The following is a 103,749-nucleotide window of genomic DNA, read 5'->3' as shown; positions in this document are numbered from 1 at the left end:
CAATTTGAACAAAATTTTCTATAGAAATAAAATTTTGACAAAATTTTCTATAGAAAACAAAAAATTTGACAATGATGAAAATTTTATTATGAACCGAATACAATTTTAACAAAATTTTCTCTAGAAATAAAATTTTGACAAAATTTTCTATAGAAATAAAATTTTGAAAAAATTTCTATAGAAATAAAATTTTGGTAGATTATTTTTGGCTCTAGTGGCAACCATGATTATGAACCGATATGGACCAATTTTTGTGTGATTGGACCAATTTTGGTATGGTTGTTAGCGACCATATACTAACACCACGTTCCTAATTTGAACCGGATCGGATGAATTTTGCTCCTCCAAGAGGCTCCGGAGGTCAAATCTGGAGAACGTTTTATATGGGGGCTATATATAACTATGAACCGATATGAACCAATTCTGGCACGGTTGTTAAAGATCATATACTAACACCATGTTCATAATTACAACCGGATTGGATGAAATTTGCTTCTCTTGGAGACTTCGCAAGCCAAATCTGGGGATCGGTTTATATGGGGGCTATATATAATTATGAACCGATGTGGACCAATTTTTGCATGGTTGTTAGAGACCATATACCAATATCATGTACCAAATTTCAGGCTGATCGGATGAAATTTGCTTCTCTTTGAGGCTCCGCAACCCAAATCTGAGGATCGGTTTATATGGGCGCTATATATAATTATGGACCGATGTGGACCAATTTTTGCACGGTTGTTAGAGACCATATACCAATACCATGTACCAAATTTAAGCCGGATCGGATGCAATTTGCTTCTTTTTGAGGCTTCGCAAGCCAAATCTGGAAATCGGTTTATATGGGGTCTATATATAATTATGGACCGATGTGGACCAATTTTTGCATGGTCGTTAGAGACAATATACCAACATCATGTACCAAATTTCAGCCGGATCGGATGAAATTTTCTTCTCTTTGAGGCTCCGCAAGCCAAATCTGGGGATCGGTTTATATGGGGGCTATATATAATTATGGACCGATGTGGACCAATTTTTGCATGATAGTTAGAGACCATATACTAACACCATATACCAAATTTCAGCCGGATCGGATGAAATATGCTTCTGTTAGAGGCTCCACAAGCCAAATCTGAGGGTCCCTTTATATGGGGGCTATACGTAAAAGTGGACCGATATGGCCCATTTTCAATACCATCCGACCTACATCGATAACAACTACTTGTGACAAGTTTCAAGTCGATAGCTTGTTTCGTTCGGAAGTTAGCGTGATTTCAACAGACGGACGGACGGACGGACATGCTTAGATCGACTCAGAATTTCACCACGACCCAGAATATATATACTTTATGGGGTCTTAGAGCAATATTTCGATGTGTTACAAACAGAATGACAAAGTTAATATACCCCCATCCTATGATGGAGGGTATAAAAAAAAAACATCTATGAAAAATTTACAAAATCTAATTTAAACTTATTTGAACTTCTTTATCAAAGCTTGAGGTTCCTACGTAGAAACAAAATAATTTTTTCCACGCCAACGAAATTTTAAACAAACAATGTAAAAATAATTTTATAAAAAGTAACTTCATTTTTTTAAATTTTCTGGCTAAGTAAGTAAGTAAAGTCTAAGAAGTAAGTAAAGTCTAAAGTCGGGCGGGACCGACTATATGATACCCTTCACCAATATGTACACAAAAATTTGTGTTACCATCTCAACTCCTACAAATTTGTTTGGAGTTATTATGAAGGTTTATATTCCCATATTCAAATATCTATATCTTAACCGATTTGAAGATATGTGGTCTATTGTGGGTTATGATATATTATTTGGCCAAGTCGGGCGATATTTCCACAAGTTGGGGGCTTATTTATAACTCAACCATTCTTTGGAAAGTCTGGTATTACAGTCCCAGCGAAAAAATGTGGAAGTTCTTCCAAAAGCACAACTTTAAAAGCACTTCGAGAAGATGTACTCCCAATGATGCTGTATATTTTAACTAGTTCTCCTCATTAAATTTTTTATAACATGCTTTTTTCATACTTTTTATTATTTTTATTTTTCTTTCAAATTGGTTAAAAACAGTTTAAGAATTCATAAAATGGTACAAATCATTTAAATTTTGTTAAATTTTGCTAAATCCAATCTTAAAAAATATCGTGAATTTTTGAAAATATTTGAGGTCAAACATTTCCGACAAGCGTTAGAATCCATTAAAAATTATAAAAAATCATAAAAATTACTTATTTGACAAAATATCACAGAATTTTTTAATTTACATCCAAAACATTGAATTCGGATCACACCTAAAGAAGTGGTGGAAATTCAGTGCAACGGCTGTTGAAATGGAGGACTTCCGTCCTATGACAAGCCCATCCCAGCAAAAAAATGGAAGTTGTTCCACAGACATTTCTTTTAAAGCCCATCCCAGAATCCCCCATGGAGTTTTTTCAACTTCCGATGCAGTCCTTTTGGACAAGTCCACAAACATTTCTTCTAAAGCGCATCGTGGGATCCCCCAATGATTTTTTTCTACTTCCGATGCAGTCCTTGTGGACAAGTATTAGAAAGCACGCAATCAGGCTATTTTAAGTGCAAATTTTGGACAATTAAATTTTACAAAAAATAGAAAACTAATAAAAAAATAGAAAATTAATAAAAAAGTAAAAAAATAATAATAAAAAATTTATTTCATCCCCGCTGGGATGTGAACTATGCCGTTTGACTTTTTCGCTTCCATGGAAGTTCTTTTGAGAAGGTTTTGCAAATTACGAGAATTTTTAATATTTTATTTTTTTTTTTTTGATTTTTAATGGAAAAAATATATTTATACAAAAATATATGCCGAAAATAAAAAATAAAAACGATGCATAATATAGGAAAATAAGTTTTTAGAAAAATATTTGATAAAAAAATTGCCGCTGGTGAGATTTGAACCTGCGTTTCTTTTTTTTCTTTCATACTAATAAAGAACATCTCGAGAAGCAATTAGAATGTTATTCCTTGGTGTCGTATTACAATCATATCACAAACATTTGAATTGACCTTTCGACGCTTTATGTTCAATGGCGTTTGTGGCTGAGTGTGCTAAGGTGTTCTGCTATGGTGCCATCAAACCCAGGTTCAACCCCTCGTCGGAGCGAAAAAGTTTTTGAAATTGTAAAAAATTAGATAATAGGAAAATAATAGTGTAATAAAAAATATGGTTGAAAAAAAATGAAATTGGTTGAAAAAAAAATGTTTTTTTCACTTTTTAAATTTCTTCATTCAAATTAACTTCCAGGGCACAACTTCTAAAGCAATACAAAGGATCCAAAAAGGGAGTACTTCCGTCCTATGACAAGCCCATGAAAAATTCATTGGAGATGATCCAAGTTTGCACTACTTCCGGATCACAGATTGGGTATCCAAACTACTTTTTTGGAAGCTCTTTTTTTGCTGGGATGTTAAATTCATCGCTTCTGCGGCAATTTTGCACCACTTCCGGATCCAAAAAGAACATTTTCATTACTTTTTTGGCGACGCTTTTTTTTTGCTGGGGAGTCACAAAATTTGGAATACAATTTAGTTCAATTTCGCACGAGACAATTCATTGTTCCCATAATGTAGTTTACTTTTTTCGGTGATAAAAATGATCTACAAATATTAAAAAAAAATCTATGAAAAATTTACAAAATCTAATTTAAACTTATTTGAACTTGTTTATCAAATAATTCTTTCCACGCCAACGAAATTTTAAACAAACAATGTAAAAATAATTGTATAAATAGTAACTTAATTTTTTTTTAATTTTCTGGCTACACCGAAAAAAAAGTAAATTGTTTTATAGGAAAATAAACTAACTCGTACGAAAATTGAACTAAATTTTGCTACACATTTTGAGATTTCCCCAAAGCGTTATTAAAACCGGGAAAAGTTAATGCCCTGTTATACTTTTTAACTACAGTTCACGAAAATACACCCTCTCATAGAAGAAACAAGTATGGAAAGTCTAAAGTCGGGCGGGGCCGACTATATTATACCCTGCACCACTTTGTAGATCTAAATTTTTGATACCATAGCACATCCGTTGGTGCTATATATAAAGGTTTGTCCCAAATACATACATTTAAATATCACTCGATCTGGACAGAATTTGAGAGACTTCTACAAAATCTATAGACTCAAAATTTAAGTCGGCTAATGCACTAGGTTGGAACACAATGTTAGTAAAAAAATATGGGAAACATTTAAATCTGAAGCAATTTTAAGGAAACTTCGCAAAAGTTTATTTATGATTTATCGCTCGATATATATGTATTAGAAGTTTAGGAAAATTAGAGTCATTTTTACAACTTTTCGACTAAGCAGTGGCGATTTAACAAGGAAAATGTTGGTATTTTGACAATTTTTGTCGAAATCAGAAAAACATATATATGGGAGCTATATCTAAATCTGAACCGATTTCAACCAAATTTGGCACGCATAGCAACAATGCTAATTCTACTCCCTGTGCAAAATTTTAACTAAATCGTAGTTAAAAATTGGCCTCTGTGGTCATACGAGTGTAAATCGGGCGAAAGCTATATATGGGAGATATATTTAAATCTGAACCAACCACATTTGGCACGCATAGCTACAATGCTAAATCTACTCCCTGTGTAAAATTTCAACCAAATTGGGCCAAAACTCTGGCTTTTAGGACCATATTAGTCCATATCGGGCGAAAGATATATATGGGAGCTATATCTAAATCTGATCCGATTTCATTCAAATTTTGCACACTTGACTATACTACCAATTGTACTCCTAGTGCAAACTTTCAACCAAATTCGGCTAAAAATCTGGCTTCTGGGGCCATATAAGTCCATATCGGGCGAAAGGTATATGTGGGAGCTATATCTAAATCTGAACCGATTTCAATAAAATTTTGCACACTTGACTATACGACTAAGTGTTATGTTTGTACAAAATTTCAAGCAAATCGGTATAAAACTCTGGCTGCTGGGTCTATATTAGTGCATATCGGGCGAAAGATATATATGGGAGCTATATCTAAATCTGAACCTAAAATCAATAGGGTTCTATTCTGACCCAAATTAAGAACATGTGCCAAATTTGAAGGCCATTGGACTTAAATTGCGACCTAGACTTTGATCACAAAAATGTGTTCACAGATTGACGGACGGACGGACGGACAGACGGACATGGTCATATCGACTCAGGGACCCACCCTGAGCATTATTGCCAAAGACACCATGTGTCTATCTCGTCTCCTTCTGGGTGTTACAAACATATGCACTAACTTATAATACCCTGTTCCACAGTGTAGCGCAGGGTATAAAAATTAACTAAAAGTAAAGAAGTAAATCATTGATGCCAAATCATGACCATTTTAACCATACAGTAGTTCATTCTTACAATTTTTGGGAATCGTACGGAAATTTGCATTTGCTTTAGTGCATATTGAACTTATGTGTACGGTCATCATACTCACGTTTAGTTCATAAAATATTTGAGACATACTTAAAAAAACGAAAATTTCATTGGGCTGTGGAAAATTTCGCAAAAATAAATAAAATTTAACTACTAACAAATAATTTTTTTACAATAAAAATAAGTTAAATTTAGCGTTAGTTTAACTATTTCTTTTTTGGAATTACATTTTCCCTCATATCTTTCTTACTTACACGTAGTTTATTAGTTCTCAGCAATTTTTCTGTAATACAAAAAATTTCAAAGCAAATATTCGATTTTATAAATTTTTAAAATTTTGCAATATCTCGATAGGATATTCGGCATTACATACTCCTAAATTAAATTTTCACTACAAAACCTCAAAATGTGTCTGATTTAAGATATAAAGCCAGAAAAGAATAATGCTGGATATAATCGAAATGGACTATGATTTTGGAATAAAAAGTATTTTCTTATTGCAAAAATGGGGTGGTCGGCTCACTTTTCCGAACAATTTTTTTAATATTCACAGGTTTTTATTTCTCAGTAATGTTAGACCGAGTAGAATTAAAAAAATTGAATTTATTGCCAAAATAGCATAGAATAACTTATTATGAAAAATTAGCTCTGGAAGTGCATTCCTTCAAAATAATGACTTGGGAAGGTTAGGTTAGGTTAGGTGGCAGCCCGATGTATCAGACTTACTTAGACTATTCAGTCCATTGTGATACCACATTGGTGAACTTCTCTCTTATCACTGAGTGCTGCCCGATTCTATGTTAAGCTCAATAACAAGGGACCTCCTTTTTATAGCCGAGTCCGAACGGCGTTCCACGTTGCAGTGAAACCACTTAGAGAAGCTTTGAAACCCTCAGAAATGTCACCAGCATTACTGAGGTGGGATAATCCACCGCTGAAAAATTTGTTGGTGTTCGGTCGAAGCAGGAATCGAACCCACGACCTTGTGTATGCAAGGCGGACATGCTAACCATTGCACCACGGTGGTTCCCATGACTTGGGAAAAATTTCAATTTTTTTTGCTGACTTATCTTCATTTTAAGAAAATGTTTTTTTTTAATACTTTAAAATTTTAACGAAATCTGAATAGACGCTTTTCAATCAATAAGAAATGCAATTCATTGCTTATATTTCTTATTGAGTCACCATATTAAGACATACATTCAGTGTACATCAGAAATTTCCTTGAGTCATTTTCTTGAATAAAGGTTCAATAAAAAACACTTGCAATTACATGCCGATGAGTGCCGGTCACTTCCAATGAATGATTAACTTCACGCAATATTGAGAAATTACCCAAGCACTACAGAAATTTGACAATCAATTCATGGAAAATATATAGAAATGAATGAAATTTTCAGTATTAATTTTTATTACACATAATCCAAAGTTATTAATAGATGTCACTTGTTCGTTTGTAACATATTGTACTGTCCACAATTCACTATGACAAAAACAAAACAATTCTTTATTCTTATAAAGATTTTGTTTCCGCCTAGTTCGGAGATTTTTTTTCATAACTCTATAATTTGGCAAATATTGAGAAAATTAAAAACATATTAAGCAAATTTTTGTAAAAAAAACAGTAATTTTCCCATGTTTTTCAAGTTTCACAAAAATAAATAAATTTCACAAAAATAAATAAATAATTTTCGACTAGTTCAAGAAAATTTATTAGACAAAAATTATTGTTTTTCACTTATTAAAGAAAATTTTGTAGTTTGAAGGAAAAAATTGGAGTACAATATTGCAAAATGTCTTTAGTACCGTACGAAGTTCAAGATGGGCGCATTATTGGTAAAATTTACAAATTTTAAGAAATTCTGAACTATTTTGTGGGAGACACGAATTTAGTTAGTTTTTATGTTTCGTTTATGTATAATTTTTATACCCTGCGCCACACTGTGGACAGGGTATTATAAGTTAGTGCATATGTTTGCAACACCCAGAAGGAGACGACATAGACACATGGTGTCTTTGGCAAAAAAGCTCAGGGTGGGCTCCTGAGTCGATATAGCCATGTCCGTCTGTCCGTGAACACATTTTTGTAATCAAAGTCTAGGTCGCAGTTTTTGTCCAATTGACTTCAAATTTGGCACAAGTATTTGTTTTGGCTCAGAATAGAACCCTATTGTTTGGCACACTTGACTACACTACTAATTGTACTTCTAGTGCAAAATTTCAACCAAATTGGGGTAAAACTCTGGCTTCTGGGACCGTATTAGTCCATATGGGGCGAAAGATATATATGGGAGCTATATCTAAATCGTAACCGATTTCAATAAAATTTGGCACATATATATATATATATATATATATATATATATATATATATATATATATATATATATATATATATATATATATATATATATATATATATATATATATATATATATATATATATATATATATATATATATATATATATATATATATATACATATATATATATATATATATATATATATATATATATATATATATATATATATATATATATATATATATATATATATATATATATATATATATATATATATATATATATATATATATATATATATATATATACAGAGTTTTAGAGTTTAGTTTAGTGTAGTCAAGTGTGCCAAATTTTATTGAAATCGCTTCAGATTTAGATATAGCTCCCATATACATCGTTCGCCCGAGTTACACTCATATGACCACAGAGGCTAATTTTTAACTCCGATTTAGTTGAAAATTTGCACAGGGAGTAGAATTAGCATTGTAGCTATGCGTGCCAAATTCGTGCCAACTTCTAATACATATATATCGAGCGATAAATCATAATTAAACTTTTGCGAAGTTTCCTTAAAATTGCTTCAGATTTAAATGTGCCCCATATTATACCCTCCATCATAGGAAGGGGGTATATTAACTTTGTCATTCCGTTTGTAACACATCGAAATATTGCTCTAAGACCCCATAAAGTATATATATTCTGGGTCGTGGTGAAATTCTGAGTCGATCTAAGCATGTCCGTCCGTCCGTCCGTCCGTCTGTTGAAATCACGCTAACTTCCGAACGAAACAAGCTATCGACTTGAAACTTGTCACAAGTAGTTGTTATCGATGTAGGTCGGATGGTATTGAAAATGGGCTATATAGGTCCACTTTTACGTATAGCCCCCATATAAAGGGACCCTCAGATTTGGCTTGTGGAGCCTTTAACAGAAGCATATTTCATCCGATCCGGCTGAAATTTGGTATAGGGTGTTGGTATATGGTCTCTATCAACCATGCAAAAATTGGTCCACATCGGTCCATAATTATATATAGCCCCCATATAAACCGATCTCCAGATTTGGCTTGCGGAGCCTAAAAGAGAAGCAAATTTCACCCGATCAGACTGAAATTTGGTACATGGTGTTGGTATATGATATCTAACAACCATGCAAAAATTGGTTCACATCGGTCCATAATTATATATAGCCCCCATATAAACCGATCCCCAGATTTGGCTTGCGGAGCCTCAAAGAGAAGCAAATTTCATCCGATCCGGCTGAAATTTGGTACATGATGTTGGTATATGGTCTCTAACAACCATGGAAAAATTGGTCCACATCGGTCTATAATTATATATAGACCCCATATAAACCGATCTCCAGATTTGGCTTGCGATGGCCTCTAAGAGGAGCAAATTGCATCCGATCCGGCTGAAATTTGGTACATGGTATTGGTATATGGTCTCTAACAACCGTGCAAAAATTGGTCCACATCGGTCCATAATTATATATGGCGCCCATATAAACCGATCTCCAGATTTGGCTTGCGATGCCTCTAAGAGGGGCAAATTGCATCCAATCCGGTTGTAATTTGGAACATGGTGTTAGTATATGATCTTTAACAACCGTACCAGAATTGGTCCATATCGGTCCATAATTATATATAGCCCCCATATAAAACATTCTCCAGATTTGACCTCCGGAGCCTCTTGGAGGAGCAAAATTTTAGTATATGGTCGCTAACAACCATACCAAAATTGGTCCAATCACACAAAAATTGGTCCATATCGGTTCATAATCATGGTTGCCACTAGAGCCAAAAATAATCTACCAAAATTTTATTTCTATAGAAAATTTTGTCAAAATTTTATTTCTATAGAAAATTTTGTCTAAATTTTATTTCTAGAGAAAATTTTGTTAAAATTTTATTCGGTTCATAATAAAATTTTCATCATTGTCAAAATTTTATTTCTATAGAAAATTTTGTCAAAATTTTATTTCTATAGAAAATTTTGTTCAAATTTTATTCGGTTCATAATCATGGTTGCCACTAGAGCCAAAAATAATCTACCAAGATTTTATTTCTATAGAAAATTTTGTCAAAAGTTTATTTCTATAGAAAATTTTGTTAAAATTTTATTTCTGTAGAAATGTTTGTCAAAATTTTCTTTCTATAGAAAATTTTGTCAAAATTTTTATTTCTATAGAAAATTTTGTGAAAATTTTATTTCTATAGAAAATTTTGTTAAAATGTTATTTCTGTAGAAAATTTTGTTAAAATTTTATTTCTGTCAAACTGAATTATAGTATTGGATCGATCTTTTTTGATTTAATATATACCACGTATGGACTTACATACAATTTAGAAGATGGTGTTAAGAGGTTTTAAGATACCTTGTCATCGGCAAGCGTTACCGCAACTTAAGTAATTCGATTGTGTATGGCAGTGTTTAGATGAAGTTTCTACACAATCCATGATGGAGGGTACATAAGCTGCGGCCTGGCCGAACTTACTAACATTGTGTTCCACCCTACACCCTCACAAAAAATCGCTTCTGTAACATATACTCCCAAACATATTTTGCTTCAAGCATATACATTTTTGGGTATTGCCCAAACATTTATATGTTTGATAGTCTAAGTTCCAAACATAGTCTAAGTTCCAAACATTTTGTATTTGTGCATCCAAATTCAATAATGTTGTCTTCCAAAAAACAATATGTTATTATGTGAACATATAATATGTTTGGAAGCATTTTGCACCCAAAAATATTATATGCTTAAAAAAAATTCTCCCTAACAATATTGTGCTCAAAATTTTATTTATTTATTTATATATTTACAATCATAATGAATTATGAAAATAAACAGGTAATATAGGTGCTAAGGTTTTCGACCTGAATGCTCAAAATTTTGTTTCTGCCTAATTGTATATTCCCCCACATCTTTCTCACTTACACGAGATTTTTTAGTTCTTAGCACCTTTTTCTGTAATACAAACATTGTAGAAGAAATTATTCAATTTTATGATTTTTTTATTTTAATTTTACCTTTTGCCGGACGGGGATTCGAACAGCGGACCACACAGTTTGTAAGGATCAAAGAAGTAGCTGATCAATTGCCCAAGGAAAAATAAAATGTTAATTTTGTAATAACAAGCAACAACCACCAACTTAATTCAATATCGTTCCCTGTTAAATAGCGCTCCAAGCTACTAAACACATATATGTTTATAGGCTATTTCTAAATTAATATATGTTTGCATCCAAGCATATTATATTTACAAACATTTTACGTCCCAAACATAATATGTTCTAACATATTAACATATATGTCCCAAACATGTTATGCTAGTTTATGAACATTATATGCTTGCACTCAAAAATATTGTGTTTAAAAATTTGTGTTCCAAACATATAATGTTTATAGCCAAACATATGAAAAACAGTCTTTTTCATCCGTGTAGTGCATTAGCCTACTTAAATTTTGAGTCTATAGATTTTGTAGAAGTCTATCAAATTCTGTCCAGATCGAGTGATATTTAAATGTATGTATTTGGGACAAACCTTTATATATAGCACCCAACACATTTGACGGATGTGATATGGTATCGAAAATTTAGATCTACAAAGTGGTGCAGGGTATAATATAGTCGGCCCCGCCCGACTTTAGACTTTCCTTACTTGTTTCCCGTGTTTTAGTTAATTTAACTAACGTTTGTAATGAAATATTAAAGTCACGGAAACTTTCTTAAAACGTAATAATTCCATGAACTAAAATATAATTAAATCGGCTTTAGTGAAATATAGGGTTCACTTTTCTTTTGAGTGCTATACTGCACGTTCTCTCTTGAGTGCTATACTGCATGCACGTTGATGCAGCTCTGGTCGAAAAAGCTAAAAACAAAAATTTCGTAGTTATGCTAAATAACTAAAAACACCATTTCAAAATTTTACAAAACTTTTATTCTGGTAATTTCCCATTATTATCATTTTCCATTCGTAAATATAGATAGTTTTAATGGATCGGCGGCAGAAGAAATTTTGGTCGAAGGCGCGGTTCTTCTTATTCCAAAGCGTTGATGTTTATGAGGTCCCAATACCTTGATCTTTGTGTACAAAGTCAAATTTACGAAGGCCAGAATTGTTTCACCAAAAACCGCTCGATATGCCCAAAAAATAGCTACAAAAAATCTGAAAAATAGCCCGAAAAACGCTAAATATTTTAGTATTAAAAAAAAAGAGTTTGATTGAAATTAAAAAAAAAAAAATAAAAGCTTTATTTCACTTAAAATGCATATTTAGTAAATTATATTCATTTTAATTGTACACAGAATAAAAAGAAAAATGTTTGATGGAAAAAATGAACTACTTCGGCGAAAATTGAACTAAATTCCACACCGCTGTTTGAAATTCCTACAATGCGTTGTTATAACAAGGAAAGGTAATGATCTGGTATACTTTTAAACTACAATTTACGAATTAGACCTTCTCAAAGGAGGAAAAATGAACTAAAATTAAAGGACAAGGCTTTAGTTCACATTGAAATTATATTTACGTAATTGAAATTATATGTTACCCACAATTAGTTCATACAACTTTTGAGACACATTTGGGATAAGGAGAATTTCATTTGGCTATGGGAAATTTCGAAAAAATAATAAAATTAACTTGGGCATTCCATTTGTAATAAATCGAAATATTGGTCTAAGACCCCATATATATATTCCGCGTCATTATGAAATTCTGAATCGATCTAGCTATGTCTGTCCGTCTGTCCGGCTATTCGTCACTAATCTAGCTATGTCCGTCCGTCTGTCCGGCTATTCGTCCGTCACGATAACTTCCGAACGAAACAAGCTATCGACTTGAAACTTGGCACAAGTAGTTGTTAATTATGTAGGTCGGATGGTATTGCAAATGGGCCATATCGGACCACCATATAAACCGACCCCAAGATTTGGAGGCTCCAGGAGGAGCAAATTTCATCAGATCTGGTTGAACCGATCCAGATTTGACCTCCAAAGCCTCTTGTATGAGAAAATTTCATCCGATTCGGTTGAAATTTTGTACGTAACGTTAGAAAATAGTCTCCAACAACCAAGCAAAAATTGATCAATATCGGTCTAAAATTATATATAGCCTCTTGGAGGTGCAAATTTCATACGATCCGGTTGAAATTTGGAAAGTGGTGTACGTAACAGGTTGGCTGATAAGGCCCCGGTCTAACAAAGAAAAACACATTTTTTTTGTCAAAATTCGTTTTTATTATTCAACATAGTTCCCTTCAAGAGCGATACAACGATTATAACGACCTTCCAATTTTTTGATACCCTTTTGGTAGTACTCCTTCGGTTTTGCCTCAAAATAGGCCTCCGTTTCGGCAATCACTTCTCCAATGCAGCCAAATTTGCAGCCTGCGAGCATCCTTTTGAGGTCTGAGAACAAGAAAAAGTCACTGGGGCCAGATCTGGAGAATACGGTGGGTGGGGAAGCAATTCGAAGCCCAATTCATGAGATTTTGCCATCGTTCTCTATGACTTGTGGCACGGTGCGTTGTCTTGGTGGACCAATACTTTTTTCTTCTTCGTTTTGCCTCGATTTCGACCTTCAAACGCTCTAATAACGCCATATAATAGTCACTGTTGATGGTTTTTCCCTTCTCAAGATAATCGATAAAAATTATTCCATGCGCATCCCAAAAAACAGAGGCCAGCGGATTTTTGAGTCTTTCCACGCTTCGGAGACGGTTCACCGGTCGCTGTCCACTCAGCCGACTGTCGATTGGACTCAGGAGTGTAGTGATGGAGCCATGTTTAATCCATTGTCACATATCGACGGAAAAACTCGGGTGTATTACGAGTTAACAGCTGCAAACACCCCTCAGAATCATCAACACGTTGTTGTTTTTGGTCAAATGTGAGCTCGCGCGGCACCCATTTTGCACAGAGCTTCCGCATATCCAAATATTTATGAATGATATGACCAACACGTTCCTTTGATATCTTTAAGGCCTCTGCTATCTCGATCAACTTCATTCTACAGTCATTCAAAATCATTTTGTGGATTTTTTTGATGTTTTCGTCGGTAACCTCCTCTTTCGGGCGTCCACTGCGTTCACCGTCCTCCGTGATCATTACTCCACGCTTGAATTTTGCATATCAATAAATTAATGCTGATTTCCCTGGGCCAGAGTCCAAAAACTCATTATCAAGCCAAGTTTTTGCTTCCACCGTATTTTCCCTTCAGAAAACAGTATTTTATCAAAACACAAAATTCCGTTTTTTCCATTTTTTTCACAATAACAAAAGTTGCTTCACAAAAGACGCTCTATCTCACAAACTAATTGACTTACAGACGTCAAATTTTGACACGAATCACTTGAAGGTTGGTACTATATAAAAATAATATGCATTTAATACTAGCGACACCATATATGTGTCAGACCGAGGTCTTATCAGCCAACCTGTTATATAGCCACTAACAACCATGCAAAAATTTATCCATAACGGTCCATAATTATATATAGCCTCCATAGGAACCGATCCAAAGATTTAACATTCGGAGCCTCTTGGAGGAGCAAATTTCATCCGACTCGGTTGAAATTTTCTATGTTGTGTAAGTATATTGCCACTAATAACCATGGAAAAATCTATCCATATCGGTCCATAATTATATATCCTCCATATAAACCGATCCCCAGATTTGACCTCTGAAGCCTCTTGGAGGAGCCAATTTCGTACGATTCGGTTAAAATTATGTAAGTCATATTAGTATGTAGTCTCTAGCAAATATGCAAAAATTGGTCCATATCTGTCTATAATTATATATAGCCCCCACATAAACCGATACCCAGGTTTGACCTCGGGAGCCTCTTTGAAGAGAAAATTTATTTATTTTATTAATTTCGGCTGAAATTTGGTACGTTGTGTAAGTATATGGTCGCTACAACCATTTCTAAAGTGGTGTATATCGGTCCATAGTTATATAAAGCCCCCAGATATGTTAATGCCAGATTCCCATATTTTACTTCTTCCTGGATAAGCAAATTTTATTTGACCTTGCTAAAATTTGACCAAAATATGACCATATAGGTTCATAATTATATATAGGCCCCATAAAAACCTACCCCCATATTTCACTTCTGCCTCTATTTTACCGCGCAAAAATCCATGCCGGTCAAGAACTGAATTATATAGGTATTTAATCTGCTGTTTTTACCGTCTAATATATACCCCGTATGGACTAACTTCCAATTTAGAAGGAGTTTTAAAATACCTTGCCATCGTCGCCAAGTATTGCCACAAACCCAAGTAATTCGATTGTGGATGACGTTCGTTAGTAGAAGTTTCTACGCAATCCATGGTGGAGGGTACAGAAGATTCGGCCTGGCCGAACTTACGGCCGTATATACTTGTTCTAAGTAGAAAAAAATGGGTGGTAGATCAAAATGAAGGTGAACTATCATCATTTCTATATTTATGGTATATATTGTATTAAACAATTATTAACACTGATGAGGATCCATATTTTGCCGTAAATGTCTTACCCAAGCTTAGGAAAATTATATATGAAGGTTTGGGCCCCCAAAATAAAATCCTGTGTCCGTTTCTATTTCAAATCCTCCATTTGTATAATAAAGAGGAAAAAGGTTTCTTTTTAAAATTTTTACGATTCGCTGTGCTTCTTTTTTAATAATGTACACTGTTAGAAAAATATGTTTTTCATATGTTCCGATTTAAACAAAATGTGTTTCGGGCACGATTTTAAACCACAATATATTTAGGTGCAAACATGTAATGTTCCTAAACTAACACTAAATGTTTGGGACATCTATGTTAATATGTTAGAATATATTATGTTTGGGGTATGAATGATTCATAAAAATCATATGTGTGAATACAAACATATATAAATTTACAAATTTCGACTAAACATACATATGTTGTGATATTTTATTCAAAGTGACAGAGAGAGTATAGAGAAAGAAATAGAGATGGAAACCGGGAGAGTTGACGAAAGATATCAATATAACACAGCAAAAGAGTCAAAAGATAACTATTTCTGTGAAACCGCTTGTATGTTGTTTCGGAAAACTGTTTTATGATAAGGCCAAAAATTTGATATGTTTAGGTCTAAATATTATTTAATTTGAATAAAGAGAATATACATTCTGAACCAAGAGAATAGACATTTGAAAAACAAACAGCATATGTTTTCGCCTTGAGAGCATCAGTTTATGTATGTGTGGACATGTGTTTTGTTTATCATTTTGGCATTATAGACACAATTTTTTTCTTGGTTCGTTAAAATAAATCAGGGGTCTTCATAAAAATAACGAAAGGGCACTATACTCTTTTTAGAGTATAGTGCCCTTTAGTGACAGTAAAATGAAATAAGGAGGAAAGGAGTGAAAAATTACACAGTAAAATGTAAAAAGCAAACTTTAGTTCTTCTTTATTAAAAAGTAGTCCACGAGGAGTTGACGGACACCATCAAATATAAAAGCGGGCATTAAGTTCGAGTTTTACAGCTAAAACAATTTAAAAAGTTTATTTTCTTTAAAATGAATTATTAAAGAAAAATAAAAGGAATTTTAGAGCGATGGTGTTAAATGCTAGTAAAAAACTGTTCACTCCTAAATAAATTTATGTTTATATTATAAAATTATGTATGTATCTTCTTCTTTTGTTAGTTTTTGAATTCCTTCCAAATTTTAAAGTTTTGTACAAAAACAGTTTTTTATTACAAGATTGTTATTTTTGCAATAAAAAATAATATTTTATCTAAAAATCAGTCAATTTCGTTTATATCAAGCACTGTTACTGACTATAAATCTTTAATAACGCATATTTCGAAGTTTCATTTAAAAAAAATAATAATATAGTATAAATATAAATGTGTAAATTAAAAAAAAAAAACAAAAAAACAAAAAAAAATGTTCGGTCGGAGCAGGGATTGGACCCACGACCCTTTGCATGCAAGGCAGACATGCTAACCACTGCTCCACGTGGCAAACAAATGTATGTTTCTGTTAAATAATGTTATGTTTGCATGGGCTCGTGGGCGCTGCAAACTATGCTATATAAATGTAACTTAAAACGATAATTATCTACTGGTGACTATAACAGCTACGTAGCCCAGTGGATAGTGTGTTGGCTTACAAACTGTATGGTCCTCGGTTCGATTCTCCGTGCAGGCGAAAGGTAAAATTTAAAAAATGTATAAAAGTGAATAATTTCTTCAACATTATTTGTATTACAGAAAAAGGTGTCAATAACTAAAAAATTTCGTGGAAGTGAAAATTACGAGTATGTTAGGGAATGAGCACAATCGTGTTTGGGAAAAATTCTTCCAAGCATATAATATTTTTGGCTCAAAATGCTTCCAAACATATAATATGTTCACATAAAACAAACATATTAATGTTTCGGCAGTATGCAATAATATATGTGCTTCCTGCAAAATATGTTTGGGACATATGTTAAAGAAGCGATTTTTTTTTTGAGGGTGTAGAAATAAAAAAATTTCATAAAACAAATTCCCAAATATATGACTATCCCCCAACAAATACATACCCAAGTTCCCAACTCAAAACTATTCACGAAAAAAATAGAGAAAAATCCCCTATACTGACAACACTGATTACAACAGATACACGTCTTATAACATCTGCCTGATCTAGAATACTTTATGTAGTCGGAAATCACTATTTCGATGTTACAAAACGGAAAGGCAAACTTATTATACCCCCCATCACTATTCCATGGGGCCGTGTATAATAATGCAGTCCAGGAATAATTTGTTAATGAATTTTGATATCGAAATAGAAATTTATAAGGCAAGCTTATAACGAAGATTACTGGTCATACTTCTAGTACCAAGCGGTTTTAATGACTTTTCTCTGGTGTATTATATTCCGATAACACTAAATTTAAAAAAAGGCAAATCAACAAATAAATGAGTTAATATGGCATCCCTGGTATCGATGATTAAAAAATACAATAATTAAAATAATCGTCATACTCAAGAGATTTTATTCTGGCTCCACTCTCAGCTTCATATAGGCAACATACTTCACAAATTGGTAATATTTGTTATCTCTTATTTTCTTCTAATCTCTTCGATGCAACTCTCTAGCCATCAATGCTCTTGCATTCGTATCTGTCAAGAGGTGTTAATGTGTATGTGTGCTGTTTGTTTATTTAACATCGATTATTTGATCGAGATTAATGAATGATGGACGGACATACACAAACGTTCTGGCTGCTAAGAGCGTTAGAAGACAGGCCTACAATAGGCAGTCGCCGATTCGTTGCTATATAGGGGGAACGTAAAAAATGTATTAGTTTTTATGATACTCCCATCCATAAAGACGACGATATTGGGAGTGTACATTTTTAAGGTCTTTTAATTAAACGCATTCATCCATTTGCCAAACACACAAAAATGATAGTGAAACCCATAAGAGTAACTAACAACAAACCCCATTGAGTGACCACCACCATGGCTCGTAACAGAATTGATCGCGACTGATGACAAACATTACAGATCATCGTTTATTATTGGTATTGTCATTGTTGTTGTTGGGGCAGTGTAAATAAACGGAATCGGACTACAAACAGACAATCATTTACCCATATGATAGGTTGTTGATAGATATGAGTGTACGTATATGTCTGTCTGTGTCGGTAAGTCAGTCTGTACTCCAAACGTATACTGCACTAAGAACTAAGAGTTCGTACAACAATCAAACTTCGTGGCGCAATATGAGCACAGTGTTACGATTTCATATTACATTTGGCCATTAGCGTAGCTAGACAAATTTCCTAGGGGGGGCTATAGCCCCCCTAGCTAAAACTTTATAGAGTGAACTTATAGGTTCAACTAATGTTTTATTTCATAAAATTGAATAAAAAAATAGACATCAAAATAACTCGACAATCAATTTATAATAAAGCAACTAAAAGTACCCTACGGGGAAATTGGTGCAAATTTCCACTGACGGACCTATCACAGAACTGGTACCTGTGCTCCAGTTAGTTGCAATTTTCACATTTAGTGAAATAAAATTATCAGAATTACCTTTTGTTCGATATATTTAAATTTTTTTTTTTTCATTTCGGGTTCGATTACGAGCCCAAATTGAAAGAGATTTCTAAGAGTTTGTCCGAGACTGGTTCCTGAGGACCTGTTTATGGGTTGCTCCTGCTAAATCGTCCCAGGATGAGTCCAAGACGCGTCCTAAAATGTAAGTTTACTCCGTAAATGACAAACCCATGTTAAAGTGGACGGTCCCTTCCATACGTTTTGATCAGAACTGGGACTGGTCCATACACACCAGGGACTAGTCCTGTACCAGTTCTGTGGTTGATCCATTTCCCGTAGGGTAGTTCCACACTTTTCCCAGCAAAAACTTGGGAGTTGTTCTAAAGGCACAACTTTAAAAGCACTTCCAAAAATGTCTTCACAAAGAAGTTAACTATTTTAACTACACAGGAAGTTTTTTTTACTTCATTTTTTATATTTTAATGCGTAATTTTTTGTTTTCGTTTTTCAAATAGTTAAAAAAAAAGTAAGAATAAATAAAATGGTACAAATTATTGAAATTTTGCCACAAAAATGCTAAATCCATTATAGAAAAATCGATAATATTTGAAAATATTCGAGGGAAAACGTTTCAACCAAGCGTTAGAATGCATTAAAAATCATAAAAAAGTATAAAAATTATTTATTTGGGAAAAGATCACAAAATTTTTAATTCACATTCAAAACACTGAATTCGGATCACACCTTAAGAAGGGATGCAAATTCATTGCAACGGTTGTTGAAACGGTGGACATTCGTTCTATGACAAGATCATATTACATTCATCGCTTCTCCGCCAATTTTGTACCACTTCCTGACCCAAAAAGAATATTTTCACTTCTTTTTTGGCGACGCTTTTTTGCAGCATTATTAAGATATTAATTTATGAAAGAATAGTTTTAATATCAATTACTATTTTTTATTCAACTAAATCATAAGTCAAACCACAGCTTTATTTCATAAATATCAGACTTCTACCACAACCCAAGTAATTCGATTGTGCATGAAAGTCTTTAGTGGAATTTTGTGCGTTGTACAAGTAATTACTTGTTTAATTTTTATAAAAATGTAAAATCGTAAATAGGTTTTCAAATTCTGGGGGGCTAAAATTTTTCTGGGGGGGTCTAAGCCCCCTCCCCAGAGGCCTTCCTACGCTTATGCATTTGGCCCAAATATGTGAATACAGTAGGTAACGAATATAAGAAAATTTTATCGCAACACCATGTCGTTTCTATGCTTTTTGGAACAAAAAATGTTTCGAATAAAAAACTGAAAAAGAATAATTTTACAATCACGCTAGATAACAATCCTATTCAAAATATAGCTCCTATAAGATATAATTTGGTTATGAGACGGCAAGTATTCATTGTTCTTTTTTTAACGACTACTCTAGTATTTATTTCTATTAATTTTTGGTAATAAGTGAAATATAAGATCAGGAATCTAAAGAGAGGAAGTAGAGATATCATACACTACAATTAAGTCACGCAGAAAACAAGATGTAAACAGTTTTAAAACAACACTCAAAAAAAGTGAACCCTCTATTTCACTAAAGACAATTTAACATTATTTTAGTTCATGGAATTATTATTTTTGGAGAAAGTTTCCTTTACTCTAATCATTTTTGCTTACGTTAGTTAAATAAACTTAAAAACTGGAAAAATTATACACAAAACAAGCATAAAGATTTATTAAATTCGTACATCTTACAAAATAGTTAAAACTGTGACTTTTACGACATACGTTTACGACTGTATAATACGTATGTCGCAAAAGTCGTAAACCTAATGTAAAAAACCTAATTTTGAATTAAAGAAATTGTGAATATTTTTTAATTTAATTTAGTTAGGCTCCCCAATAAAAGCGATACAAAAAATGCTTTAAATTGTATTTATTCAAAACTCTACTAGTTTTATATCTCTCATTCACAAATACATCTCTCTTACGTCTCTTATTCGCAACTATTTTTGGTTTGCGTGGTCCATAATGTCCAACCAAGCCTTAGTTGCATCAGCGAATGCCTAGCTACAATTTTGAAAATTTTTAATTAGTATGGAAAATTCTCTCTAAACAAAAATTCACCTACACCCTCAAAAAAAATCGCTTCTTTAGCATATGTTCCAAACATATTTTGCAGGAAGCACATATATTATTGGATACTGCCGAAACATTAATATGTTTGTTTTATGTGAGCATATTATATGTTTGGAAGCATTTTGAGTCCAAACATAGTATATGCTTGGAAGAATTCCTCAAAGAATATTGTGCTCATTCCCTCACATAATTTTCACTTCCACGATATTTTTAGGTTCTTCGAATCTTTTTCTGTAAACAAATATACTGTTTTTTTTTCAAATGTCTATTCTCTTGGTTCCGAATGTCTATTCTCTTTATTCCGAATACTCATTCTAATATTCAAATTAAATAATATTTAGACTTAAGCATATTAAGTTTTTGGCCTTATCATGAAACAGTTTTCCGAAACAACATACCAGCGGTTTCACAGAAATTGCTCTCATTTCATTCTCTCGCTGTGTTATGTTGATACCTTTTTATTCAACCCTCCCGGTTTCCATCTATATTTCTTTCTATATACTAACTCTCTCTCTCTCTCTGTCGCTCTCTGAATAAAGTATCACAACATACATATGTGTACTCGAAATTTGTAAATTTATATATGTTTACATTCACACATACTATTTTTATGAAACATTCATGCCCCAAACATAATATATTCTAACATATTAACATATGTGTCCCAAACATTTTGTGTTAGTTTAGGAACATTACATGTTTGCACTTAAATATATTGTGTTTAAAAATTGTGCCCGAAACACATTTTGTTTATATCGGAACATATGAAAAACATATTTTTCTAACAGTGTATGCAAGATTTAAGTAGTTTTCCTTCCTTCCAGTACATATAATGACATTATGGCCTATATAGTAGCCTATCATTACCAGTTTTTATGGTGTTTGGAAAATTGTTGTCCAAAACAGGGCTGTGGAGTCGAGTCAATTTTGCTCGACTATGACTCCAGCATTTCTTATTAGCCTCGACTCCGACTCCGGAGTCGACTACAGGTGGTGTAGCTAAATCTCATTTTAACAGTATTCCAATTGTAATTTTAAGGTGTAGTGTTCCAAAATATTCTATTTTACCATATGTGTTTATACACGCAAAGAAAAAAAAACGTTTGGAAAACGTGTACCGAAAACGTTTTTCTTTTGTTAGAGTTTTTTGAATTGCTTCGAAAAGTATACACTTTTATCACCAAAAAAATTCGTTTGTTACACAATTTTTATTTTTTCAATAAAAAGAGTTATTTTTGAACCAACAACACAGTCCATTTCGTTTATATCAAACACTGTTCTTTTCTGACTTTAGGTCTTTAATAAGACACATTTTACAGTTCATAGTAAAAATTTAATATAGTAGAATGTAATGTTGAAAATTTTTTCGGAATCTTCCGACCATATCTGGAATATATGTAAAAAAAAAAAAACTTTGGTCGAAGCAGGGATCGAACCCACGACCCTTGGCATGCAAGTCCGACGTAGCGACCACTGCTCCACGGTCCCAAACTAAATGTATTTTTCTGTTAAATAAACTTTGTTTAATCGGCTCGTGGGCGCCGCAAGCTATGCTATATTAATATAACTTATATGGATAATTAGCTATTGATGACAATAACAGCTACGTAGCTCAGTGGATAGTGTGCTGCCTTACAAATTGCATGGTCCGCGGTTCGATTCTCAGTCCAGGCGAAAGGTAAAAAAAAATTTAAAAATTTATAAAATCGTATAATTTCTTCTACATTGTTTGTATTACAGAAAAAGGTGCTAAGAACTAAAAAACTTCGTGGAAGTGGGAAAGATGTGAGGGAAAATGCAATTAGCCAGAAAAAAAATTTTTTGAGTTAGTCTTTATGAAATTGCTTTTACATCCTGGAAAAGAATAAACGTTTATCACAAAAAGTATATACTTTTCTTCCAAATACACTTCCTTTCAACGAAAAGCAAATGAGAAACGAACTTTGTTTTTCCAAAATTTCGTTTGGGAGGAAAGAATTATTTTTTTGCGTGTATGTCCTAAAGAACCCTAATTTTAAATATGGTACGACTCGACGACAAATCTCAGCATTTTAGGGATGTAAAGAACTCTAATTTTTAATGTCAGGCTAATAAATTAAAATACGACACAAGACTATATAGAGACCACATCAAAATATGTGTAGATAACAAGAATCTCCACAATATGTATTTATAAAAATAAAAAAATAATTAGGATTCCAGATGTTTAAGAAGTAAAATCCTGGTATTAATCTATATAGGCATTTTATAAAAAATAAAAACAGATGCCAGGAATAGCTGGACAGTTACGAATATTGTTTCTATAGAAATAAAATGGTGCAACATCGATTTATAAATGGTCTATCAGTTATGGACATTAGAGGCCATTAATTTAATGTAAAGAATTTCGAGTGGCTTTGGTGAAGCAAACATTCTCCGGCTCAGATGGCACGTTGGCGTTGGTGTATATGGAGATTTCTCAAGTAATTATCTCCATATACAAAATCTGGGCCGACGGAAAATTTCCGCATTTATTTATGGATCTCAAATAACTCTAAATTCAAAATTTCTGACAAATCTTAGACTGGGAAAAACTTCTTAAAACAAATAAGAAGATGGGTTTATATGTAGGAGCTATATCACAAAATTGTCCGGTATGACCCATCTTCGAACTCAACATGCCTGCCAAAAAAAAATTAGAACGTTAGTTTCTACTGCTATATTACCTTAAAATTTTACCTTTATCAAGAGTACATAGAGGGTCAAAAATCGATATTTTAATATGTTAAAAATTGACAATACAATTGATTAATTCGTCCCATGTTATAGTAAAACCTACTTTTTATATCACCGTGAAATTCCACCATATAAATACGCTTTGAACGGCCTGAAATTCATTAATTCGTCTTTCGTTGTTCGATTAAATACCCTAATGGAATTTGTCGAAATATTTCTTTAGTTACAAAGATAGGAAGTGTTTTTCAAAGTTTGTTTCGCAGGAGTCGGAGTCGAGCAAAACTTCTACGACTCCGGCTCCGACTCCAGCAAAATCTTCAGACTCCGACTCCACAGCCCTGGTCCAAAATGGTTGGGAAGACAGCTGTTTCGTATTTCCATCAGTTCCCTTTATTGGACGATTTACTCATTTCAGACTATAATGGCAAAGCTTTCTTGTATTGCAAGGAATAAAAAAAAAAACTACAAAATTTTCTTTAGCAAGTGAAAAATATTAATTATTACTAAAAAAGTTTCTTGAAGTTGTCGAAAAATATTTACATGGTTTTGTAATATCGGCGTGATGTCAACGTTTATAATACAGTTTTGTTAAAATTTTCTAAAAATAATCTAAATTTTTTAAAATTAAATTAAATTTTTTCTTCCTGATGGGTTCATTGTTTTTTCAGTGAGTCTGCCCAGAATGAGTATATTTTAAAATACAACAGCTTTTATGTTGGAGGGTAAACAGCAGTTTCAACACGAGTTCTACTTGACTTGAAAAGGCTTATCTTCAATATGATTTCAAATAATTTGCGAATTATTTCCAAATGGCAAAAATGTTGAAAAATTTGAAAATGTGGTTTGAAATTATGGTTACTTATATGCAAGCGAAAATTTCCAGATTTCTTTCAAAGTGCAACTAATAGAATTCGTAGAATTTATATCCAATATCTTGAAGATCTTGAACTTCATACGGCACTAAAGAAATTCTTGCAATTTTGAACTCCAAGTTTTTCCTTCAAACTACAAAATTTTCTTTAACAAGTGAAAAAAAAAAAATAATTATGTTTAATAAATTTTCTTGAATTTGTCGAAAAATACTTATATTTGTGATATCGACGTTAGTTATACATAATAAATCAAGAAATTTATTAGACGTAATTAATTTATGTAATTCAGAAAAATTCTTTAAAATTAAAATTAATTGTTGTCTTTTTGCATCTTGACTACAAAGCAAAGAAGTGTTCAAAAATAGGACATGTTTTTCAACACTTTATTTTAAACACGTTTTTACTTGAAACATAGTATAATTTCTACTGGAAATCGAGTCTGAATTTGGAAAATAAAAGTCTCGTTAACTCGCTTTGATAGCACATGAAGAAAAAAAGCTGAAAAAACGAAAATTAAAATTTGCTTCAGTTTAATTAAAGATTAAATTTTTTAAACTAATTTTTATTTATTTTTACGTTTTGAAACAATGATTAAAAACCTTGTGTCAACTTGAATTTCTTTATTTAAAAAAAAATCTTTATATTATTTTTAGTGTGAAATTAATTAAAACTACTCCATCATAATATTTTCGAAGAGCAAAATTTGATCACCACTATTAACTCATTTTAAATTTTTTGCTTTACTCGTAACACTGTTTGCCATACTCTCTGCTCTGCTCAGGAACAGCGCGAAGTTTGTTTTAAAGTAAAAAAAAATTATATAGATTTTATAATGGCAAAATACAATAAAAACTGAAATGAATTTTATTTAATGCGCCTCATATTGACTCTCTGGCCGTTCTCTTAAACATTCGCTGATAAACAATCAACAGAGTCACAACCAACCAGCGGCGACGGTCATTGGACAATAATAAGCCAACTTCGTCGACAGAGCAGTTTATACAACGGGCCAGAAGGCCGTGAGATGTAGTGCCAAACAACCACCACTCAAAAGTGATTTTTTTATTTTTAAAATATTTCTTGGATTTTATTTACTTGTTAGCGGTTAGCGGCATTTGTCGTTACTGAAACTCTGCAACTACCAAACGGATACGCGGATATAATTATTCGTCACCTAAACTTGTGTAAATAATAATTCGAAACCTTAGCTCATTGACAAATTTTTTGAACACAGTTTTATTTTGTAAACTTATTGGCCCAAGTAACTTAATGTCGATAAGGTGTAGATAATGCGAAGTGGCGATATTTTGCTGAGCTCTGGCATTTTTGTTTTGTTGCGAATAGAACGCTATTGCGGTTGGAGGCACAAGAGTGAGGTAAAGCCAGAAATTCATAGCTTGGCATGTGTTGTGTTTTGTGATCAGAATTAATTATAATTATTTTTCGAATTATCGTATCAGTGTATGACAAAAAATTGTATGCTCGCTCCCCTATTTAAATTCTATAGCAAAATCATACTCGAGGGAATCGACGGTCTTACAGTGATGTCACTGCAGATTCAATTGCTATTCGAGAGAACCCAAAGAAATTCTAATAAAGAAATAAGAAAAGCAAACAAATACATTCCAATCAGTGTTCCGTGTTCGATAAAGCAACAGCAGTAATCGTCAACGGATAGTGTAACCTTATCAGAAAGTGTTTGTGTTGAATAGTGTCTCGTTGGATACGTGCTAAAGACGTTTTTCTTGGCGTCAAATTCGATTTTGTAATAACTATCGATATTGTAGGTATATTTTGAGTAATAAATGCATGCATTTATTATTGAAATACAAATAATAAAAATACCTCGAAATATAAATCTAAAATCCCCCAACGACCAATAAATAATCGATGACATTTGAAAGTGAAAAGTGAAAAATAAACAAAAAAATTCAGTGTGTTCTATAATCATATGCGCTTACCTATCTACCCAAAAAGGTAAACAAATCAACATCGATCGAACCGAAATCTACAAATACTATTAGCAGCAACAACAACAGCCGTACACCTTACTATCGGAATAGCTAAGTACAACAACAATAACAAGATCAAGACAAAGTCATTGATGAGAAGAAGAAGGTAAAGCAAAGGCAAAACCATAACAACTGATCTAAAGAACGAGGCAAGTGTTTTTTGTTAATGCGATTAGTCATCTGATGCCAGTGCCAGTCATTTCAATTCAGTCCAGCAGCAGCAGCATTTAAATGATGTTCCAAACAATACACACATTTAATGTTGAATCACCGTTTTAATTGAGTTAATATTTTACCTGGAAATCCACATAACAATAACCTTTCAAACTCTCTCTCTCTCAGTCTCGTATTGTAACTCACACTTCGCATACAAACACATTCTCCCTGACACAGCAATTTCTCACCTTTTCTCTGTGTAACAGTCTGAGAGTATAATATTGTACATCTGTCAAATTTTCAAGAGTTGTGCATTCAGCATCTTTTCAAATTCGATTCAAGTGAGTATATTATTCTTGTTTTTGTATATATGTATGTGATATATTTGTAGACCTATTATTTCCGTTTAGTTAAAAAGGTCCGTACTGGAAAAAGAATGTGTTTGCAACTTTTCTCAAAGCATAAATTTAATAAGTTTTTGTCTTTTAAAATAAGTGAAACCAATCATCAAGAAGTAATTATGTTCAATGTGAATCACTCGTCTAGTACTGTCCTTAAATATTGGTATTAACTTCGTGTTTACCAGATCAAAAACGTTGAGTGTATCTATGCATACGACATTACAATTGAGAATACGGATACATAAGGCGAAAACCGACTTATTGAAAAACAGATAAGGAAAGTCAAAGTCGGGCGGGGCCGACTATTTTATACCCTGCACCACTTTGTAGATCCACATTTTCGATAAAATAGCAAATCCATCAAATGTGTTTCCCTATACATACATTCAAGTCTGACTCGATCTGGACAAAATTTGTTAGACTTCTAAAAAAAACTGTAGACTTAAAATTTAAGTCGGCTAATCTCCTGGGGTGGAACACAATGTTAGTAAAAAATATGGGAAACATATAAATCTGAAGCAACTTTGCAAAAGTGTATTTGTGATTTATCGGTCGATAGCTATGCATTAGGAGTATAGGAAAATTTACAAGGAAAATGTTGGTATTTTGGTCTCTTTGCCGAGATCAGAAAAACATATATATGGGAGCTATATCTAAATCTAAACCGATTTCAAATTTCCAAATTTGGTATGCATAGTTACAATGTTATTTATACTTCCTGTGTTAAATTTCACATAAATCGGATTACAACTTTGACCTTTGTGGTCATATGCGTGAAAATCGTGCGAAAGATATATGTGGGAGTTATATCTAAATCTGAACCGATTTCAAGCAATTTTGGCATGTATAGCTACAATATTAATTCTACTCTCTGTACAAATTTTAAACCAAATTTGGGGAAAATTCTGGCTCCTAGGGCCATATATATGAGAGATATATCTAAAATTGTACCAATCTCTTCAAAAATCAATAGGGTTCCATTCTGACCCAAAATATATATCCGTCCCAAATATGAAGTCGATTGGACTAAAATTGCGACCTAGACTTTCTTCACAAACACAGACAAAATAAAATTTTCTGATCCAATCACGAAATTTATTGATCCAATTAATTTTTTAATTGGATTCAATTCAATCACGAAAATGATAGTACCAATTACAGTTTTAATTGGACATTTAAAAAATACTTGATTAAAAAATTAATTGATTTCATTAGCAAATTTCAATTAATTTTTTAATTAATTTAATTAAAAAATTAATTGATGTTGATTGCAAAACTCAATTAATGTTTTCCTTAACAACGTAACTATTTTCCATTACTTTCTTGACTGACTTGTGTGTTTAAAAATTAAAAAATAAATTCCATCACTTTTTTTAATTACCCTGTTCATAAAACACAAAATCGACTTGAGAGGCGAATCGTTCATCTATATTGAAACTAAAATAACTTTAGATATAGTTGATAGAAATCCTGAAATTTGTCATGAACTCATTATTTATGATTTACTATCGAACACCCAAACAATTAGGATTTCACAGACTCTTGTTTTCGATATATCAATATGTGATTTTTGACGAATTGTTCGTCTCGAGGCGAACGAAAATTCCACGAACAGTCGCACAGAAAAAATTCCACGAACATTTTTCCAATTAAAATCTTTATTGAGTTTTAAAAAATCTTCAATTATAAAGTTAATTGAATCAACAAATTGTTTAATTGAAATTAAAATCAATCACACAAATTAATAGTATCAATTAATTTTTAAATTGGATCAATTAATTTTTTAATTGACTGTCAATTAATTTTTTAATTGATACTATCATTTCTGTGATTGCAGACATTCCAATTAAAAAATTAATTGGATCAATAAATTTCGTGATTGAATCAGAACATTTTTTGTTTGTGTGCAGTTAGTCTTAGAATTTAATTAAAAAGTTAATTGTATCAAATATTTTTTAATTAAAAATTTCAAAATGTTCAATCATTGACTTAGTTAACTTAATGTTTCCATCTTGATTAAAAAGTTAATTGTAATAATTAATTTATTAATTGAAAAAATTTTCAACTTCAATCAAGTTTTTAATTGGAAATATTTTGGTGATATTTTTTTCTGTGAACAGACGGACGGACGTGTTTGTGTTTCTCAGCAGCATTCCTTAAGACAGGGACAGATTCTCTTAACGACATGTTACATCTATTGCCTTAAGACATATTGGGCACGGGCACAATTCGGTTCTCAAAACAATGCCAGATATGGCAAACGCTGTGGATTACAATCTAGCGAAACCCCATTTCGAGAAGATATTGGACACATTAATTCCCAAAACTAGCCTTACAGTAAGGCGTGGTACACACAGACGCCGGGTAATAAAATGTACATAGTTTGCTATACCGCTGGCTCCGAATTGAATGGACTCAGACTTAGATAATCGACCAGAAACAATCATTGGAATTTATATTCGTCAACTCGAAAACGGCCACAGACTGCCGCATATCTCTCAACGAGATCGATGACCAGCACAACATTCACCTAATATGGGTACCTGGTCGCTGGAACAAACCAGGGAACTGCAAAGTGGAAATAATCGACTGGATTCAACGGTTAAAATTGCATGAGCATATAAGTAGTTTAGGACTGCATAGACATAACTTATGATCATTTAAATATGTAACATTCCTATTGCCTAACCCTGTACACACTGGTAATGCAACGATGACTGGAAAACTATATCCTTTCATCTGGCATATGATGCGCATCACATTTTACGTCACTTCTAGTATGTATAGAGATATGACTTCATGTACGTGCCCTTCATCACCCTGTGAGTATACATTGATGTGCATACAACCGCCAGCAATTCCGATAAGAAGAGTTGAAAATTGTGAGAATTACCCAAGCAATGAGTCCGATAAGAATCGTCTCGGAATAACCAGAAGCCAAAATAGAACTGTTGGTGGAACTGTTGTCGATCATTGTTAATGGTTCACAATTAAGACAATTTTATAGGCAATTTAAATAAGAGTCCATTTCATATGCATATTGATAATGCAGAAGATAATACATACACTACAAGAGTACATTGTACATGCGTACGGGAGGCAACTCTTTTAAATGAATGGAACGAACATTCATTCGTATATAAGCATATCAATCGCATTTGAGTTCTGTCTGTAATTGTGGATTGGATTGGATAGGGGAGGATTGTTTGATCAATGCGCTCTATCGCAATCGAGGAAGTCGCATTGAGATTGCATCGAATGCCATGCAGCGAGTGCCATGCGATTCATTAAAGGATAATTCTGTGGGTTTTTACAGAAATCGCCTATGTCGACTTTTAGCTTTCTTAATATTCCATACAGCTATCAATTAAAAAACGTTTGGTCTATGAAAGTCTACAAAATCTCGCTTAAAACAGCATGCTTTAGAGTAAAATCATGGGGGAGAATCGACAACAATCCTCCAGGCTAAGGAAGAAATTTACATCCACTCATAGTGTTCTGGATGCTCCAGATGAAATCGTTAGAAGGTAGTCTGGTGGCCAGCACTTCAGCAACAGACAGATTTAGATAAAGTTCAGCGTACGACGTGCTTGTGTATCTCAGGCGCATTCAGTAAGACAGGAACAGATTCCCTTAATGTCATGCTGCATCTATTGCTTTTAGACATTTTGCAATCTGCAACAACGGCTGTGCGGTTGCGCGAGCTGTCGCTGTGGTCGAAAAAAATGTACGGTCACAGTTCGGTCCTTAAAATAATGCCAGATGTGCCTAACGTATTGGATTACACTTTGGCGAAACCACCCTTCGACAAAAAGTTTGAAATTTTTTCTGTGTAGTCTCAGCGTTCAGAATTACCACATTCCTCATCAGCATCCTCTACTTGCAGCAAAATTATCAACCAATTATCAGAATAAATTCGGGTAATTCACTCAACCCAAAGTCAATGCGTGGTTTTGAGCTGAAATCAAAAACAACAATAATGATTGAAGAGAAACCAACAATAAAGGGCGATACGGTCAAAATTTGGTCAAGGGAAAACGCGTGTAAATCGGTGAAATCGAACTGCGAACTTTGACAGTTTTATGTGCTTGAAAATATCTGCTACCTTTCCCCTCCCTTTTGCCGTATAAAACTCTTGCTTGTAGTCGGCTTTGACGTAGGTTTCGTCGTTCATTACCACGCAGTCAAACTTCGTCAGCATCGTCGTGTACAGCCTCCGGGATCGCACTTTGGCCGTCGTATTTTGTTTATCATCGCGATTTGGAGTCACTACCTTCTTGTCAGTCGATAGTCCGGCTCGTTTTTTGGCTCGATGCACGGTTGTAGACGATACACCCAGCTTATTTGCGGCATCGCGGAGAGAGATGTTAGGGTTTCGCTTGAAACTACCGGCAACTCTCTTTGTCGTCTCAGTGGCTTCCGGTTCACACAAAAAAAATTTTTTCTGAATCAATCACGAAATTAATTGATCCAATTAATTTTTTAATTGAAATGTCTTCAATCACAGAAATGATAGTATCAATTAAAAAATTAATTGACAGTCAATTAAAAAATTAATTGATCCAATTAAAAAATTAATTGATACTATTAATTTGTGTGATTGATTTTTATTTCAATTAAAAAAATTTGTTGATTCAATTAAATTTTTAATTGAATATTTTTTAAAACTCAATTAAGATTTTAATTGGAAAAATTTTCGTGAAATTTTTTTCTGTGTTTTCAATTTCCCCCCGATCCAGACTTCCTGGCTGTCGACAAACGTTCCCCAAACACTTTAATGACATTTGTAACGGTTGATTTGGCAACTTTTAGCGATTTTGCCAGCTTTGCGTGCGAGTAGCTCGGATTTTCGCGATGCGCGAGCAAAATTTTGATACGCTGCTCTTCTTGCTTGGACGGCATTTTGACAATTGAAGAGTGAATTCCAAAATCAAAATAGGAGCAACATTCTACACACACACCTTCAAAATGAGGGGTGTTCAGGTTTTTTAAATGCAAAATTGAAAGAAATACGTCAAGTTTATATTGACCAAATTTTGACCGTATCACCCTTTAACAAACAAACTAAAATAAAATTTATGAAAAATTTTCAATCTTTAATAAATATTATCGTAATAGTATCATAATTTAATTATTCGGACCGGTATTTTATCGACTGTACCACCGTACATAATTTTTTTAAAAACGTGTTTAAATACATTATTGTTGTGTATTTAGACATTAGTTTTGATGATTCATCTGTTACATCCATCCGACAAATCATCCGGTTAAACTTACCCACATCATTCATACAAAGCCACAATTTATGAATACGCATGGGTGAGTTTGTAGAAATTCTTATTTGAATATTCAGTATGTAGCGGTAAAGTTAATACTACAAGTATAAACTTGGAATGACTAATCGTTACACCTTCAAAATACTGTTATAGGCGATTTGAAGTTTCTTTACATTTCTCTGTTTGCAATCTTACACCGCTATTAATTTCAGTATATAAAGGTATTCTTTCCATAAATAAAAATCCCTTGAATATTGGGTATTGAAACAGTTTTTATATCAATTTTTTTTAACAATTCAATTCAAATTATTTATATTTCTTCATCTTTGTAATAATTATTAAATAATAACAAGCAAATATCAAAAACAAAAACCGCAAATGATTCATTCATAATTAACAACATCATGAATGGTATCTTAAAGAAAGTGGTTAAAGTCTGAATCTATTAAGAATAATATATGATGCTGAACTAGCGCCAATGTGTTTTTTTATTTTATAAAAAGTACGAAATTTCATAAATTGAAATAAATCTATAATTTTATATTCGATTATCATTTACAAAATTAAAAAAACAGCTTGCCCAGTTCCAAATATTTTGACTTTACAGTAATGAATTGGGTTTTTGTTACAAGCCGAAGAATCTATGAATTGAAATAGATATACCTTTAAGACACAATTCTATTTTAAATTTTCAGTTTTGCGTACTTGATAGTAAACTAAAAAAAACAGTGAACCCACCACGAAGAAAAATTTTGGTTAATTTTACAACATTTAGATGGCAGTTTGGAAACTTCTTAGCCTAGCGCAAAAAGTGCGGTATAAACAGAAAAAAGTATATACAGCACTAAGTTCGGCCGGGCCGAATCTTAACTACCCACCACCATGAACCAAATATTAGGGTTTCCTTTGAAATTTCAGTAGGGCTTGAGGACACTTCCCGAAGATAAATTTAAAGATTTCACCTATGAGGACCCTTTTTGTTTGAGTTTTAGAGGACTCATTTACATATCTTTTAAGTGTGCAAGAAAATTATAAAATAACGTCTTGATTTGAAATCTTAAATCTGTAGAAGTAAAATCTGGAAATTTTACATTGAGTTTCAAGCAATTTTCAGTGCGCCTTGTACACCCTCAAGAAGTGAAGTCGGTCTATATGGAGGCATTACCAAATGGACGGATAAAAACTTAATCCGATACACGTTTTTGTGAGCCTAAAATACCAGAATATTTACAATTTCAGGCAAATCAGATAAAAACTGCGGTTTCTATAAACCCAAGGAGTTAAATCGGGAGATCGTTCTTATGGGGGCTATACTAAAATATGGACCGATACTCACAGTTTTCGGCACACCTCTTTATGGTCATAAAATACCTCTAGATTTCCAATTTCAGACAAATTGGACAAAAACTACGGTTTCTATAAGCCCAAGACCCCAAATCGGGAGGTCGTTTTATATGGGGACCATACCAAAACATGGACCGATACTCACAATTTTTGGCCCACGTATTTGTGGTCCTACAATACCTCTAGATTTCCAATTTCAGGTAAATTGAATAAAAACTGCGATTTCTATAAGCCCAAGAAGTAAAATCGGGAGATCGGTCTATATGGGGGCTATACCAAAATATGGACCGATACTCACAATTTTTGGCACACGTATTTGTGGTCCTACAATACCTCTAGATTTCAAATTTCAGGTAAATTGAATAAAAACTGCGATTTCTATAAGCCCAAGAAGTAAAATCGGGAGATCGGTCTATATGGGGGATATACCAAAACATGGACCGATACTCACCATTTTTGGCACACCTCTTTATGGTCATAAAATACCTCCAGATTTAAAATTTCAGGCAAATTGGATAAAAACTACGATTTCTATAAACCCAAGACCCCAAATCGGGAGGTCGGTTTATATGGGGACTATATAAAAAACCTGAACCGATATAGCCCATCTACGAACTTGACCTGCCTGCAAAATTTCAGCACGATTGCTTCATTATTGAAGACTGTAGCGTGATTACAACAGACAGACAGACGGACATCTTAATATCGTCTTAGAATTTCTCCCTGATCAAGAATATATATACTTTATATAGTCGGAAATCGATATTTCGATGTGTTACAAACGGAATGACAAACTTATTATACCCCCGTCACCACCATGGTGGTGGGTATAAAAAGTTAAGTGTTTTGGAAACTTCCATCTCTGTTATGAACACATGTTAAAATTTGTTTCGATCTGGCAACTCCTTCATATAGAAACAGGTGTTCAAAAAAGACGCATCCGCAATTTTTTTTGCAATGGAAAAATTAGAAATGCGTGCTGTCATTAAATTCATAATAATATGGTGAATGTATTAGGTGAAAGTGCTCCGAAACGGCTGAACCGATTTACTTGAAACTTTCAGAGATCGTAGGGGGCGTTAATGTGGTGAAAATAGGGTACCTCATTTTTTGACACCTGGTCGCGGAGGGGGACCTCCCCTTTGTCGGACTTTTTGAAAATTGGACCAAAGTTGACCGATTTGCTTGAAATTTTCATTGAAAGTTGGGTTTGGTATCTAGACAAAAATCCGCTACTTTATATTTCGATATTTGGTGGCGGAGGGGAACCTCCCCTTTGTTCGACTTTTTTTAAATTACAGTGCAAAAACTAAAATTCTCTAAATTATCTGAGATTTACAGAGAACATGCGGTGAGGTTATGGAATTAATATGCGGTACCTGATGGTTTCATATGTGGACGGGGAGGGGGACCTCCCCCTTGCCCTACTTTTTTAAACTTGGAACAAAATTATGCGATTTGCTTGAAATATTCATTGAATGTTGGGGTTGGCATCTAGACAAAAATCCGCTACATTATTTTTCGATATTTGGTCGGGGAGGGGGACCACCCCTTTGTCCGACTTTTTTTTAAAGTACAGTGAAAACAAAACTAAACTCCCCCGAATGAAATTTTACGGAAAAATTAGTGAGGTTATGATATTTATATCAGGTTCCTAATTTTTTAATAAAAATAAAAGGACATAGGGAGACATCCGCTTCTCTGAAGTAACTACATACAGAGAAACAATTAAACTTGACCGAGTTACTTGAAATTTACAGAGGACTGGGGAGAGGTTACGATATTAATAGTTGATACCTGATTTTGTGATATTTGGACGGAAGAGAGGCCGCCCCTTTAGGTTTATAATTTGCTTGACATTTTCTGGGACGTTTACAAAAGATACGCTACATCACTTTTCGATATTTGGTCGGGGAGTAGGTCCTTCTCTAAAACTGCAAAAAAAAAACAAAAATTCTTAAGTTTTCTTGAAATTTACAAAAGCAGTGGAGGAAGGTTATGAACGAAGGAAAGTTTCAAGAATTTTCAGGGAAGGTTAGGGGTGCTATTCACTACGGTGTTTGTCGATATTGTATCGGGGAAAGTGACGTCCCTTTAAAACAATAAGCAAAATTTAAACATCTCCGATCTACTTGAAATTTACAGGGAACGTGGAGGGAGGTGATTAAATTTATACATGATTTTTAAATTAGTATATGATTTTTCGATATCTGGTTGGAGAAGGGGAAAATTGAAATAAACTTTGTCGATTTACTTCGATTGAATTTATAGGGACCATTGAGTAGTTATGAAATTATGTTAATATATTGTACGTGATAGTCCGATATTAGGTCAGAGTGGAGCGAAGGTGGGGAGAGGATTCCCTTTGTCCGTTTTTATACCCACCACCATAGAATGGTGACGGGGTATAATAAGTTTGTCATTCCGTTTGTAACGCATCGAAATATCGATTTCCGACTATATAAAGTATATATATTCTTGATCAGGAAGAAATTCTAAGACGATATAAGCATGTCCGTCTGTCTGTCTGTCTGGCTGTCTGTTGTAATCACGCTACAGCATTCAATAATGGAGCTATTGTCCTGAAATTTGGCACAGAATCGTCTTTTGTCTGCGCGCAGGTCAAGTTCGAAGATGGGCTATATCGGGCCATGTTTTGGTATAGCCCCCATATAAACCGACCTCCCGATTTGGGGTCTTTCGCTTATAGAAACCGTAGTTTTCATCCAATTTGCGCGAAATTGAAAATCTAGAGATATTTTGGGACCTTGAAGAGGTGTGCCAAAAATGGTGAGTGTCGGTCCATGTTTTGGTATAGCCCCCATATAAACCGACCTCCCGATTTGGGGTCTTTCGCTTATAGAAACCGTAGTTTTCATCCAATTTGCGCGAAATTGAAAATCTAGAGGTATTTTGGGACCTTGAAGAGGCGTGCCAAAAATGGTGAGTGTCGGTCCATGGTTTGGTATAGCCCCCATATAAACCGACCTCCCGATTTGGGGTCTTTCGCTTATAGAAACCGTAGTTTTCATCCAATTTGCGCGAAATTGAAAATCTAGAGATATTTTGGGACCTTGAAGAGGTGTGCCAAAAATGGTGAGTGTCGGTCCATGTTTTGGTATAGCCCCCATATAAACCGACCTCCCGATTTTACTTCTTGGGCTTATAGAAACCGTAGTTTTTATCCAATTTGCCTGAAATTGGAAATCTAGAGGTATTTTTGGGCCATAAAGAGGTGTGCCGAAAACGGTTAGTATCGGTCGGTATTTTAGTATAGCCCCCATAAGAACGATTTCCCGATTTAACTCCTTAGGTTTCTAGAAACCGTAGTTTTTATCCGATTTGCCTGAAATTGTAAATATTCTCGTATTTAAGGCTCACAAAAACGTGTATCGGATTAAGTTTTTATCGGTCCATTTGGTAATGCCTCCATATAGACCAATTTCACTTCTTGTGAGTATAGAAGGCGCACTGATCATGAAAATTGCTTGAAACTCAATGTAAAATTTCCAGATTTTATTTTTCGGGTGAAAATCTACAGATTTAAAATTTCAAATCAAGACGTTATTTCATAATTTTCTTGCACACTTACAAGAGATGTTAATGATTCCTCTAAAACTTAAACAAAAATGGTTCTTATAAATCCAGAATCTGATATAGTCCTCATAGGTGAAATCTTTAAATGTATCTTTGGGAAGTGTCCTCAAGTCCTCAAGCCCTCCTGAAATTTCAAAGGAAATCCTAATATTTGGTTCATGGTGGTGGGTATTTAAGATTCGGCCCGGCCGAACTTACTGCTGTATATACTTGTTTTTTTCTTAAATTGAAAGCAGAGGGTTGTCTGTAAATGGGAATTTTATGATTTTTGCACAGGCTTCTGCCAGACTTCTTTTTAGTAAAGAACTTAAATTTACATGAAATTGGCAGAGGGTGCATCATTTTCCAACATTTTAGCAAATGTTAATGTAGTAAAATTGTTTACTACTTTTGCTTTTTCCGATTTATTAGTGGGAAACAGGAGAAGAATACCTTTCATTGACAAACCACACTTAAAATTCACAAGAAATATAGAAGTTTGTCCAACTACTTGAATACAGAACATTTTTTAAGACGAACCATTTTACATATGCATATCCGCCGTATTTGTACCTATAAACGAAAGAGCAAGTAGTCCGATTTGTTTGAAAGAATTCAAATCTTTCCGAATTTGTTTTCAGCACGAAGAATATGGTTGACTAAGTTAACGCAAAATGTTCCTACAAATACGCTTCGGAAGGCGCAGCGAAGCGGGCCGGGTTACGCTAGTACTCAACTAAAAAACATCTGGAGTTTTTTCATTAATGACCTTAAGCTGGACAAAAACCAAAAATATAGTTAAACACAGGTCAACAATCCAAATAAATAAATTTCGAAAAAATAATAAAATTTTTAATTTTAAAAATAAAATATTCTTTTTCGCAATAAAAATAAGTTAAATTTTGCGTTAGTGCAATTACGGATTTTTTTTTTTCGTGTAAAGGTGAGCACTATTTTCGGGTTTCAAGTTGAAAATCACTTTATTTAATTTTCATGAAATAATTACATAACATAAACATATTCCTGTAAAGTCTTGACGAAATCTAGAGGAACAAGAAACTGAGCATCAATTGGATCAATCCATCCGCTTTATAAGGAACTGCTTTATTAAGGTAACCGCGCTAATTTCAACGTGCAAAGCGAACATAGTACTGACCTTAAACTGGAGATATTTAAAAAAAATTGAATGAATGAATTTATTCTGATAATTGGTTGATAGTTTTGCTGCATCTATAGGATGCTGATGAGGAATGTGCGTCCATCCAACCATATTGCAGTCTATAGGGCTTTGCCCAAATACATTTGACAAACAATATTTTCCTCTATTGGTTAAGCTACTCTTGTAGTTTAGTCAACAAAATGGGTTTAAAGCTGAAATCAAAACAACAAATTTTTTTGCGTTAAAAATAAGACCAATAACATTTTTCTGTGTACATATAACTGTGATTTGATTATTGAGTTCATTTAAAAAAATTAAGATTTGATTTCCTGTACAGAAAAAAATATTACCAAAATATTTCGAATTAAAAAGTTAATTGAAGCTGAAAACTTTTTCAATTAAAAAATTAATAGATGCAATTAACTTTTTAATCAAACTAGAAACCTTAATTCAACTAGGACAATGGTTGAAAAATTTTAAAATGTTTATTAAAAAAAAAAATAATTGATACAATTAACTTTTTAATCAAACTCGGAAGACTAAGTCTGTTAAAAAAAGTGATGGACATTTTTTTTAATTTTTAATTATTTTTTTTCTTTTTTCAAACAATAAATTGTTAATCAAACTAAAAACACGGAGCCAATTCAGAAAGTAATTGAAAATAGTTTACTTTTTTAATTAAAAAATTGAGTTTTGCAAAAAATATTAATTAATTAAAAAATTATTTGAAATTTGCTATTGAAATCAATTAATTTTTAAATCAAGTAATTTTTTTTTATACCCAATTAAAACGGTGAATGATACTATCATTTTCGTGAATGAAGGCATTTCAAATAAAAATTTAACTGGATCAATTAATTTCGTGATTGAATCAGAAAAAGATTTTTTTTTGTGTGACTACACAGAAAAAAATGTCACCAAAATATTTCCTATTAAAGAGTTAATTGAAGTTAAAAATTTTTTCAATTAATAAATTAATTGATACAATTAACTTTTTAATCATGATAGAAACATTAACTTAATTAAGTCAATGATAGACAATTTTAAAATTCAGTTAAAAAAAAATTTTTAATTCAGTGATGAAACTTTTTTTAAAATATTTAATTAAAAATGTATTTCAAACAATAAATTGTTAATGTAAATAAAAACTCTAAATCAATTGAAAATTGAAAATAGTTACCGTTCTTAATTAATAAATTAATTGAGTTTTGCAATCAACATCAAATAAATTTTTTATTGAATCAATTAAAAATTTAATTGAAATTTGCTAATGAAATCAATTAATTTTTTAATCAAGAATTTTTTCTATGCCCAATTAAAACTGTGATTGATACTATAATTTTCCTGATTCAATTTAAAAATTAATTGGATCAATTAATTTCGTGATTGAATCAGAAAAAAAATTTTTGTGTGTATGATTGTTGTTAAATATCATATACTACCACCACGTACCAAATTTCAACCAGATCGGATGAATTTTGCTTCTCCAAAAGGCACCGGAGTTCAAATCTGGGGATCGGTTTATATGGGAGCTATATATTATTATGGACTGATAGGAACCAATTCCTGCATGGTTGTTGGATACCCTATACTAACATCACGTACCAAATTTCAACCGAATGGGAAGAATTTTGCTCTTCCAAGGTGCTCCGGAGGTCAAATCTGGGGATCGGTTTATATGGGGCCTATATAATTGTGGACCGATATCGACCAATTTTTGCACGGGTGTTTGAGGCCACATATTAACATCACGTACCAAATTTCAACTGAATCAGATAAATTTTGGTCTTCCAAGAGGCTCCGGAGGTCAAATCTGGTGATCGGTTTATATGGGGGCTATATATAATTATGGACCGATATGGACCAATTTTTGCATGCTTGTTAGAGACTATATACTAACACCATGTACCAAATTTCAGCCGGATCGGATGAAATTTGCTTCTCTTAGAGGCTCCGCAAGCCAAATCGGGAGATCGGTTTATATGGGGACTATATATAATTATGGACCGATATGGACCAATTTTTGCATGGTTGTTAGAGACCATATACTAACACCATATTCCAAATTTCAGGCGGATCGGATGAAATTTGCTTCTCTTAGAGGCCTCGCAAGCCAAATTTGGGGGTCCGTTTATATGGGGGTTATACGTAAAAATGGACCGATATGGCCCATTTGCAATACCATCCGACCTACATTAAGAACAACTACTTGTGCCAAGTTTCAAGTCGATAGCTTGTTTAGTTCGGAAGTTAGCGTGATTTCAACAGACGGACGGACGGACGGACATGCTCAGATCGACTCAGAAATTCACCAAGACCCAGAATATATATACTTTATGGGGTCTTAGAGTAATATTTCGATGTGTTACAAACGGAATGACAAAGTTAATATACCCCCCATCCTATGGTTAGGTTAGGTTAGGTGGCAGCCCGATGTATCAGGCTCACTTAGACTATTCAGTCCATCCTATGGTGGAGGGTATAAAAAAAGTTCAATTTAGCATCAGATTAACTATGGTCTTTTTTCTGTGTACAAATAACAACAATTTGAAAAATTTATGAATTAATTTCCCAACTATGATTTAATGTAAATTTTTGTACATTTTTTTGGATAATATTGGAAAAATGTGTGTGTTCCTTTTAGTCCGTCTACGCTTTGCCATCCAGTGCTAAAAGAGAACTAAACTTTTCTACATTGTAGCCAAACGACTGTACCCTGTCACACAATGTATTCTCCGGGCCAAGTGCAACAGACATTTTCCATTCCCAGAAAAATAGAAAATTTAAGTTGAATACAAACATAAAAGGCACCCAACTGAAAGAGTAATCAATTAATGGTTGATTGATCTTTGAACTCCCATATAATGAATAAATTCGTAATTAAACATGTATGTATAGATAGATAGATATATGCTCGTACATATGTATATGAACTTCTACATAATACAGTTATATGTATTTCTATACAGTTATATGTATTACATATGGACATCTATGTATGTTGATTTTATGCACATCTTTCGCAGTCAGCATTAGTTCAATGGGTTGATGATGTGAAGTGATGGTTATTGTATATTTAGACAGAATATTTATTAGGATGTATTGAAAAGTTAGGCGAAAAACCATACTTAGGCATAAGATATAATATATGTATTATTGATAGTCTGCACTCAAAAAATCATGGCCGGTTCCAAAAATTTTGTCTATACACTACACTCAAAAAAAAGTGAACTCTCTATTTCACTAAAGCCATATTAACTTTATATTAATTCATAGAATCATTATGTTTGGAAAAAGTTTATTTTTTTTAGTCAAATAATTTTTTGCGTATGTTAGTTAAATGAACTAAAAAACGGGAAAAGGTTATACACAAATAAAGCATAAAGATTTCCTAATTTCGTATTTCTTACAAAATAGTTCATTATTTCTTTAAATTTGTAAATTTTACCAAAAATGTGTCCATCGTGAACTTCGTATGTCATTAAAGACATTCTTGCAATTTTGAACTCCAAGATTTCTCTTAAAACTACAAAATTTTCTTTAACTACTGAAAAAATTTAGTTATGTCTAATAAATTTTCTTGAATTTGTCGAAAAATATTTACTTATTTTTGCCATATCGGAGTGATGCCAGCGCTTATAATACCGTTTAGTTAAAATTTTCTAAAAAAGTTCCAAATTTTCTAAAATTAATCGAAAGTTATCTTTCCTGGTGGGTTCACTGTTTTTTTCAGTGTAATGAGTTTGGTATGGATTCGGAGCCAAAGAAGCGGAAAATTGAAGTAAGGACAAATTTAAGTTCTAGTTTTGTATACTTAATTCTAGGAAGCAAAGTTCAATTTGTTGGAAAAAATATCCAATTTGTAAATGTTTTTTTTTTCTTTGCATCTTGACTGCAAAAACAAATTTAAATACGATTTATTGAATATATTAAATTTATATTTTTTTGTCATTGTACCTATCGTTGTTAAACTAATCATAAAATTAACTATTTATGGTAAATTTTTTTTGTTTTTCTTAATTTTTAAATTTTTTAAATAAATTTTTAGCCAGCCCAATGAAATTTTCTTTAGTTCAGGTTCATCTTCTCAAAAAACAGTTCAATTTTTTTCTGTGTACTTCTAGGTTACCTGTAAATTTCCAAAGAACTTATATACAAAATTTAGTACAGTGAAATCTCTCCAACTTAGACACTCTGAAAATCGAACACTTCCCAAATGTGGACAGTTGTTTGGGGACTTTTGCTATATTAACACATTAAAATTAACCTCTCTCAACTGGAAACCTCCCAAATGTGGACAAAATTTAGGCGACCGTGGATGTCCACCATTCAGAGGTTTCACTGTATATGAAATTGTTTACCAACATCACCGTGGTGCAATGGTTAGCATGCCCGCCTTGCATACAAAGGGTCGTGGGTTCGAACTCAGTTGCGACCAAACACCAAAAAGTTTTTCAGCGGTGGGTTATCCCACCTCAGTAATCCTGGTGATATTTCTGAGTGTTTCAAAGCTTCTCTAAGTGGTTTCACTGCAATGTGGAACGCCGTTCGGATTCGGCTATAAAAAGGAGGTCCCTTGTCATTGAGCTTAACATAGAATCGGGCAGCACTCAGTGCTAAGAGAGAAGTTCGCCACTGTGGTATCACAATCAACAGAATATTCTAAGTGAGCCTGAAATATTGGGCTGCCACTATACCTAACCTAACCTAACATCAACTCCCATTTCGTAAATCTGATTTCAATACGACCTAATGTTAACTTCATATATGACATGCATTAATTTAAACAATGCCTTGGCAATAAACAAACATTTGCAACAATCAACCTTACAAACAAACATACCTAAAAATATTCCCACTTTAGCATGTGTGAACCTACCCAGCAAAAATTAGGTAACCACATCTCATTACAATTGACATTACCAGGAGTAAAGCTGTCATTACACGTTGCATTACATTGCGGCGAGTTATAATGACTAACTTGTAATGACGAAAATAAATACTTTTCGGTAATTTTCGAATTGTTATTCTCAAATTTTATGCAGTTGTAGTTAACGAATTAATAAAATAGAATAAATGATGGTACCATTAGGTATAATTATTCACATAATCGAGCACTTACATAAAAAATCAAAAAGAATATGTAATGTAACGGTAATTCTGAAAAATTTTCCATTAAGAAATTTTTATCACAAACATTTCATAATAATTGTGTTTAATGACATTATCATATTATGTTTTAAATAAATGCTTTCTTATACCTCATTTACATTACATTTCCAAAATGCGCTTAAACTAAATTTCAAATGCCATTTACCTTATAAAAAAGAGACTTAAAATCCACTTTTAGTAGATTTTGAACCTTATGTGAATTGGCTATTGGATATATTATAACGTAATTCACGAATCCAACTCCCTTAAACAACCTACATTTATTTCTATTTTAAGTGTGAAATTAATTTGCATCTTATTTAGATTATTTATTAATTTTTTTGTTTATTTATACAATATTCGTTTCTATTCAAGTAGTTCTCCTATTACAGCATCACTCGCCATATTTTGATCCATTGTAATCGGCGATAGAAATCAATATTTTCGAGATTTGGTTGCCTGAGACAATAAGTGGCTATTTTGCAAGCTTTGGTGTATCTACGAATAAGTCATTACATATTAGGTGATTATATGCTTTAAATGCACTACTTATTTTATGGCCGAAAGTATGCCTGGGGAGAAGTACTTTCCTTCTAGGACATGTGTATGTAAATGTAATTCGAAGGGATGCCAATTAATAAGTGGTTATTAATTTTTAAATAGGCTTACCTACAAGATTACCGGGTAATGAGAGTTTTTGCTGGGTATGTGTCCATCCGCATTCATGTTCGAGGGTTTGGTCATAAATTCTTGTGCAACACTACTCGTCCGAACTGACGGAAATAAATGCAATAAATCCAAGCGAATGCATTCCATACAACAAAATTTGATATAAGGGAGTAGAACCATATATATACGTACGTGTGGTAACGGTCACCATTATACACCCATAAAGTGCATTTCCACCTTTGTTTTCTTGTGAAACATTTTTATTGTGAAACAAATTTCTGATGCTTCCGAGCATGATGGTTTGTTTCGAAGTGATGGTCATAGAGTATAGTGTATACTTCCATAATATGTAAAATATACTATCACCCATCAAGTGACAAATTCGTTTAAAATATATACTCTTGGACAGGTTCGAAAATAATTAACCCTTTGCGACCTTATGTCAGCTCTCATACACTAAAGTTTTTTTTACCATTTCAGTCGTATGTTTCCTTCGCAAACTTCCATCCTGTAAATTAATGAACTCCGATCTGCATGACACCCATATATACAATTTATACGACCGCAAAGGGTTAATATAAAGCATAACTTGTTTTAGAGCTTGCCGAATAACTTGGACAAATTTAAATAATCACTACGAAGACATACAATGTGGAACAAAACACCTTGTGGGAAGCTACCATGATACAATGGTTACACTGAAAAAATATTTAGTGATATTAAATATTACGCAACCTAAATTTTATAATGCGCAATTTACAAAATATTGAGGACAAATTTCTTTAAAATAATGAAATTTTAAATAAAAGAAAGTTTATGATCAAAATGTTTATACCCTGTGCCACACTGTGGAACAGGGTATTATAAGTTAGTGCAACACCCAGAAGGAGACGAGATAGACACATGGTGTCTTTGGCAAAAATGCTCAGGGTGGGCTCCTGAGTCGATATAGCCATGACCGTCTGTCCGTGAACACATTTTTGTAATCAAAGTCCAGGTCGCAGTTTTAGTCCAATCGACTTCAAATTTGGCACAAGTATGTGTTTTGGCTCAGAATAGAACCCTATTGGAAGAATATTTTGGAAGAAATCGGTTCAGATTTAGATATAGCTCCCATATATATATTTCGCCCGATATGGACTTATATGGCCCCAGAAGCCAGAGTTTTACCCCAATTTGGTTGAAATTTTGCACAAGGAGTACAATTAGTAGTGTAGTTAAGTGTGCCAAATTTTATTGAAATCGGTTCAGATTTAGATATAGCTCCCATATATATCGTTCACCAGATTTACACTCATATGACCACAGTGGCCAATCTTTTACTCCGATTTAATTGAAATTTTGCACAGGGAATAGAATTAGCATTGTAGCTATGCGTGCCAAATTTGCTTGAAATCGGTTCAGATTTAGATATAGCTCCCATATATATGTTTTTCTGATTCCGACAAAAATGGTCAAAATACCAACATTTTCCTTGTAAACTCGCCACTGTTTAGTCGAAAAGTTGTAAAAATGACTCTAATTCTCCTAAACTTCTAATACATATATATCGAGCGATAAATCATAAATAAACTTTTGCGAAATTTCATTAAACTTGCTTCAGATTTAAATGTTTCCCATATTTATACCCTTCACCACTACTGTGGTACAGGGTATAATAAGTTTGTGCATTTGTATGTAACGCCAAGAATTAAATTAGAATTAAATTCTGAGTCGATTTAGCGATGTCCGTCTGTCTGTCTGTCTGTTCATGTATTTTTGTGCGCAAAGTACAGGTCGCAGTTTAAGTCCGATCGTCCTCAAATTTGGCACAGGGTCGTTTTGGGGAACAAAGACGATTGCTATTGATTTTGGAAAAATCGGTTCAGATTTAGTTATAGCTGTCATATATATTTATCCGCGATCTGGTCATAATTGGCGTGTTTATCAACCGATGTTCTTCAAATTCCGTACATCCAAATATTTTATGAGTCTCGAAAAACTTGCAAAAGATCAGCCAAATCGGTTCAGATTTAGATATAGCTCCCATATATATCTTTCGTCCGATTTAGACTCATATGGCAACAGAGGCCAAAGTTTACTACCGATTTTCGTGAAATTTTGCACAGAGAGTAGAATTGACATTCTACCAATGCTTGCTAAATTTGATTGAAATCGGTTCAGATTTAGATATAGCTCACATATATAGCTTTCGTCCGATTTGCACTTATATGGCCTCAAAAGCTAGAGTTTTGCCCTGACTTGTTTCAAATTTTGCACGAGAGGTACGTTTAACGGTGTCGTTATGTGTGCCAAATTTGGTTAAAATCGGTTCAGATTTAGATATAGCTCCCATATATATCTTTCGTTCGATTTGGACTTATATGGCCTCAAAAGCCAGATTTTGCCCAGAATTGATTCAAATTTTGCACAATGAGTACGTTTAATAGTAACGATAAATGTGCCAAATTTGGTTGAAATCGGTTCAGATTTAGATATAGCTCCCATATATATCTTTCGTCCGATTTGGAGTTATATGGCCACAAAAGCCAGAGTTTTGCCCTGAATTGCTTCACATTTGGCACAAGGAGTACGTTTACTAGTATCGGTAATTGTGCAAAATTTGGTTGAAAACGGTTCAGATTTAGATATAGCTCCCATATATATCTTTCGCCCGATTTACACTCATATGATCACGGAGGCTATAGTTATACTCCATTTACGTGAAATTTTGCAGAGATTGCAGATTTATTATTCTAACTATGCATGTCAAATTTAGTCACAATCGGTTCAAATTATATATAGCTCCCATATATACGTACACCAGAGTTGGGGAAATATGGTAGACTGTTTCATATTTTAGACCCATTTTCAATGAGATTTTCCTCCAATTGACTGGATAGTTTCCACAGAGAATATATTTAATATAATATTTAAGTGTGTCAAGTTTGATCTAATTTGGTTCAGATTTAGATAAAGCCTCCATATATTCGTTTTTCCGGTTTATACAAATAAGGCCAAAATTCCCACACTTGACACAAAATTCTGTGATGATTTCCCCATATCTTAGTCATATCCTAAACACTGTAATGCCAGAATTTCCACAGAACGGTTGAGTTTTAAATAAGACTCCAAGTCGCCCGACTTGACCAAATAATATATCACAACCCACACTTGACCATATATCTTGGCGGGATCTAACCAATATCCCTGTAAAATCGCCACTGCTAAGTATCAAAAAATTGTAAAATTACTAAAATTGCCATATATCTCGAATACATATGTATCACCTGATAAATCATAAATGCTCTTTTGTATAATTACATTAAAATTTCTCTCGCTTCATATTTCCCATATTTTTTTACTATGTTAACATTTTGTTTCATCCAGGGCGTTAGCCGATTTAAATTGTAATCCTAGAGTTTTTGTAAAAGTACAAAAAATTGTCTCCATTAAAAGTATTTGTATCTGGAAATGCAAATCTTTATATAGCTACCAGCAAATTTGAAGTAGTTGAGAGTCTACACAGTGGTGAAGGGTATAATATAGTCGGCTCCGCCCGACTTTAGACTTTACTTACTTGTTTTTTACTAAAATTGTGTTCCATCCTAGTGCATTAGCCGACTTAAATTTTGAGTCTATAGATTTTGTAGAAGTCTGTCAAATTCTGTCCAGATCGAGTGATATTTAAATGTATGTATTTGGGACAAACCTTTATTTATAGCCCTGCAATACATTTGACGGATGTGATATGGTATCGAAAATTTAGATCCACAAAGCGGTGCAGGATATAATATAGTCGGCCCCGCCCGACTTTAGACTTTTCTTACTTGTTTTTATTGGACATCGTTACATTTCACCATTTCTATGATTTGGTGAAAAAGTGTATTTTTCACTAAAAAAAGTGGCATAAAAAGTGTCACTCTTTCTTGTAAAGAAAAAATATGCGCGACAAAATAGTTCTCGGATAGCACACTGAAAAAAATATTTACGTGATATTAAAGATTGCGCAAACTAAATTTTAAGAAACGAAATTTAAAAAATATTAAGAACAAATTCCTTTAAAATAATGAAATTTAATTAAAATAAAGTTTACAATCTTTGCTTCAAAATTTTTTTTCATTAAATTTAGGACCAAATTTTGGATATTTGCGTCCCTCCGTTAAAGTCGTATGTCTTTAAACTAACGCAAATTTTCCTTAAAGTAAACACATTTTTGATTTAAAGTAATCGTCCTTAAATTAACTTAAATGTTGAATATTTAGATTTAATATAAAAACGCTTCAAATATGGGCTAAGACTTATTTCGAGGATTTTGCATCTTTGCTCTAACGATTTTTTTTTTTGACTTAAGAAAATATTTTTTACTTTGAAGTATCCGTCACAATTTGGATTTTTAAACTAGCATTTGTTTGTACGAGAATAGCTTTATTAATATACCACGAGAAGAGAATGAAAATTCGATAAATGAAATCTCTATCCTAAACTTAATTTTATACATTTTACCATATATTTAAAGCCACATAGGTCGCTGAAAAATGTCTTTATTTTAAAGAAGTCACATTTTTAGCTCGGAATCAATACAAAAATCCTTAGTGGAAGGTCAAGTAAACTTTTTTGGATGTAGCATGCCCGCCTTGCATACAAAGGCTCACCAACATTTTTTTCAGCGATGGATGTTCCAAAGCATACCTCATCCGGCTCGTTACCATTTAATGAGATCTCATCGCCACCCTTTGATTGATTTTCACCGGGAACAAAACACAACAGAACATATTTCCCTTACTTACACACAGTAATTATTTTCGAACATCTTTCAATGTCATTTCCTGAACTTTGCATTGTTTTTTCCAAATCAATTTCATAACATCAAATCTAACACCCAATCCATATAGGGCTTTAACGAAATTTCATGAGACTTATGTTGGCGGCACCTAACTTCCGTTTCACAAAGCTTCTCCCATTTTGATTCTTTTTGTAATATTATAAATAATTGTGGTATTGTAATATGGAACACTGAGAAAAAACCGAAATTTTGTTTAAATTTTTTCTTATATGAAGGCTTCCATTTCCCCCTTTATACACACAAAGTTTTCTTTAATGCAGAGTTCCTTATCTTTCCTTAACGATTTTCATATTGATTCAGAGCCAATGATGCGGCTTCTTTGCAATTAGGACATCTTTTCGGAAGCTTTCTATATTCGAATCTAGGCTATATAGAAATTTAGAATCTCGTTTATCGAATTTGCATTGCGATAAATTAACCAAGCTAGTCACATACAAATAAGTGCAAATTTATAAATCCAAATAACAAATATATCAAAATAAAAAAGTTTTCTTAAATTGAAAACAAAATTAAATTTTAAACCAAAAATACAGAATCCTCAAAATAAGTCTTAGCCTATATTTGGAGCTTTTATATCTATAGTCTATAGTTAATTTAAAGATTATTTTATTAAATCAAACATGTTGTTCTTTACTTTAAGGAAAAGTTGCCTTTCTTCAACGGCAGACGACTTTAATGGAGGGACAAAAATGTCACAGATTAGTTTCCTAAATTTAATAAAAACTTTTTTAAAGTAACGATTATGAAAATTCTTTTAATTAAAATTTCTATATTTTATGGTATATATTGTAATTTTCTGTGTGCTAAAATCCTTCATATTAGGTCAGTAAAGATCAAAACAAATGGAATTGAAAATCAGCACGTAGAACATATTATGTTTGGGACATAAAATGTTTGTAAATATAATATGCTTGGATGCAAACATACATTAATTTAGAAATAGCCTATAAACATATATGTGTTTAGTAGCTTGGAGCGCTATTTAACAGGGAGCGATATTGAATTAAGTTGGTGGTTGTTGCTTGTTATTACAAAATTAACATTTTATTTTTCCTTGGGCAATTGATCAGCTACTTCTTTGATCCTTACAAACTGTGTGGTGCGCTGTTCGAATCCCCGTCCGGCAAAAGGTAAAATTAAAATAAAAAAAAATCATACAATTGAATAATTTCTTCTACAATGTTTGTATTGCAGAAAAAGGTGCTAAGAACTAAAAAATGTCGTGGAAGTGAGAAAGATGTGGGGGAATATACAATTGGGCAGAAACAAAATTTTGAGCATTCAGGTCGAAAACCTATGTTGTTAGCACCTATATTACCTGTTTATTTTCATAATTCATTATGATTGTAAATATATAAATAAATAAATAAAATTTTGAGCACAATATTGTTTGGGAGAATTTTTTTTAAGCATATAATATTTTTGGGTGCAAAATGCTTCCAAACATATTATATGGTCACATAATAACATATTGTTTTTTGGAAGACAACATTATTGAATTTGGATGCAAAAATACAAAATGTTTGGAACTTAGACTACCCAAACATATATTGTTTAGACCAATATGCTTTCAAACATATTATATATTGGTAGAGATCAAACATATAAATGTTTGGGCAATACCCAAAAATGTATATGCTTGAAGCAAAATATGTTTGGGAGTATATGTTATAGAAGCGATTTTTTGTGAGGGTGTATATGAAATTTTGTCAAAATTTTATTTCTATAGAAAATTTTGTCAACATTTTATTTCTATAGGAAATTTTATTAAAATTTTATTTCTATAGTAAATTGTATCAAAATTTTATTTCTATAGAAAATTTTGTCAAGATTTTATTTTGTCAAACAGAATTATATACTATTTAATCGGCTTTTTATACCCTCCATCATAGGATAGGGGTATATTAACTTTGTCATTCCGTTTGTAACACATCGAAATATTGCTCTAAGACCCCATAAAGTATATATATTCTGGGTCGTGGTGAAATTCTGAGTCGATCTAAGCATGTCCGTCCGTCCGTCCGTCTGTTGAAATCACGCTAACTTCCGAACGAAACAAGCTATCGACTTGAAACTTGGCACAAGTAGTTGTTATCGATGTAGGTCGGATGGTATTGAAAATGGGCCATATCGGTCCACTTTTACGTATAGCCCCCATATAAAGGGACCCAGATTTGGCTTGTGGAGCCTCTAACAGAAGCATATTTTATCCGATCCGGCTGAAATTTGGTATATGGTGTTGGTATATGGTCTCTAACAACCATGCAAAAATTGGTCCACATCGACCCATAATTATATATAGCTCCATATAGACCGATCTCCAGATTTGGCTTGCGGAGCCTAAAAGAGAACTAATTTTAATCGAATCGGCTGAAATTTGGTACATGGTGTTGGTATATGGCATCTAACAATCATGCAAAAATTGGTCCACATCGGTCCATAATTATATATAGCCCCCATATAAACCGATCCCCAGATTTGGCTTGCGGAGCCTCAAAGAGAAGCAAATTTCATCCGATCCGGCTGAAATTTGGTACATGATGTTGGTATATGGTCTCTAACAACCATGAAAAAATTGGTCCACATCGGTCCATAATTATATATAGACCCCATATAAACCGATCTCCAGATTTGGCTTGCGAAGCCTCAAAGAGGAGCAAATTGCATCCGATCCGGCTTAAATTTGGTACATGGTATTGGTATATGGTCTCTAATAACCGTGCAAAAATTGGTCCGCATCGGTCCATAATTATATATGGCGCCCATATAAACCGATCCCCATATTTGGGTTGCGGAGCCTCAAAGAGAAGCAAATTTCATCCGATCCGCCTGAAATTTGGTACATGATATTCGTATATGGTCTCTAACAACCATGCAAAAATTGGTCCACATCGGTTCATAATTATATATAGCCCCCATATAAACCGATCCCCAGATTTGGCTTGCGAAGTCTCCAGAGAAGCAAATTTCATCCAATCCGGTTGTAATTTGAAACATGATGTTAGTATATGATCTTTAACAACCGTGCCAGAATTGGTCCATATCGGTCCATAATTATATATAGCCCCCATATAAAATATTCTCCAGATTTGACCTCCGGAGCCTCTTGGAGGAGCAAAATTCATCCGATCCGATTCAAATTAGGCACGTGGTGTTAGTATATGGTCGCTAACAACCATACCAAAATTGGTCCAATCACACAAAAATTGGTCCATATCGGTTCATAATCATGGTTGCCACTAGAGCCAAAAATAATCTACCAAAATTTTATTTCTATAGAAAATTTTGTCAAAATTTTATTTCTATAGAAAATTTTTTCAAAATTTTATTTCTAGAAAATAAAATAAAATTTTCAACATTGTCAAAATTTTATTTCTATAGAAAATTTTATCAAAAGTTTATTTCTATAGAAAATTTTGTTAAAATTTTATTTCTGTAGAAATTTTTGTCAAAATTTTCTTTCTATAGAAAATTTTGTCAACATTTTCATTTCTATAGAAAATTTTGTGAAAATTTTATTTCTATAGAAAATTTTGTTAAAATTTTATTTCTGTAGAAAATTTTGTCAAAATTTTATGTCTACTTTGTCAAACTGAATTATATACGTATTCGATCGATCTTTTTTGATTTAATATATACCACGTATGGACTTACATACAATTTAGAAGATGGTGTTAGGAGGTTTTAAGATACCTTGCCATCGGCAAGCGTTACCGCAACTTAAGTAATTCGATTGTGGATGGCAGTGTTTAGATGAAGTTTCTACGCAATCCATGATGGAGGGTACATAAGCTTCGGCCTGGCCGAACTTACGGCCGTATATACTTGTTTTGTTTAACATATACACCGCATGGACTAACTTACAATTTAGAAGACGATGTTAAGAAGTTTTAAGATACCTTGTCATCGGCAAGTTTTACCGCAGCCCAAGTAATTCGATTGTGGATGACAGTCTTTAGTAGAAGTTTCTACGCAAACCATGGTGGAGGGTACATAAGGTTCGGCCTGGCCGAACTTACGGCCGTAGTTACTTGTTAATTTTTCGATCACTAAAGTTAAAAAAAATCTTGAAAACTGTATCACTAAACTCGAAGACGTTGACGATGAAAAACGCCACCAGGAATAGACAAACAATTACCAATCTCCCTGCCAACATTCTTTTAATTTGCCGTCACTATTGAGAAGTTAAACCACGTCCATTCTGAAACAACTAACCTACTCAATAAGTACATTTCAAATGTATAAATATGTATAAGATTTCCAAGAAATATTTCTTTTAAATTTGTACATTTATTAATCCCCAATTTGTTTCAAAAAGTTCATATGGAACAGATGACGATTGTTGCAATCCCTATCGCTGCAAAATCCACAACTGATATCTCCTTTTTATAGTCCGAACGGCGTTCCACATTGCAATGAAACCACTTAGGGAAGCTGTGAAACCCTCAGAAATGTCACCAGCATTACTGAGGTGGGATAAAATCATACTTTGAAATGCTGGCAGAATAGGCGATAGCTACTTCAGGAATAATGCTGATTATTGCCAAAATTTTCAAAAGGCTCAAGTGTTAAATGGTAACTGCAAAGGCCCATAACTCCAATTGTGATAAGATATTTTTCTCAGTGTGCTTACGGTTTTCTTAATTAACCATTCTCATCATGCTGTCTACGTAGAAATCGTTAAACTCTTCTAATAAGAACAGTTTGCCCGTAGACATAGTATATGATAGTGATGATGATGATAAGTTTCTGTAAGAATAGTGAATACAAAAACTAAACAGAACGCGTACGAATAAGGCGCAATGAAACTGACCCTCTTAAATTATTTAATTGACACTAATTTAAAAATAAGAGTAACGTAACCCGAATGTTAGCACCAATTTAACCCAATCCGTCTGTCTGACAGATGGGTGTACGATGCTAGTCCACCAACCATCATATGCATGTACATCATGACATAGGAGTGTCTCTACTCATGGAACAAACTCTCCACATATGTGTACAAACTGAATACAATAATTGTTACAAACACACATAATTATTTAACATTTATTCATTCAGTCATTCATTAATATCCCATACATTCATTCACCAATTCTTCTATGTAAAAAATCCATAAAAGTTTGTTTTTCGTTTTTTTTTTTTTTTTCTGGTAAGATCATTTTCGATATTGTTTGAGTGCATGATTGTTCTCATCTCACTTTCGATTTCTCCTTAGAATTTGTTCTTTTCGATTTACACTCGGTTGTATTTCGAGTAGTAGGAAGACTCACTTTAATACGTTCGGTCGGTTATCCGGAAGACAGTCAATAGATGGTTAAATTGTAAACAAGAATTTTAATCAAGACCAAGTGCAAGTGCATGGCAATTAATGAATAAAATTAAAACAGAAAAAAGCAAAAAAATCGATTTAAATACCTTGGTAATTAACAGGCAAAAATATTGATTTTTTTCCTTGGACCTACTCTTAGTTTATCAATAAATACAATTTAAGAAAAAATCAAATTGAAAAATATTGAGGAGCCCAATAATAATACTATGATATGATAAATATCTAAGTTGAATAGCAAAAATAAAAAAATTAATATAAATTACAGCAATTGAAATCAAATAAATAATAAATACACTCAAAACAAAAGTGAACACCATATAACAATAAAGCCAATTTAATTCAATTTTAGTTCATGGATTTATTATGATTTGAGAAAGTGACTAATTTTTTGCGTACATTAGTTTACTAAAATAAATATGAACATAAAGATTTATTAAAGTCGTGTCTCCCACAAAATAGTTCAAAATTTCTTAAAATTTGTAAATCATATACAATCAAATACTCGAAAAAAAAGTGAACCCTCTACTTCACTAAAGCCAATTTAACTTTATTTTAGTTCATGGAATTATTATGTTTGGTGAAAAATTTCTTAACTCTAATAATTTTTGGCGTACGTTAGTTAAATGAACTAAAAAACGGGAAATAATTATACAAAATTTTCTTTAAAAAGTGAAAAAAATAATTATGTCTAAAAAATTTTGTTGAATTTGTCGAAAATTATTAATTATGTCTGATAAATTTTCTTGAATTTGTCGAAAATTATTTACTTGTTTTTGTGATATTGGCTTGATGTCAACGTTTGTTAAGCTGTTTAATTAAAATGTTCTAAAAATAATTTAAATTTTCTAAAATTAACCAAAATTTTGGTTCCTGGTAGGTTCACTGTCTTTTCAGTGAATAATGCGCCCATCTTGTACTTCGTATGGCATTGAAGACATTTTTGCAATATTTTCCTCAAAAACTACGAAATTTTCTTTAATAACCCAGCAAAAAAGGCGTTTCCAAAAAGTAGTGAAAATTTTCTTTTTGGATCAGGAAGTGGTGCCAAATTGACGCAGAAGCGATGAATTTAACATGGGCTTGTCATAGGACGGATGTTCACAATTTCAACAGCCGTTGGACTGAATTTGCATCATGGGTGTGATGCGAATTCAGTGTTTTGGATGTGAATTAAGGAATTTTGTGATATTTTGACATATAAATAATTAATAAAATAAAAATTAATAAAATAAAGGGGAGCCACCGTGGTGCAATGGTTAGCATGCCCGCCTTGCATACACAAGGTAGTGGGTTCGATTCCTGCTTCGACCGAACACCAAAAAGTTTTTCAGCGGTGGATTATCCCACCTCAGTAATGCTGGTGACATTTTCTTAGCTTCTATAAGTGGTTTCACTGCAATGTGGAACGCCGTTCGGACTCGGCTATAAAAAGGAGGTCCTTTTCATTGAGCTTAACATGGAATCGGGCAGCACTCAGTGATAAGAGAGAAGTTCACCAATGTGGTATCACAATGGACTGAATAGTCTAAGTGAGTCTGATACATTGGGCTGCCACCTAACCTAACCTAACCTTCTCCCTGATCAAGAATATATGTATATACTTTATATAGTCGGAAATCGATATTTCGATGTATTACAAACGGAATGACAAACTTATTAATTAAAAAATTAATTTAATTTTTTTTTTGTGTGTACTAAACAAAATGATCGTATTTCTTTGCCAAAGGGACGCAATATCTTTTGAAACATTAAACCTAGACATTTGGTATGAAAGGATCTCATACATAGACTCAACTTTTGGAAAAAGTGGGCGATGTTGAGGCCCACTTCCCGTATAAATCTGAAGGCCTTGTCAGTTCCCGTATTCTTGACATCAAAGTGCATGTCTTATATATGTGATTCAATTGTTTCCGACAGTGGGTATTGCCCCCATATAGGTTGATGTGATTTCATGGACTTCTAAAAACAGCAATTATTATTCGATATTCCTAAAATTAGAAATGTTGAGGAATATGGTGTGTATCAGTGCAAGCCCATTTGACTTGACTACTTGGGGTCATAGACTTTTAAAAAATTTTCTTCCAAGCAATTTTCTTAAATTTTAAACACAATGTTGTTTTCATCTCACAAATAGGCGTGTGAAATTCTTATTTAGTCCCCACAAGGCTCGATCTACAGATTTGCTTTTTTGATTATAAAGGGTGATACGGTCAAAATTTGGTCGCGTGTAAATAGGTGAAATCGTTTATTTAAAAAATCAAATTAAATTTCTTTTTCAAGTTCAATTAGTATAAAATTCAGGAAAAATATTCAGTTAGGCTTTCGCTTTTCCAAATCCGAATTTCCGGGCCTCACGCTTGACACCTGCCATCAGATTTTGTACAGCCACCTTGTCCACCTTCTTCGCCGCAGAAAGCCAGTTTTTTGGTCTTCTTTAGGTTCCGCTTGACAATAGCCCAGTATTTCTCAATTAGGCGGAGCTCTGGCGTGTTGGGAGGGTTCTTGTCCTTGGGAACCACCTGCACGTTGTTGGCGGCATACCACTCCATGGCCTTTTTACCGTAATGGTAAGATGCCAAATCCGGCCAAAACAGTACGGAACAACCGCGTTTCTTCAGGAAAGGCAGCAGACGTTTATTCAAACACTCTTTCACGTAAATTTCTTGGTTGACAGTCCCGGAAGCTATGAAAATGCTGCTTTTCAAGCCACAGGTACAGATGGCTTGCCAAACCAGATATTTCTTTGCGAACTTTGACAGTTTTATGTGCTTGAAAATATCTGCTACCTTTCCCCTTCCTTTTGCCGTATAAAACTCCTGTCCCGGAAGCTGCTTGTAGTCGGCTTTGACGTAGGTTTCGTCGTCCATTACCACGCAGTCAAACTTCGACAGCATTGTCGTGTACAGCCTCCGGGATCACGCTTTGGCCGTCATATTTTGTTTATCATCGCGATTTGGAGTCACTACCTTCTTGTAAGTCGATAGTCCGGCTCGTTTTTTGGCTCGATGCACGGTTGTAGACGATACACCCAGCTTATTTGCGGCATCTCGGAGAGAGAGGTTAGGATTTCGCTTGAAACTACCGGCAACTCTCTTTGTCATCTCAGCGGCTTCCGGTTTTCGATTTCCCCCCGATCCAGACTTCCCGGCTGTCAACAAACGTTCCCCAAACACTTTAATTACATTTGTAACGGTTGATTTGGCAACTTTTAGCGATTTTGCCAGCTTTGCGTGCGAGTAGCTCGGATTTTCGCGATGCGCGAGCAAAATTTTGATACGCTGCTCTTTTTGCTTGGACGGCATTTTGACAACTGAAGAGTGAATTCCAAAATCAAAATAGGAGCAACATTCTACACACACACCTTCAAAATGAGGGGTTTTCAGGTTTTTTAAATGCAAAATTGAAAGAAATACGTCAAGTTTATATTGACCAAATTTTGACCGTATCACCCTTTATACCATAAAAACCGCAATTTTTATCTGATTTAAATGAAATTTGAAATCTACAAATATTTTAGATCCTAAGAGTGATATGCCAAATACGATTTGTATCGGATGATATTCTGGTGTATCGCGAATTTTTATATCTACTAAGTTATGTATCTAACGAATAGTTCAACTTTAGCCTTAACTCAAATTTCCATTGTTGTATCACATAATCGTTGGCTACTATGTTCTTGAACTAAATGGATAGGTTTCTATGAACTAACTAACAATTATTTATTTTAGGAATGCTAGAGGCTTTAACCTGCTAATTACTACTATTCACCCTACAATTTAGCCAAACGAGCTTTCACCTGTCTCTTCAAAAATATTTGGGGACTGAGAAATTTAGTTAATCGGTGCTGAATAACTGTGGAACAAACAATTCCACCAGATAATAAATTTGCCAATAATAAAATTGTAATAAAAATTAAATGGTTGACTTTTTAGTTTTTCTAAAAATTTTAAACATTTCCATTTAATAGAATCTACCGATGCGAAGGTGTAAATGAAAAATCTTTTTGTACACTGAAAAAACGGTGAACCCACCATGAAAGAAAATATAGGTTTATATTAGAAAATTTTAACTAAAATAATAATTGCAACATTATACAAATAAGTTAATAATTTTTGTCAAATTGACGAATATTTATTAAAAATAATAAATATTTTCTTGTTCTTTAATAAAATTTCATATTTTGAAGAAAAAAAAATTCAAAATTATTAAATTGTTTTTTAGCGCTGTGTGTGGTTCTAGACAGACACAATTTTAGGAAAATATGAACTAGTTTCATATTTAGTAAAATTATGTACTTTATTTGTATAAAATTTTTTTTCTCATTTTTAGTTCACACCATTAAAGTTAGCAAAAAATATTAAAATAAGAAACATTTTCTCAGATATGTCAAAATTGAACTAAAATCAATTACTTTACATGAACTAAAATAAAGTTAAATCGGCTTTAAAAAACTGTCGTTGTCTTTTTTCTGGGGGTGACACCAAATAAGAATTTAATTGTTTTGGGTGGTCGACAAATAATCAACGCAGCTAAGTTCGGCCGGGCCGAATCTTAAATACCCACCACCATGAACCAAATATTAGGGTTTCCTTTGAAATTTCAGGAGGGCTTGAGAACTTGCGGACACTTCCCGAAGATAAATTTAAAGATTTCACCTATGAGGACTATATCAGATTCTGGATTTATAAGAACCATTTTTGTTTGAGTTTTAGAGGAATCATTAACATCTCTTGTAAGTGTGCAAGAAAATTATGAAATAACGTCTTGATTTGAAATCTTAAATCTGTAGAAGTAAAATCTGGAAATTTTACATTGAATTTCAAGCAATTCTACTACACCCTCAAGAAGTGAAGTCGGCCTATATGGAGGCATTACCAAATGGACCGATAAAAACTTAATCCGATACACGTTTTTGTGAGCCTAAAATACCACAATATTTACAATTTCAGGCAAATCAGATAAAAACTACGGTTTCTAAAAACCCAAGGAATTAAATCGGGAGATCGTTCTTATGGGGGCTATACTAAAATATGGACCCATACTCACCGTTTTCGGCACACCTCTTTATGACCCGAAAATACCTCTAGATTTCCAATTTCAAGCAAATAGGATAAAAACTTCGGATTCTAGAAGCCCGATACTCACCATTTTCGGCACACCTCTTTATGGTCCTAAAATACCTCTAGATTTCCAATTTCACACAAATTGGATAAAATCTATGGTTTCTATAAGCCCAAGACCCCACATCTGGAGGTCGTTTTATATGGGGACCATACCAAAACATGGACCGATACTCACAATTTCAATTTTTGGCACACGTATTTGTGGTCCTACAATATCTCTAGATTTCCAATTTCAGGTAAATTGAATAAAAACTGCGGTTTCTATAAGCCCATGAAATAAAATTGGGAGATCGGTCTATATGGGGGCTATACCAAAATATGGACCGATACTCACAATTTTTGGCACACGTATTTGTGGTCCTACAATATCTCTAGATTTCCAATTTCAGGTAAATTGAATAAAAACTGCGGTTTCATAAGCCCAAGAAGTAAAATCGGGAGATCGGTCTATATGGTGGCTATACCAAAACATGGACCGATACTCACCATTTTTGGCACACCTCTTTATGGTCATAAAATACCTCTAGATTTAAAATTTCAGGCAAATTGGATAAAAACTACGATTTCTATAAGACCCCAAATCGGGAGGTCGGTTTATATGGGGACTATATCAAAACCTGGACCGATATAGTCCATCTTCGAACTTGACCTGCCTGCAGACAAAATTTCAGCACGATTGCTTCATTATTGAAGACTGTAGCGTGATTACAACAGATAGACAGACAGACAGACGGACATCGTTATATCGTCTTAGAATTTCTCCCTGGTCAAGAATATATATATATATATATACTTTATATAGTCGGAAATCAATATTTCGATGTGTTACAAACGGAATGACAAACTTATTATACCCCCGTCACCATTCTATGGTGGTGGGTATAAAAATAGGAAGTACTCCCTAAAGGTGGGTATTAAGTTCCAGTTTAGCCGTCAAAATCGTAATTTTTCACTATTACTTTTCTTTAATAATCCATTTTAAGGAATACAAACTTTGTGAAAATTTGCTTTGGGCTATTCCCCATCAAGTTATAAAAAAAATCTGCAACAAATGCGTATAATTTTATGCCTTTTTTACTGATTTAGTTTTCACTTTAGTGAAAAAATTACGATTTTAGCGGCTAAACTCGAACTTAATACCCACCTTAAGTCATTACTTTTAATGAAGATCGTCTTAATTTTCACTTCACAAGAAATCCTACTGAGATGACATATAAAAATCCTTTGTTTACGCAATTTTCTCAGTAAATTTAAATGTGTATGAAGGTTAAAGAAAATCATGAAAATTTTCAAAAAATATTTGAAAAGTATATCGATCCGTTTCTCTACAGATCTGCATTTCAAAATTCTAGAAAATATTTTCTAGAATTATACAGAACTTCTTTACGCAGAGATAAAAGTCGGAAAAGTTGAGAAAAAAATTTATTTTTTACGTTTTTCTTTATTTTATTTAAGTGAAATCCGGAATAGCACTACATCTGAAGAACTAATGGGAAATCAATGTAGGAGATGCTTTAAAGTATGTCTTCCGCCCTAACGCAAGCTCCGTAAAAGTCATTGCTTCTGAGCCAGTTATGTACCATTTCCGGATACAAAATGTGATTTTCCATTGCGTAGTTGCGGTTTTTCGGGCGGTTTATTCCTAAAGTGTTCATACTCGATCGCATCCACAAATATTTCAGAGAAATTTGTGGTTGTAATTTGTTCTTATATTTTGAGGGCGAAATCTCCTCAAATTAGATTTCGGTTAAAATCTCGAATGTCTTCAATCACAGAAATGATAGTATCAATTAAAAAATTAATCGAAAGTCAATTAAAAAATAAATCGAATGTAAATTAAAAAATTAATTGATACTATTAATTTTTGTGATTGATTTTTGTTTCAATTAAAAAATTTGTTGAATCAATAAAATTTTTAATTGAATAGTTTTTAAAACTCAATTAAGACTTTAATTGGGAGCCGCCGTGGTGCAATGGTTAGCATGCCCGCCTTGCATACACAAGGTCGTGGGTTCGATTCCTGCTTCGACCGAACACCAAAACGTTTTTCAGTGGTGGATTATCCCACCTCAGCAAATGCTGGTGACATTTCTAAGGGTTTCAAAGCTTCTCTAAGTGGTTTCACTGCAATGTGGAACGCCGTTCGGACTCGGCTATAAAAAGGAGGTCCCTTGTCATTGAGCTTAACATGGAATCGGGCAGCACTCAGTGATAAGAGAGAAGTTCACCAATGTAGAATAGTCTAAGTGAGCCTTATACATCGGGCTGCCACCTAACCTAACCTAACCTAAGACTTTAATTGGAAAATTTTTCGTGATTTTTTTTCTGTGTAGTTAAGTTTGAGCGATAACTTATATATTTTTATTTTATTTTTTCAGCATGAGCACTGACGCAGTCTATGATAGTATCGCTGCCACAACCGATGAAAATATGGCCGCGGAGGTTGTAGAAACGTAAGTTTACTAAATTATTATATTTAAGACTTAAGGTTGAGTTACATGCCATCCGTTAATGCGTCCGTTGATTGAAGAGTTGAATTTTCTCTTCGAAAGCAACAATTTGGTTAGAGTGCTTCAAACTGAGAAAATCAACCCTTCCATTAACGCATGCTATGTAATTCAACCTTTACCATTATTATAACGAATAACGTGTAAAACAAGAGTTATATGCTAAAACATTTAAAAAAAAAATAATATTGCATCCAAAAGCTCAGTCCATTTCGTTTATATCAGGCACTGTTCTTTTCTGACTGTAAATATTTAACAAGTACACCCTCACAAAAAAATCGCTTCTGTAACATATACTCCCAAACATATTTTGCTTCAAGCATATACATTTTTGGGTATTGCCCAAACATTTATATGCTCGATCTCTTCCAATATATAATATGTTTGAAAGCATATTGGTCTAAACAATATATGTTTGGGTAGTCTAAGTTCCAAACATTTTGTATTTTTGCATCCAAATTCAATAATGTTGTCTTCCAAAAAACAATATGTTATTATGTGAACATATAATATGTTTGGAAGCATTTTGCACCCAAAAATATTATATGCTTAAAAAAAATTCTCCCAAACAATATTGTGCTCAAAATTTTATTTATTTATTTATATATTTACACTCATAATGAATTATGAAAATAAACAGGTAATATAGGTGCTAACAACATAGGTTTTCGACCTGAATGCTCAAAATTTTGTTTCTGCCCAATTGTATATTCCCCCACATCTTTCTCACTTCCACGAGATTTTTTAGTTCTTAGCACCTTTTTCTGTAATACAAACATTGCAGAAGAAATTATTCAATTGTATGATTTTTTTTTATTTTAATTTTACCTTTTGCCGGACGGGGATTGGAACAGCGGACCACACAGTTTGTAAGGTTCAAAGAAGTAGCTGATCAATTGCCCAAGGAAAAATAAAATGTAAATGTTGTAATAACAAGCAACAACCACTAACTTAATTCAATATCGCTCCCTGTTAAATAGCGCTCCAAGCTACTAAACACATATATGTTTATAGGCTATATCTAAATTAATATATGTTTGCATCCAAGCATATTATATTTACAAACATTTTATGTCCCAAACATAATATGTTCTAACATATTAACATATATGTCCCAAACATGTTATGCTAGTTTATGAACATTATATGCTTGCACTCAAAAATATTGTGTTTAAAAATTTGTGTTCCAAACATATAATGTTTATAGCCAAACATATGAAAAATAGTCTTTTTCATCCGTGTACATGGTATATATGAAACTAAAACAGGGCTGATTAAATACGCATATAATTAAGTTTAAAGTTTCTATAGAAATAAAATTTTGACAAAATAAAATTTTGGCAAAATTTTCTAAAGAAGTAAAATTTTGACAAAATTTTCTATAGAAATAAAATTTGGAAAAAATTTCTATAGAAATAAAATTTTGACAACATTTTCTATAGAAATAAAATTTTGTCAAAATTTTCTATAGAAATAACATTTTGACAAAATTTTCTATAGAAATAACATTTTGACAAAATTTTCTATAGAAATAACATTTTGACAATGTTTTCATAAAAATACAATTTTGGTAGATTATTTTTGCCTCGAGTGGCAACCATGATTATGAACCGATATGGACCAATTTTTGTGTGATTGGGGATCGGCTATATATAACTATAGACCGATATTTTGGCATGGTTATTAGCGGCCTTATACTAACACTACGTTGCAAATTTCGACCGGATCGGATGAATTTTGCTCCTCCAAGAGGCTCCGGAGATCAAATCTGGGGATCGGCTTATATGGGGGCTATATATAATTATGGGTCGATGTGGACAAATTTTTGCATGGTTATTAGAGAACATATACCAACACCATGTACCAAATTTCAGCCTGATCGGATGAAATTTGCTTCTCTTAGAGGCTCCGCAAGCCAAATCGGGGGATCGGTTTATATGGGGGCTATATATAATTATGGACCGATGTCGACCAATTTTTGCATGGTTATTAGAGACCATATACTAACACCATGTACCAAATTTCAGCCGGATCGGATGAAATTTGCTTCTCTTAGATCAATCGCAAGCCAAATTTGGGGGTCCGTTTATATGGGGGCTATACGTAAAAGTGGACCGATATGGACCATATCATAGCAATACCATCCGACCTACATCAATAACAACTACTTGTGCCAAGTTTCAAGTCGATAGCTTGTTTCGTTCGGAAGTTAGCGTGATTTCAACAGACGGACGGACAGATCGACTCAGAATTTCACCGCGACCCAGAATATATATACTTTATGGGGTCTTAGAGCAATATTTCGATGTGTTACAAACGGAATGGCAAAGATAATATACCCCCATCCTATGGCGGAGGTATAATAACACACATTTCGTAGTTTGATTGTAAAAATTAAATTCAAATATAAATATATAAATTTAAAAAAAAAATTTTGGTGTTCGGTCGGAGCAGGGATTGGACCCAGTACCCTTTGCATGCAAGGCAGACATGCTAACCATTGCTCCACGTGACCAACAAATGTATGTTTCTGTTGTATAATGTTTTGTTTGCAACGGCTCGTGGGCGCTGCAAACTATGCTATATAAATGTAACTTATAACGATAATTGTCTACTGGTGACTACAACAGCTACGTAGCCCAGTGGATAGTGTGTTGGCTTACAAATTGTATGGTCCGCGGTTCGATTCTCCGTCCAGGCGAAAGTAAAATTAAAAAAATTATAAAATCGAATAATTTCTTCAACATTGTTTGTATTTCAGAAGAGAACTAATAAAACCTCGTGGAAGTGAGAAAGATGTGAGGGAATATGCAATTAGCCATAAAAGAGTGTTTTTTTTTGAGTTAGTCTTTATGAAAATCTTTTTACATTTATCACAAAAAATATATTTTTTTTTCAAATGAACTTCCTTACAGTGAAAAGCAAATGAGAAACGATCTTTGTTTGTCTAAAATTTCGTTTGGGAGGAAAGAATTTTTTTTTGCGTGTACGTCCCAAACATTTTATGTTAGTTTATGAATTATGTTATAAAGGATTGTGTTAAAATATTGAGACCCCAAACTCATATCTTAACACTGAAACATATGCGAATACACTTTTTCGTCCGTAGAGGCATGAAATTCTATGGCAATATTTTTTTCAGTGCCTCGTATTTTTTTTTTTTTTTTGCAACTCATTTTATATCACCCATTACAATGTATGACATGAATAACCTAATCTTATAATGTGATAACAGCTATAAGATTTCTTCAGCGGATCTCAGTGAAATTTGTGGGATTGAATGCAGTTCTTTGATACCAATTCTTACACAATCACCAATGAGGATTATCTTCCATTGAACCATATCATTGCTACTCTACATCATACAAGAAGCTTATAACTTCCTCTATGAAAGAGTGGCATACACAGAAAAACAAAATATCACCAATAAACCAGTAAGGAAAGTCTAAAGTCGGGCGGGGCCGACTATATTATACCCTGCACCACTTTGTAGATCTAAATTTTCGATACCATATCACATCCGTCAAATGTGTTGGGTGCTATCTATATATAAAGGATTGTCCCAAATACATACATTTAAATATCACTCGATTTGGACAGAATTTGATAAACTTTTACAAAATCTATAGACTCAAAATTTAAGTTGGCTAATGCACTAGGGTGGAACACAATTTTAGTAAAAAATATGGGAAACATTTAAATCTGAAGCAATTTTAAGGAAACTTCGCAAAAGTTTATTTATGATTTATCGCTCGATATATATGTATTAGAAGTTTAGGAAAATTAGAGTCATTTTTACAACTTTTCGACTAAGCAGTGGTAATTTTACAAGAAAAATGTTGGTATTTTGACCATTTTTGTCGAAATCAGAAAAACATATGGGAGCTATATCTAAATCTGAACCGATTTCAACCAAATTTGGCACGCATAGCTACAATGCTAATTCTACTCCCTGTGCAAAATTTCAACTAAATCGGAGCAAAAAATTGGCCAGTGTGGTCATATGAGTGTAAATCGGGCGAAAGCTATATATGGGAGCTCTATCTAAATCTGAACCGATTTCCACCAAATTTTGCACGCATAGCTATAATGCTAATTCTACTCCCTCTGCAAAATTTCAATTAAATCGGAGTAAAAGATTGGCCACTGTGGTCACATGAGTGTAACGGGCGAAAGCTATATATGGGAGCTATATCTAAATCTGAACCGATTTGGCTGATATTTTGCAAGTTATTCGGATGTACGGAATTTGAGGATGATCGGTTGATATACACGCCAATTATGACCAGATCGGTGAAAAATATATATGGCAGCTATATATAAATCTGAACCGATTTTTTCCAAAATCAATAGGGATCGTCTTTGAGCCGAAACAGGGCCCTATACCAAATTTTAGGACAATCGGACTAAAACTGCGAGCTGTACTTTGCACACAAAAATACATCAAAAGACAGACAGACGGACATCGCTAAATCGACTCAGAATTTAATTCTAAGCCGATCCGTATAATAAAAGGTTGGTCTATGATTACTCCTTCTTGGCGTTACATACAAATGCACAAACTTATTGTACACTGTACCACAGTAGTGGTGAAGGGTATAAACATTATTGAGTTTTGCAATCAACATAAATTAAATTTTTAATTAAAACAATTAATTTAAATTTGATAATGAAATCAACTAATTTTTTTAATCAAGTATTTTTATGCCCAATTAAAACTGTGATTGATACTGTCATTTTCGTGATTGAAGATATTCCAATTAAAAAATTAATTGGATCAATTAATTTCGTGATCAGAATTTTTTTGTGTATCGTCACCATTGATGCAAAAATTGTGTTTGATGGTAGGAGGAACTAAAAAGCTTTTCCCTTTCTTCCACTGCAAGAAGTGTTTTAATTAGGCTGTCCATTACATCTCTTTTAAAGAGAACATGTTCTCTTTTGGTGTTCGTATCTTTTTGTTCACTCTCTTTTTTTGGTGCCGTATGTTTATGTCCAACAGTGCTCTTTATGTACTCTATTTCAAAAAAATCCTAGATTGATGGAATTCTATTTATTTAGTAGGAATTCGCCACAATTGTTCGCCACTAATTGTTTACTGGGTTAAATCTGTTGACAAATTAAAGGCCGGAACACAATTGCGATCATTAGAAACTATTATTATTTTAATTTTAACATCAATAAAATTATTAATTATTTAATAAAGAATTTTTTTTATTGTAAACTCTTTTTTAGTTAAAATGTCCTCTTTTTTTAAAGCGAAAGTTCTCTTTTGAAAATTATCCATATGGAAACCCTAGTTTTAATATTCTTCCCAAGGCATGGCTAATTTAGAGATGAAGACAAATTTTGCCTCCCTCCACTTAATGGGGAAATCCCCCTCCACCATGGGGAAATCCCCGACAACCACAGAACAACTCTGCCATTTACTGCTTGAATTTCCAGTAAAGTAATTTCCATTAAAGTCCCAACATATTGTAGATTGTGGTAGATGGGTTAGCAAACACTCATACATTTAATACGTTTTTAAAGGACTTTGAGAGTACCTGAAAAAAATCTAATAAAATTTAAAAGAGAATTTTTGTTTCTTAGAATTTAAAAGAGCACTTTGTCTTAAATGTGTTCTTACTTCAATTCTCCGCTTCTTTGGCACGGAATCAATATCAGAATTATCGTGCCTGGCTCCAAAGACAAATTCTTTGTAACCAAGCATGATTTTTTTCAGTGTTGAGTAGAAAAAAGTCGGCAAATAACAGCAGTTGTTATGTGCTGTTATATTTTCGTAATTCATGTTCACACAATGCGAAAAATGCTTAGGTTATGAAATTTTAGCCCTCAATGTGCATAAATGTTGCCCGCGATCGGCAAACATTATGTTTCGTGTTGTGCATTGATTTCAGAAAAATTCAGATTTTGAGAAAATATTTTTTATACTGGAAAAAATATTTCCTTTTTTCAGCAGACTTTTTACTGTTTTAGCACATTTTTCCGCTGTGTCTACTAACAAATTTCTCTGGGTGTATTAAAGTGGCAGCCCGATTAAGATTCAGGCTCACTTAGACTATTCAGTCCATTGTGATATTATATTTCTAGAAAAATCTGTGTCCTTTTTAGTTTAAGATTTTAAATGCAAGGTGGGATTATTTCATTAGGCAGACATTATAAAAATTTCAAATACAATTCCAAACTCCTTTTTCGTTATTCTATCACTGTCAATATTAATATTAATAAAAAATTTTTATTTATTTTATTTTTTTTTTTCATTACAGATTTTCACCATCTATGCTAACATTTGCTGCCATCATGACCCTGCTCATAATGATAGTCGGCATATTTGGTAATTTTTTGACAGTGGCAGCTTTGATAAAATGCCCCAAAGTTCGAAATGTTGCAGCTGCATTTATTATGAGGTAAGCTTCACAGAAAACAATATCGCCAAAATATTTCCAATTAAAATGTTGACAATTTGTTCAATTAGTAAACTCATTGACACAATTAACTTTTCGATCAAACTCGGAAAAGTAAGTTAAAGAAAATTGATGGAATTTTTAAATTTTTATTTACAAATTTATTTCAAACAATTGATTTTTTAATCAAACGGCTAACACTAAGTCAGATAAGAAATTAATTGAAAATAGTTACGTTTTTAATTAAAACAAGTAAGTAAAGTAGAAAGTCGGGCGGAGCCGACTATATCATACCCTAAACCACCATTTCAGAATTAGTAATCATAAGCATTTGTGGGGTAACATATAGGTCTGGGAGATAAACCGCAGTTGCATATTTAAGAAAATTAGAGGGTACATGTCTATGGGTGCTTTGTGTCAATCTGACTATAGCTCTTAGTCAATGTTGCCAGGGAAAATGTTCGGTTTACCCTACAAGGACAAAAAAAGTTCCCTACACTCAAAAAAAAGTGAACTCACTATTTCACTAAAGCCAATTTAACTATATTTTAGTTCATGAACTAATTATATTTGGAGAAATTTTCATTTACTCTAATAATTTTTTGCGTACGTTAGTTAAATGAACTAAAAGACGGAAAATAATTATACACAAATTAAGGATAGAAATTTACTAAATTCGTATTTGTCATAAAATAGTTCATTATTTCTTCAAATTTGTAAATTTTACTACAAAAGCGTCCATCATGAACTTCGTATGTCACTAAAGACATTCTTGCAATTTTGAACTCCAATTTTTTCCTTCAAACTACAAAATTTTCTTTAAAAAGTGAAAAAAATTATTTATGTCTAATAAATTTTCTTGAATAGGTCGAAAAATATTTACTTATTTTTGTGATATCGGCGCGATGCCAGCGCTTGTAATACTGTTTAGTTAAAAATTTCTACAAATATTCAAAATTTTCTAAAATTAATCAAAAGTTTTCTTCCTGGTGGGTTCACTGTTTTTTCAGTGTACTTTCCCATACATTCCCAAACAATTTTCCCTACTATATTTTTCGTTAAATTTAAAAAATTTTACAAAACAAAAATGGTTCTAAGTACTTTATTATCTTAAAACATGAATATGCAACGTATATAACTTAGAATATAAATTTGTATTACCACCACGGTTGCCATAGTTGGTAGAATTCTAGCCAAATTAGTAATCTTTTTTACTAAATCTCTATAAAAATAAAATTTTGGAAAAGATTCTATAAACAAATTTTTGTGAGAAATTTTTCTATAGAAATAAAATTTTGACAATAAATTCTATAGAAATAAAATTTTGAGAAAAAATTCCACAGAAATAAAATTTTGATAACATTTTTTATATAAATAATATTTTGAAAAAATTTCTATAGAAATACAATTTTGACAAAATGTTCTATGGAAATAAAATGTTGACAAAATTTTCTACAGGAATACAGTTTACCACACATTGTTAAAGATCAAGCCTTGCCGGCTTCTAATTTCCTCCTCTAGAGCCACCAAAATGTAAAAATTATTACAAATTGTGTTGAGTGAAAATGTCCTACATTGTGGCCCTACGAACCTACAAGACGCTAAATATTAAAAAAAACCCTACATATAGGGAATTTCCCCTACTTCTAGCAACACTGGCTGTGTTGATATTGCACATAGTATGCCACTAATATTGAGCCCATTATTAAAAAAGAGAAAATCGTTAAATTAGTGTGGGTAATAAATACAAATTTGTAAAAATCGAGTAATATTCTTATGTAAGAGCTACAAGTACGTATAAGTACGATCGGCTAGTACATCAAAATTTGAAATTTGAGTAACATTGGTTAATAATTAAGAGTACTATGGCCAAATTTGGGAAAATCGAGCGATGCATATATATGGAAGCTATATCAAAATCTGAAACAATTTGCATAATATTATGCGGGTTTGATTAATACCACAAAAGGTTACCTTGTGCAAACATAAGGTTATTAGGGGCGAATTTTTCAAAATCGGGTGATACATATATGGGAGCTATATCTACATCTGTACCGATATCGATGAAATTTTGCACATATAGTTAGTACTATAGAGGACTGGATCTAGCCAACTTTTAGTAAGATCGGTTAGTAAATAAGGGTTCTATGGCCAAATTTGGGAAAATCGGGCTATACATATATATGGGAGCTATATCTAAATCAGAACCGATTTCGATGATTTTTAACACATATAGTTAGTGCTCTAGAAGACTACATTTAGCCAAATTTGAGTAAGATCGGTTGATAAATAAGGGTTTTATGGCCAAATTTAGAAAAATCGGGCGGTACATATATATGGGAGCTATAGCTAAATCTGAACCGATTTCGATGATTTTTTGCACATATAGTTAGTGCTATAGAAGATTATATTTAGCCAACTTTGAGTAAAATCGGTTGATAAATAAAGGTTTTGTGGCCAAATTTGGGAAAATCGGGCGATACATATATAAGAGAGCTATATCTAAATCTGAACCGATTTGAATGAATTTTTGCAGACTTGAAGGGCGATGGAAAAGATTACCTTTTGCCAAATTTGGTGACGATCCGTTTGAAAAAAAGCGCAACGTGACCCCATTTGTCGAAATCGAGCGATACATATATATGGGAGCTATATCTAAATTTGATCCGATTTCTTCCAAATTCAATAGCGTCCGTCCTTGTGCCCAAAAAACTCCCTGTACCAAATTTCATCAAAATCGGTTAATAATTGCGACCGAAATCCTGTGAACAACAAATACATGGACAGACGGACGGACGGACGGACACCAAGCGCTAGATCGACTCAGGAGGTGATTCTGAGTCGATCGGTATATATTTTATGGGGTCTAAAATCAATATTTCTGGTAGGCACATTTTTTGGCCGATCAAACTTATTATACCCTGACCACTATGTGGTTTAGGGTATAAAAATGATTGAGTTTTGCAATCAACATCTATTAAATTTTTTGGGTCGAAAAACTTTGTAGTCAGTACCCTACCTTCTGTCATTATTTATATTCCTAATTTATTATGGTTATAAATATTATAAATAAATAAATTTTTGACCAAGTTTTTTATGCCCTATTAAAACTGTTATTGATACTATCATTTTCGTAATTGATTAATTGGATAAAGTTTTGAGTGTTTTGCTCAAAATTATCTCAATCGAAATTTTAAAGCATACTATGAGGGTGGTTGGATAAGTAATTTACTTCGCCCCAAAAAGGAAGAGTATCTCAAAGAACAGTGGTCATTACTGATTTTTGAAAATCAATCGCCAAGTAAAGAAATCTTAGGGATTGTAATGAGAACCAAAAAATTGACTTTTCGATTTTTCAAAGTAATTGTTTCTTGATTTTTCAAAAAAATAGTCTTTCAAATTTGTAAAAATATTTTCTTTTTTCTAATTTATTTCTAATATTTTGAAAAGGACATCTTTTGACTATTGCGATTATTGAAAAGGCAACCTTTGATTCCCGACTTTTAAATTTTTCTCTCTCAATTTAAATTGGATTTTTTCGTTAAAAACTACAGCATGCTTAGTGACACCGCATTGCATGAACTAGTCAGCTTTAATGAAAGAAAGAATCTGTCAATGAATACTCGTACACAATTGGGTTTCTCTGAATGCTGATCAAGAGATACTGAAGCTGATAGACGAACTTCTAACGAAGAGCGGTACTTCAGCTAATCTACGGTAAGCAAACATTCAAAGGCATGTGAACGGAGCCATTCCCCAAGGAGAATTTCTGTCACCTCTTCTTTGAAATGTTGCTATAAAATACCTTCTGGTTACCTTAGAAAAGAGAGGTGGCCTAAGCAGATGAAGTGGCTTTAGCAGTCAAGGGAAAATTCCCATCCACAATTAGAGATATTCTACAGAGAGCCCTCCGGATGACTGAGAAATAGGCGAAGTAGAATGGTCTAGGAGTAAATCGGGCAAAGGCAGAATTAATCATATCGTAAAATTCGTACCCATCTCATTAGGTGGTATTGTAATCACGGTTGCCATAAACTACCAACATTTGAAGAAAATATTACCAAAAATCTACCAAATTTAAAAAATCTTAATTTGAAGCTTTGCTCCAAATTTTTGTAGAAAATTTATTTCTATAGAAAAATTTGTCAAAATTTTATTTCTGTAGAAAATTTTGTCAAAATTTTAATTCTATAGAAAATTTTGACAAAATTTTAATTTCATAAAAAATTTTGTCAAAATTTTTATTCTATAGAAAATTTTGTCAAAATTTTAATTCCATAAAAAATTTTGTCGAAATTTTAATTCTATAGAAGATTTTGTCAAAATTTTAATTCTATAGAAAATTTTGACAAATTTTTAATTCTATAGAAAATTTTGACATAATTTTATTTCTACACGGATGAAAAAGACTGTTTTTCATATGTTTGGCTATAAACATTATATGTTTGGAACACAAATTTTTAAACACAATATTTTTTAATGCAAGCATATAATGTTCATAAACTAGCATAACATGTTTGGGACATATGTGTTAATATGTTAGAACATATTATGTTTGGGACATAAAATGTTTGTAAATATAATATGCTTGGATGCAAACATATATTAATTTAGAAATAGCCCATAAACATATATGTGTTTAGTAGCTTGGAGCGCTATTTAACAGGGAGCGATATTGAATTAAGTTAGTGGTTGTTGCTTGTTATTACAAAATTAACATTTTATTTTCCTTGGGCAATTGATCAGCTACTTCTTTGATCCTTACAAACTGTGTGGTCCGCTGTTCGAATCCCCGTCCGGCAAAAGGTAAAATTAAAATAAAAAAATCATAAAATTAAATAATTTCTTCTACAATGTTTGTATTACAGAAAAAGGTGCTAAGAACTAAAAAATCTCGTGGAAGCGAGAAAGATGTCGGGGAATATACAATTGGGCAGAAACAAAATTTTGAGCATTCAGGTCGGAAACCTATGTTGTTAGCACCTATATTACCTGTTTATTTTCATAATTCATTATGATTGTAAATATACAAATAAATAAATAAAATTTTGAGCACAATATTGTTTGGGAGAATTTTTTTTAAGCATATAATACTTTTGGGTGCAAAATGCTTCCAAACATATTATATGGTCACATAATAACATATTGTTTTTTGGAAGACAACATTATTGAATTTGGATACAAAAATACAAAATGTTTGGAACTTAGACTACCCAAATATATATTGTTTAGACCAATATGCTTTCAAACATATTATATATTGGTAGAGATCAAACATATAAATGTTTGGGCAATACCCAAAAATGTATATGCTTGAAGCAAAATATGTTTGGGAGTATATGTTACAGAAGCGATTTTTTGTGAGGGCGTATAGAAATTTTGTCAAAACTTTATTTCTATAAAAAATGTTGACAAAATTTTAATTCTATAAAAAAAATCACAAATTTTTAATTCTATAGAAAATTTTGTCAAAATTTTTATTCTATAGAAAATTTTGACAAAATTTTAATTATAATTTTTTAAACAGATTTTGCCAATGTTTTTCTATTGTATATATTTTTCTATTAATTGGAGTGGAATATTTTGTAAAATCTACCAAAACATCAAGAATTCTACCAATCTACCAAACAGTAAAAAATATACCGTGATTGTAATCCCCTTTGGTGAGTGTGCAAAATACCTTCGAGATATATTGGACAGAAGCTGAACTTTAAGCTTCAAATTGAAGAAAGGCCGAGAAAATCCACGATAGCCTTGTACTCGTGCAAAAAGGCAGTAGGGAACAGGTGGAGACTAAAACCAAAAATTGTACACGGTAGTGTTTAGACCTATAAAGCTATGTGGTGTTGTGATCGGGTAGGCGGTACTTCAGTAGTCAACAAATTTAGATGAATTTCAGCAAATGACGTGCCGGTATATCTCAGACACATTCCCTTAATGTCATGTTGCATCTATTGCTTTTAGATATATTGGCCAAACAGTCAGCTGCATCAACGGCTGTTTGTTTGCGCAAGCTATTGCTGTGAGCGAAAATGGCACGTTCACAGTTCGGTCCTCAAAATAATGACAGATTTCCCAAACGTACTGAATTACACTTTGGCGAAACCGATTTTTGGCAAGAAATTTGACACAGTAATTCTCAATAATGAGCAGTGGTGTTCGCAGACCCCGAGGAATAAACCTCATATAGATTTCTACGTTGATGACACCAAATTGGATGGACAAGTGGGTTTCGGAGTATATTATTCTAAAGACCTGGAACTTCGAATAGCGAAAAGATTACCAAAAAACGGTAGTGTTTTTCAGGCTAAAATATTAGCAATAAGAGAGGTGGCGAATTGGCAGAGAAATAATGTTCTAACAAATGTTGGCATTAATATATTCACAGACAGTCAACCTGCAATAAACTCCTTGGACTCTGTGTTCCTTAACTCGAAAACGGTCATTGACTGCCGCAAATCTCTCAATGAGATGGTTTAGCAGTACAATATTTACCTAATATGGGTGCCTGGTCACAGGAGCATATCAGAGAACTGTGGAGGGGTTGAGTTAACAAGGCTAGGGACTACCTCACATATTTCAGGGGAACTAAGATCTGTTGGTTCGCCCCTGGCTTGCTGTAAGCTCATACAGCGTGAAAAGGATTTTATGATGGCGAATATACGATGGAGGATGGCAAGGATTGCAACCACATCGGCCATATTTGATGGCCCCATCTAAACTTAAGCCGCACACTTGATATGGTAGTGTTTTCAAGACGTCAGTTATCACACTTGATATAAGCTATAATATTTGCAAAAACTAATGGTGTGGAGTATAATAACTATTGCATGGGCTGTCATGATGACGAGGAAAGGGAATCAATTAAACACCTCTTGTGCGAGTGTCCTGAATTTTGTAGGGGCATATAGCTTTAGATTATTTGCGGACCTGGAAAATGTTAAATTAAACAGTCAGCTAATATTCAATCAGGATGATTAACAGAAGAAAATAATTGGGTGGGTTCAACGAAAAAAAACTAGACGTGTCTATACGTAGTAGGTATTTACGTAATAGGTATGTAGTATCACAATGGACTGAATAGGGTTGCCACTCAAGCCTAAAACGATACTACATGTACGAAAACGTACAACTAACACTACACATTGTAGTTCAGTTCCAGTAAGAGTTTAATATTAATTTTATTTTATAAAAATGAAATGTTAAATATTGAGTCCTATGACAGGTCCGTCATTGGCAATTCACACGAATTTTCCGTAGGAATATTCTAGAATTTGGATGAAACTTTTGGAAATATATTTAAGAAACTTTTTTCTTTTACTTTTCAGCTTGTGCATCGCCGATTTATTATTCTGTGCTTTTGTCCTGCCATTTAGTGCATTTCGTTTTATTGAAGGTAGTTGGAAGCCTCGAGAAGCTCTTTGCAAGATGATTCCATTTATACAGTATGGCAACATCGGTGTTTCTCTACTATGCATTGCTATGATCACCATTAACAGGTAAGTTTTTATTCATGTCCTTCATACAAATATGAATGGAAGTGTTCCTGAAATGTAAAAAAATTGCGCAACACTGTCATCAGCTGTTACGAAAGCCGAAAATAAGTGAAATTCTACATTAATTTCCTGTTCGTGGAATTTTCGTTTGCCTCGAGATGAACGATTCCATATTGATATCTCGAAAACCAGATTCTGTGAAATCCTAATTGTTTCGGTATTCGATAGTAAATCACAAATAATGTGTTCATGACAAGTTTGAGGAAATTTTTCAATTTATTGTAGAATAAATTAAGGGAAATTCCATAGAATATGAGAAAACTGAATTGAAACCCATTTCGACACAGAGAGTAACCTTAGAAACACAAGATCCATAGAGTTTATCTGGGCTGTGTTAAGGGAATGGGTGCACATATAACACTATGGACAGATATGTTGTCGGACGGAAGCCAATATCACTATGAAGTAACCCGAACGAGATCAGAGTCCTCGAACTACTGAAACAGTGTAATTACAGTCATGAAAATTCTAAAGGAGCACATAGAGTTGTGGGAACTTTTGTATCGGAATATAAGTCGTAAGACGAATATATAAGTCGTAAGGCGAGGACGACGAAACATTGGGGCGATTCCTTAGTTACTCGGTTATGCTCACACAGGGCATCTCTTAAATTAAGAGGTCTTATTCTGCCTAGTCTGGACTCAACTTAGCAACAGGGATTGAAAGGAACTTTTGGGAAAACATTGAGGAGACTGCACGGATGAAAAAGACTGTTTTTCATATGTTTGGCTATAAACATTATATGTTGGGAACACAATATTTTTGAGTGCAAGCATATAATGTTCATAAACTATCATAACATGTTTGGGACATATATGTTAATATGTTAGAACATATTATGTATAATATAATATGCTTGGATGCAAACATATATTAATTTAGAAATAGCCTATAAACATATATGTGTTTAGTAGCTTGGGGCGCTATTTAACAGGGAGCGATATTGAATTAAGTTGGTGGTTGTTGCTTGTTATTTCAAAATTAACATTTTATTTTTCCTTGGGCAATTGATCAGCTACTTCTTTGATCCTTACAAACTGTGTGGTCCGCTGTTCGAATCCCTGTCCGGCAAAAGGTAAAATTAAAATAAAAAAATCATACAATTGAATAATTTCTTCTACAATGTTTGTATTACAGAAAAAGGTGCTACACCCTCAAAAAAAATCGCTTCTCTAACATATGTTCCAAACATATTTTGCAGGAAGCACATATATTATTGGATACCGCCGAAACATTAATATGTTTGTTTTATGTGACCATATTATATGTTTGGAAGCATTTTGAGTCCAAGAATAGTATATGCTTGGAAGAATTCCCCAAAGAAGATTATGTTCATTCCCTCGCATAATTTTCACTTCCACGAAATTTTTGAGTTCTTCGCATCTTTTTCTGTAATACAAATATGCTGTTTTTTTCAAATGTCTATTCTCTTGGTTCCGAATATCTATTCTCTTTATTCCGAATACTCATTCTACTATTCAAATTAAATAATATTTAGACATAAGCATACCAAATTTTTGGCCTTATTTTAAAACCGTTTTCCGAAACAACATACATTCACAGAAATTGCTCTCATTTCATTTTCTCGCTGTGTTATGTTGATATTTTTTATTCAACACTCCCAGTTTCCATATCTATTTCTTTCTCTATACTAACTCTCTCTCTCTCTGTCGCTCTCTGAATAAAGTATCACAACATATATATGTTTACTCGAAATTTGTAAATTTATATATGTTTACATTCACACATATTATTTTTATGAAACATTCATGCCCCAAACATAATATATTCTAACATATTAACATATGTGTCCCAAACATTTTGTGTTAGTTTAGGAACATTACATGTTTGCACTTAAATATATTGTGTTTAAAAATTGTGCCCGAAACACATTTTGTTTATATCGGAACATATGAAAAACATATTTTTCTAACAGTGTAAGAACTAAAAAATCTCGTGGAAGTGAGAAAGATGTGGGGGAATATACAATTGGGCAGAAACAACATTTTGAGCATTCAGGTCGAAAACCTATGTTGTTAACACCTATATTACCTGTTTATTTTCATAATTCATTATGATTGTAAATATATAAATAAATAAATAAAATTTTGAGCACAATATTGTTTGGGAGAATTTTTTAAGCATATAATATTTTTGGGTGCAAAATGCTTCCAAACATATTATATGCTCACATAATAACATATTGTTTTTTGGAAGACAACATTATTGAATTTGGATGCAAAAATACAAAATGTTTGGAAATTGACTACCCAAACATATATTGTTTAGACCAATATGCTTTCAAACATATTATATATTGGAAGAGATCAAACATGTAAATGTTTGGGCAATAGCCAAAAATGTATATGCTTGAAGCAAAATATGTTTGGGAGTATATGTTACAGAAGCGATTTTTTGTGAGCGTGTGGGATCGCAAACTAGACAAGTCAAATTCGACATGAGACGTATAATGTCCAACTCCTATTTCAAACATAACTTAGATTAAGTTAGGTTAGGTAAAGTGGCAAATCGTTATTTTACGCTCTCTTTGCCTATTCAATGCAGGACCAAGAAAATACCTTGGAACACTACCTGACATAGGTCCTACTGTCATACTTTTACAAGTTATATGTAGATAATGGGGGGAATGGAGCATTTTTGATACAAATCAAGAAAGTGTTTTTTTTTTTTTTTTTCAACCGTCGAACTGAACGGACGTGTTTTCTAATAGCGGAGTATTTCATCGTAATAAGTACTTATTACGAATTTCACGTGTGGTGGAAATAATAAACCACCATGCAGCGAAATTCAAAGTCATCCACTGGGTTGCTAACTTCAGGGCCCAGTGGACGGGTAACGACTGAAGTTATAAATTTGGGCAGCGACCAAGAGTCAGGCCCAATTAGTCGACCTGTAGACGGGTCGACTGGCGGTGACACTTTGGTAAGTCGAACCTTTTCTAAGGTGACGACATCAAAAGGAGGCAATCCCTCTCGAAAGAGATTCAAGGAACGAAGAAATGCTTTGTTTATCCTAAAGAAACTAGGATCAGTCGACCCAAGCACGTTGTCGGCTAAGCAAAGCGATTCCTTAAAATGGGCTAAACGGGATCAAAGATCGCACGCTCACAAAAAATCGCTTCTGTAACATATACTCCCAAACATATTTTGCTTCAAGCATATACATTTTTGGGTATTGCCCAAACATTTATATGTTTGATCTCTTCCAATATATAATATGTTTGAAAGCATATTGGTCTAAACAATATATGTTTGGGTAGTCTAAGTTCCAAACATTTTGTATTTTTGCATCCAAATTCAATAATGTTGTCTTCCAAAAAACAATATGTTATTATGTGACCATATAATATGTTTGGAAGCATTTTGCACCCAAAAATATTATATGCTTAAAAAAATTCTCCAAAACAATATTGTGCTCAAAATTTTATTTATTTATATATTTACAATCATAATGAATTATGAAAATAAACAGGTAATATAGGTGCTAACAACATAGGTTTTCGACCTGAATGCTCAAAATTTTGTTTCTGCCCAATTGTATATTCCCCGACATCTTTCTCACTTCCACGAGATTTTTTAGTTCTTAGCACCTTTTTCTGTAATACAAACATTGTAGAAGAAATTAATCAATTTTATGATTTTTTTTTATTTTAATTTTACCTTTTGCCGGACGGGGACTCGAACAGCGGACCACACAGTTTGTAAGGATCGAAGAAGTAGCTGATCAATTGCCCAAGGAAAAATAAAATGTTAATTTTGTAATAACAAGCAACAACCGCCAACTTAATTCAATATCGCTCCCTGTTAAATAGCGCTCCAAGCTACTAAACACATATATGTTAATAGGCTATTTCTAAATTAATATATGTTTGCATTCAAGCATATTATATTTACAAACATTTTATGTCCCAAACATAATATGTTCTAACATATTAACATATATGTCCCAAACATGTTATGCTAGTTTATGAACATTATATGCTTGCACTCAAAAATATTGTGTTTAAAAATTTGTGTTCCAAACATATAATGTTTATAGCCAAACATATGAAAAACAGTCTTTTTCAACCGTGCGTTTGCCTCAGTTGCAAAAGACAGCCTTGTGATGGCTATTATTAATAAAGGAGCATTGGACGGTATGATTCCAAGGCAAAAATGGGGGAAATTGAGAACGCGATGTCTGGTGTCTACTCAGAGGTGCGAAAAAAGTTTCCCGGACCAAGTCCTCGACAGCAAGATGCTGGATGGTATCAAGGACGATATAAGTTAATAGCTTTTGCAGACCAGAGGTCTATGGATTGCTTTAAAGCTGCATTGATGCTAATTGGTGAAGTTTGGGAAGGAGCCACTTTGGAGTTAGTCGATAAAAAAGACATACCGGCTAAACCTAGAGCACATGCATGGATACCGGCAAACCCTCCTGATCCTGAGTCAATACTAGAGAGACTAAAAGAATGTAACCCAGATCTTCCAACCGCCGATTGGAAGGTTGGTCGTTTGGATGAGGTGGATGGACCAAGACGACATGCGGTGTTTATATTAAACATAGAGTCGCTGCCACATCTAGCCCAGACCCAAGGACGCGTAAGTTATGGCTTTCATGATATCCATATGAAGGTATACAAAAGCGATCAGCCAAAGGATACCGAAACGGACAAGCCACCGGTAGAGTCAGCAGTGAAAAAATCTCCTAGCGAAGCCGAAGGAGACATAAAACCGGCATACTATGGCGAAAATCATATGCGGGAAGTTTCTACAGGCTCAAGCCTCACCAAAGCTGAACCGCGGATTGTTGCGAGAGTCACCGAGATCTGTGAAGAGGAAGCCCTTGATGACTCAGTTGAAGCGGCTGATGTGACGGTGGTTGAAAATTTGGATGGTTCTACGGTTCCTCCAGATAAATCTTCACCATTGTAAGGCCGCTTGTGCTGCCTTAAAAGTTCTCCTGATGAAAGGAGACATAGATATAGTTCTTATTCAAGAACCATACATATATAAGAACAAGATCTGTGAATTAAGCACTCCGGGTTTCAAACTTTTGCATAATACGGGTAACGATATAAATCGAGCATGTATAATTGCTAAAAACGAACTAAACTTGTTTCTGCTTCCTTCATTGAGCAATGCAGACACTGTCGTAGCCAGTCTAGAGATATCCACATGCAAATATTGGGTATCTTCGGTCTACATGGGACATGATAGGGATATGCCTGTGCCATTAAGACCTTAGTTGAGGAGTCACTAAAAACAAAGACAAAACTCATTATGGGATGCGATGCAAATGCACATCATAGTATTTGGGGAAGTAATGATACTAATGCAAGGGGAGAGTCGCTAATAGAGTTTATTTTGCGTACTAACCTGGTAGTTTGCAATAAGGGAGATGCACCAACCTTCGTCACCAGGAACAGACAAGAGGTTTTGGACGTAACGTTGACCTCTCCGGAACTGAATGATAAGATATCTGAGTGGCAAGTTTTGAGGGAACATAGCTTCTCAGATCATCGCTACATCAGTTTCAGATTGGCTGTTCGTACTTCAAAGACCATATTTCCGCCAAATGTTAGGAAAGCTGATTGGAATAGGTATAGGGAATCGTTCAATTTGATGATACCGGAAATGCCGGAGACAAATATGAGCACTGTGCAAGATATCGAACACGCAGTGGAGCGGATTACGAAGGCCTTCAACATTTCACTGAAAGCTGCTTGCCCTAGAGGAAAGCCAAGGGGAAAAAATCGGCCGCCATGGTGGACTACGGAGTTAAGTAATATGAGGAAATCCTGCAGGAAGCTCTTTAACAAAGCAAAGTCCACAAGAGCTCCGGAGGATTGGGACACTTACAAGATGAATCTGAGAGAATATAAACGAGAACTGAGAAGGTCTCAACAAAACTCTTGGGATGATTACTGTAGCATTATTGAGAATACGTCAGAGGCTTCCAGACTACGGAAGGTACTAGCATCCACTAACACCGCTCCAGGTTTCATTAAAACATCGGAGGGAAATTGGACAACGTCCAGTGAGGAGACGTTGGAGGTACTTTTGGACACACACTTCCCTGGAAATCAGACGGTTGAACCATGTTCCGGCGGTGTAACAGAGGCTCGGCGATCACTTCCTATCGAGGAAATTGTGTCGGAATCTAGAATAAAATGGGCTTTAAATAGCTTTGGACCATTCAAATCCCCCGGACCTGATGGAATTACTCCGGCGGAGTTACAGGCAGTGGCTGAAAGAATTATCCCCTGGTTGACGGTGATATATAAACAATGTGTAAACTTAGCATATATTCCAGAAAAGTGGAGGGAAACAAAAGTCGTCTTCATACCTAAAGCAGGAAAAGCCTCTCACTCGAGTGCGAAGGATTTCCGACCAATCAGCTTATCCTCATTCCTACTTAAGACCCTGGAGAGGATGATAGACATGTATCTTAGAACTAGCGTGGATTCAAGTTTGCTCTCGAAACGACAGCATGCATACTCGAAGGGCAGGTCTACTGAGACCGCATTGCATGAACTGGTCAGCTTTATTGAAAGCTCACTATCTGTCAAAGAATACACAAACGTGGCGTTTCTAGACATCGAAGGGGCGTTCAATAATGTCCATCCGAGCTCGATATTAAAAGTAATGATACTAATGCAAGGGGAGAGTCGCTAATAGAGTTTATTTTGCGTACTAACCTGGTAGTTTGCAATAAGGGAGATGCACCAACCTTCGTCACCAGGAACAGACAAGAGGTTTTGGACGTAACGTTGACCTCTCCGGAACTGAATGATAAGATATCTGAGTGGCAAGTTTTGAGGGAACATAGCTTCTCAGATCATCGCTACATCAGTTTCAGATTGGCTGTTCGTACTTCAAAGACCATATTTCCGCCAAATGTTAGGAAAGCTGATTGGAATAGGTATAGGGAATCGTTCAATTTGATGATACCGGAAATGCCGGAGACAAATATGAGCACTGTGCAAGATATCGAACACGCAGTGGAGCGGATTACGAAGGCCTTCAACATTTCACTGAAAGCTGCTTGCCCTAGAGGAAAGCCAAGGGGAAAAAATCGGCCGCCATGGTGGACTACGGAGTTAAGTAATATGAGGAAATCCTGCAGGAAGCTCTTTAACAAAGCAAAGTCCACAAGAGCTCCGGAGGATTGGGACACTTACAAGATGAATCTGAGAGAATATAAACGAGAACTGAGAAGGTCTCAACAAAACTCTTGGGATGATTACTGTAGCATTATTGAGAATACGTCAGAGGCTTCCAGACTACGGAAGGTACTAGCATCCACTAACACCGCTCCAGGTTTCATTAAAACATCGGAGGGAAATTGGACAACGTCCAGTGAGGAGACGTTGGAGGTACTTTTGGACACACACTTCCCTGGAAATCAGACGGTTGAACCATGTTCCGGCGGTGTAACAGAGGCTCGGCGATCACTTCCTATCGAGGAAATTGTGTCGGAATCTAGAATAAAATGGGCTTTAAATAGCTTTGGACCATTCAAATCCCCCGGACCTGATGGAATTACTCCGGCGGAGTTACAGGCAGTGGCTGAAAGAATTATCCCCTGGTTGACGGTGATATATAAACAATGTGTAAACTTAGCATATATTCCAGAAAAGTGGAGGGAAACAAAAGTCGTCTTCATACCTAAAGCAGGAAAAGCCTCTCACTCGAGTGCGAAGGATTTCCGACCAATCAGCTTATCCTCATTCCTACTTAAGACCCTGGAGAGGATGATAGACATGTATCTTAGAACTAGCGTGGATTCAAGTTTGCTCTCGAAACGACAGCATGCATACTCGAAGGGCAGGTCTACTGAGACCGCATTGCATGAACTGGTCAGCTTTATTGAAAGCTCACTATCTGTCAAAGAATACACAAACGTGGCGTTTCTAGACATCGAAGGGGCGTTCAATAATGTCCATCCGAGCTCGATATTAAATGGACTGACAACTCTGAATGTTGATCCAGGTATACTTAGGCTGTTAGACGAACTTCTAATAAAGAGACGTATTTCAGCCACACTAGGGCAAGCAAACATACAAAGGTATGTGAACAGAGGCACTCCCCAAGGAGGAGTTCTATCACCTCTTCTTTGGAATGTTGCTATAAACAACCTTCTGGTTTCTCTAGAAAAAGAAAGGATAAAAGTGGTGGCATACGCAGATGATGTGGCGCTAGCAGTCAGGGGAAAATTCCCATCCACAATCAGAGATATTATACAGAGAGCTCTCCGGATGACTGAGAAATGGGCGAAAGATAATGGTCTTGGTGTAAATCCAGCAAGGACAGAAATAGTCATGTACTGCAAAGATCGCAAAACTCCCACGGTTAGGCCCATTTCCTTAGGGGGTACTGAAATTCCCTTTGGTGAGTGTGCAAAATACCTTGGCGTTATTTTGGACAGGAAGCTGAATTTTAGGCTTAATATTGAAGAGAGGGCGAGAAAAGCCACGGTAGCTTTGTACTCGTGCAAAACGGCAATAGGGAAAAAGTGGGGACTAAGACCAAAAATTGTGCATTGGCTATACACGGCAGTGGTTAGACCTATAATGCTATATGGTGTTGTAGTCTGGTGGCCGGCACTTCTGAAACCGACTTGTTTAGATAAAGTTCAGCGTATGGCGAGCTTATGTATCTCAGGCGCATTTAGTAAGACAGGAACAGACTCCCTTAATGTCATGCTACATCTATTGCCTTTAGACATTTTGGCCAAACAGTCAGCTGCAACAACGGCTGTGCGGTTGCGCGAGCTATCGCTGTGGTCGGAAAACATGTACGGTCATAGTTCGGTCCTCAAAGTAATGCCAGATGTGCCTAACGTAGTGGATTACACCCTGGCAAAACCACTTTTCGACAAAAAGTTTGAAACTCTAATTCCCAACAGTGAGGCGTGGTGTACACAGACCCCGGGGAATAAAAGATATATAGATTTCTATACTGATGGCTCCAAATTGAATGGACAAGTGGGGTTCGGAGTATATTCTAAAGATCTGGAAATTCGAATAGCGAAAAGATTACCTAATCACTGTAGTGTTTTTCAGGCTGAAATATTGGCAATAAGAGAGGTGGTGAATTGGCTGCGAAGTAATGTTCCAACAAATATTGGCATTAATATATACTCAGACAGTCAACCTGCAATAAAATCCTTGGACTCTGTGTTCCTTAACTCAAAAACGGCCATAGACTGCCGCAAATCTCTCAACGAGATGGCTGAGCAGTACAATATTCACCTAATATGGGTGCCTGGTCATAGGAACATACCGGGGAACTGTGAAGCAGATGTGTTAGCAAGGCTAGGAACAGATTCCAGGGGAACTAGAATCTGTTGGTATGCCTCTGGCCACCTGCAAGCTCTTACTGCGTGAGAAGGCTGTTATGATGGCCAATATTCGATGGGAAAATTGCAAGGGTTGTAACGACACCAAGCAAATATGGTCCCATTTAAACTTAAACCGCACACTAGATATGCTAGTGTTCTCAAGGCGTCAGATAGCACTCCTAATATCTGCTATAACGGGTCGCTGCCTGATAGGCGAATTTGCAAAAACTATAGGTGCGAAGTATAATGACTATTGTATAAGCTGTCATGACGTGGAGGAAAAGGAATCAATTAAACACCTCTTGTGTGAGTGTCCTGCTTTTTGTGTAAGGCGTAAGCGAATTTTAAGAGCATATAGCTTTAGATTACTGGCTGACCTGGAAAACGTTAACTTAAGCAGTTTGTTAATGTTTTTGGAGCAATCTGGTTGGTTCCACAAAAGTAAATAATAGAGAAGGTTCAGTGGTTAAGACTAGAAGTGCCCATATGTAATAGGTACTTTTAGTTAAATGTGGTATCACAATGGACTGAATAGTCTAAGTGAGCCTGAAATTTAATCGGGCTGCCACTTTAACCTAACCTAACCTAACCTACAATAAGGGAGCAATATGATGGAAATAAGAAACGACGCGAATGTTGGCTTATTTAGTTGGATGCTCGCCGACGGGAGCCACCGTGATGCAATGGTTAGCATGCCCGCCTTGCATACACAAGGTCGTGGGTTCGATTCCTGCTTCGACCGAACACCAAAAAGTTGTTCAGCGGTGGATTATCCCACCTCAGTAATGCTGGTGACATTTCTGAGGGTTTCAAAGCTTCTCTAAGTGGTTTCACTGCAATGTGGAACGCCGTTCGGACTCGGCTATAAAAAGGAGGTCTCTTGTCATTGAGCTTAACATGGAATCGGGCAGCACTCAGTGATAAGAGAGAAGTTCACCAATGTGGTATCACAATGGACTGAATAGTCTAAGTGATCCTGATACATCGGGCTGCCACCTAACCTAACCTAACATGCTCGCCGACATGAGACAGGGAAACCTAGATCCCCTTTTAAACATAACCTAAATTTTTTGTCGATAGACGTTCGGAGCGCTATTGTGAAAACTTAATTAAAACTAGAACTTTCTCGGTGGGCATTGATTTAAAAACTTTAATGATACTGACCTTAGTTTTTCTTCTCCTAATCTGCACTACTACATATTTATAACAATTGCAAGTGTATGGGTAATCTAACAACATAATTATTCTCCATCATTTCAGATATGTTATGATAGCCCATCATAACTCCTATGGGAAAATATATAAACGTCATTGGATTGCAGCAATGATTGTATTCTGTTGGGTCTTTTCGTACGGTATGCAATTGCCTACTCTGGTTGGTGCATGGGGTACATTTGCCTATGATGAAAAATTGGGCACATGTTCCATACGAGAAGATGATCATGGCCATAGCAGTAAAACCACACTATTCATAACAGCCTTTGTGATACCTTGCATCATAATTATAGCCTGTTATACAAAGATCTTTTGGGTGGTGCACAAATCGGAGCAACGTCTGAAACGCCATGCAAATAAGCAAAACTCTATACCGAATAATCTGAGACCTCCACCTTCGGCTACCAGCAATGTGGAAACCGCGAATATCCACAGTAGAGTGTCATCGAGTAGCAGTTTTTCCACAGACGTCAAACAGGAGTCTATACAAAAGCAATCTACCACACGCATTAAGGATCAACGTGAGGTGCGAGCAAAACGAAATGAGTGGCGTATCACCAAAATGGTTTTGGCCATATTCCTTAGTTTTGTCATCTGCTATTTGCCCATAACAATAGCAAAGGTCGCTGATCAGAATGTGGATCATCCCAATTTACATATTCTCAGCTATATAATGCTGTACATGTCGGCTTGTCTGAACCCTATCATTTATGTGATTATGAATAAACAATATCGAAAGGCCTATAGGACGGTGATTATGTGTGAGCCTTCACGTTTAATACCGTTTGGGAAGCATGGAAATGGTGCCAATGGCGGTGGTAGTAGTGCTGCAGGTATGTGATTGTATTCCCTCCCACAGAAAGGAGCAAACATCTAAGTCACTCTCATTCGTTTTAGAGAAATGGAAAGATACAGGATTGAGCCACAACCACAGTCGCACTATTGTGTCGCAAATGTCAACAGTGGACCAGCCAAATACCAGTTGCAGCAGTTCCGCCCAAGTGTCAGTTATGGAATTGACAGCAGCCAAAACAAGTACGCCTACGAGCGACAGTACAGCAAGTATGAAGGAGTCAGTGTCAGTGCTGACGGAGGCATCGGTCCCAATCCAAAGCGTGGACGAAATACCACAAACACCAGAGGTAACGAAGAGCGATCAATCTTCACCAAACCAGAGCCCAGAGAAGCTAAGCACCAGTCCCAACCCGACCACCAACAACAACAACACCCTAAAACATCGACCAGTCAAAGAGATGAATCGCATAGCCCTGGTGGGCGGAGATATCATTTTGGAAGAGGAGGAGGAGGACGAGGAGTCGACGCATACAGTGCCAGCACAGAAGATGGAGAATCATATGGAGCCATTGTCCACAAATCCAACCGTCCCACAACTTCCCCACCTATCAACAGCAGCTCCAACCACAATAGCACCAGCACGACCCGTGCCAGTGTACGTGAACGCCAGTGTATTGCACCAGAAGAAAAACCCATCCTATGGTCAAAACATAAACGCCACTCCAGATAATAAGAACTCCAGCAAACAACTCCTTACCAAAACAACTAATCTAAAAGACTCCACCTAATGCTTTAATTAATCGATTAAGTCAATGTCTATCTTCGACATATAAGAAAGCCCAATCACACAAATTCCAACCCCTCTACACATTCCACACCAACACACAAAATGTAGCCATAGGCAAGCAGACGAAACTTGTATTTATTATCTATATCTAAGTTAATTCATATCTATAATTATATCACGAGTCATGCACTTTCACTTGCTATATAGTTTAAGTTCCTAAAAAATATCCTCTCTTCTAAATATTTATTAGAATATTTTCCATAAAGATAAAAGACAAAAAGAAAAATAACAAACATTCCACAAAAGTGCTAAAGAATGAAACGAAAGTATTTTTTATATTTATTTTGTTGTATGTAATTATTATTATTATTTTTTTTTAATAAACATGTAATTGTTAGCGATATTTCTTTTTTTTTTTCTTTGGTTTTGTATTTTTATTATGACCCTTCCAACACTTTTATGGAGAAGTTGTGCTACGCCAAGTCTATTTTGAAACAATTCAGCGTATAATGTATATAAAATTTCCTAAAAATATTTCTTCTAGATTTATACATTTATTTTCAATATGTTTAAAAAATTCAAATGCCACAGATCACTATCTCCACAAAATCCACCACAGCTATTATCATTTTCCTAGTGATGCTGATGTACCAGTGTCTGGCAGCCAGTGTTTTTGTCCTTGATCGAGGCAGTTGTTTGCACTCAAAAAAGGGGGCTCTAATACCAACTTTATTTTAGTTCATGAAGATTAGATCATTTTAGTTAGGTTAGGTTAAAGCCACCTAACCTAAACTAACTAAAATGATCTAATCTAGACTATTCAGTCCATTGTGATACCACATTGGTGAACTTCTCTCTTATCACTGAGTACTACCCAATTCCATGTTAAGCTCAATGACAAGGGACTTCCTTTTTATAGCAAAGTCCGAACGGCGTTCCACATTGCAGTGAAACCACTTATAGAAGCTTTGAAACCCTGAAATGTCACCAGCATTACTGAGGTGGGATAATCCACCGCTGAAAAACTTTTTGGTGTTCGGTCAAGCAGGAATCGAACCCACGACCTTGTGTATGCAAGGCGGACATGCTAACCATTGCACTACGGTGGCTCCCTCGATTTTATCATTTTAGTTAAATTTTGTCCAATGTGAGCAAATGTTCCTTATTTGAATAATGTTTGGCGTGAACTAAAAATAAAAAAAGTTGTATACAAATGTATAGTGCACAGTTTTACTAAAAAATCAAATAGTTCATATTTTCCTAAAATGGGGGAAGTTTGCTTAAATTGAGCTCACATAGTCTCTCAAATGAGTAAAGTTTACTAAAATTGTACCTGTTTTGAACTTCGTACAGCGCTAAAGACATTTTAACTATTTTTAAATCCAATTCTTTCCTTCAACATATGAAATTTTCTTAAACAATAGAAATAAATATTATTTTTAATAAATTTTCTTCAATTTAAAAAATAAAAAAGCATTCATGCCTGTTCTGAGTCTCACCGCACTGTACACCACACAACACATATTCTTCACACCCCACAAAAAGTTAGTTGTTCTGTCTCACACGTGAGAAAACTTTTTGGAATTTCTGATCAAAAAATGTAAACAGCTAATTTTTCAGCAATATATTTTATTTACAGACAGAAACCATAAAATAAATCTATTTTGCAGGAAAATTACAGCAGAATGTGGAAAACAAGAAAAAACAGAATCAGAAGAATTTTTTGTTCAAATTTTATATAGTTTTATAAAATCTTAGTTCATGGCATATTGAACTGATTTTGCTCAATAAAATGTGCAAAATATATAAAAAAAACACATTTAAATTTCAAAATTTGTTTTTTATTTGTTTTAATAATCTTTGAACTTTGCATACGATAGCTGTACACTTGGCCCACACAAAAAATATGTTCGTGTACATTTTTCAGGTCTGTGACGGTTTAAGGTGTAGTCCAGAACACCTCTTAAGTGTGATATATGTGTGTACCGGAACAGGCACGATTGATTTATTTGTAACATGTTGCAATTAAAAAAACTATTTTAGTTAAATTTTTCTAAAATAAGCCTACATTTTCTTTCATGGTGGGTTCACTTTTTTTTGGGTGTGGAGAAATATCTGAAAAAAAATATCATTTCATTCCCTTTTGAATTGCGACATTTAAGAGCCTCTGGAAGCGATGTGGATAAAATCGAACTTTGATCAAATAATTTACAATTCCCCCTATTTGATGCGTTCATTTTTTTTTGCCAAACTGCGTTTGACACCGATGGGTCATCTATATGTTAGTTCTCAAAGCCCTTGACACCGATGAGCCATCTATGTAATTTTAAATATATAATTAAGACGTGTATGTGTCGACTACCACCTGACATATAGACGGCGTTACTTGGATCAAATGTAAATGGTGGATAGATAGTGTGCCCTAACAAAATAATGTCCTAAGCCAAAGGATTTTATGCATTTGCTTTACAAATGCCAGATTTGGGTACCATAGAAGATGAATTTCTCATATTTATTTATTTATTTATTCAATATAATACAAAGGCCTAGTGGCCCACATAGTGTATTACACAGTAACAATTCATTACCATAGGCTTCAGAGTAAAAAGACTTAAAAATTAAGATTACAACTAAATAAATACACATCATAACCGGTTTCCAAATCTAATACATGAAAATAATTCAAGTAGTAGGAAAAAAAATGTATGAATTACTAGTAAATAACCCCGTGTTAGTGACAAAAAAACAAAAGAACAGATAATAAATAGTCCAGTCAAGTGAAATAAATTCAACATCAGGCATTGAAATATTCATAAAGTTTCAGTCGAAAGACATTAATATACAAAGACTTAATTATTTTAATTGCTCGATTTTGTAATTTGAGGCCATGGGCCGATATATGTATGTAAAAATCGATAAAACTCTCATTGAAGTCGTTTTTTTTCTTTTAACTTTAATATGGTTATCTTTACATAAATGAAAATCCGTTGAACTGAAGTCAACTTGTCGTTAGTAAAAAACAAACATGGCATAATTTCTTCTTAAAGTCGAGTTTGAATTTGAAATTGTTAATTCCGGTTAATATATTTATGAAGGACTTTGATTTTATACGATGCCAAGAATTGTCCATATCGGTCCATAATTATTAATATTAAGCCCGCACCCTCACATTTGTGCTAACTTACAATTTAGAAGGATATGTCAAGAATTTTTAAGATACCTTGCCATCTGCAACTGTTACCACAATCCAAGTAATTCGGTTGTGGACTGTAGTATTTAGTAGAACAATTCATGGTAGAGCTTGCAGAAGAATCCTGGCCTGGCCTGTTTGAATTTTCGGCCGTACAGACTTGTCAATTTCTTAAATGACCTAGTATCCATATCATACCAAAAAGAGTTTTCTTTGAGCAAAATACTAGAAATGTGAGAAAACAATACCGCATTCCCGCACGTATTGAAAATTCCAAAAAAAAAGAAATATTTTATTAAATTTATTCAAAAAGTAAAATTCTATAAGTAGCTTATATGCATATGCAATAACCACATTCACAAAACATTAACAGTATGAAGTCTTATATCATGGGATTAGATGAAATTTTATAAAAATCTTCATCAATTAACTCGTTTGGCTCCTAAGGCAATGATGTTGGATTCCCTGAATACTTTAGCACTAGTTCATCGACTTCTCTTTTGTTATTAATTTGAAATTCTCCCATATCATTTATATTTTTCTTGGCTACCACACAATTGTGTTTGCAAGTTATATATGAAAATCCTACTTCTCGCAGTTTCCTGTTGGCATACCCAAAGACACTGTGTATTTTCCTGTCAATGTACTCTTTTATATTTATAGATTTGAAAGAGACATCGGTGGTCTTCAGCAATCGTGCCTTAGATAGAATAAGGTTTTTTAAATCATCAGTTCTGAACTCAACATATACACAAACATCCTTTGGAGGTTTGTTGTTTGGAATGCGATCTAGAATGTTTGCCTTCACTATGTCTTCTTTGGATATATTCACTTCAATTTTGGAAGCAATAAGTATGATTACATCCTCCAGGGGATATTTAATTTCATTGTATGGGAACTTTTGAAAGACCACACTCTTTGAGGCCACTTTGTTCGACTTTATATTTTGTGGTTTACTTTCAGAATTTGTTATATTCATCCGTTTGTTTTCTTCTCCCGTATTGACCCTAGGCCTGTCTTCTCCGCAATTTTTCTGCAGATGCATTCGTTGTATTTGACTCTGCAGTTTTATTCTATCTATGGAAAGCTGCATAGAATTTGATATCTCCTTATCTAATTTCTGTGTTACTTGCTCCAACTTATCTTCCAATATCTTCAATTTAGCTTTTAGCTTAACATCATCCGATTTGCAATTTTCTTTGCTAAGATTTTTCAATGCTAAAATTTCTCTTGATTTTAGCTGAATTTCTTTTGATTTGGATTCATTTTCTCGGATAAGATTTCTATTTTCCTGTTGCAGCATTTTCAGCCTATCCTCATATTCGGAAACATTTTCATGTAATTGAAGCAAGTGATCATTATTTACTCTGAGGTTTTTCGCACTTAGCTCGGCAATCTCATTCCTGTTCAAAGTGATTTCCTCCGCTTTGAACTCATTCTCTAAGGTCAAACGCTCATTCTCCTCTTCCAAAAGTTTAACTCGGTGCTCCAGTTCCGTGTACTGAGCATGTAATTTTAAGAAATTATCCTCATTATTAGTGAACTCGGCAGCTCTTTGCTCCAATCGCCTACGTAGCTCTTGTTCAATGGTGTATTGTTCTTGAAGATGAAAGAAATTTAGTTCTGCCTCTTGGTTTTGTGCAGTAAGTTCATTTATTTTATCAACGCTCGACTCCAATCGTGTATTTAAATCTTGCTGAACTGCAGCCTGATCTGGGTTGATCACACTTTCATCGGGGGCATCGTTTATAATAAGATACAATTTGTAGGATGTTGGATTATGGTGGCGGCACTGTGGACAACTTGTCGATCTGAATTCAAAATACCAAAAGTACAGAAAGTTATAACATCCACATCATAGTTACTTACCGGCTTTGCCATTGTCGCATACAGGAATGGTGATATATGTGGCCACAACTGGTCGCATAGATTTCGTTTGTTTCCTCAAGATCATCGGTGCAAATTGGACACATTAACTTTAAGCCAGGCATCTTGCGGACAAATCTAATATCATCTACTACACACAGCACTTCCAAATTTAAAGTGGGGATTTACACATTTTCTAACGATGGGTTGATTCATTTTGTACAAAATTTACTATCGTATGGTACTTTGGACTTATTTATCGTTTACAGTGTGGCCATCATCGCAATTTTACAGCTAAATTAAGCATTTTTTTTAGCCGAAACCCGTCTTATTTTTCTTAATCGATTAATTTCGTAATAATACGTTCTCACTTGGCATGGAAACTCGATATGAGCCAAAATCTCTTTACAAATCCTCAAAATTTCAAAATGACGAAAATTCAATCATTTGCGATTTAACAGCTGTTTTAAAAAGTAAACATAGGGACATATGTTTTATTTTGCACTGAATATTATTATCAAAGACCATCGAAGATGAAGATATGAAATGAAGTGTGCTTGTGTTTGTATCATATACCAAAGATTAGTATCATACTTGTACACCCAAAGAAATTTGTTAGTAGGGACAGAAGAAAAGTCTGCTAAAACAGCAGAAAGTCTGCTGAAAAAGGGACAGCAGTAACTGTTTGCTGAAATAGCAAACATTTCCTGCTATTTTTTAAGCTCGATTACAGCAAAACATGTTTTATTTTGGCTGAAACAAATAAAAATGTCAACTGACATATATTGTTTTAATATAATTAAAACTATATTTTATGAATATCTATAGTATTTGACCAAAAATCTGAATATTTATCGAATTGGGGCATAACAGCAAACATTTTGTTGGGAGCTTGTAAGTATATTACAGTGCAAAAATATACCAAAAACTACTTTTGGTTCTTAAATATGCTTTGAGAAAAAATTTATAACCTAAAAATTTTATAATTTGTTGTTCATTGGGTCCTGAAGTACAAAAATATAACAGCAGACATCGACCGCTGTTTTTAGAAGACTTTTTTCTATGAGTGTAGGAAAACCGCATGATGCCGACATTTTTTAATTTGGCTATTTCCTTGAAAGTTCTCACAATTTTCTATGTCGATTGCGCTAAATTATTATTAATAAAATATTGTCCGAAGTGTTTTTGCTTTTTAAAAAATTAAAAAAAAATTGTTGAAATTAGTGAATTAAGTTTTGTTGCGCAAGCAAAATGAAAAAGAGAAACTGAAAAAAAGTTGCAACTTCTCATGGAAAGTTCGAAAAAAAGGAAGAACAAGCTCAATTCATGTCTTCAGTAAATGAATGGTCTCTGATTATTATTTTAACATAAAATTAACCGCTGAGCTGTTGGCTTCTTTGGATTTAGGTTAAGTTTGGAGCCAACAATTGACTTTCATTCGTTTTTGGACGTCATAAATGTGAATACTCAAACAAAACATCACATATGTCCCCTCTAACAACTCTAACAACATCACATATATCCCCTCTAAGAACTATTTTCATGGTTGTTAGAGGGGATAACATAAAGTCACGTACTAAAATTAAAGCGAATTGGATAAAACTTGCTCCGGAGGCTACGGAAGTCAAATCTAAGATTCGTTTTATATGGACCGATATGAAAAACAACATACAACGCGTAGCAAATTTCAACCGACACGAATGAAATTTGCTTTTCCAAGAGGGTCTCTGTATATTAATGATGAGCCGATATAACCAATTTTGCATGGTTGTTAGAGGATCATGGTGCAATGGTTGGCATGCCCGCCTTGCATACACAGGATCGTGGGTTCGAACCAAGTTTCGACCAAACACCAAAAAGTTTTTCAGCGGTGGATTATCACACCTCAGTAATGATGGTGACATTTCTGAGTGTTTCAAAAGCTTCTCTAAGTGGTTTCACTGCATTGTAGAGCGCCGTTCGAACTCGGCTATAGAAATCAGGTCCCTTGTCATTGAGCTAAACATTGAATCGGGCAGCACTCAGTGATAAGAGAGAAGTTCATCACTGGTATCACAATGGACTGAATAGTCTAAGTGAGCCTGAAATATCGGGCTGCCACTATGCCTAACCTAACCTAACTAAATTTGTACCGGATTGAATGGGAAGTCAAAACCGGAAATCGGTTTTTAAACATTTAAATGTTCCTTGTGGGGAACGCTAAATTGTTTCAAAATCCTTTAATTTATGAACTTGGCATGGTACAACTTCTGATGGCGCTTATTCGATGAAATTTGGATATACTATACGTCGTGGTGAGCATTCTAAGAAGGGCAAGCAAATTCAAAGAAACTTTGGCAGGAATAATACCTATCCTTACTATATATTTGTTATTGCGTTATGATAGCCTCTAGATTACATTCTTTGTTTCAGCCAAATTAAAACAATTATATTATTTCAGCAAACAACGAGCGCTTTCCTTTTAGCAAAGTGTTTGCTGTTTTAGCAGATATGTCTACACACAAATTTCTTTGGGTGCAACTGTCCACCTGAAATTTGAGAAAATAGGGGATACCATGGTATAATTATAAAAACAGGTCAGCACAATGCCAATGAAAACTATATAGACAAATACAAAAATATTTGTAGGAATTTTGTGTCATTTAAGTAAAATGTTTATTAATAATATGGGCATACATTTTAAGTGAAATATATTCAATTGGGTGCAAGATTTTTGGTCATTGTCACTATTATCCCGCTTGTAAAACATGCAACATTTACGCATTTTTGGCTTAAATCTACTTTAGTACAAGTGGTCCGATTGGTCGAATTTTCGGCCAGCGTGTAGACTTTTCGATTATAAACACGAATTTCAGATGTCGATATCTAGAAAACTAAGCTTTTACGACAAAATTTTTACTTTAAATTTTTGCTTTAAAATACCTTTTTTTGTTTGTTTTTAAAACTTTTGCCAAAACTGATTTGTTCCGCATTTTTCAAAAAGAATATCAACAATTGGGGGTTTCAATATTAAAAAAAAAAACACTTTGACAACACTATTCATACACTCTTGAAGATCTGGTAGCTGGGGGAATTCTTTTGTTCAATCTGAAAATATATCTGCCCAAATAAATAAATTATGAGTGCAGAACGAGACGCGATTTTATCAGAGTCCTTTGTCAATGAAAATCCAAAGGTCACAAATTATATTATTGAAATCGAGAAGAAGTTAGAGAAATATGAAACCCTTGAAACTGATTATAGGGAACTTGATGCAAAATATCTGGACGTACAAGAAGATATGTTTGGTATGAACATAAAAAAATTTGAATATGAAGCTCAGATCCAATGTCTTACAAAAGAAAACGAAAAACTACGCCTAGAAAATAAAAAACTTACCGAAGAAATGGAAAAATTCAAGAGAGATATGGTGGCTATATACAAAACCAATGGAGTTCGGGATAAGATAGCATGTGAAGCAGAACTATCAAATAACAAGAACAATGCAACAACAGTGGAAAATGATACGAATTATGCCAATAGCATATTGATAAAAAATTTTCCCCAAAAACTTATACATGATGACATTAAAAAGAGCATAGAAAAGTTGGGAAAATATATGAAGTTGCCCCTATCGGATATGGATATTAGCAAAGCTACCAGAAAAGAAAGTAAATTCTATGAACGCCTTAATATGCAACCCGATACATTAATTTTGATTGTGGAGTTTAAAGACCAAGAAATGAAAGTAAATTTTCTTAAACACAAGGAGATGCTGAAAACTCACAAATCCTGCAAAGAAATTGAAATAACAGACTTTGTCAGCGAGGATGTTTACAATCTCTATCAGTACGCCAAAGTATTGAAGTCGCATGGCTATAATTCGGTTTACTGGAGGAACAACTGTGTATATGTCAAAAAGAATCGATCTACAAATTGTGAACCCATTCTAATAGAATCGCAAAGTCAAGTTGATGTTTTGAAGTCCTTGAACCAATGAGCTTTTGCAGGCATTTAATTAGAATTATATTAAATATTAAAAAAATGTTTCATGTATACTTGTATATCATATATATTGTATATAAAAATGAATGTGTGTTTGTATGTCCTCGATGCACTACTAAACCACAGATCAGATTATGATAAAACTTTGGTAGGGTCTTCTCAGGACGTCCGAGGTGGTTTATGGCTCAAAAAATATTTGCTCGGACAAAGGGGTGTGGTACCTCCTATACAAATCGCAAATAATAACTCAATTATTTCGCTTCCAATTGCCTGTATTTGAACAAAATTTTGTTTGTCGCTTTGGTGTGAATTTTCGAAGTTATGCTGCAAATATGGGTGGGATTGTATAAAGGGGCGTGGTACCTCTTATACAAATCTATATATATATATATATATATATATATATATATATATATATATATATATATATATATATATATATATACAGTCTTACACAAGTTTACATACGGTTTAAGAAATTGTATTTTCTTTAATTATTAAAATATAATAAAATATGCATATATATGCTTTAGATTTTGTAAATTAATTTGAAAAACAAAGTATTTGTCCATTTTCAAGAAGATGTTTTTAGTCTGGATTATAAACAACAACAAGAAACATGTTTAGTTATAAGGTAAAAACCTCAAGGGAATGTAAACTTATGTGAGACTGTGTATATATATATATATATATATATATATATATATATATATATATATATATATATATATATATATATATATATATATATATATATATATATATATATATATATATATATATATATATATATATATATATATATATATATATATATATATAATTCAATCTATGTTTGTTTGTTTGTATGTTCTGAGTTGGCTCCAAAACTTTCTGAGATCGTATGGGGCGTTCATGTGGGGAAAATAGTGCCCTTATTTTTTGACACCTGGTCGCGGAGGGGTACCTCCCCTTTGTCGAACGTTTTGAAAGTTGGAACAAAGTTATGCGATTTGCTTGAAATTTTCATTGAATATTGGGGTTGGCATCTAGACAAAAATCCGCTACATTATTTTTCGATATTTGGTCGGGGAGGGGGACCACCCCTTTGCCCGACTTTTTTTTTTAAGTACAGTGAAAACTAAACTCCCCCGACTGAAATTTTACGAAAAAAATGGATGAGTTTATGAAGTTTCAAGAATTTTCAGGGAATGTAATGGGTGCTATGTTATACACTACGGTGTTTGTCGATATTGTATCGGGGAAAGTGACGTCCCTTTAAAATAATCACCCTTATTCCTGAAGTCGCCCTCGCCGTCGCGTTTTGTCGCTTTTCGTCAGTCGCCACTAATTGGTATTCCGTTCGTCGATATATTCTGCTATCGACGAAAATCGGTATTCCTGGTGTCGCCAATATCGTCGCTTTTTGTCGCCGTTAAGTTTACCAGCGACGAGTTTAGTGATTAATTTTTGAAGAAGTTTTTTAGACTTTATTAATCGAATAATTCAAAAATAAATTTAATAAATGGAAATTGGTAAGAGGTAAAGTGACTAATCTTCAACAATTACAAAAAAATGAGAATAAAAGGAACTAGAGATCAGCCATTAGATGAGCTAGACTGACTCCAACGATTTAAAACCGGTTGGAACAAATGGTTTGTAGTTTAATGCCTTTGAACTTTAGAGAAAAATTGTAACAAATGGTAGAAAAAGTGTAACTATTATTAAAAAGATCTATACTGTTCAAGTATTTATTCCAGCTTCCACTCTTTGAGGAACTCATGTTCTGAGCTGACCACGATCACAAATCTATTGATATAAAAATGCGCTGTTTATACCAAATTGATCTGTATATATAGTAGTTATGGTCATCGCATTCACATCATAGAAAAGAAAACTGCATTTCTGGAACAAAAAAACTGCACAACTAAAGTAAACTTGTTGATTTTTCTATTTATTTTTAATAGAAAACCCCTTCAAGGCCAATGTATTTTATTTAGCACCAAACTTAGATAATGTAAATCATTTCCCGAGTCAAATTTATCATTTATTATTTTTAAAAGCAAATAATTAAAATTCAGTTTTGCACATCAGCTGATTGTTTACTTTCACGATGATCCTTGTGCCATTGATCTCAGCGTCGTCGCCATTTTTATTTTTTGAAGCTTTTACTGTCCTTGAATATATATCCACATATTTTCCCGCGTCAAATTAAATAGTTTTTCTTGACTTGGCGACACAGAATTGCGTCAGAAATAAAAATATTTTAAACCGAAAAAATTAAAATTAATTTTTTTGTACATCAGCTGATTGTTTTCTAGTGATATCGGCATTTTATTACCGAGTAATGTAATTGGTACAAAAAGTAATCGTCGTCTCGCCGTCGACACTTCACAGGAATACCAAATGAATGACGAGACGACTTAAAAGCGACAGACGACAAAAAGCGACGATGAGAGCGATGGCGACTTCAGGAATAAGGGTGAATAGAGCAAAATTTAAACATCTCCGATCTACTTGAAATTTACCGGGAACGTGGGAGGAGGTGATTAAATTTATACATGGTTTTTAAATTAGTATATGATTTTTCGATATCTGGTTGAGGAAGGGGAAAATTGAAATGAACTTTGTCGATTTACTTCAATGGAATTTATAGGGACCATTGAGTAGTTGTGAAATTAATATAGGGTACGTGATGGTTAGGTTAGGTTAAAGTGGCAGCCCGATTAAGATTCAGGCTCACTTAGACTATTCAGTCCATTGTGATACCACATTAACTAAAAGTACCTATTACATATGGGCACTTCTAGTTTTAACCGCTGAACCTTCTTGATTATTTTTCTTTGTTGAACCAACCAGATTGTTCCAAAAACAGTAGCAGACTGCTTAAGTTAACGTTTTCCAGATCCGCCAGTAATCTGAAGCTATATGCTCCTAAAAGTTGCTTGCGCTTTACACAAAATGCAGGACACTCACACAAGAGGTGTTTAATTGATTCTTTTTCCTCTGCATCATGACAGCTCATACAATAGTCATTATACTTCGCGCCAATAGTTTTTGCAAAATCGCCTATCAGGCAGCGACCCGTTATAGCAGATATCAGGAGTGATATCTGACGTCTCGAGAACATTAGCATATCTAGTGTGCGGTTTAAGTTGAAATGGGGCCATATTTGCTTGGTGTCGTTACAACCCTTGCAATTCTCCCATCGAACATTTGCCATCATAACAGCCTTCTCACGCAGCATGAGCTTGCAGGTAGCTAGGGGCATACCAACAAATTCTAGTTTCCCTGGAATATGTAAGGTAGTCCCTAGCCTTGCCAACTCATCCGCTTCGCAGTTCCCCGGTATGTTCCTATGGCCAGGCACCCATATTAGGTGAATATTGTACTGCTCAGCCATCTCATTGAGAGATTTGCGGCAGTCGATGGCCGTTTTCGAGTTGAGGAACACAGAGTCCAAGGATTTTATTGCAGGTTGACTGTCTGAGTATATATTAATGCCCACATTTTTTGGAACATTACTTCTCAGCCAATTCGCCACCTCTCTTATTGCTAATATTTCAGCCTGAAAAACACTACAGTGATTAGGTAATCTTTTCGCTATTCGAAGTTCCAGATCATTAGAATATACTCCGAACCCCACTTGTCCATCCAATTTGGAGCCATCAGTGTAGAAATCTATATATTCTTTATTCCCCGGGGTCTGTGTGCACCACGCCTCACTGTTGGGGATTAGAGTCTCAAACTTTTTGTCGAAAAGTGGACTCGCCAAAGTGTAATCCACTACGTTAGGCACATCTGGCATTGTTTTGAGGACAGAACTGTGACCGTAACCTTTTTCCGACCACAGCGATAGTTCGCGCAACCGCACAGCCGTTGTTGCAGCTGACTGTTTGGCCAAAATGTCTAAAGGCAATAGATGCAGCACGACATTAAGGGAATTTGTTCCTGTCTTGCTGAATGCGCCTGAAATACACAAACACGCCATACGCTGAACTTTATCTAAACAAGTCGGTTTCTGAAGTGCCGGCCACCAGACTACAACACCATATAGCATTATAGGTCTAACCACTGCCGTGTATAGCCAATGCACAATTTTTGGTTTCAGTCCCCACTTTTTTCCTATTGCCTTTTTGCACGAGTACAAAGCTACAGTTGCCTTTCTCGCCCTTTCTTCAATATTAAGCTTAAAGTTCAGCTTCCTGTCCAAAATAACGCCAAGGTATTTTGCACATTCACCAAAGGGAATTTCAATACCCCCTAAGGAAATAGGCCTAACCGTGGGAGTTTTGCGATCGTTGCAGTACATGACTAATTCTGTCTTTGCAGGATTTACCCCAAGACCATTGTCTTTCGCCCATTTCTCAGTCATCCGGAGGGCCCTCTGAATAATATCTCTGATTGTGGATGGGAATTTTCCCCTGACTGCCAGAGCCACATCATCTGCGTATGCCACCACTTTTATCCTTTCTTTTTCTAGAGTAACCAGAAGGCTATTTATAGCAACATTCCAAAGAAGAGGTGATAGGACTCCTCCTTGGGGAGTGCCTCTGTTCACATACCTTTGTATGTTTGCTTGTCCTAGTGTGGCTGAAATACGTCTCTTCATTAGCAGTTCGTCTAACAGCCTGAGTATACATGGATCAACATTCAGAGTTGTCAGTCCATTTAATATCGAGCTCGGATGGACATTATTGAACGCCCCTTCGATGTCTAGAAACGCCACGATTGTGTATTCTTTGACAGATAGTGAGCTTTCAATAAAGCTGACTAGTTCATGTAGTGCGGTCTCAGTAGACCTGCCCTTCGAGTATGCATGCTGTCGTTTCGAGAACAAACTTGAATCGATGCTAGTTCTAAGATAAATATCTATCATCCTCTCCAGAGTCTTAAGTAGGAATGAGGATAAGCTGATTGGTCGGAAATCCTTCGCCCTCGAGTGAGAGGCTTTTCCCGCTTTAGGTATGAAAACGACTTTTGTTTCCCTCCACTTTCCTGGGATATATGATAAGTTGATACATCCTTTATATATCACCGACAACCAGGGGATAATTTTGTCAGTTACAGCTTGTAACTCCGCCGGAGTAATTCCATCAGGTCCAGGGGATTTGAATGGTCCAAAGCTATTTAGCGCCCATCTTATTCTAGTTTCCGATACAATTTCCTCGACAGGAAACGACCGCTGAGCAACTGTGGCACCGCCAGTACATGGTTCAACCGTCTGATTTCCAGGAAAATGTGTGTCCAATAGTACCTCCAGCGTCTCCTTACTGGACGTTGTCCAATTGCCCTCCGATGGTTTAATGAAACCTGGAGCGGAGTTGGTGGATGCTAGAACCTTCCGTAGTCTGGAAGCCTCGGACGTATTCTCAATACTGCTGCAGTAAGCATTCCAAGAGTTATGCTGAGCCTTTCTCAGTTCTCGCTTGTATCCTCTCAGATTCTTCTTGTAAGCGTCCCAGTCCTCAGGGGCTCTGGTGGACTTTGCCTTGTTAAAGAGCTTCCTGCAGGATTTCCTCATATTACTTAATTCCGTAGACCACCATGGTGGTCGATGTTTCCCCCTTGGCTTTCCTCTAGGGCATGCAGCTTTCAGTGAGATGTTGAAGGCCTTAGTAATCCGCTCCACTGCGTGTTCGATATCTTGCACATTTCTCATATTTGTCTCTGTTATTTCCGGTATCATCATATTGAACGATTCCCTATACCTATTCCAGTCAGCTTTCCTAACAGGGTACGTGATAGTCCGATATCAGGTCGGAGTAGAGCGAAGGTGGGGAGAGGGTTCCCTTCTGTCCGTTTTTTTTTTTCTTAAAGGCCGGTATGCACCTCTAGCGAAAAATTTCATTCCCATAAGAAATGCATTGCTATTTATGCTAACGAAATTTTCGGTAGCGTTCAATTTCGTAAACTGGTACGCACCTCTAATGAAAATAACAGGGTTGTCAAAAGTATATTTTTGGCAACAAACATTTAATTTATTACAATCATTGTGTGCGTAAAAGTTTTAAAAGGTCTGTAAATAATAAACAATTTATTTGAGGAATATTTGGAACATATATTAACAATTTTTAAGGGCGATTAGATGGTTTAAAATTTGTGTACACAGCCCTGTTTTTTTTTGTTGTAGACTTAAATAAATTTTTGCTACCGAAAATTTCGCTAGAGGTGCATACCGGCCTTAAATTGAAAGTAGAGGGTTGTCCGTAAATGGGAACTCGGTACATAATTTTATGATTTTTGCACAGGCTTCTGCCAGACTTCTTTTTAGTAAAGAACTTAAATTTACATGAAATTGGCAGCCAACGTAGAGAGTGCATCATTTTCCCACATTTTAACAAATGTTAATGTAGTAAAATTTTTTACTACTTTTGCTTTTTCCGATTTATTGGATGGAAAACAGTAATTCTTTGTATGTTATTATAATATAGTGCTTAATTTTCAGATATGTTGAGGAGAAAGATACCTTTCCTTGACAAACTACACTTAAAATTCACAAGAAATATAAAAGATTGTCCAACTACTTGAATACAGAACATTATTTAAACAATTTGGAGGAAAGGGTACACCCTCTCCCCGACATTTTTTAAGACGAACCTATAAACGAAAAAGCAAGT

At 34.1% G+C, this 103,749-nt stretch overlaps 2 protein-coding genes across 5 annotated transcripts; one reads left to right on the top strand and one right to left on the bottom strand.

The window, feature by feature from the left end:
• The first annotated feature begins 25,394 nt into the window (after positions 1–25,394).
• On the top strand, positions 25,395–88,513 carry moody (G-protein coupled receptor moody). 4 transcript variants are annotated; one of them, XM_075302384.1, is made up of 6 exons: positions 25,395–25,524; positions 61,874–61,948; positions 68,272–68,412; positions 75,738–75,908; positions 86,574–87,361; positions 87,426–88,513. In XM_075302384.1, the coding sequence occupies exons 2-6, from the start codon at positions 61,875–61,877 to the stop codon at positions 88,109–88,111; spliced, it is 1,860 nt and encodes a 619-aa protein (XP_075158499.1). In that variant the 5' UTR covers positions 25,395–25,524; position 61,874; the 3' UTR covers positions 88,112–88,513. The 4 variants fall into 4 exon arrangements, with proteins under 4 accessions (XP_075158499.1, XP_075158497.1, XP_075158498.1 ...); XM_075302382.1 differs by lacking the exon at positions 25,395–25,524 and adding an exon at positions 25,759–26,980; XM_075302383.1 differs by lacking the exon at positions 25,395–25,524 and adding an exon at positions 54,313–54,462.
• Positions 88,514–91,585: 3,072 nt separating this feature from the next.
• On the bottom strand, positions 91,586–93,526 carry LOC142231753 (uncharacterized). The gene is made up of 2 exons (XM_075302385.1): positions 93,170–93,526; positions 91,586–93,111 (listed from the first exon to the last, which is right to left on the bottom strand). The coding sequence occupies exons 1-2, from the start codon at positions 93,289–93,291 to the stop codon at positions 91,743–91,745; spliced, it is 1,491 nt and encodes a 496-aa protein (XP_075158500.1). The 5' UTR covers positions 93,292–93,526; the 3' UTR covers positions 91,586–91,742.
• Positions 93,527–103,749: the final 10,223 nt, after the last annotated feature.

Source organism: Haematobia irritans, chromosome 3 (assembly GCF_050003625.1).
Source record: "Haematobia irritans isolate KBUSLIRL chromosome 3, ASM5000362v1, whole genome shotgun sequence".
Classification (NCBI taxonomy): Eukaryota; Metazoa; Arthropoda; class Insecta; order Diptera; family Muscidae; genus Haematobia; species Haematobia irritans.
The sequence above is the reverse complement of the archived record's forward strand: the minus strand, read 5'-3'. Positions and strand labels throughout refer to the sequence as shown.

What these genes read in the sequence shown, in the direction of transcription:
- LOC142231753 (XM_075302385.1), bottom strand. Translation starts at nt 93,291, where the DNA reads ATGCCTGGCTTAAAGTTAATGTGTCCAATTTGCACCGATGATCTTGAG. An exon ending in ATGCGACAATGGCAAAGCCG is followed by an intron (nt 93,112 to 93,169) that starts GTAAGTAACTAT and finishes TTTTGAATTCAG; the next exon opens with ATCGACAAGTTGTCCACAGT.
- moody (XM_075302381.1), top strand. An exon ending in GCCGCGGAGGTTGTAGAAAC is followed by an intron (nt 61,949 to 68,271) that starts GTAAGTTTACTA and finishes TTTTCATTACAG; the next exon opens with ATTTTCACCATCTATGCTAA. An exon ending in GCAGCTGCATTTATTATGAG is followed by an intron (nt 68,413 to 75,737) that starts GTAAGCTTCACA and finishes TTTACTTTTCAG; the next exon opens with CTTGTGCATCGCCGATTTAT.